The sequence below is a fragment of the Eulemur rufifrons genome, chromosome 6 (assembly GCF_041146395.1).
Source record: "Eulemur rufifrons isolate Redbay chromosome 6, OSU_ERuf_1, whole genome shotgun sequence".
In the NCBI taxonomy this organism is placed as follows: domain Eukaryota; kingdom Metazoa; phylum Chordata; class Mammalia; order Primates; family Lemuridae; genus Eulemur; species Eulemur rufifrons.
Window position 1 is genome coordinate 59,104,744 of NC_090988.1, and position 144,179 is coordinate 59,248,922.

The 144,179-nt window shown below is 46.2% G+C and overlaps 2 protein-coding genes across 4 annotated transcripts; one reads left to right on the plus strand and one right to left on the minus strand.

Annotated features, from left to right (window-relative positions):
• Positions 1-10,226: 10,226 nt before the first annotated feature.
• TUB (TUB bipartite transcription factor) lies at positions 10,227-70,792 on the plus strand. Its single transcript, XM_069469523.1, is given in 14 exon segments — positions 10,227-10,268; positions 10,270-10,382; positions 10,983-11,030; positions 59,138-59,189; positions 59,611-59,773; positions 63,293-63,436; positions 64,719-64,886; positions 65,954-66,075; positions 66,511-66,708; positions 67,004-67,116; positions 67,985-68,102; positions 69,697-69,795; positions 69,991-70,162; positions 70,659-70,792. Coding segments are annotated over 14 exon segments (1,686 nt in total).
• A 7,917-nt stretch (positions 70,793-78,709) lies between these two features.
• On the minus strand, positions 78,710-119,368 carry RIC3 (RIC3 acetylcholine receptor chaperone). Of its 3 annotated transcripts, none has more exons than XM_069469525.1 (6): positions 119,227-119,368; positions 96,347-96,573; positions 95,227-95,302; positions 94,299-94,392; positions 86,291-86,436; positions 78,710-79,914 (listed from the first exon to the last, which is right to left on the minus strand). In XM_069469525.1, the coding sequence occupies exons 1-6, from the start codon at positions 119,348-119,350 to the stop codon at positions 79,475-79,477; spliced, it is 1,107 nt and encodes a 368-aa protein (XP_069325626.1). In that variant the 5' UTR covers positions 119,351-119,368; the 3' UTR covers positions 78,710-79,474. The 3 variants fall into 3 exon arrangements, with proteins under 3 accessions (XP_069325626.1, XP_069325627.1, XP_069325628.1); XM_069469526.1 differs by having other exon boundaries at positions 86,291-86,439; XM_069469527.1 differs by lacking the exons at positions 86,291-86,436; positions 94,299-94,392.
• Between the last annotated feature and the right edge of the window lie 24,811 nt (positions 119,369-144,179).

The following is a 144,179-nucleotide window of genomic DNA, read 5'->3' on the forward strand; positions in this document are numbered from 1 at the left end:
GTAACCGTGGGAAAGCTACCGAACTGCTGTGAGCCTCTATTTCTTCATCTAAAATGGAGAAAATAATAATAGCACCTATCTCATAGGGTGGTTGTGAGCATTAGGTGAGTCACTATGCCTAAGGCTTACTAAACGTAGAGTGCTTGGGACAATGCCTGGCACATAGTAAGTGCTATTTGATTATTAGCTATTGTTATTATTACCTGGGGACCTTCAGGGGACCTCCACTATAGCAGAGGACCTCCACTAATATCAAGACTTTTCTATCCAGGTGAGTCTGAAAGTTAGGCAGTTCCTAGATGCAAAGATAGGTGTGGTGACCCAGGCAGGCCGTGTCCTCAGGAGCTCCGTGAAGAGAGTGGGCAGGAAAGGGAGGAGGCTGGGATGGGTCAGGACCACATCTAGGGAGGCAGTCCGGGGCCTGAAGACACACAGCTAAGGAAGACCCAGTGGGTACCAACTGGGATCAGTTGGGTGAGAGGGGCACAGTTGCAGGGCCTTGGGTCAAGGATGAGAAGCAGAATCAGATGGGGACTTAGAGGCTGGGGACCTTAGCCAGTGCCTGAGGCTCGGGTGACAAAGTTTAGCTCCCTCAAGAGGTACTGAGCCTTTAGCCCCAGTGGAGAATTCACAAGTATGTAAGGACACTGCAATAGACCTCCACTCTTAGGACTTGGACACGTGCCACAGCTATTGACAGACCACTACAGAGAGACCCGTAGGGACGAGCCCAGCTAAGTCCAGTCACCACTGCTGAGAATCAGCAGGGCAGCTGGCAGAGACTGAGCGGTAGCAGAGCAGAGCAGGCCTGGGGGCAGCCAGGCTGAGCACTGTGGCATTTAAGCTCCCCAGAGCTCAGTCTGAGATAAGGTGATGCTGGCACTGGCGGTGCACTTGTTTTTTTGTTTAATTTTTTATTTTTAATTATTATGGGTACATAATATTTGCATATTGTTATAGGGTACATGTGATGTTTTGATACAGGTGTACAGTGTGAATTAATCAAATCAGGATAATTGGGGTTGCACACTTGTTTTTATGAAGGAGGAAGAGAGTCAGGAGTCCAGGATTTACTTCCCCGTTAATTCCCATTCTGCCTCTGGGCAAGTCATTCGACTCCCTGGGCTTGTTTTCCGTGAAGTCGAAGGGGCTGGACTCGTTGACTCAGCACGCTTCTAGTTCTGCCATTCTGTGCGCACATGACCTGTGGCCTCAGTGTGTGTTCTGTGATTGGAAAGGACATGGTGGAGGGATGAGAACAGGACAGCTGGCATTGGAGATCCTCACCGCGACAGTGCCAGCTTAGGGGTTTCTGGGCAGGGAGGTCTGGGGTGGCCACCAGGGGCAGGTGGCTGGGGCCCTGCTTTGTTCCAGAGCTTCTGGAGTACAGCTACTTCTGTTTTGTTGGATTTATAGCAGGACAGGACCAAGACAACTGGACTGGGTGGGACAAATGGGGACAATGGTACAGGGGTCAATGAGGATGGCTCCAGAAGGCAATGAGTGGGGAGTGGCCTGTCTCCCTTGCAGTTGGGGTGATTGGGCTCAGGGCACTAGGGGTGGGGAGAGGAGTCAGTTATGCAAATGAGGCAAGGACTTCTCAAATCCTTTGGGACTTGCCCACACTGAGTTTTGAAGTCATCAGGCACTGTGGTTTCCCAGATAGGTTCATTGGATGCTTTCAAGCAAAAGCAAAAAGACCTTGGGGCAGGGACACTATATCTGTGACCAAAGGTGGAAGGGAGCGCCAGCTATGCGCACAGTCTGGAGAACAATTGCCAAGCAGGGGCTCATGGGTATCTGTTGATACCTAATGCCTTCCCTCTGGAAAATCCTGTGCTTTGATGATAACTGCCAACTGAGCCTGTGTCCCAGCCGGGAGACTGTGGCCCCGCATGTGTTTGGGAGAGAATCACACCTTTTCTCTCCATCCTGAGCAGTGTGGGCTGTCCCGAAGGGGCAGCAGTTGGATCTCCAGGCTCAGATATGTGTTCCTGGCCATCCCCCTGCAGCCTTGGGCTGGTGTTCTGTCCTTCTGATCCAAAGATGAACAAAGAAAACTCTGGGTGTATGTGTGTGTTGGGTTTTGTGCAGAAGTCAGCAGGCTTCCGGGAACAGCCTGTCCATGCTGTTGCCCGGGAAAGGCAGATTTCTGCCGGTGAACAATGCTAGAGAACTGCCAGCAGCCTGGAACCTAGTGTCAGAATGAGGGACACACAGCCCAGATCAGGGGAAGGAGGTCCCAGTATCTGAGGAGCTCTGGAGTCAGGCCGGCCCAGGATTATCTCTTTACAAGGTCACGTTCCTCAGTAAAGACTTAATCCCGACCTGGCTCTGACTCCACACCCCTTCAGGTACTGCAGACGAACTAAACACCAGGCCAGGAACACCTCGGTGTCCGAAGAGGGCCTTGCCTCCTGGCACGGGCCCCTCCCTCCTCAGCCTGCCATTCTGGGCATCACTCCCTCCTCTCCATCTCCAGTGTCTGAGAGCAGAGCCAGTGATGGGGCGGGCTCCTCTGGGAGAGGCTTTTGTGAGTGTGCGCACCAGGAAGGGTGTATCTGGGCTGTGTGCACATTCAGTGTCCATTGATGAGATGGACCCCTTTAGGGGCAGGAGGTGTGTGCCACCAAGGGTGGCCATGTGGATGTGTGTGAGTGGTGTGTGTCTGAGTGGAAGGTGGTGTGTGTGGGGGGGTGAGAATTGACTCTGTGGGGGGGGGGGGGCAGGCGGGGGAGACTGGCCAGCCCCGTCCCTCCCTCTTTTGCCGCTCCATTTGGTAGCGATGGGGGTGGAATTGGGAAGCCGGGGAGGACGGGTACGCGCTGCCCTTCCCCGGGACCAAGACTCGCGTGATGGGGCCATAAGCCGCTTCCACAGCCGCCTGTGCCTGGGCAGTTTCGGAGTGGATGGGCTGGAAAAGCGCTCGCTGACTATTGAGCAGGGCCTCATGGCGCCAGAGGGTCCCTTTAGATCGCTGGGCTGAACAGTACCTGTGTGATCTTGGGCACTGAACTGCGCGGCGGAGGACCCTTCCCTGCCCGCCAGGCCCAGCCCCCAGGAGTTGGGAGCGGGGACCCCGCGTCTGCCCCGAGGGGATCTGGGGCAGTCCGGGGCCGCATCAATGTTGGATGAGCCCGCGCTGCCTCCGCGCGGCCTCGATACCATCTTCCCCGGTCTCACTTTTAGTGTAACTGGAGAGCCCAGCGACCCGCGCGAGCCGGCGACTCGCGATCTTCTCGCCGCGGCGCCACCTGCGGGGGCACTGGAGCTGGGGCGGGGAGGCTGGCGACAGGCTCCGCAGTGTGTCCCGGGACGGGGTGGGGGCCGGCTGGGTCCGGCCTCGCGGGGCAGGGGTCGGTTCCAGCCTGGCCTCTCCTCGGCCCCTGGGTCCGGGTGCCGGGTTACACCTTCTCCCCCCTCGGGCCACCTCGCCTTCCCCCGGGTGTCATCTGTCTGGCGGCGTGTCCTTGGGGCAGTTCAGCCCCATCCCCCAGCCTGGCTTGGAGGGTTTCAGGCAGCTGGACGGAGAGGGACCCCCTAGGGAAAGAAAGGGGAGTAGCAGCGACTGCGCAGAGCCTCCCATTGCAGGTGAGTGTCCCGCGACCTGAGTGCTTGGGGGAAGGCGAGGAGGGCAGGAGTGAGGTCTGCGGGTCCAGAATGGCCAAGCTTCGTGCCACTCTGACCTTTCCTACTCCAGCCCCTGACCTTATGCTCGGGACACCATAAGCACCCGGCCCCAGCCTTGCCCTAAGAGGCAGCAGTGAAGTAGGCTAGTAGTTCTGTGAGCAGCTGGCACTCGCTGGCAGTGGTTGGGATGAGGTTATTAGTGCTCTGTGGCCTCAGTGGCCAGCATGGACCCCCACTCTGGTGGGCAGTAAGTTTGGATTGACTGGTGAAGTATGGCCAGTGGGCTGGTAGTCTGTTTTAAAAAATAGTTTATTGGAACACAGCCAAATCTGTTTGTTGAAATATCACCTGTGGCTGCTTTCACACTACAACCTCAGATCTGGCCCTTTAAGAAAAGGTTTGCCGACCCCTCTGAGATGTCCCCTAATGCATGCCCGCCTTTACCCTACTCCATTGTCCTCCTCTACCCCAGCACCTGGGCTCATTCCCTTCCTCCTCCCTCTGCATCCCCCACACATCCAGCTCACCTGAGGCTGAGTGCTCTGCACACCTGGGAACATTACTTTGGGACTGCTCACCTCACATCTGGTCACTACTCCGTTTGGCAAGAGAGGAAAATGGTTGGAGCAAAAGCATTTCAGAATCCAACAGGACAGCTGAGGGCTGAGAGAGGACCCTGGCCTGGCTCCAGGTTGTAAGCAAGTCCCTCCCTGGGTGACAGGAACAAGGGGACTTAGCTGATGATGAACACAGCTTCTCTGGGACCCCCAAATCTGTCTTGGCACCTGAGAGGCTAAGCAGGCCCGTTCTGAGCACAGGCTTCCTGTCACTGCCCCTGTGGGCTGGTGACAGAGCTGAGGTCCCAGTGGAGTAGAGGGGAGACACTGCTGAGTGAGCAGATAATTATAGGGTGCCACTATGCCCTGGAGGGGAGCCTGGGAGCCAGGGAGCTCCAGAGGCACCACCCCTCCTCTGCCCGCTCCCCTGCCGCTTCCAGACCCTGGGGCCTACTGTGCCTCCTTTCCTCCAAGCCCCAGAACTTTGCAAACAAACTGAAAACCATTTCCTTGGTTCCCCTTGACACATCTGAATTCAGGGGTCCCTTCCAGTGACAGGACGGGAGCTGAGGGAAACTCCCGGGCCTGAAAACAGAGCTGCATTCCTGCTGTGCTGTCACTAGGTGGCACTCTCGAGGTGGCAGCTCCTGCTCTGGAGCCCTAGCGGCTCCAGACACTTGCTGGCCTGTCACACGTCCATTTTCAGCTTGAATTTCAGCTTGAAAGGCGGTGGTCACACACACTCTGAATCCCACAGGACTTACCAGCTCTGTCTGCCCCCGATGCAGCTCGACTCCTTCAGTCTCTGTAGCTGAGGACATTTTTACCCCGTTGGAAGGGGCCATCTGGAACTACCTGCAGTTGTAATCACCTGTCTGGTCATACTCCTCCCCACAGGGCACTCCTAAGAGTGGGCTGTCTTATTCTCCCCTGGGCCACTCGCCCTGGCAAAGCAGAGAGGGCAGAAGGTGTCTGATGATGAGTGATTTGTAAATAGGAGAGAGCGCCATCACCATGCATAACACCGTAGCTTGTCTAGTGAATTTTTTTTTTTTTCCTAGTATTCAGCTACCCTAGTGGGAAGCCAGGGAGAAGGACACAAGCACAGAACATACCCTGGGGAGGGGAGCAGTTCAGAGAGAGGAACAGCGTTTCTCCTCTCACCTGGTTCCTGGTGGTGCCAGCATTCTAGGGGTCTCTGGATAGGATGAGAGGCACCAAGGGGACATGAGGAGGGCCAGAGAATGGTGCTCATTTCCAGGTAGAAATTCCAGGTATACGTGGACTTTGTCTGGTGCTGGGAGCAAGCAGGAACCAGAGACCAGGCTGGATGGGCTCTAGGGCCTATTGTGGCCTTGTCCCTTTCACCTGGTCCCAGCTCAGGCCATTCCAGGTGGCTCCCAATCTAACAAGGAACAATGTGTGGCTGTCCAAGTGTCCCAGATGTAGGCTTGGAAGGCTGGAGCTATTAAAGGGACAGCCATCCCTCCCCAAGCTACTGCTTTTGACAGTTAAGGATGATGTCAACAAGGGACTTCCACCCAGCCCAAGGTGGGAAGGACAGTGGGAGTGAGGCCTGAGGTCTGGACTCTGCTTACAGACTGCAGATGACAGGCACTGGTTCCTCATCTGCTGCAGGTCGTAAGAAGAAGGGTGGGTATTCCTGTTAACTGTGTCCCATTGCATTGGCAGAGTGCAGGCCAGTTTGTGCTCTTGGCATGACCCCAGGAAGGAGTCCTTGGCTGAGTCCTCCCCCTGATGGGCTGGTACTGACATGCAGGTGCCACTTCCCTGCCTAGAACAGGCTCCAGAGTAAGACTGGCGTCACTCACCTGGGTAATTACTGGTTTGGGTTCAATTTCCATTCAAAACAGTAATCCCAGCCTGAGCTGGGTGTCAGATCTGAAGGTTGATTATTAGTAACATTTATCAACAGCCTCTCTGAGCTTCAGGCAATTACAGCTAATCTGCCATTCTTGCTCCCAGTCATGCAAATCTGCCAGCCTCTTCCCTGCCCGCCCCCTCCATTCCCCTTTCCCCTTGTTCTCCCTTCTCCCTGTGGCACCCAACTGAGGGAGGGCAGGAGATGGGAGCCACCTCATGAGTCATTGTCACCACAGTATGTAGGGGGCCCATGTGCACGCTAAGCACCTGTGCCACCCAACAGCCATCTTCGTGTTGCAGAGTCTTGTGAAATCGGAGTTGGATTCTGTCAGAACTGAGAGGAATCCCTGCAGCTGACAGACATGAACCCACGTCTCCTGGCTGCTTGTGCTGCCATGTGATCTCAGCTGCATCGGGGTCCTTCCCACCCCGCTTCAGTCTGTCCCTCCCCTCCAGGGCTGAGACTAGGGTGAGGCTAGAGAGGCATTTACCTCAAGTGCAAAATTTAAGCGACCTCCAAAAAGCTCAGTAATCAAGGTAAATAATATTTCATGCAATATTTTTTAAAAATCAAAATAAATATGCAGAAATGTGCATAACAAACAAAATCAAAATTTTAATAAAGAGGCAGGATCCAACACTGGACTTGCAGGACTTGGCCTCACTTGCCTTACCTTGATCCCATCCCTGTTTATCATGGGCATTTCTGCATTAATTTTACCGTAAGCATTATATCTCTTGACCACTGATGTTTTTTGGCATGTCCTTAAGCTCTGTGCTCCAAGTGAGTGCCTCATTCAGCTCACCTGGCCCTGGCCCAGCCCACTGCCCTCAGTCCCCATTGAGCCCTCACCCCCTACTCCCCTCTGAGCAGGGGCCCAGGGCAGCAGAGAACCCAGGGGGCCTCTCCATGGGCTGTCCTTCCTGAGTGCCCATCCTCCACGCCATCCCTCTGGACCTGCTGCAGCTTTCAAGGCCCTCAAAGAGGGCCTGCAGGTTGCCATGGTAACTGCTGCAGTAATTGGAGGACAGAACATGCTGGTCTTGCTCCGCTCCTATAATCACGACCAGCCAGGGCTGGGTAGGCAGGCATGCCTGACAGCATCCCCGACACACTCATCTAAAAGGAAGTCAAAACATTGCTGGACACTTATGGAGGTGGAGAAAATTACATGTGCCTGCATTCCTCCCAGGGAGAGGACAGCATGTGGCTGAAGGAAGACTGTGCTGATCTGTTTGTGACAGGGAGGTGAGACGCTGAAGTGACATGGATGTTTGCTGACCAGCCTTCTGCAGAGGGTAGGTCTCGCTCACTGAAGGGTTTCTGTTCTGCTGAGCAGGGTCTGGCACCAGAGAATGTGCTCTCCCGGTCCCCGGCTGTGCTCAGCTAGTCCACGGGATAAACAGACATTTCACAAAGATCAACACTGAAGGGGTGCCCAAGAAGCAAACTGTACCTGTGACTTGAGGCATTGTCATGTCAAGGTCCAGGCCTAGGTCTCTCAGCCACTCAGTGTCCACATGCCTGTCACAGTGGGGGCCCAAGGGTCTCAGGTGACATGCATCAGAAGCACCTCTGCCCTGCCTGTTCTACTCTGTGATCTCCCTTCTGAGCCCCCAGTGTACACAGAGCTGTCCAGTCCCTCAGCCTGGCAGTCCTATGTACTCTGCCACTTACTGAGCAAGACACTCCCCTCTCTGAGCCTTTGTTTCCCCTTCTGTGAAATAGCAATATTATCGCCCTCCTTAGAGGGTTGTGCTCACCATTAAATGCGCTAATGCAAAGCACCATGACAGATTGAAGAGTCACATTCTATAGGGCCCTGCAGGGCAGAACTAGAACCAAAGGGAGATGTGTTTGGGCTTGAAGTGAAAAAGCAATGGCCACTGCAGAGGTGGGGGGCCACTCTGGGAGGAGCGAGCAGCCTGATGCTCAAAGTGTACATGAAGAGGTTTCATAATCACGCATACATCAGCTTCGCTTCAAAAGGACTGACTGCCCCAGGGAGGTGTGACCCTGGAGGGATGCAGCTTATCCAGCCCTGAGGTTCTGTTTAACCATCTTTTTGACCATCCTTCCCTGTCCTCCCTGACGGTGTCATGGGCAGAAGCCTCAGTAGCACCGGGGCCCCCCAGGCCAGATTCAAGCTGAGGATGGGCCTCTTTGGAGGAAGCTGGCTTGACCTACAGTTGAGAACTCCACCCTCCTGGTCCAGTTTCCCTGGTTTAACCCTATGGACCAATGTATAAACCTGAGAGCTTTGACAGGAAGGAGACCAGGGAGAACATTGTGCTTGAGAAAGTGCTGGCCTGAGTATAGGCTTTGAGATGCCCTTTGACTACGATTGGGAGGTTCTGTTCCACCTGCAGGAAGGAAGACAACTGAAAGAGAGTTTATGAGAGAGGGAGGGATGCGGTCTCCAATCCCAGGTGCATGCACACGTACACCTCCCCCACCCGGAAGCTGCCCTCGTGCAGTATGTCTGTGCATGCACCCCTTGAACTGACTCCCTGAGGCTGGCTTTGGAGCTTTGAGGTATCCGTCCAAGCAGAGAGAACAGCAGCCTACATATTGTGAAACCTGATTTTGGCCTTGGCTCTGACCTTCCCTCCCTCTGACCCTGATTTTCCTGTCTGCAATGTGGGAGGGAAGGGATGAGATGCCCTTCTCAGCGGGCAGTCTGTGATTCTTCTGTTTCCTGGAGGCCATAAGAGTTGACAGAATGGGCTCACTTTTGCGCCCTCCTTCCCTGACCATTGCAGTTTCTGCTTGTCAGACTAGGGCCCAGGTGTCCAGCATCTACCAGTGGAGCCAGCAGTGTCTGGATTTGCATCTGGGCATCACTTTCCCCTCAGATATTTGAAATTGGATCCTGAAGATCCCTAATTATTGTTCTAAGCTCTCATTGAAAATCTGGGTGCAGTTTTCATAAGAGCGTGGCCAAGGATGGACAAAGAAGGAGAAGAAGTGGGGCTAGAGGGAGGGAAGGGAGAGACAAGAGGTGATGTCATCCGGCAGTTAGGGAGGGCCTGGTAGTAGGTGAGGCTGGACAGGCTGGCAGGAACCTCAGACAGAGTACAACAGCTTAGGCTCTGTCCTGAGGCAGTGGGGAGCTTCTGAAGGGTTTCAGCAGGGGAAGGGCGCCTGATCTTGGAAAGCTCACTCTGGTGCCAGCTGGAGGGTAGATTTGAGAGGAGCAAGTTGGACATAGACACCATCCTGATCCAAGCTCCAAGCAACAGACAAGGAGGCCCCGAATCAGAATTGGCTCTAAAAAAGGGGGTGGGTAGATTCCAGAGATGCTCCGTAGATAGCATCAGAAGTGCTTGATGGTTGTCTGGACTGGTGGAGGGAGGTGGGCAGGGAAAAGCAGGAAGCTACAATGGTGCCTCAGGGACAGAGACAGAATGTACAGAATGAATGGTCAGACTTACAGGAAGTCCAGAACTGCATACATACTTCAGTGTCACTGTATCCAGACAGCAGGTAGATCGAAGGTTTAGAGTTTAGGAGACGGCTGGGCCCATGATGCAGGCTTAGACATTCTCAGTGTGAGGGCTGTGGTAGGTGAAGCCCTGTGAGAGGATGAGATTACCCCGGTGCACTTTGGGTGGAGCAAAGGGACAAGAGGCTGAGGATTCAGACAAGCAAAGCCTAGATCTGCCGTCAGTCCCCAAAAGGCAGTGTGTGCCTGCCAGCACAGAGCCTGAGCCCTAGCACGGGACTGGCCCCAGAGAGGGCAGCAGTGAGTGTGTCCTCTGGCTGTGGTTCCTCAGATGGGGCCTTTGTCCTCAGTGCACCTGGCTCTGCCTGGGTTGCTATAGTAACCTACCAATGCAGGGATATTTGGTCTCTGTTGCCATGGAGACCAGCAATTGGGTGTCCCTGTGTGGCATGGCCACTGAGACCTTGAGGATTCCGTCTGGTCCTGAGGGTTTGGGAGGGAGACTGCCCAGCAAAAGTTTCCATGTCCTAATTAATCAGTGGTGGTGGTTGTTAGTCTGGCTGTTGCCACGGTGATAAGGAAGACACCCAAGTGGGCTTGTGCTGGCTTCGGTACTGAGCTGAATACAGGGAATTTCAACAGGCTCCAGGTCTTCCTGTGCAGCCTGATGCAGGACCATCCCCCAAAGTCACCCCATCCTCTGGCCACCATGGGGGTCAGGACACCTTTGCCGTCTTTCTGGGTTTCTTTCTTTTGCCGAGACAGGGATTTTGTTCCCAGGAGGCACTCCCCGGCCCATGGGATCTCAGCATTCAAAGCAGCACAGGAAAGCTGGGCCCCTGAAACGGGGCCACGGAAGAGATCGGTAAGCGCTGAACACCCCTGCTTTAGCCCATGGACCCCGACCCTGCCCCTGCGTCAGCTCCACCCCCCACCCTCACTGACCTCACCCCTTTGCAGTTCCAAGGCCTCCCTTCCCCCGTGCTGCTCCTCCATCACCACGTGGGGTCCCACAGCCCATCCCCCCAAACCTCTCAGGCTCTAGGCAGGTGACCAAGGAGGCTACATGACTCCAGGGTCTGCCCGGGATCTCAGGGGCTGTTCCACCATGGGAGAGGGCCTCCCCTGCCTCCAGGCCTCTGGAGGCCCCACGCTCCTGCCCTCTGCCTCTTCTGGTGGGCTCCTCCTTCCAGCTTCTGCCCGTCCCCACTCCCAGTGCCCCCCTCCCACGGCTCTGGCCATCACTGCCCCGGTTCTGGACGGCCTGCCTGCTGTCCTGGGCCCACGGAGCGAGCCCCCTGTGGAAGCCCCTCCAGCTGATCCATCCCATAACTCACCTACTGGGCGGCTGGGACCAGGGCACTGAAAGAAGCCTTGAGTGACCACGGTCTGGCCAGACAGTGGGCAGGGATGACGAGGTGAGGCAGCAAGTGTGTGGAGAGTCACCCCTTCTTTTTCTCCTCAGGAGAACAAGCAGGAGGAAATACTGGAAGGAAGGAAGGGAGATCGCTCGGTGAGCTGGCAGGGGAGGAGGGAGTGCTGGCCCCAGGAAGGCTACCCACAGCAGGGAGGGCGTGGGCGGCTCAGTGGCCGTGGACCCCACATCTGTTGGGGAACTGTGTGTGACATGGAGTTTGGGGGAGGGTGTGACCACAATATCTGCAGTTACTGGGCTGTTGTGGCCTTGGTTTGTTCCTCGTGGATCTTCCTGTGGTCCTGTGGCCCTGACTCTAGCCAGGTGGTGCTGATGAGAGAGCCCAGGTCACCAGCCTATCCTGGGACTGAGGAGGTGTCCTTTCCATATGGTCACACTACGGCCCGGGACCACTGAGGGAGTTGTGGTGCTAGAGTCCCCAGCCCCCCTGCCTCCCCATGCCCAGAGACTCAGACGCAGACACTCCCCGGCCCAGGCCTGGCTTCCGTAGTCAGGAGGTGGGTCTCGCCCAGGGCCCCTGACCAAGACCTCATTTATTGTTTACGGATGTTGGGGTCCCTAGGATGTATTTCTTGGCCCAGGGGGATGGTCGGAAACAGCTGTGAAGGAGGGGGCTCAGCCCTGTGTCCAGATGAAGCAAGATAATGGGATCCCATCCCCAGCTGCATAGTGGCTGCTGGGGGTCCCCAGCACTGGGAAACCTGCCTGCCTTTCCACAGACCAGGGCAGAGAAATAGGGGGACATCTGGGGCTCTGGGCTGCCTCCTCATGGGTGTTGGTCCTGGGTTTCTGATGGGGTTTGTGACGACAGTGCCCTAAAAGGGAAGCTCTGTGGAGCACTGTGGGTCTCAGGTGTGGCCTCCTGGCAGGGGCCCCCTGGGACTCTCCTTTTCTACGCACAGCCTCAGGTCTCAGGCCAGGCTGACTTTTTAGTCTAAAGAAAATCTCATGAAGGGAAAGATGGGAGCAGCTGCATCACTTGGGCCTGCTTCAGAGGCTCTTGGGAAGGAGGAGGAGGGGTGCAAGTTGTGAACCCCGGAGGGACGACTCTGCTGTGGTGACGCTAATGAGGCTTGAAGGATTCAGCTCATTTGTCCGCTGCAGCTGGTGCATTTTGAGTGATGTGAGCTGATGCGAGTCTCCTTCCTGCACCCACTGTCAAGGCTGCAAGAGTCTTTAAGAGCCCACACTCAACCCCTTGCTTAGCAGGTGAAACAAGGCCTCAGGTTTTGATCCAAGGTCACACTGCAAGTTCATGGTAGAGTCAGAACTGGAATCCAGGCCCCCTGCTCAGGGCTCATTCTCTGCACGGCAGGTGAGGGGGCAGCCTCACTGTGTGGGAGTCAAGGGCCTCACTGAGAGCGAGTGGTCCTTTGGCTATGACCTTGATGACGTGAGTGGTGGCTCTGAGCGTACTGTGGACTATGTATCGACAGCTACTGGCTGCTGGCAGGGACTCCTGGCCATACTGGACTTCTGGGCTGGCTCGTTTCTGGGATTCAGACCTCTCTGCTTCACCCAGGGCCCCCAGAGCCACTCTGGCTCTTCCATGCTCTGCCAGTGTCCCTTATTGTCAGGCAAAACTGCACAATTCAAGTTGTCAACCAGTCCTGTATGGGTACACAGGGCTGTAAGTAGAGGGACAAGGCAAGTGAGGAGCTAGGCGGCCTCGGGGTTGAGGGCTGGCTTACCTCCGCAGGTTGGGAACAGTCGTAATTAGTGGCAAAATTAGGTGGTCCAGCCACTGAGGGATACAGCGCAGCAAGAGAAGCTTGGCTCTTGGTTCACAGTGTTTCATCCTAGGTTTTACCACTATACGGAGCTTCCATGTCCATGGGGACAGTGTCTCCATACCCTGACCTCTGAGTTTCCTGTAGTCTTCAACTTGTTGAACATCATCCCCATTTCATCCACCCATCACTGGCATCTTGTCACCATTTGAAACTGTTCCACCTCTGAAATGTCAATCTCTTTGTACCTCCTATGCATTGTGTCTCCCTTTCCTCCACTGTGTCCATTCTTAGAGACCTTCAGTCCCCCCAGTCCTAGTTTTTCTCCTCGTTCTGAATTGACTCTTGTTCCTGTCCTATGTGGACCCTATAGCCTGTCACTTCAGCTGCACAGCATTCACCACCTGGCTCCTTAGTCTCCTACCCCAACCTTATAACATGGCAACTGCCCACCTTCACTAGTCCTGGTTTGGAGGAGTGGGAGGACTTCCTTCATGGATTGACACTGGTCCGAATTGATGGTCCGCAGCTTCTACTGAGCCCCCAGCCATGCCCAGCAGTTCTGCAGCCTGGGCCTACTCCATTTCCTGCACAACTATTTCAAAGCTCTCACATTACCCCTATATTAAGTCCTTAATAGCATCCATAGATTCTTGGAAATTGTAACTTTAAGTGAAATGACATATTACAAAACCAATTTCTTTCTCATCAATGTTATAACCAAATGATGTTGAATGAAATGATATTATTTGAGGACCTGCTGTCGTTTATTTAAAGTCGCAGTTTCCAAGAACCTATTGACGATGTTAAGTGAGGACTTACTGTGGTTTTCTACATCACAGCTTCCCTAACTCATTCTCAGCAGTCGACCTAGACTCTGTCTTCATAGAGAAGAGAAAACTCTTCAGGAGGAAATTCCCTTAATCTCTACCCTGAGCTCCAAACTTACCTGAGTCCACGCCTATCTGTGCCTCTGCCCCCATCGCGTTGAGCGATAGGTGTCCCTCCTCCAGTTACCTTCCCAACGAGAGATCTAATAACCCTTCCCACCTCCCCGGGCCCTCAGGTACCTTGCTCTGTTGCTTGTTCCTTCCCTTCTCTGTATCTTCATGCCCTCACTCGCCTGGCTCCTTCCACTGTAACCTAGTTTAAAAATACAACAAAATACCTTGACTTTACAGCCTCCTTTGTCTCCTGCCCTGCTCTGCCAAGCCTATTGCAATCAAAGTCACTGTTCATTATCTCCACTTCCTGCTGAGCCCTGAGTCCACTCCAACCTGGCTTTTGTGCACCCCCTCCTTCGCTACCCATGCTTCTCATGCCAACGATTCTTAGTGTAAATCCAGATGAAGCCTTTCAGTTCCCATTTTACCTCTCAGCAGCATTTGACATAACAGAGCATTCTCTGCCTTTTGGAACACTCTTCCCTTGCACTCCATGACCCCACACTCTCCTTGTTTTCCATCTACCATTGTGCTATTATTATTTCTCAATCTTCTTTGTCAGAATTTCTTATGTCCAGGTCTCTTTTCTCCTTTACATCTGTTTCTAGTATTCTCATTTATTACCATGGCTTCAAGTTCCATCTCTAAGCTGAAGATGACTAGAGCTGCTCCCTAGACCTTTCTCCTTAGCCCCCCACCCCACTACCCTCAGTTCTTTCAGTCTGTGCTTCATGTATATTGAACCTCTGTTCTTAGGGTTGTTGTGCACTCTCAAGGAGTTAACCCCTCATCAATATGAAATGTCCTTCTTTATTCTCGGTAATATTCCTTGTTTTGAAGTCTAATTGGTCTGATATTAATGTAATCACTCTAGTTTTCTGTTGATTAGTGTTTGCATGGAATATCTTTTTCTATTCTTTTACTTTTAACCTCACTGACTTTATATTTGAAGCCGGTTTCTTTTAGACAGCATATAATTGTGTCATTTATCCAATCTGACATATTTGGCTTTTTAATGGGAGTGTTTAGACCACTTACAAATCTAATGTTATTATCAATATGGTTGAGTTTAAATCTACCATCTTGCTGTTAGTGTTCTATTTGTCTCCCCTATTCTTTGTTTCCTTTTTCCTCTTTTCTTGCTTTCTTTGAGACTGGGTACTGTTTATGATTCTATTTTATCTTCATTCTTATCTTATTAGCTATAACTCTTTTTATGTTTTTATTAATTTTTGTGGTTTCTCTAAGGTTTACAATATCTTCAACTTACCACATTCTACCTTCAGATATTATTATGAGTATCGTACAAATTTTATAACAATGTAATTCTATTTCTCTTTGTGCTATTATTGTCATGCATTTTGCTTCTATGTTATAAACCCAATAGTACATTGTTATTATATTATTTTTGCCTCAGTCAATTATTTCTTTTGTAAAAATAACACTTTAAAAATTTCCCATTATCATCAGAAAGGTGAAAAACTAACACTTTTGGGGGATATAATTCATACATCATACAATTTGCCTATTTATAATCCACAATTTAATGGTCTTAAGTGTTGTGTGACCACCACTACAATTTTAGAACATTTTTATTAGCCCCCAAAATCCATGCCCATTGGCAGTCTACCCTTTTCTCTACCCACCCCAGCCCTAGGTAGCAACTAATCTTACTTTCTGTCTTTATAGATTTGCCTATTCTGGATATTTCATATAAAGGGAATCACATAATATGTGGTCTTTTTAACTGGCTCTTTTCTTTAGTGTAATATTTTCAAGGTTTATCCATGTTGTAGTATGTATCAATACCTCATTTCTTTTTATTGCCTAATATTCCATTGTATAGATGTACATTTTGTTCATCCATTCATCAGTTGATAAACATTTGGGTGTTTCCACTTTTTTGCTATTATAAATAATACTGCTGTGAACATTTGTGTTCAAGGTTTTATATGGACATATGTTTTCATTTCTCTTGGGTATATGCCTAGGATCTACGTTCAACCTTTTGAGGAACTGTCAGACTGTTTTCCAAAGTGGCTGCACCATTTTACATTTCCACCTGCAGGAGACAAGGATTCCAGTTTTTCCTCATCCTTGCCAATACATGTTATCGTGTGTAGTTTTAATTGTAGGCATCCTAGTGAATGTGAAGTGGTATCTCAGGTGGTTTTGACTTATATTTCCCTTATGACTAATTATAACTAATGTGCTTATAAATATTTTTATATCTTCTTTGGAAAAATGTCTATTCAAATCCATTTTTTAATTGGGTTCTTGGTCTTTTTTATTATTGATTTGTAAGCATTCTTTATATATTTTAGATATAAGACCCCTGTCAGATATATGATTTGCAAATATTTTATTCCATTGTCTGGTTTGTCTTCACCTTCTTGATGGTGTCCTTTGTGACACAAAAGCTTTAAATTTCTATGAAGTCTAATTGACCTATTTTTTCTTTTGTTTCTTGTGCTTTTGATGCCATATGTAAGAAACCATTACCTAATCCAAGGTCACAAAGATTTATGCTATGTTTTCTTCTAAGAGTTTTGTAGTTTTAGCTTCCACATTTAGGTCTTTGATTTATTTTGATTTAATTTTGGTACTGGTGTGAGATAAGGATCCCAACTCATTCTTTTGCATGTAGATGAATATTCAGTTTTCCCAATACCATTTGGTGAGAAAAACCATTCTTTCCCCTATTGAATAGTTTTGGCATCCTGTTGAAAATCAATTGACTATACATTTGAGTTTATTTCTGGACTCTCAATATCACTGCAGTGATCTATATGTCTGTGTTTATCCCAACACCACACTATCTTGATTACTATACCTTTTTAGTAAGTTTTGACATCAGGAAATATGAGTTCTGCAATTTTGTTCTTTTTCAAAATTGTTTTGGCTATACTGGATCCCTTGATTTTTCCTTAAAAATTTTAGGATCTGCTTGTCAATTTCAGCAATGAAGCTAGCTAATATTCTGATGGAGATTGGATTGAATCTGTAGATCAGTTTGGGGAGTATTGCCAACTTAACAATATCTAGTCTTCTGATCCATAAACACAGGATGTCTTTTTATTTAGATCTTCTTTAATTTCTTTCAAAACAGTTTGTAGTTTTCAGTTTACAGTCTTGTACTTAGTTTTACTGGGTTTTTCTTCCATATTTTATTCTTCTTAATGCTCTTGTAAATTGAATTGTTTTCTTAATTTCATTTTTGGATTGTTCATCACAAGTGTATAGAAATATAACTGATTTTGTACACTGATTTGTATCCTACAAACTTGCTGAACTTGTTTATTAGTTCCAATAGCTCTTTAGTGAATACCTTAGATTTTCTTTATACAAGATCATGTCATCTGTGACCAGAGATAGTTTTACTTCTTCCTTTCTAATTTGGATATCTTTTGTTTCTTTTTTTGCCTAATCACCTCGGCTAGAGCCTCCAGTACAATGTTGAATACATTTATCAAGAGTAAGCATCTTTATCTTGATCTTAGTAGGGAATGCAGACACTCTTTCACCTTTTAGTATGATGTTAGTTGCAGGTTTTTCATAGATTTGTCCTTATGAAAGGAAATAAAAGAGAAGGAAATTCTCTTCTATTCCTAGTTAGTTGAGTGTTTTTATCATGAAAGGCATTGAATTTTGTCAAATGCTTTTTCTGCAATGAGATGATTATGTGGGTTTTGTTTTTTATTCTGTTCATATTGTATATTATAGTAACTGATTTGGGGAAGATAAACCAACTGTACAGTCCGGGATAAATCCCACTTGATGAAGATGTATAATATAATCTTGATGTTTCTGGATTAAATTTGCTAGGTTTTTTAAACGAGGAAAAAATATTTTATATATGCCTACATATTTACATATGCATATTTACATATACATATTTACCATATTCAATGTTCTTCATATGTATATTCAGTTATCATCTAGTATCATTTTCCTTTTCCCTGAAGGACTTACTTTAACATTTCTCACAATACTGACCTGCTGGTGATGAATTCTCTTAGTTTTTGTTTGTGTGAAAGGGTCTCTTTTCCTATTATCATATATTCAGGACAACTTGAATGAAATGGTCTTCATTTTGCCTTTATTTTTGAAAGATACTTTGGCCAGAAATAGAGTTGAAATTGACAGGGTTTTTTTTCTTTCAGTACTTTGAAGTGTTGCTCCACTGTCTCCTGGTTTGTATTGTGTCTGGTGAGCGGTGTTCCATCATTTTCTTTGTTACCGTGTTTGCAAATGTCTGCCCCATGTCTCATTTTCTGGCCACTTAAAAGATTTTCTCATTATCATTGGTTTTCAATGATTTGATTATGAGGTATTGGCATAGTTTTCTTATTTTTTTATTATTATTATTTTTTTACTTTTTCTTTTTTTTCTTTTCTTTTTCTTTTCTTTTTTCTTTTTTTTTTTTTTTTTGTTCACAGTCACCAGAACATAGGCATAGTTTTCTTTATGTTTCTTTCACTTGAGGTCTTTCGAGGTTCTTGAATCTGTGGGTTTATAGTTTTCATCAAATTTGAAAAAATTGGGGGCACTATTTCTTCTAATATTTTTTCTACCTTTTTTTCCTGGAACTCCATTTACATGTATGTTACCTTGCTTGATATTGTTTCACGGTTCACTGTGAACCCATACTTTGGGTTTTCGTTTTTCAGTATTTTTTTCTCTGTGTTTTGAAATATTTCTGTCTTTGAATTCACTAGTCTTTTCTTTTCGGTCTCTAATTCCACGAAGTTTATTTTTATTTTTATTTTTTTGTTTTAGGTATTGTGCTTTTCATCTCTAGAAGCTTGATGTCAGTTTTAATTATATCTTCCACTTCTCATCATAGTCATATTTTTCTCTACCTTATTTACATGGAGTAAATGTATAATAGCTCTTTTAACATTCTTGTCTGCTAATTCTATCATCTGCGTCATTTCTAGGTATGTTCCTACTTATACAGTTTTTACCCATAATACTTCTAACACTAAATGTGTGGGTTTTTTCCACACCAACACCCAATTTGTCAACTCTGGGTGTGAAGTAGATGTCCTTCAATTCAATTCAATTCAATTCTGGCACTAACTATCTGGAGTTGGTGCAGGCAGATTAAGGGCTCAGTCATACAAGACTGCCCCTACTTCAGATCCCAGTCATAAGTCCCAGGTTCTCACCTGTATTTCTGGCCAACCAGCTATAAAGTAGGGGTTTCCATGACCCCCTCCTCAGGTATTAAAATTTGCTAGAATGGCTTATGGAACTCAGGAAACTGCTTTTTTTTTTTTTTTTTTTTAAAAAAAAAACTATTTACTCATTTATTATAAAGGATACAACTCAGGAACAGCCAAATTTAAGAGATGCATAGAGCAAGGCATGAAAGATAATGGAGCTTTCATGTCTTCTCTGGGGTACCACCCTTCCAGCACCCTGATGTGTTTGTTCACCTTCCCTGAAGTTCTCCAAACCCTGTCATTTAGGGGTTTTATGGAGGGCTGATTACATAGGCCTGATTGATTAAATCATTGGCCGTTGGGGTTTGAACTCAATCTCCAGCCCTTCTCCTCTTGCCAGTGGTCTGGGGGTGGGGCTGAAAGTTCTTAGCCTCTAATCACAGGGTTGGTTCCTCTGACACCCAGTCCCCATCCAGAAGCTACCTAGGGGCTCACCAAGAGTCACCTCATTAGCATAAACCCAGGTATGGTTGAAAGGACTTGTTATGAATAAAGAAAGATGTTCCTACCACTCAGAAAATTCCAACTGTTTTAAAAGCTCTGTGTCAGGAACTAGGGACAATGACCAAATATATTTCTTATCAAATTACACTAATAATTGATTTTTCTTCTGGTTATGGGTCCTATTCTCCTCCTTTTTTGCATGCCTGGCTAATTTTTGATTAGATGATAGTTGTGAATTTTTTATTGTTGGGCATTGTTTTATTCCTTTAAATAGTTAATGTTGGGCTTTGTTCTGACACACAATCAACAGGTTGCGTATCCCTAATCTGCAAATCTGAAATCTGAAATGCTCCAAAATCCCCAGCTTTTTGAGTACTAACATCATGCTCAAAGGAAATGCTCATTGGAGCATTTCAAATTTTGGATTTTCAGATTAGGGGTGCTGAACCGGTAAGTATAATGCAAATATTCCAAAATCCGAAAAAATCAGAAATCAGAAACACTTCTGGTCCCAAGCATTTTGGATAAAGGATACTCAACCTGAACTTGAAATCAGCTGGATCCTTCCAGGGTTTTCTTTTAAGCTTTGATAGGGCAGGTCTGGAGCAGCCTTAGCCAAGGACTAACTTGTCCTCACCGGTAAAGCAGTGCTCTTCTGAGGACTCTACCCGATATCCTGTGTATTAGGAGGTCTTTCCGCTCTGACTGGGAAGAACACAAACTATTCCCAGCCTTCTGACAGTTTCTGGATTGTTCTGCCTATTTCTTTCTGGTGATTCATTCTCCAGCGTTGGGTAGTTTTCTTACATGCATGTGCAGATCAGTATTCAGCCAAAGATCTGAGGGAAGCCCACTACAGATCTCCAAAGCACATTGTGCATTCTCTTCTTATTTCTCTCTTTCTCATTCCCTCGCTCTCTTGCTCTCTAGCTCTCTCTGCTGGAAACTCTCTTTCCAGATAGTCACTGGGGCAGTCGTGGGGCTCTCCTTGCTTGCTTGCTTTCCTCAGGGGTCATTGTCCTACACTGCCTTTTGTCTAGTGTATGAAAAGTGTTGTTTCATCTATTTCACCTGGTTTTTAACTGCTAAGGCAGAAAGGCAAACCTAGTCTTTGTTAACTCCATTGGGGCTGAAAGCAGTAGTTGCGCCTTAGTTTTAGGCTCACAGGTGCAAGTGCCTACCCTACATCCCCAACTGGGTATCACACAGACCCCTCAAACCCAGTGGGTCCAAACCAACATCTTTAACCATTCTGCTCTCTAACCCGTTTTTCCTCTTACATTTCCTACTTCATGGGGGTACCCCAGCCCCAAATCTTAAAGGTCACCACAACCTCTTCTTCACCCATCCCTGATATCTAAATGAAATCATTTCAGTTTCATATTCTTGGTTATTCCCAAATCTGTGCATCTCTTTCTATCTCTCTGGCCATCAGATCAGTGTAGGCCCTCACCATTTTTGGTCTAAGTTACTATATAGTAGCCTGCAAACTGCCTCTTTGCCTCCAGCCTATCTTACTCCAATCCACTGGTCACACTGAAGCCAGAGTCATTTGTCCGAAGCACAGATATGATCATATCATCCCCCCTTGGTGTTTTTCAGTGGCTTCTCTAAAGCTTCAGCGTAGAGCCCAGCATTGTTAGTGGAGACAAAAGGCTCTTTACTGTCGGGTTCCTGTTAACGTTCTCCAGCGTGCTCTCCCCTCCTGCCTCTCCCGCTACCCCCTGCACCAGCTCCCTGAGCTCACGTGCTCTTTTCCATTTCTGGGCTTCACCTGTGGCTCTTTCCGTATGGCGTGCTCTTCCCCGTCTTCAGCTGCTAAACTTCTAATCATCCTTCAGGACTCGGTATCACCTCCTCCTGGAAACCTACTCAGCTGTCCTCAATCCCACGCAGTGCTAACTCTATCACGAGTCTTAGTAAATTTACTGTAATCATGGATTATATCTGAATCTTCTGCTGGGCTGTGATCTCTCTGAGGGTAAGACCATGTCTTGTGTGGCTCTGTGCCCTCCATGGAGGGCCATGCACAGTGTCGGGGCTCAGCATGAGTGCATGGACTGAAGGAAAGCTGGGCATGGAGGCAGGGCTGCTGGAAACAAGAAGATCCAAGGTAGTTGCCCTCCAATGGCCTGGGTGTCCCCACGGTTGTTAAGCCCATAGAAGAAGTGCCTCATGCAGCAGGGCCTTCCTCCCAGATGCGAGCAGTACTGGGCTTGAGTGTTTTTGCTGCCTCCCTGCTCTGCCGCACGGGGGCCAGAATTAAGTGAGCCCTTCAGTTGCTGCATTTACACCTTCTGCTCATGGGCAGCCCTGTTGAGTAATCCGGGCCTGTATGGAGCCTGAGCCCCAGGGAGGGTCCGTGGGGTGGCTGGGCTTTAGGCTTCTCCTCAGAGCCGTCTCTTGCATGTGGGTTAGAAACGGTGCCACAAAGAGCCTGACGCAGTGCAGGAAATTCTTGAAAAGAGATTTTGGAATAGGATGTGATGAAGGTCGTTGATGATTACGATGTGCCACCATGCAATGTAACTCTGCTAGGAAATGTCCCATTTCCTCATCCATTTAAAAAATTATTTACGTATTTTACTGTCAATCGATTCCAAGCTGCTATGTCTGCCTTTTTCATCGTTGTGTCCTTGGCCTACAGTGCATGTATACAGTAAGCACTCAACAAATAATTGTTAAATGAACAATAGTGAGAATAATGATGAATAGCCAACATTTGTTGAGGACTTACAATATACCACACATGGTTCTAAGCCATTTACACATATTAACTCTTTTAATAGTCTCAGTAACCCTATGAGGTAGATACTATTATTCTTATTTTGTAGATAAAGAAACAGACACAGAGTGATTAAATAAATTACCCAAGGTCACGTAGTTAATAAGTGGTGAGGCAGCTTTCAGAGATTTGAACGCTTCACCTCCACTGAATGAAAAAAATGAATGAATGAATATTTTCATTTACAGTGTCTACAAAGGGGACCTTATAGATAAAGGTATAATTCCTAAAATCATAATCAGAACATCAGACTTTCCATAATTTGGACTAGTCATACTCAGTATCAATTAATCTATTTCTCTATGTAATATATATGTAATGTTATACAGTTATATGTAGGATTAAGTATAATATGCAATTAAATATAGTAAGTCTTACATATGTGTCATTGTGATAGTACTACAGGCCAGGCTCTGTATTAAGTGTTTTTCATTATCTTATTTTTTTGCATTATCTTATTTAATATTCATAATTCTGCGAAAGAGGTATGAGAACCTCTGTGAATTCCCATGGTATAGCTGAGGCTCAGAGAGGTTAACCTGAAGGTCACAGAGCTTACTACAGAGCAGGATTAGCGCCCAAGTCTATTTAACTCCAAATCTGTGCTCTTACAGGCTTTGCCTTACTCCCTCTCCTGGAGTCTGTGCAAAGTATGGGCTGTTCTTCCTCTCCTAGGAAGCTCCCAAACCCTAGGGCATGGTCTTCCATTCACAGCCCTATCCATGGGAGACTTTCAGGGTCCTGGGCATGTTTTTCCAGCCTCTGTCCAATGGAGAGCTGAAGCTTCCACATTTCAGACCCTGTGGTGTGTAGTCCTGGTATTTTAGAACTTGAGAGGTGCCTCATTGGAGCCCATTCTAGACCAACTAAATCAGAGTCACTGGGAGGGAGGCCCAAGAATCTGAATTTTTAAATAGCTCCCAGGTGATTCTCATGTCCAGACAGATTAGGAACCACTGGCCGAGGCCCAGGCAAGAGGCAATGGATGCTCCTCAGGAAAAGAAGTGGTGGCCCGTTGTGCGGGCCAGCTCCACAGCACCTTTTAGAACCATAGTGGCATTGTGTGGTATGTATATACATTATAAAATCACGTTAAACATTTTTTTCAAAACACCTGTTCACTGTAGTAAATTTGGAACATATAAAACAATATAAGGAGAAAAATAAGATCATCTATAATCCCAAGACCCAGAGGTGACTTCTGTTGACATTTTGATTTATTTTCATTTTTAAACGTTTTATTGAATTATAAATAAAAATACACAAATTATAAGTGGACAGCTTATAATGAATTTTCACAGCTGAACACAGTCATGTTAACATCACCCAGACCGAGAAACAGCACACTGCCAGCACCCTAGAATCCGCTTTGAGCCCCATTCTGGTAACTGCACCCTCCCAAAGAAGTTATCGTGACCCCTAACATCAGAGATCAATTTTGCCTATTTGACATTTATGTAAATGGAATAGTTCATTATCTACTCTTTGAGTCTGGTTTATTTTGTTCAATTTATATTTGTGAGATTCATTAGGCATTTAGTTATATAGTAGTTCATTTGCTGTCATTGTGTAGTGTTCAATTGTATGACTATTGCACAATTTATATGTCCATTCTGCTGTTGATAGGCATTGGGAAGTTTAAAGTGTTTGGCAATCATGAATAGTGCTGCTATGAGCGTTCATGTACGTATCTTTTGGTGTACGTGTGTGTGCATTGCCATGGGATATGTACCCAGGAGTGGTGGTGTTCGGTCTTAGGTTCAGCTCTAGAGGATGCTGCCAAATGGTTTTCCAGATCGGTTCTACCAGTATATTTTCAACTGTATGAGTCCTGTTTGCTCCACATCCCAGCCAAAACTTGGTCGGTCCTGTCTTACTTATTTTAACCATTCTGCTGAGTGTGTAGTGCATGGTATTGTGGTTTTACTTTGCATTTCCCTGGCGAATCACGAAGTTGAGCATATTTTCACTTATACATTTCTTTTTCATCTTTTACTTATGTGCCCTCTCCTGGTAACCCTTAGTTCATTAAAAAAAGAAAAGTGAATAAGGCCAAAAAGCTGTTTCCCTAAAGCAGAAACATTCTGGTTAAAGTACTATTTTGTTTTTCCCTTCAGGGAACTCTGTCATTGTAAAAATTAGTTGTGCCTAACTAGAAGACCTTAAAGAAAATATGTATTTTGCTGTTGTTCCCTTAGCTCTTTCTTTTTATACATTCTCCAACTACTTAATTTTTACTTGTTCCACAAACAGCACTTGTATCTTTTTGGGCATACAGTTTTATGAGACATTGCATAGATACTCTTCACAGAAGGACTGTTAGGACAATGGCAAAGCTTAAATTCAGTGCGGGGAAGGAAGCCTTTGGCAGTTGATATCCAGGATTAGCTGTTGTTCCACTGGGAACCATTGGGTGTGGAGCCCAGCAGTGGAGTTGTGAGCATTGCAGAGGGGATTCTAAAAATCGGTTATTTTTTATTTGTTTTGTGTTGTTCTTTGTTACTGCAGAAGATTGTTAATTGAAAAAAAAATAGGTTTAAACTCTTCTTAGGTGCTATTTTAAAAAAAAAGCTTGGGTGTTGTCTGAAAAAATATGCAGTATGAGTTGGTCCACAAATGGCAGTATGTGCGTGCATATATATACATATATAGCCTAACAAAGTTATGTAAACTGTTTTGTCATCCAAATTTTTCATGTAACATAATTTCCTGTATTGTAAATATTACTGGGCAAATACTGTTTTTAATGGCTGTATGATAGTTCTTTTTATGGATTTACAGACATTTATTTAATCATTCCATTATTTTGGTTATTTCCATCCTTTCTCAATTCTCAGTGATGAGTCTTTGTACATAAATCTCCATGCTCTTATGATTACTTTCTTAGAATTTCTTCAGAGAACTGAAATTAATGGCTCAAAAAGAATGAATCTCTTTAAAATTCTATGATATGTTCCTATTATCACATTTCCTTCCAGAAAGGCTATCAATCGACTTTCTCTTTGCCAATATATGAAATGCCTCCCTCACTGCGTATTTGCCAACTTTGCACTCACTTCAATTACGGCTTCTCTTGCCATATAGAAGACTGTGATTTTTACCTAATAAAATCTGTATGACTTCTGGATTTAGGAACGTGCTTAGAAAAGCTCCCCCACTCCCTGCACATGATTAGAATATTCTCTAACAGTTTACACTTGTAGTTTTTTTGTTTATAATACATTTTTAATCCATTTGTTATTTGTTTTTGTATATGATGTGAAATAGGGATATAATTTTTCCCACAAATGTATAGCAAAATGACCTCAGACCATTTACCAAATAATCCAACATTTCTTCAATGTTTTGAAAGGCCGTCTTTATTGGAAACCAATTTCCTCTGCATACATGTGTCTGTTTCTGTATTGCATTGGTGCATTTGGTCATTCTCACGTCAATACCACTGTTTTTGGTACAGATTCCTAGTACAGATGAAGATTGTTTCAGATTCATAGTACAGTTTGATGCCTCCTCATTCTTTTTCTGTTATAAAATTTTCTTATTTTAGAAAATTGGCTTATTTTTCCATATGAATTTTGGGATAAATTTGTCCAGTTCAGAAAAAAATCCTACTGTACTTGTGATTAGAATGGGATCAAACCTATCAATTTATTTGATAAACTTACAATATCATACAGGGAGAGAATGTATCTCCTTTTATCAAGGGTATTTGTACAGGTAAATATTTATAGTTTGTTCTGTTATAATTTTTTTCTGTTTTCATGGATGTGCAAGCTATTTCTTATGAAGTTTCCCTAGATACATAATTTTTTCTGTTGCTTTTGTGATTTTTTTATTATATTTTTAACTGGATGTTTCTGATATGTAGGAGAACCATTTATTTATGGATAGTTATTCTGCATTAATCAACTCCAGTGACCTATTCTAATAGTTATACAGTTAATTTTCTCAGATTTTGCTAGGTAGACAGTTAGATACACAAATAATGATCAATTTATCTTCTCCTTTCTAATAATTACATGAAAAAATAAATTTTTGCATTGGCTAGGACAATGTTTAGTTATATCTGAGATATTCTTTATCCTGTTAAGTAAATACTTCTGTTCCTAGCTTATTAAGAAATTTCTTTTAATCAGAAATGAGTGCTGATTTTTATCTACAACCTCTTTGGTAACTGTTAAAAACATATGACATTTATCCTTAGGCTTATTAATGTGATATATTATATAAATAGAGTTACTAATATTAAACCATCTTTTCATTTCTGGAATAAGTCCTATGTGGTACGTGTTATATTTTTCATTCCACTTACTTCTAGGTTTGATTTGTTAATATTTTATTTAGGATTTTAAATATATTTTTAAGAAGTGAGGCTGCTATGCTGTACAGTTTTAGGTTTTTGGAAAGCCAGAATTTATATCTGGGTTTGAGTAACTTTGCAAAATTAGTTGGTTGCATCCCATCTTTTTGTGTATTACTGAGTGATTCCTCTAGCTCAATAATTATCTATTTTTGAAAGTTTGAAAGAACTTTCCCCAAAATTCATCTTGGTACCTTTTCTTGTCTGGAGCTGTTTAACAACACTTTCAGTTTCTCCCGTGGCTACTAATCTAATCAACTTTATTACTTTTTTTGAATTTTAAGTTTAGAGATTGCTATTTTCATGGAAAGTCCATTTTGTTGATATTTTAAATTCTTTAGTCCAGAAATATAGTAATATTCAGATTTGTACAGCCTCCTCTCTTTCTGTGATTACAGCCCCTTCTTTAGGGCTTGTCTATTTTATGATCTTCTGACATTCCACACGCCCCTCCTTGGGCCTGAGCAGAGGCGAGGGCCGGGATATATGCGTGTATGTGTGTGCACAGGTGTGTGTGTGTTGAGTAGGGCATAGTTGTGAGGATTAACCACTCATGTCCATCCCCACAAATTGGGATGCATATGTGTGAGCCTGTAGACATGTCCTCACCTGCATGCCATGTGGTTGTGTCCCAGCCTGTATGTCTGTTCTGGCATATCTACATATATAACTGTATGCATGTCCTGGCATGTATGTGTGTGTGTGTGTCCCTCCATATATGTGTCAGTATTCATGTATGTGCAGTCTCTGAAGCCATGTAGATTTCTACTTTATGTGTACATTGTATACATGTTCCTTTGTGTACCGTCCCCATGTTCATGCATGTGCATGAGTGTATGTACCTGCATAAATGTAGCTGGGAAGCACACCATATGCATGTCTAGCTGAGGGGATGGCAGAGTTGTTTGGCAGAGCCTTGGTGCGGATGTGGCTTATTTTCTGTCATTTTAGATAAGCTCTCAAAGGGCCAGAAGGTGAAGAGAAGGTGAGCTTGGACAGGATGGAGTGTGGGGAGGGAAAAGAGGGGGGTGTCTTCCTGCTGATCATAGTTCCACTTTTTAATCTTCTGTGGAGAGGCTGGCCTGGCCTAGAGTCAGCATGTCAGAGCTGCCACGGTCAGGGTGTAGCCTTGCCCTCACTGAGCCCTTGGGGACACTGATGCAAGAGGGCTGGGATTTGCCTCAGGCTAAAGATGAGTCATGGGCAAGCCAAGTCTGGAGTCCAGGCCTAGATGCCCAGCCTGTGTCCACTGGTAACTCCCTAAACTAGACAGAGAGGAGAAGGGCTTGTTATAAGTCATCCATCAGGGAAGCCGAGTGCTGTTGCCATGGAAATCTGAAAGCTGCATCTTCTGGGAGAACCAGGATGTGGAGTCCAGAGAGAACAGGCTGCACTAGGGTGGGGCGAGTGTGTGTGTGTGTGTGTGTGTGCATGGGGGTGTGTAAAAGAAAGCGAGGGAGCTCTCTGAGGAGGGAGGTGCACACCTCACCACCCTCTAAGGCCTCGACCACTATTGTAGATTATCGCTGGGTGGCGCTGTAAGAAGGGGTGGTCTGCTATTGAGATGGCTTCTCTGTGTCCATCAGGACCCAGTCTGAGGCTGCTTGTAGAGTGGGCTGGGACCACCTAGGCAGATGTGCTGGCATCTGCACATCATGGGCCCCAGGGCCCAGAAAGCTCTGCTGCATGCTGGCTCCTCCTCACTGGGATGAGGGGCAGCCCAGGAGGGAGGCCCTCCCCCAGGCCACGCAGACGCTGGGTAATGGGAGCAGAGACAGACCCCTCACTCCAGGACTCTTCTCTGCTGCTAATGGGCAGGGGGTGGGGAGCAAGGACAGTGCAAGAGTACAGGGTGATGTTCGGGGGACAGGACAGGGCCTGGCCTTCGGGTAGAGCCAAGAGTTAGGACAGCCAAGGACGGGGTGTGCCTCTGCCACAAACTCAGTCTGGCAGGATGTAGGAAAGGGACTCCTCCTGGAGTCCTGAGAGCATCTGTGGAGTCTGAAGCTGGGAGCCCTGAGCTCCTTGGCCACCTTCCCCTTGGCCCCTCCCCCAGAGGACCCTGTGCCTCTTGCCTCTGATCCCTCCTGGTGACCAGGGGAGCCTGAGAGCACCACTCACTGCAGCCTGAGCGAGGTGCTCCCACAGGGTGGGGGAGGAGCTTCTGGAAGCAGGTGGGCATTCTTGCTTGGGGGGAGCTGCTGGGGAGAGCAGGAGGGAAGTGGCTGCTGGAGCCACCTGAGGTGCCCGAGGCTGGGTCTGGAGGGAACAGAGGTGCTTTGCCAGTCCTCCCTAGTCCCCCTGTACCTCAGGCCAGGAATTCACCTGCAGGGAAGTGAGCTGTCACCCCAGGGGAGTGCACCCAGCTGTCCTGCCTCCTGCTGCTGGGGTGCCTCCCTCCTCGATCCAGGATGTGGGCTCAGAGGGCTGGCAGGAGCTCTCCTGTCCCAGGACATGGGGCCATATGGGAGCGCCTGGAGTGTGTGAGCTCTGTGTGTGGGGTGGCATGTGTGAGCGCCCGTGACGTGCATGTGGAGAGAAATGTGGGTGGCTGATGAGCGCATATGTGCATGCAGCGTCTGGAGTGTGGGGGTGTGGCAGGCAGCGTGTGAGCTGCCGGGGGTTGGGGGGCACACGCATGCGCAGCAGGTGAAGGCGTTTCAGGCACGTGTACACGTGCGAGTGTTTGCGGTGGCGCGGTGGTTTGAGTATGTGGGTAAGGGGCGTGTGAGGTAGACTTGGAGGCAAAGTCTGATGCGGAGTGTCTGAGGTGATGGTGGGGGCAGCTGTCTGCAGGTCAGGGTGTCTCGCCTGGTGTGTCGGGGTAACATGTTACCGTGTGGGTGTGGTGTGGGAGGGTGAGGGGGGTGCGTGTGCCCAAAATCAGTGCGAGGTGTGCATGAGGTAAGGGGTGTGTGTGTGTCTGGGGGCGGGGCAGGGACAGAAATGAACTAGAATATGAGTGTGCAGAGTGTGAGGGGAGGGGACAAGTGGGTATCTCACCCTCCCCACACCTCGAGAGTTGGTGACACCATTTTCCGCCTCAAAGCTGAGGAACCCAAGGCTCACATAGTGGAGACAAGCTGTCTAGACCACATGGCAGGGTCTGTCAGACCCTCACGATCCCACTTCTGGAGCTCACAACCTAAACTCTAGAGGGTTGGGGGAGGGGCCTGGCCCCTCTGGTGGTCGGGCGGATCACACTGGGTCACATTCAGCTCTTCAGGGTTACTGTGCTGGAGCTGGCTCACAACGGCTCACGAGAATCAATTGCACGGTAAAGGAAAAAAACTTTCAAGTAGTTGCTAAGCATAGCCATTTTTAAGGATTAAATTATATAAACTTAAAGAAACTATATTTAAAAAGGTAATAAATACTCAAAACTCACCACTTCTTATTTGTTTTACTACCTCCTACTGCGTCTGTGCTCTTGAGGCTGTTTGTGTGTGTCGTGTCTGTGTGGTGGCAGTGCTGCGTGATGGTGCGCCACCAAGCCTCTCTTCCCAACCCTGCGCTCAGCCATGTCACAGAATTGGCCATTGAAATTGAAAATTCATGAAAAACATTGAAGAAATATCTTTCCAGTATTTAGAGACTATTAAATGATTCAGCAAAGAAGTCACTCAAATCACCAGTGAACGAGTGAAGTTCTGACATATCTTCATTGTTTCACTTTTGTCTTGTTAACTTTAAATATCAAGCAACATTTAAATCAGAACTACACTCATTTGTCATTGCAACCTAGATTGGCTCCCGATAAAGAGTTAGGCAAAAATCAGTGAATGTGTTGATTTCTGGGGCAATCATTTGGGTATATGGAATTTTACTTATGGTCAAGAATATTGGATATTTTATTAGTATTTGTAAATTGTGTGCTACATGTCATGTCAGTAAAATTTATAATAAACTTATGAGTATATACATGCCAACATTTTTTGGAGAGCTGGTTGTTAAATGTCACTGTTTAAAGCTGGCCTTCAGCACCCAGTAGGCCCGACATTACCCATAGCCCTGATGTGTTTCCATTATTGGACAGGGGTGAGAGGTGGAGGAGGACAGGTGCAACCTACGGAGGCACCAAGAACAGCTTCTCGGGTTTCCAGACAAGCTGTGGTTTGTCACTAGATCAGCTGTGACCTCCTCCAGGTCGCAAGCGCCAAGGCTCGCCTGGGGGTCCCACTCATTCAGCACTCATAACTACACCACTTCTCCTGGCCAGGCTCAGGGATTTGCAGGTCAGGGAGAGACATGGTCACTGCCCTTCATGGAGCTCACAGCCCAGCAGAGATACCCAGTCAGTCATACCCTGGAGCGTGTGGGGGCAGAGAGGGGACACTCACTCAGTTGAGGCAGGAAGGAGGCCGGGACTGATGGAACAGTGCCCCACCCGTGGGATCTGTGTTAAAAATGCAGACATTCTCTTTCGGTAGGTCCAGGCAGGGCAGTGCCCAGGAGTCTACAGTTCACTAGGGGATGGTGAAGCAGGTGCCCCAGGGCACATTTGGGGAAACACTGATCTGTGGAGACAAGAGGGGTGTGCAGAGGCGGGAGGTAAGAAAGATGGAGTTGCGTGGGGAGATCCGCAAGGAGGGTTTAGGGGTGGCTGGAGCAAAGCCAAGGTACACCAGCCTGGAGGGGAGAAGGCAGAGCGAGGCATGAGACAGAGGTGGCATGTCCTGCAGCCTTGCAAGCCTCACGGAGGGGCTTGGATTGCATCCTGTGGAACCAAGGGCTGCAGAAGGAGCCTTGCTAGCAGAGGAGCAATATGCTCAGATTCACTTTTAAAAGTGTGGTGTTCCTGGAGCAGGCAGAGCTGGAGGCAGAGAGATGGGAAGGAGACTGGAAACATATTAGGCCGCATCCCAGGCAGAGGCATTGGGGACGGAGGGGAGGGGACCTATAGGTGGGCTTTGCAGGTTGAACCATAGGCTAGATGAAGAAGAGGGTTAGGGTGGCACCTGGGTTTCTGGGGTGGTGACTGAGTGGATTGTGGGGCCATTCACATTGCCAGAAAACAGGAGGGAGAGCAGGTCTGGAGGGAACTAAGTTCAGTTTTGGACCTGGAGAGTTAGAGGTGCCCCTGGAGGGGCCCAGAGGATTTAGAGCTCAGGGGAAGCATCAGGAGGTAAATTTGGGAGCCCCTGCGGATAGGCAGGAGAGCCAAGGGCAAGCACAGAATGAGAAGAGCCACGGAACAAGTGTCCAGATCCAGTCCTAAAGGGCCAGGAACTCAGGCGTGTCCTGACTTCATTTCTGGAAGGGGTGGCCCAGATGCCAGATCCCTCCATGCAGGAACCAGAGACTGGGCGGGAGAAGGCTGGAGGAGTTCAGAACCATGGGTGGGGTTGTGGCCGCCTTTGGCTAGGAGCTGGAGGCCACAGTGGTTAGGAGTCATGGGGCCTCAGCTCTAGCTCCAGTTCTGGCTGTGCTACCAACTTGCTGTGTGACCTTTGGCAAATCACTACCCACTCTGGGCCTCAGCTTCTTTGTTTGAAAATAAGAAGGTTGGACCACACCTGTGATTTTCAAATGACGTTTGGAGCCCCAGGGTCACCCAGAAGTATCTCCAGGGACACACTGGGAGAAAGGGAAAGGCTGAGGTGTGGAACTCTACCCCACCCCACCCCCAGCTTCATCCAGAGCCACTTGCTTTGACATTTTTTGTTGGCCTCCCCATAAAAGGATGTGTTCCAACTGAGAACCCCTGGGCTAGGGGATCCCTTACTGTGGTATATATTTGGGGTCTGTGAATCCTTGTCAATATAGATGCTGATGGAGACTGCAGAATAATAAAACACAAAGAGAAAACCAAATATCATCATTGCAGATATCCTGTGAACCTCCAAGCCCATTTCCAGCACGGCACAGTCATGGCCACGTCCACAGTTGGTAGGACTCAGCACCGCCTGGTTGAGGGTGCTTTCAGCAGTTGGTGCAGCGCAGTTTGCCCCTCGTCCTGGCCGGTGAGCCAGCAGCACAGCCGTCAGTGTGCCCTAGAGTGGGCCATGTGACACCACTCCCAGGGCAAGTGCAGTGTGAGGTTGGCTACGCAGCAGCAAGTCAGCCTCCCTGTCCCTTGATGCTCTGTCCATTGTCTCTGCAAAGGCAGAGCAAAGATGCACTGAACAGGACACAAAACCCTTCGTTCTTCCTTAGGCCTGGCACCGGGGACGGTACTGCCCGTGTGGGGGAGGCCTCGTAGTGGAGGGCCCTGGCTTCCCTCCGGCCCCACAGAGCTTCTTGCAAACCTCCCTGACAGCTGGGCACTGTCAGAAGACTGACCAAGCCTGGGCTGAGCGCAGTGGGTGGGGGCGTGTGCCATGGGGAGGGAGGAGGCCTCAGGATGGCAGCTGCAATGCCCTGCCAGCACCTCTGCAGGGACAATAGGGCCCCTCAAGTCTGTGTGACTTCAGATCCCAGAGAGGCCGATGCTTTGCTCCCCTGCTGCAGGGCGGGGCCTTTGCGTAGGGAGGGGGCAGCTGTCCAGGACCCTGTGGTGTGGGAGTAGGGTGAGGGCAGTCAGCTGAGGGGGCCCAGAGGTCATGCTTCGTTGCTCTCTGCCCTTTCAGCCTGAGCTCATGTCCCAGATGCACTGGACCCTCCCATTGCCTGGGACTTGTCCAGCCCCTGCCACTACCCCATGAGGGATCCAGATCCCCCAAATAAAGCCACACTGGGCCCCAGGATCCCAGGCTCAAAGATAGTGTTTTTAGGGAGCTCCAGGGTCGCCCAGCTCTCTTGCTATGTCAGGAACAGTTTTGGAGGGGCTCTCAGAAGAAGTGGCCTCCTCTCTGTCACCTCAGCATCTCAGATAGGGTTGCTGTGAAACCCCTGGGGAGAGCCCCTGTCCCTGGAGTCCCTCCCTGCTCCTCCTCCCTCTGCTCTCGTGGTTCCTTGGGACCATGGAGGCTTCAGCCAGTTCTCCCTTGGCAGGGGGGTTAGCTGGGGCAGGGGGACAACTCTCGACTCTCGGTGTTTCCTGACAACAGGCTGGGGGACTCAAGCGCCAATGTGAAGCTGAAGAGTGTCGTGGAGACAGGGGGCGGTGAGACCGAGTCTGCCCAGGCCACACCAGTGGCCGGGGTATGGCCCTGGGCCTGGGGAGGGTCGCTGTTTGAGAGGAGGATGCAGCTTTATAAAATGACTCCGTAAGTATGGCCTGGGTGGGTGGGGCCACAGGCCCCCACTGCCCCACCTGGGACGGCGGGCATAGACCAAGAGGCACCTGCTGCAGGAGACCCTACAGCAGGCAGTGGGGGAGCCCAGAGAGCTTGGGAGGCTACAGTCCCAGGGAGACACAAATGCTTGGGCCTAGGCAGAGGCTGGCTCTCAGCCTCTAGGGAACTGGGCAGCCCAGGCACTCTCAGGGGCCTGGGGTGGGGCCTTCCCTCGAAGGTTGTGTGTGTGTGAGTGTACACGTGAACAGATGTGGTCTCTGCCATGACCGCTGGCTGCAAGCTGGCTTTTGGCTCAAAATAAGAGCCCTCTGCACTGAGGAACCAGGAAGGCAAGCTCATGACTTCTTTCTTGGGCATCAAAGGCTCTAGAACAATGATTCGCATCATGAGAACCCCTGGGAGTGTTTTAAACATACATATCCCCAGGCCCCACCCCCGAAAAGTCTAGGGCAGGGCCCAGGAATCTGTGTTTTAAAGCTCCCAGGTGATTCTGATGAGCTGTAGCTAGCTGGGTGAGGAAACCATTGCTCTGGGGGTTCGCCTACCCTGGGCCAGTCTGACTGCAGGCCTCTGCCTGCTGGGCCGTGATCAGATGCTCATACTTCAGCTCTGGAAGCTGTTCAGGGCATCGGGACCCTCATGTGAGGGAGACACTGAACATAAGAGAGAAAGCATGGTGCATGGAGCGGGCCCTGGGGAAGGGAAGGCTCAGGAAGGGGAGGGACGGAGCATCAGGAGAGGGGACTGTGGCATCACGGTGTCTGGGCCGACTGAGACTGTCTCAGGGCCCCGATCACCCGAGTCCACCCCCTCACTGCCCCTGTCCAGCCGCTGGCTGACTGCAGCTCCTCTGGCACAGCCAGGAAGAAAGAGAGATTAGATGTTAGAGGGGACTCCCGGAAGATGAGCACGCCCAGGGAGAGTCATGAAATCTCCACGGAGTTCCTTGTTCGCATTTTAAATGTCTTCTTAAAAAAAGACTCCAGTTAATTCAACATGACCTTTAGAAATAAATAAAATGACCTTTAAAGCCCTCATAATTGACATGAAGTTTACGGACTTAACTGAATTAACATGAAGGCAACACAAAGTAACTGCCGGTACATTCATTTCCACGGTTGAAGCTGGAGTCCGAGGCCATCTGAGTGGGTTTATTTCCAGTCTCGCCGGCCCAGGGACGCGCATTCACTTCGCCCGAGACTGCGCTTGTCCACACCTCCCACCCGCAGAGCATCCCCGATGTTCACTCGACCCAGTTTGCTTACTCAATCCCCAAGTGCTGAACCTTTGGGCTCCTTCCAATTTCTTGCTATTATAAATATCGTGGCTATGAATATCTCTGTACAAATTACTTTCTTAGTGTTTTACTGGGAAGCATTCCCCAAGTGGAATTACTAGGTCAGAGGGCATGGACGATTTTATAGTTCTTGTCACATGTCACTACAGTTCTCCAGAAATACTGAGCTCCTTGACCATGACACCAATTATCATGGCAATTGTGGACAGCTCTCCAGTATCAAGGTTCATCATTTTTTATTTGCTTGAAGCTGTTCTATTTATTTTCTTTTTTCTCATCTTGCCATGTTGGTCAGGAGTGGTGCCATCAGAGTGTTTTCATGTGTGTTGCTGGACATTCTCTGAAGGGCCTTGGGAACATGATGGGCATTGTTTGTCCTGCAGGGATTATGTTGGGATCAGTCCTGAGTCAAAGAGCTGGATCAGGGCTGGGAGACAAATAGCTCTGAGTTTCTAGACTTAGTCCTCAGCGTCCCAGCAGTAGGCCAGCATGCACCCCAGGGCCTCAGCTCCAATGCTCAGAGGCTGAGTGGTACATGTGGTTTCAAAACAGCATCACTTCTCCCTGGGAGAAGACTGAGATGAAGGGGACAGGGAAAACTCACGGCCCCATGCTTGTCCCCAGCTCAATGAGCTATGCCTGATCTCCTGGGGGACTGCACAGCCACCTCCCCCAGGTGTGGCCTTCTGGGTGCCGAGATTACCCTATGTGCTGTGACTGTGGCCATGGAGATAAACCAGATTTGGGGCATGTAGTACACCTGCCTGTTGGTCCTAATGACCAGGAGAGAGCTGTGCTGAGTTTATCCTGATAGTGCTAGAGAGGCCGGCCTGGGTAAGGTCAGTAACATTTGTCGAGGTCTGGGCCCTCCTATCTTGACAGTGGATGAGGAGGGTGTTAGGGAGCATTGACCTCAGTCATTAGTCTGCAGATAATGACCTGGGGTGCTCATCAGTGATATCAGGGACTCAAGACAGTGAGGTTCACCGGCACAAGACCCAGTGATGGAAACAGGTGCCATGGCTGTTTCAGGCAGGGCCACAGGGCCTCCTGGGATCTCAGGACAGTCCGGCCAGATGAGGGAGGAGAGTAAGTCAGGGCAGACGTGGCTGGTGGGGCAGAAGGAACTAGCATAGGGTGTGAAGTCAGCAGCTTAAATTATGGTGTCAAAGAACTCAGCACACTTGAGAACAAATAGACAGATATGGACACTCAAGGATATTTGGGTAGGACAGAGCAGTAGAGTGACTTGTGTGACCAAGGAGGTCTTAGGGTCAGGCTGCTGAGGGGAGGGCAGGACACAGTGCCAACACATGGTACAGACAACAGGGCCTGGCTTCTTGGAGGAGAATTGGCAGGTGCTGGCCAGGGAAGCAGCATTCTAGACCACCACCTGGACTTGGACAGGGCTCCTGTCTGCAGGGAGCAAGCCAGGATCATGGCCATCAGGCTAAGGGTGAAGCTTGCATGTTGCTGAGTAACAGGTGTCTTGGGCCCACCAGGGTCCTCCAGGCTTGGGAAGGAAGCAAATCCCCTTTGCCTCTCATTCCTGGATTGGACTGAGGCAGGTGGAAATGAACAGAGGAGACATGGTGGGTCCCCAGGCCCCTCAGATGGCAGCTAGACAGAGTTGAGAGGTGGTTTGGTACAGTAGAAGTATAGAGCTCAGATTAAGATAGACCTGTTCTGATCCTGGCACGGTACCTTACTGTGTGGCCTCAGTTCTCCCTGTCCTCAGCTTTCTCTTCTGTAAAATGGGGATAGTCTTACCTACCTTAGAGGGCAGTTGAGAAGATTAAAAGAGAAAACACGTGAAAGTGCTCAGCATGAATAGTTTTTGTTCATCAAAGGCCAGTGTCCTTCCTTTTGCCTCTTCTAGTACTGAGAGCAGGGTTGAGCGTATGTATAGGCCCAGGGAGGCCTCCAGCCCAGGCCAAGAGGGCCTTGGGCTGGGGAGTGGGGCGGTGGATGTGGAGGTGGAGGAAGGGGCAGCATGCTCTCTGGTGAGCCCAGGAGCAGAGCTGGCATAGCAGCTCAGCTTCTAGATTAATTGGACCAGTGCAACCCACTCCCTCCCCTAAACTCACACACGTGTGCACACGTGCAGCCATCACTGTGCACAGCTGGGCTCCGCCCTCTCCGTTTGTGACATCCATTCTGACCTTCTGGTCCAGCCGGCTCTCCTTCCCCTCCTGATCTGCTCCCATTCCTCCAGCGTGCGGCCTTGCGAGACTGGTGTGTCGATGGCCTTACCTCATGAGTCTGTGACTAACTAGGTCCTGCTTCTCCAGCTCATGCTTCTGGCTCCCCCTTCCTCCAGCAAGATTTAATAACAGCCTTTCTCTACTGAGCACTTGGGAGCTGGCACAAGCTGGGAAATTGCCCAGCTGTTTCCCAGTTTCCTTTCTTGTCCAGACAGTGTCAAGGAGAGCACCTGCAGGGGGCCCTACGGGCCTGGGTTACAAGCTAAACGTGCAGCTTTCAGCACAGTGCCGGGCACATGGTAAGCATTTAATAAATGTTAGCTACCGCTATTATTTTGTGTGTAAGAAAATATTTAGAGTGCATGACAGGAAGAATTATCCTCATTTATTCATTCAGCTGCTTTGTTCCAGGCACTGTCCTAGGCACTGGGGATACAGCAAGGAGCAAAGCGGTGAAAACGCCTGCCCGAGAGCTTACATTCTCCTGATTTCTACAGCCACACACTCATGTCTTTGCTGTCAACCCACTCCTCCCCTACTCTACACCGTCCCCTGAGCCTCAGCCTCAGCTTCCTCCCATAGTAGGGACTCCCTGAATTTCCATCTCCTTACCGATCCCCTGATCCTCTTGCTAAGCTCCAGATGTGCTTCCTGCCTCCGATGGCTCCCCGCTCCATCTAACTTTGTGAACTCTGTGTCCTTCCATACCCATCTCGAATGCCGCTTCTGCTGCAGAGCCCTGCCTGGCCCCCGCCAGACTCCTGTGCTCTCTCCGCTGTGTCCCCAGGTACCAACACCTCCAGCGGGCTGACTTCAGGGCTGACTTCACACTGCCGGGGATTGGCATTTGTTGCGTCTGTGTCCATCTGCACCCTCCACTAACCTGTGAACTTCACGGGTGGTGTGGCGCTGGGTCTTAGGAATCTCTGGGTCCTGGTGACAAACAGGGCTGGGTGCAGAGCAGCCTCAGTGCTGAAATGAGCAGAGCTGGCCTACAGTGTGGCTTGGAGATTTGGGGCAGGAAAGGTCTGGGGTTTTTTTCTGTGCTCACATCTAGTCCTGTTGTAGAAAGCAGTAATGGGGAATGATTTCTGAATTGTGGAATCCCAGAAGACTAATCTGTGCTAATCCTTTGCCTTTGAAATGTTGGACTGAGGCCCAGAAAGGAGAAAGACCTAGCCCAGATCACTCAGCAGTGAGAAGTTGTGGCTAGAATTCAGACCCCTGGCTTCTAGCCCAGTGTACTTTCTGCCTTGCTGAATCAGCCATCTTTTCCTTGCTCTTTCTCTACATAAACTATCTACTACAATAACAATTGCTTACCCTGAAAAATCAGCCCACAGTCTCAGAGCTCTGGAACCTCTCCTCTCCTTCTAGATAACCACATAACACTTTCTTTTACACTTTTGTCATAACAATTTCACACTCTTTTTTTTAGTATTTTTTTTTTGTAATTAACATTTAAATTCTTATGGAGAAATTAAGTTCTTAGACAGTATATTTCTGGGTTGTTTATTTTCTTTCTTTTTTTTTTTTTTTTGAGACAGAGTCTTGCTCTGTTGCCCGGGCTAGAGTGAGTGCTGTGGCGTCAGCCTAGCTCACAGCAACTTCAAACTCCTGGACTCAAGCAATCCTACTGCCTCAGCCTCCCGAGTAGCTGGGACTACAGGCATGCGCCACCATGCCCGGCTAATTTTTTCTATATATATTTTTAGTTGGCCAGATAATTTTTTTCTATTTTTAGTAGAGACGGGGTCTCGCTCTTGCTAAGGCTGGTCTCGAACTCCTGAGCTCCAGCGATCCGCCCGCCTCGGCCTCCCAGAGTGCTAGGATTACAGGCGTGAGCCACTGCACCCGGCCCTAAGGTTGCCTATTTTCTTCATTGAAGTTTCCTATGAGATTCATGTCCATCACCAAACTGTTCCAGTTGTTGCAGCTGTATACTTTAATATCTAGTGGGACTGGTCTTCTTCTCATTAACCATCATTATCAGAATTTTCTTTGCTCTTCTTACCTGGGTTTTTTTCTTCCATATAATCTATACCAGGGTTATCTAGAGGAATTAGGGGCAGGGGAATGTTTATCCCAGGCTGCCCTTGCCCTGGGCATCGACACAGGTCAGTTGAATTGGGCACTCTTGACTCGTGGTTCTGAAACTGGAAACGAGGCCCATTGGTTGAGTGAAATAAGCAAAAAAGGAAGTAGTGGCACCACCTCCCTGACCACCCCCTGCTTTCCTCGCTGCCTCCTAAGCTGCTGTCCTGGGTGGGGCAGGACGCCTGCACGGCGCAGGCGTGCTCCTGCAGGCGGATTGAGATGATGCTGGTGATCACTCAGGGACTGGGCTGTGCCCGAGACTGGAGCCGCTCGGCAGCTTCCTGTTTAGGATGAGAAATCTAGGGGGGCAGGTCTGGGTTCATGTGTCCTCTGAACTAGCACCGCCTTGCCCTGCGGCACTGCCACCTCTGGAGCAAGGGCCCAGGCTTGCTGCAGAGTGTGTCTCCGCCCCGTGCTCCCGTTGCCGAGCTGCCCCACACTGCCCACTCCCCCACAGACGTCACCTCAAAAGCAACAACTTACCACTTACTTACCACTTTTTAGTCCTAAAAACACTCACTTGAGGTACAGAGTGGACACCTAATTATAGCACAGACCCAACTGCTTTGGGAGACAAAATGTAGGAACCTGCCATTCTGGGATGTAGGGCAGGATGCTGCAGTGTAGACGCGCTGCCCTGCAGCATGGATGTAGCTGGTGCTGGTGATCGACACTTGCCAGCAAATCCCCGTGGCCACTTTGGCTTTCTCGTCGCAGGCCGCGCGTTCACAGACAGTTGTGGAGCTCTCCCTCCTTTCCCTAGATCCCACCCAAGGGAAGCTGAAGAAATCCCTGTGCTTTATCAAGTTTCAGAATCCCCTTGGAATTTCCCTTTGAACCAAAGTCATATTTAGGAAGAATTACTGTCTTTAAAATAGTCTTCTTATCATGCAGAAATACATTAGGAATCTCCATTTATTCAAGCTCTTTTTATAAATCGTAATTGCATTTTCTAATTTCATATGGATCACAAGTCTCGTTAATATTATTTTAAAACTTTTCACACATAGTCTTGCCCTGGTAAACGAGATATCTTTTTCATTTTCGTTTTGTAAATGATTGTTATTTTATGTGGAAACGTTACTATTTTCTTTTCACATTTTTATTTGGCAATTTTACTGAACTTTCTGATTCTGATGGTTTTCTCATTGATGCCCCTTAAGTCTTCTTGGGTTCCAGTACAGTATTTCACTTACAATAATATAAATCATGGGTCCTCCTTTCTAATATAGTAGACTAGTGACTGTTTGTCAATGCCCCCCTCAGGAACCTTAAAGAAATACAAGCAGCTGGGCCCCCTCCATCCTCACTGAGCCACAACCTCCAGCTCAGCCCTAGGCCTGGGCCTGGGAGGGTGGGATGGGAGGTGGATTCCAGGCCCAGGAATCTGCCGTGGTGGAGAGAGCTCGGCTTGTCTCAAAGCAGACCAGTATGGCTGCAGAACAGGAAATTGATCTCTTTTGTAGGAACGTTTAACATTTTTAGTCTGCGAGCAAAGGGAGTGAAGGATTTTAAGCAGCAGATGCAAGGATAGATTTGCATTATGAAAAGATCACTCTCACTGCCATGTGAGAACAGACTGCAGGGGGGCCGGGGGGAAAGGGGGTGCAGATCATTATATAACGACAGCTAACTCATACTGCCTGTTTTAAGTGGTTTACGTATATTAACTATTAAGTCCCCAGGACAACGCAAGGCGTACACAGGTAGTTCACAGCACAGCCTGGTCTGAAACCAGCAGATCTGGTTCCAGAGCCCACCCTGAAGCCCCAGAAGTTATCACAGATGACGGCCCTATGGATGAGGGTGGTGGCATTGGAGGTGGTGAGAAGGGGCCCTATGGAGGAGACACTGAGGATTTAAAACTACCAGGACCTGGGGATGGATTGGATATTGTGGGAGGGGGAGGGAGGGGGAGATATCAAGATAGCAGTTTTTCCACATATTTTTTGGCCCTTTGGAGTTTTTCTAGGACTTGTTTACTTTCCATTGGATTGTTCCTAAGTGCTTATCAGCTGTACTCTTTTTCACAGAGAGGGAGGGAGGGACTTCAGACCCACTTGCCAGGGTGCATCCTACACTTCCCGTCTATTTTATGGGTGTGTGACTGGGTGAGGGGTGAGCAGAGGCTCATCATGCCTTTTCTGGTCTGAGTATTCTCTGCTCTCCCAGGGCAGTAGGGGAAGGGGGTGAGGTATGCATGTCATTTTAATGTAAATTGTCAGATGGGGCTCTTGATCGTGGAAATTTAGTGATATTGGGAGACTCTGACATTATCTAATCCAACCCCCTCATTGTATAGATTGATACATTGAGGCCAAGAAAACTAGAAAGAGGTTTGTCTCTGGTCACATAGGAGGCCAGGGACTTAGATCTAAAACTCAGGATTCCCAACATCCAGGACACTAACGGCATCTTCAGATCAAGTGAGGATGTTGACCAATGCCAGCAGCAAATGTCTGGTCAATTGTGAGGGACAAGAGAGAATCCCAAAGTCTGTCAGAGCCAAGAAGGTGGGGTGGGACACAGTTTGGAATAGGTTGGGTTGAGCCAGAGAAAGAGGTAGCATAGCTCAGACAGGCTGAGGTGCTAGACGGGGAGCTGGGATACAACATAGAGACCTGGGGAGTGTTCAGGGCAGTGGTCAGGAGTCTGGGCAGGGCAGAGGGTGACCTGAGCTAGAGGAACACACGGCCAGTGCCCCCAAGGCCCCTGCTGTGGGGGAAGAGAGACTTCTGATGCCCATTCTGAGGGCTGCCCAGCTTGCCTGTCTCCAGGAAGACCCCAGAAGTCTTCACAAATATGAGGGTGGGACAGGGCCAACGGGCATGAGGAGTCCAGGTCAGAATCCAAGGGCCTCATCTGCCAAGCTGAGCCCCTGTCCCCAGGGCACCCACTCCCTGCCAGCCTCAGGGTGGAGGGGCAGGAAGGGGCGGCTCTGCAGCAGCAGGGAGGGTGGTGAGAGCAAAGCACACAAAGACATGAAGAGCCAGGAGGCTGTGATGGGACCGGGAGGCAGGGGGAGGGGCACAGAGAGATCCATAGGAGCCAGGAGCTGGACAGAGGCAGAGGTGGGTACTGCACCACCCAGCCCACCAGCCCTGGGCGCTGTCTCACCCGAGGAGGTCTAGAAGGGAGCTGCACTTTGCCTCTGCAGGTGCCAGAGCTCATCTCAGAGAGAGATGCTGAGGGGGAATTGACCCTCCCTCCCTCCTAGAGCCCAGGCAGGGCAGCAGTCACTGGGGCCACCTGTTCTCATCCTCATCTGCGATGGGCAGAGGCCCAGTGGCACAGCCTTGGTGAGGCTGAGTAAATCCTGGCTGCTGTGACCACCCACAGCGCTTATGCTTCCTTCTGTCTAATAGCTCCTCAGGGTTGCTGTGAGCAATCAATGAGATAATACGAGTTAGCGCTCAGCACAGTGCCGGCCCCAGTGAGGGCTCACTGAGTGGGAGCTCTAATTACTAAATGTTGTCACATCTCTGTGATGCTTTGCATTTTCGACACAGTGTTCGCAGGCTCACGTTCCTTCTCTCAGTTCAGCCTCTCACACCCTGTGCAGTAGGCAAGGTGCACACAATTTCTCCACTTAACAGATGAGGAAACGGAAGCAAGCCTAGGACAGTGGTCCCTGGTCACCCAGTGAGTTAGCGGCACAGAAAGGACAAGAATTCAGCATTCTTGACTAAGTCTTCTGTGTATTCACTGCTGTGTGTTTCTTTTTATAAAATACGAGAATTCTAAAATTAAAAAAAAAACAGAATTCTCGCGTTATTTCAGAGTCGAGCAAATTATAATCATCTTCTTTTGTCTCCTAACAGCCCTGCTGTAAAGAGTCAAAATACCAGAGAAAGTTAGTGCTGGAATGAGCCTTAGAGATTATCCTACTCTCTGATTTTCATGAGGCACAGAGAGGAGACATACTCATTGGAGGGCACACAGCACATTAGCAAGAGATCCAGGACTAGAACCTGGCACTGGTGCTCTCTCCTCTATACCCGCTGCTTCTGTAGGTCTTGGAAGTTTTATAGCCAATTATAGAGTCAGGCAAACTGAGCTAGAGTCAACACGGCTTGGCTTGCATCCCATAACACTACCTTTCAGGACTCTGCTTCTTCAGCAACCTGGTGGCTTTAGAGTTTGATATTTATGAATCAACAGCAGCAAAAGGGAAGGCCATGGAACAAAAAGATGGTGTGTTGGGGGCAATAAACTTTTCAAATAGTTTAAATTGCGTTTCAGGAACCGATTCCTCTTGCTAGAGAAATTGGTTTGTGAATTCAGAGTAGGATTGTTTAAAATGCATTTCACAGTTTGAATAACTATGGTTTTCTTAGACGAGGGGAAAAAACAGGTCAGAAACACAAACTCATAGGCTTTTCTGAAAGGTTACAAAATAAAATGTTCTTTGCTGGAGGATATAAAGGAAATGGCTCTCTGTTTGACAAAGGAGAGGGCTCTGCTAGATAAATCTTGTGTTATGAACAAATGAGAGCTCTCTCCCTCTCTTCTTGATCAACTTAATTCCTTGTTGCCTATCTGCAAATCCAATAATGCTGGTAAAACAAACCCCTCCTAGAAGCTGAGCACAGGGGCCTGAGTGCTCAGCCTCAGAAACCTCTTTCTATTTCTAACCTTAACCTCTACTCTGGGGACGGCTGGGCTCAGCCGCCCTGCGGGGATGTGTGCTGGGACTTGCTGGGAACAGAAGCTCCCCAGGTCAGGGACACTGTCCTTCAGCCTTGGGTCTCCCTGCCCAGAAAATGCTCAGCAAGTGCCGCAAAATGGGTAAAGAGCAGGTAGTAATATTAAAGTTCAGCATCATTCCCACATTTCCCCTGCCCTCCTCCAAGATAAATAACCAGGCTAAGAATTGCAGACATTTCTCGTGCAGCAGCCATTAGCGTGTGCTCACTTGGGTATCATCTTAGTAACATATCATGTTGCACTAGGTGACTAAGGATACGTCAACCCGCGTGGCGTTAAAAATACGATTTATTTACCAAATCTGTTGTGTGCTGACAGTGTGTGTTTATTGTCTGTCTCCCCTAGCCATGAGGGTGGGGATGTTGTTTGTGCTGATCAGGGGTCGCTAGGAGGTCTCAGGAGTCAAAGCTGGAGCTGAGAAGAGTCCTGAGCACCTGGAAGGAGGAGGCCACCTGGAAGGGAGCATGTGGTCCCTAAGGTGGCATAGCTGATGACACTAGACGGTGTCTCTTTCGCCCTGAGCAACTTTTTGTGAGATTATTTATGCACCTGCTGGTGGAGCTCTTTTATAGGGCATTTTACTTCCCTAAAATATTATATCTCATCTCACAAATCTGTTACTCTGTCATTAAAAATTCCCTGTAAAGGATGCTTAGTGATCCATCCTGTGAACATGGAAGTATTTACTTAACCAAGTCCCAACTGATAGACATTTTGTTTCCTCCCCCAGCCAATCTCCCCTATTAGCAATAACACTTCGATGAATGCCTTTGTGCATAAACTTTTGACTTCATTGTATATTTCCTTTGGCTAGATTTCTAGGACAGGAATTAATGAGTCAAAGGGCTAAGGCTCTCATCATTGGTTTTCTCTAGAGGAAGGTAGTTCTGTTTGCTCTAGAACTTTCAGCTGCCTGAGTTTGAATTTGAACTCTATCACTTATTATCTGTGTGACTTTGAGCAGGTTATATATAACTTTTGTTGCTTCATCTGTAAAATGGGTATAATCATAATTCCTACCTTACAGGGTTGCTGTGAGGATTAAATGAGAGAAGCGTGTGTAACTGTAAGGTTGAACAGGCATGACTCAGGAGATGTAATCATAAAGCAAGCTTTATTTTTGTCTCCCATGGTCTCTTTAAATATACTCTGTGGGGCTGTTTTTTCCCCCTAAAATTAGATGAAATTTAGGGTAAGTCTCCTGACTTTTGTGGCCATTTTCAGGTAATCAAATGTTGTCTTGTCAGTAATTAATGCATCCTGTCTATTGTAATAAAAAACTCTTTAAATTTCAGTGTTACACCAATTCCTTTTGCCCAGCACAGTCTGCTGTAGGCCAGCTGCCTGTGGGGAGAGGGTCTAGCTTGCAAACAACAGTTCTGACTCTGTCAATGGTCCAAGGAGGATGGAGGGAGGAGGGAGAGGAGAGGGGTGGGAAAGTTCTTCAATGGCAATGTTCTGATAAGCTGGTGTCACATTCTCTGGGCCCTGTCTCACACTGGGGTGTGTTTATGGGTTTGTGGAGACCACCCCATCTCTGAGATCTCTTCCTGTACCTCCCTTGATGTGGGTGATACTCTCTCCCCAGAGCTGGTCCTACGTTCCTTTCTCAAGCCCTGGGAAGCCTGGGCCCACCTCTTCCCTCAGTGTCCCCTCCTCCCACAAGGGAGCCCTCTTGGCCTGGCTTCCATGCTGAGACCCACATCCGTCCACAGGAAACACCCATGTGTCCTCTGCCCTGCAAACCTGGGAGCAGCAGGTCTCTCTCTGGATTTGTCTCTGTGGTTTTGTCCACCGTGGCCCCAAGACCATTGTGGCCACATATGATGCTCTTCTAGGGGTCTCTCTAAAGCCCCACTCTCCAGATTTGGGGTGAAGGTAATAGTACTTTTCACCCCTCCCACTTATTAGGGCTCACTGGACCCCAAGGCCTCTAAATATCTTCCTAAACCCCCCAAATCCCTTTTATTCAGCCTCTGTCATATTTTGTGTAGAAGGAGACGGGTGTCGGCTAACAGTACAGACACAGTTTCTACTACCTCTTTCCCAAAAGGTATCTCCCACTTTGCTTTGGAATGTGGCGTCTGTCCATTCAGAGCCCTAACTGGGGTATAGACTGGAAGAGTTTCGTTTCATCATCCCATTGTCCATATCTGTTTTAATGAGACACAGAGGAGTGCCTGGCATAGAGCATGCACTCGACAATGATAGTTGTGTATGATCCAAGCTCACGGGCTCTCTATTTACATTCTCTTCATAACCATTATATCTGGTTTTATACCTATTACTCTGTTTTATGCCAATGGTTGCCAACCTTTTTGGCATCAGGAACCAGTTTCATCGAAGACAGTTTTTCCATGGACCTGGGTGGGGGTGGGAGGTTCAGGATGATTCAAGCACATTACATTCATTGTGCACTTTATTTCTATTATTATTACATGGTAATGTATAATGAAATAATTATACAACTCACCATAATGCAGAATCTAATGCCACCGCCGTTCTGACAGCAGGCGGAGCTCAGGCTGTGATTTGAGCGATGGGGAGCGGCTGTAAATACCGATGAAGCTTCCTTGCTCCCCTGCAGCTCACCTCCTGGTATGCGGCCCAGTTCCTAACAGGCCAGGGACCATACCTGTCCACAGCCCGGGGGTTGGGGACCACAGTTTTATGCCTTCTGAGCTTTATGTTTCCTGTATATTATACTTTTTTGTGTGTTTGTAGATTTCACTATTATCTTCAGCAGTGATTTGAAAAATAGACATATTGTTTTTAATTTTACTAGTGGTTACCCTACATTTTTTCAAAGACACTGTCAGCCTACTTATCCCACTTTAATCATCAACAATGGAGGAATGATATTTGTATATTCTGCAGTTATCTAAATGAGAATTAGGGTGTCAGGGTGCTATCTGGCCACCTACAGTGTACTTATGTGTACTTATGCTACCGTCTTGCTATGATGTCCACCTGACAGCTCTGAAAAGGTACCGGACTCTGTTTTAGGGTCTGCTCATCTCTGTCCAGACTTCCCCAATAGCCATCTGCAGTTTTCAATACGCTAGCCTTGTCTCCCTCCCTCTGTCCTCCCTTTTGCTGCCAATTATATCTCTCTAAAGGTTACATCTGGGCAGGTTATTCTTGGATTAAAACTCTGTAGTGGTTTCCCATTGGCCATAGGATAAAATCTAAACTCCCTAGCCTGATGTTCAGGTGACATATGATCTGCTCCTACCTTAGCTTTCTAGGTCCATCTCCTGCCACCCCAAACCACTCACCTGCATGACCACGCTGGTTCACACCTTGATTTTCAAGTGCACTGGGCACATACTCTCATGTCTCCATGAAATAATGACTTTTCTCCTGTCATCTCCCTATTGGAATGCCCTTTTGTACAAGACCCTAGCACAGTGCCTGGTCAATTGTAGAATATCAGTAACTGTTCCCTTGCTTTCTTATCAGCCTGTCAAAATCCTATTCATCCTTCAAGTCTCACCTTAACTGTCATCCTTTTCCCCCTCTCAGGACAGGCTTGTCCTAACTTGACCTTCCTCCTTCAGTCCCACTGACTGCCCCTCCCCTGCGTCCCCTCACCCCCCATACTTTGTCCACCTGTAGTATAAACCAGTGTCTTAGCGCTGGGTACAGTCACTTCCCACCTCCCCTGCCAGACTGAAAGCTCCCTGGGAGCAGCGCTGCCCCTGAGTCTAGTCCGGTCGTGTTGATGTTTGGTTGACTTGAATTGCTGTCCTCAGCCTGCAAGGTCACAATGCCAAGCCACCAGGCAGGGCCCAATCTGAATTTTCATTTATTATTCATATTACTTTGCTTCCAAAATTGACTAGAGGTGGCCCACACTCAATGAAACCATTACATTAGGTATAGAAAAGATAAGACTCCACGTTGGAAGTGGCAAGGTGCCAAAATGCTAACCTTCTTCTCTGGGTAAACTCATCCTGCTGAGGGGGGCTTGCCCTGGGGCCCCTAAGCTCAGGTGGCAGATGTGAGGGCCCCCATGCATTTCTCCACTCTCATCACGAACCATCACCTTGTTTGAAAATGCCTAAAATGCAGCAGGGAAAATGTAAATTTAGAGCAAATAACTTATCCTTGTAGGATGTGGGCAGGTGGTGAGCACGTCCTGTTGGGACTGCTGTGTGGCAGTGTTTCAGCTGAGATAACCTTGTTCCTGGTGCTAAATTTGTGAAGCTTAGGCCCTTCTTCAAGGGTCACTGTATAGTGCAGTTGTAAAAATGTAATTTTTAAACTTGGCCTAGTACAATATACGTCATATGACTTTCTGGAGTCACTTTTTGATGGAAGCCAGGGACATAAAGTTAAAATGTCAACCAAGGAAGCCATCTGAGCGGAAAAACCCATTACAAGTTTTGAGTCAAGTGTGAACGCTCATAGAAGCACACATGTCCTCCCCTTGCACACACATAAACACACCATCCAACAAATGTTCTTGTGCAGACCTGTTCAGACTGCAGGGCCATCTCTCTCACACACACTCACACACACTGAGGCGTACACTGGCACTCAGTCTCACTCCGCCCCCGACACATCCCATGTGAACACACACCCACGTGCAGTCACACACACACATTCATGCGGACACTGGCACAGTTTCCCCCCATCCCATGCACATACCCGCCTCTGCAGGAAGAGATATGGAAAACTTCCGGCACATCACTCTACCTCCAGATTTGGCTCCCTTAGGACAGAGTCTAAAGTGTCTATTTAATAGATTCAATTACTCCAGGCTCCTGAGACTTTCCAACTATATCTGATTGCTTTAAGGTGTCAGATAATTTGGGAATAAAGGGGGAAAAAACAGCCTCAAATTCTTGAAGGGAAAGTCTTCTAGGCTCCAGTCATCTCTGACAGTAGGTGCTAACTGCAACTCTGGGAGAGGTGGCCTGGAGGGCGGGGCCTCCAGGGGTCCAAAGCCTCTGGCCTCTTGCTTCTAGGCAAGGTTCTGTCCTAAGAACAGAGGCCTCTGGGGCAGTGCTTTGCTGCTCTTCTGTGGCCTCCAAGGTAAGGACTCGTCTTCTGCGGCCCTTCCTGGGAGCCTGACATGAGTGAAAACAGAGGTTCAGGCCAAACATCCCAGCAGGCAAAGAAACAGCTCTGCCTTCTGCCCCCTGCACCCCACTCCCAGGTGATTTATTTTGTCTGTTCTCTGTCCCCAGTGACAGTGATAGCTCTTGGAGGTTGACTAATAATCAAAGGTCACAGTGTTCGCAGAGCATCGATACTGTGCCAGACAGAGATGTTCTATGCTCCGGAAGCCTGGAGAGAGAGGCTGGGGTGTGCGTGTGTGCACTGTATGAACTGCCATAGGTAGGAAGGAGGCTGAGCGTAAGGACTGTGGGCCGAGACCAATTGTGTGTGAGTGCTAGCTTCACCATTGACCAGCTATGTGACATGGGCAAGCTCCTTTTCTTCTCTGTGCCTCAGTTTCCTCCACTGTAAAATGGCTATGAAAATGGCACCTGCCTCCTAGGATGGTCGTGAGGATTAAACAAGTTATATACATGACACCTAACACAGCTCCTGATGCTCAGCAAATGCTCCCAGAGTTCTGGGTTGGGGGGCGGTCCTGGCTGTGGCCCCAGGGCTGCAGGACGGGGCCTTCCCTCAGTCCACCTGGCTGTTGTCACACTCCTCCTGCACAGTCAGCAGCCGCGCGGCCTATTTAGCACCAGAGGATCCCTGCACGGACATTCATCTGGCATCCCTGGCGCCGCTGAATCCAGGGGGCACACGAGGACACCCACGTGCAGTGTGAGGACTGTGCCCCGCCGCAGACCCCTCCCTGAGCACCTGCTCCGCACTCACAGGCCCCTGGCCACGGCTTGCTGGTCCTAGTCTCAGCCGGGACCTCATCAGCACACGGAGACCTTCAGGTGATCCTTGTTGAGAGGTGTTTGCCTCCCATTAATTGCAGCCCCTAGAAAAGACTTTGGAGGACAGAGAGATCCTGGAACAACTTCAGCTCCATGGCTTCCTAGCTTTGTGTCCTTGGGCATCTTAGCATTCCTGAGACTTTATTCTCTGGGAAATAGGGAAAAAATATTCGTCTCTCAAGGCTCTTGTGGAGATTAAATACTAGAAATTTCGTAAGCTGGGAACGCAGTAAATAGTACCCATCCCCTGACTGACACAACTTAGAGAGGAAGGACGCCCTGCTGAGAAACACCTCCTTTACTAAAACCAGACAGAAGGTGAGGGGCTGGGCGGGTGTGGGGGGTGGGGAGCGATGCGGGGAAGACCAGCCTCCAAACCCTGGCCTGGAGGTTCCCTGGGACCTGTTCCTGCAAAAGCGAGTTCCTCCTCCACCGCGCTCCCTGCCCCCTGTCCCCGCCCCCGCCCCATCCGAGCAGCTATTTCCCATCCCTTAGCCGAGATCGGTAGGCCAGGTGGGTAGGCAGGGGTTTGAATCATCCCCGTTTCACAGAGAAAGAAACTGAGGCTCAGAGTGGGGACCCGCCTGGTGGCAGCGGGGCTATTAGCCGAAGGTGGGCGCCCGCGCCGCGGTGCCGCTGGAGCGCTGACCCCGCGATTTCGGGGAAGGGGGCGGGGGCCCCGCGCGGGCCTGGGGGTGGGGTCTCCGCCGCGCGGGGCGGGGCGAGGGAGCAGGGGCGGGCGGCCGCTGCCACGCAGCGCTCCCGCCCTCGGCGCTAGAAGGGGCGCCGGGCGGTGCGGGCCGGCCTTCCCCGCCTCCACGCGCGTGCACGCCAGCCGCGGCCCCGCGCACTCCCGCCGCTTCGCCCATCGCGCCGCGCAGCGCAGGCAGCCGCGGCCGGGGCCCTGGCGTGCAGCGCGGGCCTCGGCGGGGCCCAGCGCCCCGGCCCGGGAGGATGCGGCCCGGGGCGGCCGGGGAGCTGAGCAGGGCCCCCGCGCCGGCCCCCACGGGCCCGATCCTCCAGAGCCGCAGCCGCCGCCCCGCCCCCGAGAGACATGACTTCCAAGCCGCATTCCGACTGGATTCCCTACAGGTACGCGGGCCCCCACCTTCTCTTCAACTCGGGGGCAGGCCCAGACCACCGCACCTCCAAGGCCAAGGGCATGGGGCAGGGTCGACGGTGCCGGGCCAGGGACGCCTGCCACCCCCAACTTGGGACGTAGGGCTGGCGGGGGGCGGAGGATACCCTGCCTAGGTGCAGGGCACCTATACTCTTTCCACCTATCCCAACACTGGGGGCGCGGATGGGAGGCGCCAGTCTTTCCTACCTCAACTTTGAGGGCTCCTGCGGACTGGACCGAACCCGCCTGCCCTGCTCCACCCCCTTATCTGCCAGGGTTGCTGGAAGGGACCTGTGTGGGCCTTGCTGGATCCAGCAGCACCATGTGGCCATCTGGGGAGGGAGCGCATACTGCTGTGAGCCCCCTCCTAGGCCCAGCACCCCAGGCACACGCCTGAATGGCCTGCGCGCACGCACCCATACATCTGCACGCATGCACCCACAGGACGTCCGCGCATTGGGCCGAAGGTGCTCCTCTTGGCCCGTTCACACCCTCAAAGCATGAATTTGTGGAGACAGTTATTCTGAACCAAGAGCACACAGCTGCTCATATACAAATGCACCCATATCTCTATACACATGAATTCTTGGGCTCACACAAACACATGCCTGCATATCAGTGCAATACACATCCTTTATTTTGAGAATACCTGACACTGCCCACTCACAAGTGCTACTCAGTATCTTTCAGAGATTCAGTAATCTGCCTGCTAGCAGGTCTGCACCTGGACACACACCAGCTCACAATACATACAACTGCCCTCAGGTGCACAAAAGGCCTTGAGAGCCCAGGCTCACTCAAGCCCACCACCTTCTGCTTCCAGACACTGGTCTGTCCCAAGGATGGTGGGGCTTTCCCCACCTGTGGTGGGGGGGGGTGGTCTCTGGGGCCTCACACAGGTGCAGGTCTTTCCCCATCCACTCTACTCCATTCTCTCTATTACCAGGGAAAGGAGCTCATTGCCATGGCAGCGCCAGATCCTTGGCCACCCATTGGCTCCTTGGTTGCCATGGGCTACGGGGCTGTCTCTAGGCCTCCCAGGGAGGCATGTGTGTAAAAAGGGTGCTGGATTGCCAAGGCCCACTGTTATCATCAGTCTAGGTGCTCATGCTGGTGGGTGGCAGGACCAGACTCTCAGGACCTGCCTTTTAACACGGCCTGCTCTTGGGAAGGAGCGTATCAGTCACTGACAGAAAATAATTCTGACAGAGCTATTTTATGAGTCTGTCCAGACAAGCATCCCAAATGGAAACCAGCTGAAACCGCCCGAGGCTTGTTAAAAGCAGATCCTTCTGCAAATAGGCACCTGTCACTGATCTGGGAATTCGGGGTTTCTCTTGAGAATCGTTGTTGCCTCTAATGTCAGCACCTGTGGGGGCTTCAGGGCTTCCCAGGTCATTTTGTGTCCCGCCGCACCACACCCACACATGTTCACACACTGGTCACCCGTAGGGTGTCCTGCAGAGACGTGCATTTGCACCCCAGGGTCTCATGTGGATCAGGGGGATATTCCCATCAGGGCCCTGGGGCTGTGCTGACCCAGAAGAGCTGCCACCCCAGGCAGCCATGCAGGCTGGGGACACAGGTAGTTCTGGAGTATCTTGGCCTTTCTTGGTACATGTGTGCTGAAGACCTTCTAGAAGACAGTGCAGCCCCACAGAGTATCATTAACCTTTTCTGGCCACCCAGCAGAGGTATCTGGGCGGTGCCTGTGGGCTGAGTGGGCTCCAGTGCTGTGGAAGTACCCGTGTGGGGTCCAGATGGCAGGGTGGTGGCCACAGACTCTCTGAGGAGGATGGGAGGGCAGCCCTCATGGCTGTGGAGATGATGTGCATCTAGGATCTGGCATACTGGAGGTTGGGCCAGGCCAGGTCATGGTTCCAGGGAGCCAAGGACAAAAGCGACTTGTAGAGTAAGTGCATGGGCTTCAGAGAACATCTGCTTCAAACTGGCATGGCTCAAACCTGCTCCTGGGAAAGTGGTCTCAAGGAGGTAGAATTGTCTCTGGGAAATGACTCTGTTCCATCAAGTGCTCAGGGCACTGGCATCCTGCACAGAGTGATTTGGCACTTGGCCCAGCCCAGGCCCAACTACCCTCCGCTGCACCCCTCCCCCAGTTTCTTTCCTGGGCCCACACATTCAGCTCTGCGGCACAGAATCCTGCCACCCTGGAAGCCTAGCCCAGAGGAGCAGCGTGGCACACTCGTGGCCCGGCTCTGCTTGCTTTCCCCATCCTTCTGTCACCCTGCTGCCTTGTTCTGTTTCAAGGAGGGTAGGTGTCTAGCTGGAGGTGGACTGTAGGCAGAAGTTGCAGGATCCCTCCTGTCCTGCCCTGCTGGAGTCTTTCTGGGCATGCACTGAGCCTGGGAAAGCACTGGACTTGGGGTGCAGACTTCCAAAATGGGAGACCTGGGCTAAGAGAAGGAGATTCAAATTGCCTCTGGCATTAACTGGGCTGCTGATTGCAGTCAAAGCCACATGCCGGTCTGATCACAGAGAAAACTGGGGCAGAAGACAGACAAGGCATTTTACTTGCTGATGGGGGTGGGGGCGGCACACGTGCACGTGCTCTGACTGGCATGAGGTTTCCCTAATGTCACAGCATGCCAGAACTGGAATGTGACGATTGGTCTGGGGGAGAGGGGTTGGCCGACTTTTTGCTAGCTCTACCGATGGGATTTTACCCGCTCTGTGATGGTTACACCTTGCATTCCCTGCGCCCAGCTCATTTTCTTTGAAGCAATGATAATTGGTGATAATCTTCTTATGGGTAATTTTGGCTCAGTTTATAATGATCATGGATTAATCTTCCATTCTGACTTAGAAGGGAGCCATTTAGTTTATAAAATTTAACAACTGGAATCCCTTCTTCCCTTTAATTTTTTTCTACTACTAATATCCATTTCTACCAGTTTCTCTTTACTTGTGTTGAGAAATGTTACATGCCCTCAGTGCATGACTTTACCTTTTCTAAGTTGTAGGTGGAGCTTTGAGAGTCAGGAAGGCCCACAGGTGTATTGGAGGACCATGCGGGGTGGGACTGATGCCTGGCCCTGTCCTCAGTGCTCTTGTCTACATGGTCCCGAGGCCACTACCTGGAGTTTCCCTCACCAGGCCATGAACTCCTTGAGAGCAAGGACCTTATCTGGTTCTGGCCGTATCACCCATGTGACCCAGCACAGATAAGATGTCCACCTCTTTGAATCCAAGTGACATCTCCAGGTAGCCTTTTGAGTTTCCTTGGCTTTCCTGGCCCCACACCTGGATTCCCAGCACATCTGAGGTACATAGTGCTCTCCTGGCACCGTGGGGCCCCTGGAGCACTGCTTGAGAAGCATGGCTGTGGGTCACAGAGGGAGAATCTCCGGCTGGAGGGGCCCTTACAGGCTTCCTAGTTCTGTGTGAATGCCTCCTGTAGCGTCCCTACTGAATGGTCCTCCATCAGATGGCTGTGACTGTTAGAAAGTTCTTCCTTGGGTTGAGCCTAAGCATGTCTCTGGGTTCCCTCTCCTCTTGGCTCTTGTTAGGAGCCTTCCACCACTTCCTCGCTTTGCTTTCTGGAGAGCACTGTGCCTGCTCATGAAGCAAGACTCCCAACTCCTTCCATTCTGCTGCTGGGTTCAGCACAGAGGTGCTCTGGACACGTGGGGCTGCCGCTTCACCTGTGGCTACTTGGCTTTCCTGGCCCCACAGGATAAAGTTGCCTTGTAACAGCTCCCCGATTTCCTTTTTGTTCCTTAGAGATCACCAGCTGTGGCTCGTGGTCCCACGTGCATGGCTGAGCATTAGAATCACCTGTGGCACTTGCTCTAAAGACGAGCGAGCAAGGTGGGGGTTGATCCTGGGACATGTTCTGCAGCAGTTCTGAATTAACCACCTCAGGGCTTAGTGCCCTTAGCAGTTTTAATGCACCTGATAAATTTGGGCACTGCTGGCTGGACTGGCGATGGCCCATCCTGGGAGCTGGAGCTCCTGTGAGCGGTGTGATCCTCTTCCTTCTGGAGCTGCCCCCTTCCCACTGTGTCCGGTGAACTGTTAGGCAACGGGAGCCACAGATCTGGACTTGCCGGGAGTCTAGCGTTGGGTACAGGGTTTCAGCCAGACACCCTGGATGGCCTTTCTTCTCCTGACAGCCCACTTCTCTGATTTCCAGGGTCCAGCTGAGGCAGCTGCCACCGTGACTGAGGGCAAAGAATGAGGGCAGGAAGAAGGGAGGGTGCAGTGGGTATGGAGAGTGTGTCCAGATGGTTGAGTCTGTCCCTAGGTTGTCCTGGCCCCTAGTTAGCACTGGTGGATTAGCTGGAGCATATAAGGTGGAGTCTAAGAAGAGAGAGGGAAACAGGCTGTGTCTGGCTTTTCCAGCCCACAGGAGAAGTGCTCCTGTGCCCCCGTTCCCTGGTTGTCTATCGTGGGTCACTCCCCAGCTCTCTGTGAGGGAACTCGGGGGAAAGTGAGTGGCTGCAGAGGGGCTGGCTTCCCGGGAGGTGAAGTCCCACCTTGTTGGCTCTGGGCAGCGCGGATGGATTGGTACACACCGCAGACTGGGTTTCTCTGACCCTCATGAGCCAGCGGCTGGTGCTTTCCTGGGCCTCCCTGTCTGGCCCCTGGCAGGAGGTGACGGTGATGAAAGAGCCGCCAGGGTCAGTTGGAAGACCCATCCATCAGTGCTCTGTCTCCTGTCCGAGTCTCCTGGCGGGGCAGCAGCTGGCAGTCTGGGCTTGGCAGTTATTCCATAATTGGAGCAGGAGTCATTAAAAAGCCATTACTGTCTCCCTGCGCGGTTATCGTTCAGCGCAGCCTAGAAGATGCCCGTCAGAAAGAGGCAGGCTGCGGAAGTGTCGGTGAGAAAGGACAATGCCCTAGGAATGGTGCGAGAGTGGACCGGGAGGCAGGGCCATCTGGGTGCGGGTGGAGAGGGGCTGGGCCTGGAAGTGAGGGGAGCAGTTGGTTCCTCTCTCCCTGGAGACAGCCATCCTTGTCGTTGTTCTCCACGGCAGCGGCAGTGTGCTGGGGACTCTGTTATTCACCAGGGAGAGTTGTTGCACGCTTAGGTACATTGTCATTGGCTGGGAACACCTACCTAGTACAAGCTTGTCACCGCGAGGTGGTCCACCTTGTACCCTCGCAGCTCTGCTAGAAACACTGCGCTTTACCAGGAACCTGCTTCATGCCACGTGTTGGGCCGCGCAGCCTCCTTATTTCGGCGGATTTGTTGTAGGCCCTGCTGGAGGGGTCTGGCTCAGCCAGGCAATGTTGCTCCTCCCCAGCGGCGCCCCCGCACCCCACACACCTTTCCTTCTGTGCACTTGAGCGTGCCCGGTGGTGAGTTAGCTGGTAGTGGCTCTCTAGGTACTTGCAGGATGTCTGAGGTTTCTAGAATCTCTTTCCAGAAGCCTGGTGCTTGTGTTCATCCCTCTGAAGGCTGGTGGTTAAGTCCTTCCTGCCTGTAATCTTACCTGGTAATCAGTGTTACTAAAGCCTGTGGCACCTTAGCATTCTCCTGCGTCAGGAAGTGGAGGGTGGGGACAGAGGAAGAGGAAGTGATGTTTTTTCGTGGAAAGCAGCCTCCTTGCCCCTGGCGTAACTAGGAGGTCCACAGCAGTGGGACGGTGGCCTGTGGTAGGAATATGACCCCCTTCATGGGTAAGGGCATTAGGGGGCACTGGGCAGCGAGGCTGCCGAGGCTGGAAACATCTTTTGTCAGTTGAGCAGCCACTGTCACCCCACATTTCTGGAGGTGGCTCTGCTGATGTGAGCCTTACCTCTCAGCTGGAGGTCTCCTTTTCTAAATGAGTCTAGATATTAGCATCAGCATCACGGAAGGCATCTTCTTTGTCCTGCTCAGTCAAGCCCAGTGCTGGGGATGGCCCAATGACTGCCCTGTCCCTGGCACTGCCCTCTTGTGACATCCAGTAAGTTGTGAAGCAGCCTCTCTTGCTGGCACAAAGGGAAGCCAACACTGTCACAGTGGAGGTCGCACAGAGGGTCCTGTGGCCGGGCCACTGGCACACGGCTGGGCTGTGAGGTTTGCACGGCAAGCAGAGCACAGCTGGAGCTCAGACCCCATTGTTCCTGTCAGCTGGGTGCCATTGTGCACAGCCCAGACTGCATTTTTCATCACGTCCTGAAGCAGAGAGAGAGTATGCACTGCTGCTCATGGTGGACGGTGGGGTTTGGGTCTGACCCTTTGAAGTTAGAGCAAATGCTTTGTCCTTGGTTGTTTTCAGTCAGGCAGGTGACTTAGCTGCCGAGACAGTGGAGAGGTGCAGCCTCTCGGGCCTGGCAGGGCCTTCGGGCATCTTGCATGCCCTGGTACCTGAACCCTTTCTTCAGAAGTCTCGCTGCAGCCCTCCAGCCTGTGGTGTGTCCCTTCCACGATGGGATGCTTCCCATCTCAGCCAGCTCAAGTTGCTAGGGAGCTGGTTCCATCCTCTGGTCCTGGCAGTGCCCTCAGGAAGGCCCAAAAGCATCTGTGCCCTCTTAGGCACGTGGGCTGGTTCAGGAAGGCTGAGGCCTAGAAGTATGTCTGTTGAGCAGTGGTTTTCTCCTGTGCTTAGCAGCTGAGGGTTCGGTGAATGAGGCTGTTTTATACACAGCCCCCAATCACAGTTGGGGCTCCTCTGACGTGAAGATTAGGCCGTGGCTACCAGGAAAGGCTTTCCCAGATGTCAAGTGGGTAGGACAGCTGCCTGTTAAACATACGCATAATCCTCATAGGTTGTGATCAAGGAGGTGGGTGTTCTGCAATATGGGGACTTCCTTCCACCCTCTGGCTGTCTCCCTCAGAGATACAAGCAGATTAAGGGACATGTAGGTCAATGATTGTTCCAGCTAGAAAGGGCTGGCTGTCAGGAGTGGGTGGAAATGGCATCACCTTGTCCTCGGCCGGTTTGACCTCATCTTTCTCTGTGCACGCAGACTGTTTTCACCTTCACGCAAGCACATCCACTTCTTAAATAGGTGTCTGCATGCGTGTGTGCACACACAAGAGATACACTCGCACGCATCGTTATGGCCTCAGCAAATCGAATGCACTCAGGCCTGCCTGTGCAAGCGTCCACACGCGGGTCTGGTTCAGGGGCACGACTGGGCCAGGGTAGCCTGGGGCTTCCCAGAGCTCAGATCCTCAGGCTCCAACTTCACCCCATGCAGCTGTCCTGACCTTGGCTTTTGTAGAATTTGGCCCTAGGACTCACGCATGTATCTTGGGCTAGCAAGAAAGCTAAGTGGTTTGAGTTAATACTAGCTCCTGACTTGTGCTCTGCCTTCCTGGGAGGCAGGGCCAGTCTGGGTTAGATGAGGCTGCCTGTTCCAAGACTTCTGGGGTTGAAGGATTTGATGTCCTCTGTGCTGCCTGTGCCATATCTGTGGCCAGGGAAGGCCTGGTGGCCAGTTGCAGGGCTGTGCATTGCTGGGTTGTGTCCACCATGCAGACATCCCCACCCAGCCCAAGCCCTGTGCTAAGGTACTGGCTGGTCTCTTAGTATCACTCTCCCAAATGAGGAGGACCCTCTGTCCTCTTGAAGTGGGGAAGGGAAGTGGGCAGTGTTAGCGCCTCCACTCTGCCCACGTGGAAAGCCAGGCATTTGCTCCGAATGGATGGGCACAGGGTCTGCCCCAGAGGACTCAGCCTCCTCCAGAAATGATGGAAGGAGTGGAAAGCAGAGATCCCCATAGGAGCAGGCCCCTGGGTTGAAGCCTGGCTGGCCTTGGACCTGGCTTGCGACCGGTGCCTCTGGATGGGTTCTCCTGGATTTCAGTCAAGCCTGGCCCTGCTCAGGGATCTGATGGGAAAATCTTGTCCTGTACTTCAGCCAGGCCAGCTGGGACGTCCCTGGGGCAGTGGGGATCCTTGTAGGAGACAAGCTCCCGAAGTGACGGCTCAAGCTCAAGTGGTGGCAGCCCCCACCCTTCCTCCCTTTACCATTTGGGTTCAGTGAGTCCCAGGAGCCACGATGAGAGGAGTTTAAGGGACCCAGGTGTGCTTGGGGCGGGCTCTAGGCCAGTGGTCCCCAGCCTTTTTGGCACTAGGGACTGGTTTCATGGAAGACAATTTTTCCCCAGGGACGGGAGGGTGGGGGGTGGCGTAGCTCTGCAGCCCAGGTTTGGGGACCGCAGCTCTAGGCTACATCCTGGCACCTCGTGGGCAGGCCCCAAATAACCCTCTCTCCCTCTGCAGTGTCTTAGATGACGAGGGCAGCAACCTGAGGCAGCAGAAGCTTGATCGGCAGGTGAGTGAGGTTGGGGCCAGGCCAGCCCTCTTCCCTGGGTGATCCTGTCTGATGGGGAAAGGGGCTGCACCTGAGGAGGAGAGGTAACGCTCTCTTCTTTACCAGCTCAGCATTAACTCTGCCCCAGTACATGGGGCTCCTGCCCGGCAGGCAGCCAGGGTGACCACCACAGTTGAGGGGCTGAGTGTCTGTGCTGTGATCCTGCCATGTGGGCTGAGTTTTGCCTCCCTTTCCTGGACCCCAAGTGTCAGGGTGCCAAGGACACGGGGCCTTGGTCCAGAGTGGGCGGTGGACCCCGGTGCAACCTCTAGAACCCAGCCAAACAAGCAGGGCACTGTCTCTGGTCCTCGTCTGGGAGCCCATGCCTCCCGGTGGAGGCGGCGCGTCAGCCAGCCTCTTTGCCTGCCCTGTACCCCCGCAGCGGGCCCTGCTGGAGCAGAAGCAGAAGAAGAAACGCCAGGAGCCCCTGATGGTGCAGGCCAATGCGGATGGGCGGCCCCGGAGCCGGCGGGCCCGGCAGTCGGAGGAGCAGGCGCCCTTGGTGGAGTCCTACCTCAGCAGCAGCGGCAGCACCAGCTACCAAGGTACACCCTGCCTGCCACCCCAGGGACAGCCGGCCTGGGAGACCCCTGTGCGGTGGCTCCACATCCTGGCACTGCTTTGGGAAGCCCTTCAGGGACTTGCTTCCAACCTGGGCAGGGGAGAGGCTGGCCCTGTCAGGGTGTGGCCCTCCCCAGGCTGAGTGTGGCTTCCAGCCCAGCTGCACAGCGGAGTGGGGCAGGTGGAGGGAAGCCGGGACCTGTACCCTCCGGCTCCTGCGTGTGCTCAGGCTGTCACCTGAGTCAGGTGCTGGGGTCAGAGGCTAAAATTTTATGGATCCAGGAGTTCAAAAGTCCAGGTTTCTATCTGGAGCATGTCGCTGAGGGCAGGAGGCAGCTCCTAAGAGTAGACAGCCTGCTCCCCACCAGTATGCCTCCTCCTGCAAGGATCTGTCTCTCACCACCCTGCCTCACACCACCTGGTGTCTCTGGGGACAAACACCCATTTCCTCCCTCCCTGAATTCCCTGCACCCTCAGTCTGACCTGCAGGTCCCTGTCCCTGGCTCGTGACTCCTTAGAGCTGTAGTGACCTGCAGCCTCCAGCTCCCATCCTTGCACACTCCAGTTCTCAGCAGACCCACTTGGAGGGGTTCTGTGCAGCCCCTCCTGCCTCATTCGTTGCATCCCTGCTCTCAGGACGCTCCCTCCTGGTTGGATTAGGGTGAGAGTGCCCCGGGCCAGCCTGAGGGTTGGTCTCTGAGCTTGAAAGAGGGACTCAGATTCAGTCACTACTGCCCCCTGCTGGTGCCAGTAATCCAGGCGGCCACTTCATCAAGGAGTAACTCCAAGGAGGTTGCGGGCATCTGGCCCTCGCAGTTCAGTTCAGAAGAACCTAAGCAACCATGGTGCTCCCCTCCTCTGTGGCCCCTCTGTGACCTGGAGCCTCCAGCCACATTGAACTGCTAGGAGCTGCCTCACGCCGGGGGCTGACCTTGTTCTTTAACTGCTGGCCCAGCCCCTGCCCCATGGTGCTTCAGGTTCTCTGTTGCGCTAACCAGCCCGTAGCCCGCCGGCCCCCTTGCCTGTGCCTCGGAAGGCAGTGACTGTCTCATTCACCTAGTGCCCAGTTTGTGGCTTGGCACACTGCAAGCTCGGTCCCCTGTGTGCACTGCTACCCTCTGAGGAATCCCACTTAGCTCCTGTAATAGAGGCTGTCACTGGGCACTTGCCAGTGGCTGAGCACAGTGCCAGGTACTCTACCTGCGTTAGCGCCTTTCATCCTCACGTAACTCATCACCCTCACTTGCTCCTTAAGGACACAGGCTCTGGGGAGTTCAGCGACTCGCAGTGCACTGCTAGGGCGCGGTGGGGCTGGACTTTGCACTCGGGCCTGTCAGACTCCAAGTGGTGTTTCTACCACACTATGTTGCCTCCTCGATAAGACGCTCCTTCACAGTCATTCCCCTGCGTATATCTCGGTTCCTCACCCTGGGCCATGCCTAGTATGTCTGTACTCCACCCAAGAGGCCCGTCAGTAAAGGGGGACAAGGGACCTCAGCCCATCTGTCTCGGAGAGGCAGCCCCAGCAGCTCCTCACAGAAAGGGCCCTGGTCCCCCTTCCTGGCAGCCACCTCCCCCACTTCCTCTCTGAGCACTGTCTCGGGGGTGGCGGTGTGCCCTGCAGGGAAGGCAGCCTGTTCTGGGTCCCCTGGAGCCTGGGCTGCTGCTGTGTGGTGTCACCGCCCCAGCTCTGCCAGGCCTGACGCCTGGCGGGTGGAGACTGCATGTGGGGTGGGCGCTGTGCCCTGCACTTCGGGCCCTGCTGTTTTGTGCCAGATGCCAACATCTTGAGAAGTCATTGATGGGCAGTCATTTTGGCAGGTGTTTCTTGAGCGCCAGCCACGTGCCAGGCACAGCCAAGCCCTCAGACTGTGACAAGAGAAGTAGCACCTCTGGGGAGAGTGCAGGACTGAAGTCAGAAGATAGTTTCTGGCTGTGCCATTGCCAGTGTTACCAGCTCACTTGTGACTGTGGGCAAGTCACTTACCTTCTCTGGGTCATTTCCTCCACTATAAAATGAGGGAAATTCTCTGTCTTAGGGTTTTGAAAATTGAAGGTGCCATGATGTGTTCCAGGGGCCTAAATCAGCTGATTGCTGTTCCCTGCTGAAATTCCAGACCCGCCTGGGCCTTCCCCACAGAGGACATTTGACCTCTGCAGGCGCACACTGCTTCTCTGGGGGCCCAGTCTTTGTGCAGCTCCCAGTGGTGGACAGAGCCCTGGGGAAGCTGCTGTGCACACGCCTGGCGAGCCACCCCCCCCCCCACAGCGTTAGCTGCCTCCCGCTCTGCCCTCTGCTGGCCATTGGTGTACAATACCGGGGGGTGTGCGTGGGGGTGATCAATCCAAGAGGAAATGGAGGGAGTTTGACATACATCAGAATTGACAGTTGATCCCGGTAAAGCTTTTGACCTGTTGGCTGTGCTCATTCATGTTAGACATTCATTCATTTCTTAAATATTCACTGAGGGCCTATTTTGTGCTAGGCTCTGGATCAGGGACTAACACAGTATAATGGTCGCGGGTGAGCACACATGGGTGTGGTCTTTGCTTTCACGGATCCTCCAGTCTAGGTGGGGAGAGTGCTCGACAGATGGCCATAGGTGTGCTGTGTAGAAAGAAGCGGGCTCTGTGGGTGGATGACAGAACACCTGCTCCGACTAGGGAGTCAGGGACAGCTTCCCTCAGGAAGTGACACCTGAGCTGAGCTCTGCAGGACAAGTAGGGGTTAGTCACACGGAGGGGAGGGCAGTGCGGGCAGCAGGAACAGCTAGAGCAAGGGCCCTGCGTTAAGAGGAGTCCGGTGCGCGCACGGCACTGGTGTGGCTGGGATGCTTGGTGCTCCAGAGATGAAGAGTGTGCGGTTAGAGCAGGGGGAAGGGAGGGAACGTTGATCTTCATCTTGAGAACATTCAGAAACCATTCAAGGATTTTGAGCAATTCTGCTGGAGAATTTGGAGGCCACCAGCTGTGACCCTTCTGAGACCTCGCTGTTGGTGTGTGTAGCTCCTTGTCTTCCATGTTCTTCCTCAGGGTGCCCCTACACCCGGGGCTCCCACGGCCCATCCCCTGAGGGTCCCCGTGCAGGCTCCCCGGAGCACTCGCCCTGGTTGTGGTCTCTTCAGTAAGACGCAGCCTTTGTTCCCTTCCTCCCTGTCTTCACTGACCCCCATCCTCATGGCTGCCCTCCCTGCACAGGCTCAGGCCAGTTTGCTAGCCCAGAGCTGTGAGTTCTCGGCTTCTTGGTGTTGGCCTGGCTGTTGACTTGATTACGCTACACAGTGGGTGCCACTACCTTCCTGGAACCTGTGCCTGGGAGATGCATGGGCCTGACCCCGTGGGCCCGGGAGTGGGTACAGGGGCCCAGTGGGGCTTAGGGAGTAGGCTTGGGGGGAGGTGGGAAATGCTGTGTTGGGAACTGTTCAAGTGGGAGCTCTGGTCTCACCCAGTGCCCATTTCTCTCTCTCTCTCCCCCCCTCCGTCTTGGGTCCTCTCCTGAGCAGTTCAAGAGGCCGACTCACTCACCAGTGTGCAGCTGGGAGCCACCCACCCAACAGCACCAGCCTCAGCCAAGAGAACCAAGGCAGCAGCCACAGCAGGGGGCCAGGGTGGGGCCTCTAGGAAGGAGAAGAAGGGAAAGCACAAAGGTTAGCTTGCCTTCTTGCCTTCTCTGCAGCCCTCCCCAGCAGGCCTGGCCTCTCCTGACTTGGAGGGGCGGGATGGGGTGAGCAGCCTCGGTGAAGACACAGACTGGCACGCAGGGTCCCTGCTCAGCCAGCTCACAGGCCTTGTCTAGCTCGTGGGGTGCGGAGGCCCACCACACTGCCAGGAAGTGAAGTCCAACTCAGCTGTGGCCTGGGACCACCCCTCCCCTCCCCTCCCCTCCCCTCCCCTCCCCTCCCCTCCCCTCCTCTCCCCTCCCCTCCTCTCCCCTCCCCTCCTCTCCCCTCCCCTCCTGCCTTGTCTGAGCACCCTCTATCCCGACCCCTCCAGGATCTCCCCCAGCCTGGGCGAGGACATTCCCTTCAGTGGGGGCTCACGGCCCCCCAGGCAGCCTGCCCCATCCTTGTGCAGCACTCACCACCAGCTCCTCCTCACCACGCCGGCTTCCCTCAACTCCCTACTCTAGTCCTGACTCGCCTTCTGGGCCACAGACCAGCCTGTTACCTCTGCTCCTCTCTCTCGAGTAGAGATCCCTAAGATCAATGACAGTGATGGTGGCCTCTGCCCTGTGTTCTATCTCCTGGCTAGACACCCTGTTTCCTCAACCCTTGTTCACAGGCAGTGATCCCCAAGCCACTGTGTCATGGTTGGACAGTGATGTGTCCATGGGCTTCTGGAGCTGGTCGCAGGCCTCTGGGCATGGCTCGCTCCATGGGCAGGCGGGGCGGCTGCCACTTTTGTGGGCCAGGTCTTCTGTTACTGAAGCTCTGTGGCAACTTGGGCAGAAAGGTGGATGTGGGATGGGAGATCCTTCACTTGGGAAGGCGAGTGTATGCCAACCACCATCTTTCTCAAGGGGCCCTATATGTTCTTCATGGTGTGTGTGAGTTACTGTGTGTGTATGTGTGTTTGTGAAGAGAAAATACCAGCACGGATAACTTGTAGCTGGCCATGTCTGTGACCGATTGTCGACCTTGGCTATGGTCTGGATCAATTCTTGTTCTCCGTCTTGTTTTTTCCACCGTGCAGTTGGTTTTGTAGATGGCTACCGTCTGCCTTAAGGACGTGCCTTAGAAGCCTACACCAGTAATAGCTTACCAGTCGTTCACAGGCTGACAGCCGTCATTAGTTTTTTAAAAACTCAATTTTGCAAATCAAGTTTTGCAGAGGGTCTCCCCACTCCTCCCTCGCCCCCTTCATGGACGTCTGAGAATCTGGGCCCCTCTCTCCTCCCGGATGTAACTCAGGAGTGTCCGTGGCCCGCAGGCACCAGCGGGCCAGCAGCACTGGCAGAAGACAAGTCTGAGGCCCACGGTGCGGTGCAGATCCTGACTGTGGGCCAGTCGGACCACGCCCAGGACGCAGGGGAGACGGCAGCTGGTGGGGGCGCTCAGCCCAGCGGGCAGGATCTCCGTGCCACGATGCAGAGGAAGGGTGAGCCCCGTGAGGGCCCAATGACACCCCACAAAGCTCAGCCCCAGGTTCTCAGATGCTCCTTTCTCCGGGAGCATGGCCTTCCTGTGTGTGTTCCCGCCTTCCCTGGCCGTGCGGGTGGGGGGCACACTTGGAGACAAATGAGAAACTTAGGGGCAGGGGCCCCTGATAAGGCCAAGTTAAGGGAAAGAAGTATCAACTGGGGTAACCAACCCCCAGCCCAGCCCCGTCTCCCCCCACCTTCATCTCCTGCCTCTTGGGAGGACCAAATTTGGAGGCAGATTTGCTTTCCCTTCCACTCCTTAGAAAAAGCTCCTCCTCTGGTAGAAAGGTCCCCGTATGTCTGCTGAGCGAGGGGGAGCAGGACCAGGAGGCCAAGGCAGAGCAGAACCTCCCTGGAAACCAGCCGCCCAATTTCCCCACCAAGAGCCCTGCCCTGGGGAGCCCCTGGTGCAGGGGGACAGAGGGAAAAGTCTGGCAGTGCCACACACATTGTGGGGAACCTAATCAAGGATGGCTTCCTGGGGACAACTTGGGGATGGGGGTGGCATTCCAGGTGGCGGAGTGCAGGAGGTAGAACAGCTGAGATGGCAGCTCAGGGCAGGTTGGGGAAAACATGAGGGGTTAGTGGACCCCACACATCAGGCTGAGTAAGGGGCCGAGGCCTGTTCCCTGGCAGATTCCACGGCCTGTGCCAGCCACGGCCTCCTATAGGCCCAAGACGAGAAATTTGAGGTTCCTGGTGCAGGGTCGGCTCAGTGCAGGCCTGACACACAGGAGACAGCAGCGATATGACCCTTAGGAGGGGCTGATGCAGGGACTGAGCTGAAACTGGGTGGTTGGTGGGGACGTATCCTGAGGATTGTGACCAGCCCCAGCTCAAGGTGCACCTGAGAGAATGTGTGTCCTTGTGTATATGTGGACATGTGTGGGAGTATACACTTGATTGTGAGTATGTGTGTGTATATGTGTGTCTGGCTCTGTGAACCCGAGTCTCTCTGTGACTACGTGTGTCTCGGGGGCAAACTTCTCCTCATTTACCCTTTCTTGTTCTCTGCTCGGCCCAGGCATCTCCAGCAGCATGAGCTTTGAAGAGGAAGAGGAGGATGAGGATGAGAACAGCTCCAGCTCCTCCCAGCTAAATAGCAACACTCGCCCCAGCTCTGCTACTAGCAAGAAGTCCACGAGGGTGAGTGAGGAGCCTTCATCCACAGCAGGGGTGAGACGGCAGGGTGCAGAGGACTGCTCGTCCAAACTGGAGGTGGGCTGTGTGTGCAATGATGGGGAGCTGGCTTTGCAGGGGCCAGGGCTGGACCCAGATGCCTGTCAAGACTGCCTCTGGCTGGGCTCTTCTGCCCTTCTCCCTCCCTCCTAATGTCCTCAGCCAGGCCAGGGAGGCTGGGGAGAGCTGGAGTTGGAGAGGATGACCTCTGAGGGCCTGCCCATGCCCCATGTCCACCTGTAGGGACTGAGGAGAGGGAAGGGCTGGGAAGATTGCTCTTGACCCCAAGGATCCTGACCTCTCTCTCACCACCACCACATCAGGAGGTGGATTTGGATCCAAGACCAGCAATTTTGGCTGCCCAGGGTCCCTGGGGCTCAGGCTCCCACTCTCTCCCCACAGGAGGCAGCCTCAGCCCCTAGCCCCACAGCCCCAGAGCAACCAGCGGACGTTGAGGTCCAGGATCTTGAGGAGTTTGCGCTGAGGCCAGCCCCCCAGGGCATCACCATCAAATGCCGCATCACGAGGGATAAGAAGGGCATGGACCGGGGCATGTACCCCACCTACTTCCTGCACCTGGACCGAGAGGATGGGAAGAAGGTGAGGTTGGTTTGGGCATGCATTTTCATCAGGGCAGGCTTGAGGTCCTGCAGGCTAGAATGTGACTGAAGGCCTCCGATCCAACACTGACCTCAGTTCCCCAAAGAAACAGCCTCTGTGCCTGGTCATCGCATACCTTTGTGTTTGCCAGTGCATTCGTGTGTGTGCACACGTATGTGTTTGGGAGCTGACACAAGGGAGAGTCACTCATGTGAGTGTGGTGTGTGAGTGGCACCCATGATTGTGTGCGGACCAGAGGCCGGGTCTGGAACATGACCTTGCTCCACTCCCCAAGGTGTTCCTCCTGGCGGGAAGGAAGAGAAAGAAGAGTAAAACTTCTAATTACCTCATCTCTGTGGACCCAACAGACTTGTCTCGTGGAGGGGACAGCTACATCGGGAAACTGCGGTACCAGAGCTCCCCCAGGAAGCAGGCGGGGGTGTGGGGAGGGGCGGGGGCAGCCTCTCTGTAGAGGGCACCTCCTGTCCGTGAAGTAGATCAAGGCCAGGATCAAGGCTGCTGGGTCAGGACCCACTCATCAGGTCCAACCTAGGCCCAGGTCTCTGCCCCGCCTAGAGCCAGACCTGGAGAAGGGCCTTTCACACGCTACCCCGAGCTGCTCCCAGGCAGGTGCGTGCAGGTCCACCAAGCATGGTGGATCGAGCCCCAGGATGTCATTGATGATGCAGGCCACCATGGAAGAGCTGCCTTGGCTGCATGGTCAGTGCCAAGGAGCAGGGCTGAGTGAGCCCTTGCACAAGAGAGTGGCAGCAATCTTGGGGGTGGGCAGAGGGAGAGAAGCAGGAAGGCTGTGAGTTAGGCCTCAAGGGGGAGGTGGGGTTTGCTGAGGAACAGAGTATCAGACTTGGGGAGCATCACTAGAGGTGAGAGGTAAGGAGCTAAAGGTGGAGACGGGGCTGGACGGGACAGGGGAGATCTCATATGTTCTCCACGGGGTGCTACAGTCTTAACAGATGCCATTCTGCTTGCTCACCTTCCATAAAGGGAACACCCCTGTTCCCCCAGGGAAACCTTCTGTAGAATCCCAATTTACCTCCCTGAATTGCCCTTACTGAGCTCAGATGCCCATTGAGTCAACTCAGAGAAAGTCCAGGCCTTCTGCCCATGATGTGGATTCAGTGAGCAGTGTGCCCCCAGGTCTGCTCCCGGCCCAGCCCAGAATGCTTTGCAGGCACCTCATAGAACAGGCTATGAGCTGTTCCCCGCCCTGGGACAGACGGTGCATGCCCCTGTACTGATTGTGCCTTTCCTTCAGGTCCAACCTGATGGGCACCAAGTTCACTGTTTATGACAATGGAGTCAACCCTCAGAAGGCATCGTCCTCTACTCTGGAAAGTGGGACCCTGCGTCAGGAGCTGGCAGCTGTGTGCTACGTGAGTGCTGGGTTCCTGGTCTCTGGGTTAGACGTAAAAGCTGGGACTTGCTCCCAGATCTGGGGGCCATCCCATCCATCTTGGCGGGTGAACAAGGATGTGTGGAGAGGGCCTGCCCTTGGCGGAGTGACCCTGGCCTGGGACAGGGGCTCTGGCCCTCTTCTCGTGTCTTCAGAGCTCAGACTGCAGCTGGCCATCTGCCTGGGGAGTTCTGGGAACTGCAGTCTAGCCCAAGAGTCTCCAGGACAGGGGGAGGCAGGAGGCTTAGGTTCTCTTCTGTGCGTTTCCCAAATCATCGAGGGTGCCGGGTCCTACGTGGATTACAAGGCCCTCTGCAGGTCATTCACCAAATGCTCAACCTAAGCGGTAGATCTACTTTCTTTATATCTGAGGAAACCGAAGCTCAGAAGTTGGGTCACTTGCCGAAGTCACGCAGCTCATAATTGAATATAAATGGAATCTAAATGCAGGGGCTTTCTCTACCTCTTTGAACAGCAGTTTCTTCATTTTTAAAATAAAGTATGATTACCCCATCAACCTGGGCACTGGCACTTCTTAGAACCTATTGGGACTCCACAGCTCTCTTATATGATCCCATGGTGCCACCTGCTGGTCAGTTTGGGGAAGGCAGCCCGAGTCTTTACTTCCTGAGCCCAACTATGTTCCAGGTGCTCTCTGGGGAACTACAATGTAGTACTGAACAGACATAAATTTATACCTTTATGGGACTTAAAGCCCTAGTAGAATAGACACGCTATAAAACAGATACATAAGTGAAATAAGTGTGTTCTTGATAAACGCTAAGAGGAAAAAGTAGGGAAGGGGGGATATGAAATGTCAGCGTGTATGTGAGACTGTAGGAAGGACGGCAGGGAGGGCCTCACTGAGGTAGCTCCTGAGTAAAGTCCAGAAAGAAGTGAAAGCCAGCCGTGGACGTGTCTGGGGGACACGGAGCCTGGCATGACGGAGCAACGAGTGCAGGGGAGAGTACATGGCGAGGAGGGTGTGGCGATGGGGCCTTAGCATGTAAGGTAGGGCGAGTCACAGGTCCGCCTTTCACCCCCAGCAAGCTGGAGAGCCGCGGGGGTTTAGAACAGAAGGGCAAGGCAGTCTGACTTAACAGGACCACTTGACGCTGGGCTGAGGACAGATGATGGGCGGAGGGGCAGGGGACCAAGGACAGAAACCAGGAGTCCAGTTAAAGGCTGCTCTAGTGTTCCCAGGGAGAGATGGCCGTGGCAAAAGGTGCTGGAATTCTGGGTGTCATCTGAAGGTGGAGCTGACAGAAATTGCTGATGGATGAGAAGCAGGGTATGAAGGAGAAGAGTCAAGTATGGCTCCAAGTAGTTTGCTTGAACAATTGTAAGAACTGAGTTGCTGTTAACAGAAGCAAGGAAGACTAAGAGGAACTAGTTTTGCCAAAGTAGAGATCCCAGAGCTCAACTCTAGACATGTTAAGTTTAGAGATGCCTGTTAGACTTCCAGGCGGAGATGACAGACACCAGCTCTTCCTCTGTATTCCCTTCCCTAGTCTCTCCAGTAGGTAAGTGGGCTCCTCAGCTGCCCGGTGTTGACTGCTCTCTCTGTTTCCCAGGAGACAAATGTCTTAGGCTTCAAGGGGCCTCGGAAGATGAGCGTGATCGTCCCAGGCATGAACATGGTTCACGAGAGAGTGTCTATCCGCCCCCGGAACGTGAGTCTCTGCCTCTCCCCCTCCCCCTCCCCCTCATGTAGCCCACGTGTGAGCTGCTAAGGCCAGAACGCCAGCTGGTGTGTTTACATGGAGGTGTAGGGAAATCTAAGGACCCCTGTTCCTGGGGACAGATCCCTCTTTGGGGTGGTCGTGGTGCCAGGCCTGGGCCAGGCTCACGTGAGGCTGCCCTCCCAGGAGCATGAGACCCTCCTAGCACGCTGGCAGAATAAGAACACCGAGAGCATCATTGAGCTGCAGAACAAGACACCTGTGTGGAATGACGACACGCAGTCCTACGTACTCAACTTCCATGGGCGCGTCACCCAGGCCTCCGTGAAGAACTTCCAGATCATCCATGGCAATGACCGTGAGTGCTTTTGCCCCTACTAATTACTGTCCACGTGATACCTGGGGCCCTTAGCTTAGGGTTCAGCTCACCTAGCCCTGCCCACCCTGGCCAGAGTCTAAGGATGTAAGCTGTATGGCTTAGATTGTGTGTAAAGATCTTTCTAACCATAACGACTGGGAGGCCCTGGAAAAACCTTCTTTGGAGCCCTGGTCCTAGATTCTGTGTACTCAGCCGAGTCTCAGGCACGGGAACAGCCTTTAAATGAACTTCTCCTCTTCTCTGTCTCCTGGTGTTTGTATGCATCTCACTTTCTCCTTTGCCATCTGCTGCCTCTCTCTTGCCACTTTTCCCAACTGACCTTTGTTTTACCTCCTTCGGAATTCCCTTGGCACCTCTGCTTCTTGCTTTTTCTTCCCTCTTGTGGTTTGGGTGTCTGTCTGCCCTTCCCTGTGTCTCACCATTCCCGCTCTGTCCTTCTGTTCCTCTCTCTGTCCATGCCCGTGCCTGGCCCCAGCGGACTACATCGTGATGCAGTTTGGCCGGGTAGCAGAGGACGTGTTCACCATGGATTACAACTACCCGCTGTGTGCGCTGCAGGCCTTTGCCATTGCCCTGTCGAGCTTTGACAGCAAGCTGGCCTGCGAGTAGAGGCCTCCTCGAGCCCTTTGGGGTTGCCCAGCCTGGAGTGGAGCTTGCCTGCCTGCCTGCCTGTGGAGACAGCCCTGCCTACCCTCTGTATATAGGCCTTCTGCCAGATGACGCTTTGGCCCTCAGTGGGCTCCTTGGCCCAGCCAGCCAGGAACTGGCTCCTCTGCCTCTGCTGCTGAGGCAGGGGAGCAGCAGGCGGGGGGGGTGGGTAGGTGTGAAGGGACGAAAGTAATTCTTTCTGTGCCCCAAGATCACACCCCCACTCTTGGGTTAGTACTGGGCTGTGGTCGTGTTTGCCAAGCTGAGCAACCTCTTCAGCTGGGAAGGCCGGAAGAGGTATGACAGGAAAGGAAGCACAATGCAGGGCTGCCGGGGCCGGCCAGCCATTCAGCCCAGCACTCAGATGACGACGGGTACCCCAACAGGTAGGGGCACAGTGAGTGTGTGTGCGCAAAGGGCTTGGTGGCTAAACCTGGCCCTTAAAGCTGCAGAAAGCCCTCTAATTTCAGAAGGCCCAACCAGGCCTGAGAGAAGTTAGGAGGGTGGTGGGGACAGGTGTGTGGCAGGACTTTGCCAGGATTGCAGGGCCTGGCTATCTGTGGCTGTGGGAATCAGCTGGTGGTCTACGGTTCTAGCTCATTTGATTTCTCCAGGTTTTCTCTGTGCTCTCAAGGCCAAATGTCTTAGTGAACAAGGCCTGCAGGACCCAGGCTTAGCATGTAGAAGGTGCATGAACAGGCTCTCTGGATCAGGGCTGTCCTGGCAGCCCTGTCAACTGCCCCAGGAGCTCTCTGCTGAGCAGCCCCAGCACAACCCCCAGAAAATGTCGATGGGGTCCAGTTCACCAGCCCGACTGCACACAGCTAGGCATGACTAGGGTTCTTGCTGGCAAAGCACCATTCCCAAACCATGGCGTGCTCCAGGAAGAATCTCTCCAAAAGACCCAGTTCCCACTGCTGTTAGCCAAATTGTGGTTGGTTAGGGCTTCTGTGTGTGATTCTTCTTGGGAGGGAATGGGACAAAGTGAGGAGAGCAGGTAGTATTTTAGAACCACAAGAGATCAGAGGTGGCAGGACCCTTAGAGGGATCAACTGGTACAACCTCATTGCTTTAGGTGAATCACACTCGGAAAATGGGACTTGCCCTGGGTCACCTAGCTGGTTAGTAGCAGAGTTCAGAACCTCAAATTCCATTGATTTCTTTGTTCCCACTGTCCCCCAAGAAACTAGTCTCTCTGGCCTTCTCAAGCCCATTCTGCATGCCCTCCCCACTTCCTCCGATTCTAGAGACTTAGAAACATCAGAGTTGATGTATAAGATAGGAACCATTCCAGAAGGAAATCAGGCAGTTCCCTGTTGAAAGTTGTCTGGGTTCTTGCGCATCAGTCTGATCAGGACTGGCCGTGCCTGGCCCCTCTGCAAGGGCTTTGGCACATGTCTCTGTCTGGGTGTGATAGAGCGAGCGTGAATGTTCCAGGGCTGGGCCTGATCACTCCCGCCACTGCCACTGCCATTTCTCTTTGGATGGCACCGTCCTCCTTCCGGGCTTGGGAACTATGCTCAAGCTCTTGCCCATTTGTCATTTTCCCTGGCGGAGGCTTCTTGCCCAGATGGAGAGCTGAAATCAGTGGAAAGCAAGCAGGGGTTGTACCTTGCTTTAGAGTAGATATGCTTGGAAAGGCCAAGTAGAAATTAAGTTTTTCAAAAAGTAAAGGTCATACTGTAAACATGGTAGTGAAGCTGCTACAGGTGAAGGAGTTGTTTTGACTTAAGTGGAAGTAGTATGCTCTCATTTTTTTGCAATCTAGGTTTTCCTATGTTGAATGCTGAAAGCAAGGCATATGCCTGTTCTAGCCCACGCCTCAGCTGTACATCTGAGAGAGGCCCCTCTAGTGACTAGCTTTTGCTAACAGGTTCTAGTTTCTACAGGGCACTGGAATTTTCTGTGCCAGGGCTGGTGAATTACTGTGGTGCCATCCTTGTTTCTATAGCTCTAGTTTGGCCCCTCCTTCCATGACTTTGAGAAAAGAATAGCATAGTGACATTTGAGATGATGGAAACTAGATGATCTCTAAAGTCTGGTCAAGCTAATTCTCTGGGTCTATGATTTTAAGGTAGAACAACCAGATTCTGGATTCTAATGAGGGGAGATCCTGGTGGCAGAGTAGAAAAATCAGAAGCACACTGGGAAACTCTTGGTGTCTTTCTCCTTTAGTATACAGAAGGAGGAGTTGGCTGGATATTTTGGTAGGGTCAGGAAATGTGGGCTGAGCTTTCTAGCCTGGGTACAGAGAAGGGTAATCTCAGCAGCAAGAACCTCTGCTGGGCATTGAATGACAAGCAAGAGCAGTTGAGTCACCTGTTTGAGACCCAGCCTTATGAGGTCTGCTCTTAAGACTGCACCCCTGGTGAAGCTGGTTTTTCATGACTGCTGGCCCTGGCCATGGGCCCAAGAACTCATAAAGCTACCAGGGCCCCTGGAGACCACCTGGGTTCAGCCTCTCCCCCAGTAAGAGTTATTGCCCATTGCACACTCTATCCAGATGGCCCTTGATTGGGCAGGTGTATTGAAGATGGAATGAGCAGGCCCTAAGGGTGTTGGACAGCTGGAGTCTTAGGCAGCTTTTCTGTAACTGCTCCTGGCTCTGTGACTCCTCCTGGGGCCACACCCCAGAACTCTACACCCTCTGCCCCCAAACAGTTCTTTTGCAGAGCGGTGACGTTCACTTCCCCTACTCTTCTCCAAGTCTAGCTTTTCTTTCTTTCTGGCTCCAAGGTGCTCTGTGTCCGTCTGTGTCTGTCTGCATGTCTGTATGTATTTGGGGAAAAGGGCAATCAGCAAATAATCAACTGAGGTTTCTTCTTATGATCATATCTCTAAGGATAAGTAGGAAAGGAATAAGGATGTAGTCACGATCACTTGTGGATTTTGTCCATTCATTTCATGCTTTTGGAACAGAAGTATACCTGGGAAATGACCAGCTCTTTCTCCCAGGGTTCTGAGCAAGAGGACACCATCTAAGAAAGTTAAGGTTTTCGCTTCCCACTCTGCATTCCCTGAAGAAATTGGTATGTTGTGCATGTATGCTTTTGGATGAATTTGAACATACTCTAGTGAATGTGCCTTAAAAATCACGACACTAGTTCAGAGGACATGTAAGGTCCGCAGGTGATAGAAGCCAGGGATGGTGATGATCACAGGCTAGGAGAGAGGTTGTGGAGCCTGCCTCCTTCAGTGACAAGCAGGGCAACAAAACAGAAGCAGAAGTTTTTCTTCATTCTGAAAATAGCAGGGCATTTATCTCTTAAAGTTCTAAATTTAACAAGCAAGAGGGGTGATATCAAAGGAAAATGTCCATGCTTTGCTCACAATGGAGCCTGCAGTGAGGGAGATGCTAGGATAGCTGTGTCCATGGCTCTGTTATGAGCACAAATTCCATCTCCCAGATGGGCTGCTGGGTGTTCCCTTACTGCTGTAACACGGGCCTCCCTTCTCTGTAATTCCTTGCCCTGGCTGTGACATCCCTGTATGACCTCAAGATGCCAGGTGGCCCCAAGAGCACACTTTTCCCGATAGTTGAGTAAGTCTGCTTTCTTGCAGTGCACTGTGACTGGGGCCTGATTGATTGTCCTGCAGTCAGGGCCCAGAACTGGGACTCTACACCACCCTGGCTTGTGGGCCTGTAGTAGCCCCCAGGAACAGGCCAACAGATGGCCTCTGGTTTGAGTTTATGGCCACCTGTCCTTACGTGCCTCTAGTTTGCAATTATCTGTCATCTCAGGATATGGGGGGAGGGGCAGAACAGAAGTATGGGGACAGGTTTGGTTTTTAAATTTTCCAATCAAGTGAAGAAGCAAGTTGGTCTTACAGAAAGCACTACTGCACTTAGTAGCTATGTGCTTTTGAACAAAACATGTAACAGCTCCAGGTCCGTTTTCTTGACTGCAAGATGAAGATGTTGGTTTGTCAAAGCTTGCTGTAGGATTCGGGTGAATGAAAGTTAATCCTTTCTTTCATCACTACCTTCTCTAGCTCATCACTGTGCCTTTTTTCTTTCCTAAGAAAGACATCACAACCCTCCTCCTCTGTGCTCTTGTCCCTCCCTCCCCTCTTAAGGTCCAGGCAGAGCTGGAGATGAGGCTGAGATCCAGAGTTTCCTAGAGGGCAACTTAGAATGGCTTAGAAAGAAAGGGAAGCCCAATTCTGGCCTCTTTAATCCTGAATTTGGCGACAAAAGGGGACTTGGTCAGGATGGGTGACGTTTCTCTTGCTGGGAACACACATTTAGCCACTTTTCATAATGCCTAGAATGTGTATGTCTATTTGCACAAGATTGTCTTTTCCTATTTTGAAGTGGTCAGACATTTTATTTTTGTTCAAAATTATCTGGAGTTTTAGACAAATTTGCAAAACTGTGCTTTTATTAAGTGACTTTTTGAATAACTCTTTGGTATTCTGGAGCAAATGTATTTATTTATTGGTATGTGCAATGACAAATGGTATTTTCCCATGTTGACATTATGTATGTTGTAGAATTTAGTGTTTGTCTAAGTACAGGCATATCTCAACAAATTAAACTTGAATTGTTTCAACACTTCTGTGTACTTTTTTCATAAAAGGACAAAACCATGTCTCTTTCCCAAAAGTGTTTTTTCTACATTTCCTAGGAGCCTCGGGTGGGTAGGTGGTGAAGTGTCTCCATGTGGACCTGGCCTTTAGGAACAGAACAGGACTGTAGAGCTGAAAAAGGCGGAAAAGACTCAACCAGCAGATAAAACATGAAGACCCAGCCACTTGATTCCTCTAGCCTTGACATAAGCAGGACTTTAACATGCCGGAGAATCTTTTTCTCGGCCTGTGGCAGATTTGAAACCAAGAGGAAGGGAGGCTGCAGTTGTAGCTGGAAGACATGAAAGGTAATGGTCCAATCCAGAAGGAAGAGGTTACAACTGAAGTCACCAGAGACTGCAAAATGGCCCTAGGCCATTCCTGGCAGTCAGAGTAACCTTAGAGGGTGTCAAGTGTGATGGCCAGTAGCACAGGATGACACTGTCACCAAGCACACTTCCTGTGCTTCACCCTGGGATAGATACTTTTTAAACAGTATCTTAATCCTAACACCCCTCTAAGGCAGGTATTAGTCCCAGTTCATAAATGAGGAGACTGGTGCTGACAAGTTATAGAATGATCTAAGAAAGAAGAAAAATTTGTCCTATTTGTATAAAAAGTGGGGAAAAAGTACATTTTAGAAAGTTAAGGCAAAGTCATAAATGTGTCATTCATGTTTTTTCTCAATAGCTGAAATACTAAATTTTTCTTTGGAATACAAACAGTCTAAGTGAAGGGGACTTTAAGAGTGTGGTAATTAGGAGGGTCTGTTGTTTATTGCCCTAGATCTAGAGTTCTGATGTGACCAAGAGCATTTCTTACCTGAACCCCATGGCCTATCTCCTGTGGCCTCCGTGGGAAATAGCATGTGCAGGATATTCTAAAAAGGAAAGAAGGTTTTGTTTGTTTAGTCATCAGGTTGAAAGAAAGCTGTAAATGGCCATAGACAGGGTGACCATATGTCCAGGGTAGTCTTGGTTTAGGCCTATTACCTTGGCATAATTAAGTCTCCCTTTTTCCAAAGTGTTCAAGTTTGGACCTTAAGTTATTTGATCACCCAAGCCATAGAAGGCACAGAGTGTGTGGTTCTCACAGGCCACTGCTTCTATAGGCTAAATACGTCTCTGCTCCTCAGCACACCTCCCTGGGCCCAGCTTCTGGAGCTCACACGTCACTACTCATGGAACTAAAATGAGATGCCTTCTTTGTGCTCCTGTTATGACCTGGAAAGGGGATCTCCTGGCTAGATCATCCACCTGATTTATCAAGCATGGTCCCAGATGATGCAGTTGTTTCCTAAGCCAGCTGTCCGTGTGTACTCTGCCACAGTGCCCAAAGATCAAGGGACTGATCAAGTTCACAGCCCCTTAGTTCTGAGACATGAAGGCCATGAGGAAAGAGCACCCATAGCAACAGAAACCACTTCATGATTTTGGTCACCCTGGGTTGTATATACATGTACAACTGTCATCCCTGAAGGATAAAATAATTTTGGAAAATCCAAAAAGTACTGTCTAAATCCTAAATGACTGAAATATCAAAATTCCTGATATATAAATACATAACTGTATTCCTGATATACAATCCAATCAAGAGCTAGGGCAGGAGGAGCCATCACGAGGGCTTAGTACTTCTAGCAGGAACTATTGCCATATGTCAACTTTTTCCAAAGACTAACATTCAAAATAAAGAGTGGTTATGCAACACTTTACATACCAGCCTCATCAAAATACTTGAACATCTATATACTTTCACACCCCACTGCTTTTTCCATCACCACTCTTACTGCCAGCTTCTCTAGCCAGAGAAGTTATTAGCATGCCTCAAGGCTACCCCCTCTGTGAAGTTTCTTGGAAGTACTCTGGCAAGAATAATCTCTTTCCTTCATGCTGCTGTAGTTTTGGGTCCATATCTCAATTACAGGCTAGATGCCTGTATAACAAAAGTAAAATAGCTACCACTTAATGAGTGGTTGTCATGTATGAGCTAGAAACAATGCTGCTTCACATGCACTTGTTATTCCATTTAATCCTTGCAGCAGCCCCGTGAGACCTGGACTTCTGTTACCCATACTTTAGAGCTGAGGAAGCCAAGGCTCAGACCAGTTGAGGAGCTGACCCAAGATTCTAAAGCTACAATATGCAGGGACAGAGCATGACCCACATTTCTCTGCCAGCAGAATTACGATCTTGAGCTCTCTCTTATAGTTCATTCATCTGTCAGGCTCCCATGTTAAATTGAGTTTTTTGAGGGAAGAAATTGAGCCTTCTGTTCCTAGTACCCAGCACTTAGTAGCTGTCTGCTAAATGAATAAATGAACAAATACATAAGACGGAAACAGAAGTACTTATCTCTAATCAGGGAAAAGAAAGAAATTTGAACCAGGGACCCAGGGCTTTCTTCATAAATTGATCCCTCCTGGTGAATGAAGGGAGATAACACAGAAGACAATGTAAGGAAACAATAAAGAGCACCTATGTTATTTTTTACCTTTAGCGTACATTGTATCTAGATTGTCTTCAATACATTTTAAACTGCATTCTTTACAATGTAAATCAAATGTTCTACACAGAGATATACTTTCTATAGACTTTCTATAGACTCAATCTTCAATGACTTTTCTCTGTAGTTCAGTTAACAAGAAGTGCGCAGTAGTAGCTAACAGATTATCTTAATATGATCTAAACAGCAGTCTGTATGCTTATATGTATGATTTTAACTATTTTCCTGGCATCTTATTCATGCCACACACAATGAAACTCTAAAAGCCTATCTACCTTTACATAATTTCTTAATTTTTCAGTTTTTAACATTTCATGGCAGGGAATGTCCTTGGGAACATGCTCTCTTCAAACTCTCAGGTCTTACGTGTAAACTCTCCATTCACACACCCTTCACGTGAGAGAGAATTATGGGTACCATCTTAAGAAGATGACAATTTAGGAGAATAGGCCCTTAGTTTGGTCAAAATCCTCCCAGTCCTAATCTACGTGCACTACTTTCTCCAGCTCTCTCAAAAGACCCAAATACCTGAAATATAGAACATATGGTCTTTTCTTCTGGGCACTGATATATTGGTTCTCTGCAACAGACATATTCTGCAAGTCCTATTGTATACGAGCTCAGTTGTCATTTCTGTTTCAATTCATGTGGTTGTGAAAACAAATTTCCCATAAGTACACAGGTCCTCCCCTATTGCTGGCTCCCTGGCCCTCTGAGCTCCTCTTGGCAGGACAACCTTGGGAAGGCCTTCCTGCAGTTTCAACAGCTTCAAATCTTGGCTCTGCAAGGCCAAAAAGCCTAAAGCTTCCTCTGGCCACTGAAAACCAGAGATGCAAAGCTCCTTCTGGGTTTGGCAGTTCTGTTAAGCAGAACAAGGATAAAGAAAGCTAGAAATCTAGGCAATATCAGAGCAAAACAGTCCCCAAACAGGCCTCTGGACTCATTCTCAGGTCAATAGGAATCTTCACTACTCTGGAGAAAGAAGATGTCAGAGACCACATCAGTGCTCCTAGGAAGACCCTCACTGCGAAGAGGGGCTTTAGTTCAAACAGCAGAGTCTTACACCTACTCTGGGCCCATCATTCCCACAAATAAAATGACCGCTTCTCCCCTCAGGGACCACTAACCTGCTCAAGGCCCAAAGAATAAGGCATCTTGGCATCTGAAATCTTCACTCTTGCAAACTTAAGTCCTCATCATCTGTAAGCTGAGTTCGTTCACAGGTAAACCATCTGTTCACCTAGCAGGAAGAGTCAGACCTTTGTCCTGAGTGGTCCCATCTGAAATTGCTACAGACCAAACACAATCACTCAATGGATCAACTTCTCTGATGGGGGAAAGCAGGAAGAGAAAGAGCGAAGCTGTCATGTGTTCACACTAATGTCCATGTTTTACATGGTGACAGGTGTGTGAGTACCAGGACAGGTACATCATATCCATGGTGGTAGCTTGATAGCTATGACATTTGAACACAGACAAAGAAGTACAGGGTACAGGGCCAATGAGGAAATCTGAGGAGAGAAGGGTCACCTTGGGACTAGAGTAATGGATACTTCACCAGACTGGCTGTTTTCACTCTAAACCCTGGGGGTTACGCTTCCTCAACATGCTACCTGTATATACTTGATCAGCGTTGATGCCCAACCCTTCATCTCTAAAGTCTTGGGGCCACTCTTCTTTGGTGGTTTCCTCTTGCTCGTGATAGCTATCTGCATTAAATCCAGCATTCTCTGCTAAGACAGCAGGATCCTCTTCTTCATGAAAACAGCAGGAACGTGTTTCTGGCTTTGGGTCACATGAGGTAACAAAATTATCTTCTTGGGCTCTGGTGTCAGTGGGCAGACTTTGCCAACCCAAATGGTCTGATTCTTCCTCTTCTATCACTCCCATTCTTTCAGCTATTTCTTCAGCAGAAGGCTCTTTTGGGTCAGGGTAATCCACCAGGATGGTTTCTTGCCTATGCTTGATACAGTCTGAAAGGTCATAAATTGGATAAGTTTCTTCAGGGTAACCTAGAGAGAAAAGTCGCACAGACTTACAAAGAATGTCTCTTCAAAAAAATAAGAGTGTCAGGCTCAAAGAGGATTCTCAGGCAGCAGCCATCCTATCCTAGCAAATCCATTCAAGAAATCTCTAAGACGATTCCAATAGTTATAAAGTTTCACTTGAGCAAATTCTTAGTTTGGCAATCTGGCCAACTATCCCAGTGCTCTTTGAAATGCAAACCAATTCAGAGGAAAATCCCTTCTTAAGTGTAGGGTGCTTGGGCAGAGTTAAGTCTCATACCACGTGCTTCTGCAGTGCTGATGAAGATTAAACAAACAACACGAGCCTTCAGTTTTAAAAAATACACCAAATACCAGATGGAGAGAGCACAGCTCAAGCTAATGTTTATAATTTCTATTTGGAACCATTTCCAAATCTTCCTTGGGGGAGGGGAGGGGAGGAGAGGAAGGGAATGCTAAGCTCTTTGAAAGATACACCATGAAGCCTTCCATTTATCAAAACAATTGAAATGGCTTGCAAGTGTCAGGAATAGAGAGCACTTTAGCAAGACATGCCCAAGATCCCGAAGGACAAGCACTGTATTTTCAGAAGACAGAATTCCCATTGTTGGCTTCTTCTTCTTCACAAAACGGAACAAAAAAAAACAACAAACTGGTAAACAAAATGAGTAACACTGGTACTGAATCCTAGCTATGATAATGAGAAAAGAGAAAATGCTGCCAAATTAAGGAACAAAATGAAATAAATCTGTGTCAGCCAAGCAAGCCTGAGCAGCAGATGGGCCGTGCTGAGCTCGCATGCCAGTGCTGGCAACAGTGGCCGTGCTCACGACACAATGCAAAAAGCTGGAGGATTCAGAACCCATTTGCACATTATGATAATTGGCAAATTCAACCCTAACATAAACCACTTTTTGCCTACAAATTGTGAAAAATAGCGGTCTTTTTTGGTGCAGTGTAGGATGTGCAGAGACATTTCTACAACATTTACTGTTTTTTTCTGACTATAAAAGTCATACAGACTCATTGGTAGAAAATTTGAAAAAATACAGACAGGTTTAAAAAAGAAAACACAAATCACCCACAATCCCACCACTGGTAATAATAATTTGCTGTATTTACTTCTAGCCTTTTTACCACATATTAATATAAACATACATTTCCCCCCTTTTTTAAACAAAGGAGGACCATATTGTACCTAAATGTTGTACCCTGATTTTTCTCATTCAACATTATATCATGAGCATTTCTCTACGTCATTAAGCATTTGAAAGTTGGCTGAAAAATATCTCATCATATAGCTACATAATTGACATGATTTACCATTCTTCTGTAAGACATTTAGATTCTTTCGAATTTTCCACTATTATAAGTAATACAGCAGTTGAGATCTCTGAATGTAAATCCATGTCCATTTCCTTAATTCTTTAAGATAGACTTCTATAAATACGAAAACTAGACCAAAAGGAATGGACATTTTAAAAGCCTTTTTTATACTCTGCCAAATTACTTTCCAGAAGAGTAGTATAAATTTTCAGTCCTACCAGTGATATAAAAACTGTCCTCACCAGTACTGACAATAGTATATTAAGAATCTTGCCAATGCAGTCTTTATTCTGAGGCTTAACTCACTGTGGACAGAACGCTAGGTAAAATGGAGCTTAGGTACTCAGGGGCTTCACAAGCTACTTGGACAGGGACGGGGCTGGGGAAGCCACTTACTGGTTAGATGCTGAACACTGAATGCTTAAGAGAAGTCCATTTGTTGGCACGTCCCTGTCTTCTCCCCACACCAAGAACAAAGCTTACCTTTGGATTTTCATGACTATCTGCTTTAGTTTAAGAGGAAAGACCACACAGACTCAGGCTCCAGGCCCACCCCAAAATCCTAGTCATGCCTGCACCAGCCTCAAGGTTGGCCCCTGCAGATACAGATTCTAGGCTCACCCAGCGCCAGGCCAGCAACTGTGCCCCAGGCTCCAGGTCTACCCCAGCACCAGGTTGGCATCCCTAGTAGCTTCGGGCACCAGGCCAGCACCCATGGATATAGGCTCCAGGCCTGCTAGCTGGTCCCTGAGACCTCCATCCCTCAGACTGGCCCAAGTACCCCTACAATTCAGCAAACCCTGTGTCCAGGTTATCCTGGTAGACCCCAGTGTTGGCCCAGTCCCAATAGCTCTAGGCTCCAGGACCCCCGCTGTGAACCTGGGTTCCATGTTGGGACCCACGGCCCCAGGACCCAAGCCAGCCCTCATGGACTTAGCCTTCAGCCCCACCCATGCAGACTCAGGCTCCAGGCCTGCCCCAGCACCAAAGCCAGCCCCTGTGGGGCTCCAGGCCTGTCTCAGTGGACCCAGGCACCATGACCATCCTAATGCCTACTTGGCTTCTGCAGACTCAGGCTCAAGGCCCACTCTAACCCGAGGTCAGCCCTGTGTACCTAAGGCTCCAGGTCTACCCTCAAGGATACAATCAACAAGTCCACCCCAGTAGATCCAGGCTTCAGGCCCAACCCCATGGACTTAGCACCAGGCCAGCCTGCCTGAAGCTTCCAGCAGCAAGACTGCCTGCAGACCTCACCAATTGGCCTGCCCAGAATCTCTGGATTGGCTGACTGGTGAATGGCTTTCCCAGACAAAGCCATCTGCAAAGACCGTTATAAGTCCTGCTTCTTCAAATGTGCAGAGACTCTAATGCACAGCCATGAAGATCAACAATCAGGGAAGCATGATGCCACCAAATGAAGAAAAATCACCAGTAAAAAAGGCCGTAAAGAAACAGAGAAATGAACCTCCTGACAAAGAATTCAAAATAATCATTTTTAAGGAAGCTCAGTAAATGTAAAGAAAATACACAGAAATAATTCATTGAAATCAGGAAAACAATAATAAACAAGAAATTCAGCAGAGATTGAAATTATATATAAAAAACAGAAATTCTTGAGTTAAAAATATAATCAATTAAATGAAAAATACAATAGAGAGCATTGACAGCAAAGCAGAAGAATGAACCTGTGAACTCAAAGACAGATTATTTGAAAACACACAGTCAGATCAGAAAAAAGAATGAAAAGGAAAAAAGAAGGGATTTATGGGACAGCATCAAAAGAGCAAATTTTGAGGTATAGGAATTCAAGAAAAAGAGAGACAACAGGGTAGAATGCTTAAAGAAATAATAACGGAATACTTTCTAATTCTAGGGAAAGATATACATATCCAGGTACAGGAAGGACAAAAGTCTTCAATCAGATTCAACCCAAGTAAGACTACATCAAGTCATACAATCTCTGTCAAAAGTGAAAGACAAAGAAGATTCTGGGCTAGGCGCAGTGGCTCACACCTGTAATCCTAGCACTTTGGAAGGCTGAGGCAGAAGGACTGCTTGAGGTCAGGAGTTTGAGGCCAGCCTGAGCAAGAGTGAGACCCCATCTCTACAAAAAATAGAACATTTAGGCAGGCATGGTGGTGCATGCCTGTAGTCCCAGTTACTTGGGAGGCTGAGGCACAAGGATCACTTGAGCCCAGGAATTTGAGGTTGTAGTGAGCTATGATGATGACACTGCACTCTGGCTACGGTACCAGAATCAGACCCTGTCTCAAAAAAAAAAAAAGAAAGAGAGAAAAAGGAAATTATCGTATGTACCCTTTACTCAGTTTCTCCTGATGGTAACATCTAGCAAAACTATATACTACAATATCACAACCAGAATATTACTATTGATATAGTCAGTGCAAGACCCTGTCTCCAAAAAAAAAAAAAAAAAAATAGTTGATAAACGTCTGGCAAGTCTGATCAGGAAAAGAAATGAGAGAAAGAATAGATCGCAAGTATCAGGAATAGAGCAGGGCACACCCCTACAGATAGATCTTACATACATAAAATGGATAATAAGGGAACATTATAAACAACTTTATACTAATAATAAGTTTGATGATTTGGGTGAAATACGTAAGTTCCTTGAAAGATACAAACTATTAAAGTTCATTCATGAAGAAATAACCCGAATAGCACTATATCTATTAAAGAAATTAAATTTATATTTAGAAGTCTTCCACAAAAAAACTTCCAGGCCACAATAGTATCACCTGAGAATTCCACCTAACATTTATGGAAGAAATAACAGTAATTCTATACAAACTTTTCCAGAAAATAGAAGAAGGAGCACATTCCAACACATTTTATGAGGCCAGCAGTATCTTGAAATCTAAACCAAAGACATTACAGGAAAAGAAAACCACAGACCAATATCATTCATAAACATAAAAAAAATCCTTAGCAAACTGAATCTAGCCATATTACCATAACAAAGTAGGGTTTATCCTAGGAATGTGAAGTTGTTTTAACATTCAAAAATCAATGTAATCCACCATTTTAACCAACTAAAACAGAAAAATAAGAATATTCACAAAAATGCAATACCCATTCATAACTAAAAACTCCCAGAAAAAATATGAATAGAATGTAGCTTCCTCAACCTGAAAATGAGCATCCCTGAAAAACCATCAGCTCACGTCATACCAATGGAAAATATGTTTTCCCTCCAATATCAGGAAAGAAAGATGTTTGCCCTTACTTCTATTCAGCATTGTGATGGAGGATCTAGCCAGTACAATGAGGCAAGAAAAATTGTAAAAAGGCAGATAGATTAGAAAGGAAGAAGTGAAACTGTCTTTATTCATAGATGATTTGATCATATACATAAAAAAATCCTAAGAAATCTATATTTTAAAAAAGCTGCTAGAACTAAGTGCATTTAGCAAGGCATAAGATACAAGGTCAGAATACAAAAATCAATTGTATTTCTACATAGCAACAAAAAATTTTAAATATCACTTATGATATCATAAGAAATATAAACTACTTAGGGATAAATTTACAAAACATGTACAAGACCTATACACTGAAAATTATAAAATATTGCTAAGAGAAATTTTTAAAGATCCAAATAAATGGAGAAATATAACAGGTTCATGAACTGGAAGATACAATATTGTTATAACATCAATTCTTCCAAATTAATCTAAAGACTCAATGCAATGCCAATCAAAATCCCATCAGGCTTTTTCATAAAAAATGAAATACTGATTGTAAATTTATATGAAAATGTGAATAAATTTTGAAAAAAGAAAACTTACACTACCCAATTTCAAGACTTACTATAAAGACACAGTAATAAAGACAGTGATATGGGTACAAGTATAGACATATATATCAATGTAAAAAAACAGGGTCCAGAATAGACACACACATAAATGGTCAATTGATTTTCAACCAACATGCCAAGAATTAAATGTAAGAAAAGGAGCTAGAACAATTGAGTATTTGATATGGAAAAAATAAACCTCAGTCTTGACACACCACACCACCTATAAAAATTAAGATCACAAGCCTAATTTTAAGAGCTGAAACCATAATTTCTAGAAGAAAACATAGGAGCTTGGCAAACCTCGAGTTAGGCAAAGATTTCTTAAACAGGGCACAAAAATGTGAATCATAAAAGAAAAAAATGATAAATTGTACTTTATCAAAATTAAAAACTTCTGCTCTTTGGAAGATGCTGTTAGAAAATAAAAAGGCAAACCACTGAAGAGAAGAAAATATTTGCAAAATACATAACTGATAAAGAACTGGTATCTAGAATACATAAAGAACTCCTGCAACTCAGTAAGAACATAATCATCCCACTTTGTATTAGCAAGGATATGGAGTAACTGCAATTCTCATACACTGCTGGTGGGAAGGCAGAATGGTAGAGTCATTTTGGAAAGCAGTTTAAGAGTTTCTAATAAAGGTAAACATACACTTACCATAAAACCCAGAAGTCTCATTCCTAGGTATATACTCAAAAGAAATACAAATATATGTTCAAACAAAGACTTGTATGCAAAGTTCATTGCAGCTTGATTCATAATAGCTCAAAGCTAGAAACAATCCAAATGTTCCTCAACTGCGTGAATGGATAAACAAATTATGGTATATGCAAATAACAGAATACTCAGCAACTTTAAAAAGTAGTGATACACTCAACAACATTATGCTAAATTAAAGAAGCCAGAAACCAAAGAACATATGTAGTTATGATTCATTTATATAGAAAAGGCAAAACTACAGGGATTGAACGTATTTCAATTGTTGCCAGGGGCAGGAGGAGGGGATTAGCTGCAAAGAGGAAGGAACATTCTGGGCTGATGGAAATGGTTTATATCAAGTTTATGGTGTGATTACACAAACTCTATATATTCTTCCAACTGTACATTTAAAATTGGTGAATATTATAATATATATATATTATACTTCAGTAATAAAGCTGATTTTTAAAAAAACTTATAAGATGTCTTTTCTGGGCAGACAGCTAATAAAGAAATGAGAAGACACTGTTTACCTTCCCAGTCCTCCATGTAAGGGGCCTCTTCAGCTTCTTTCTCTGGAGAAGTTCTGTCAATGAATTTTCCTTCTTTCATGACCCTGGTGATTTCTCGGAGCTGATGCAGCAACCGTTTCTCTTGGTCAGAACTCACAGTCTGTGCTCTGCTTAGACATATCAGACAATCCAGCCATTTATCAGTAACACTCCTAGGCAATGGACATAAATATCACTATGATCTGTCTAGATGCTAGAATAGGAAGTGCAACAGCAGCAGATAATTATTCTAGGAATTGATCCTAAAACTGTACAACTGGGAACTACTGATGTTGGTTCAATGTTTTGATTTTAAAAATGGGAAAACTAAAAGCCCAGAATAGATCAAGTGATTGACCAAGGTCCCACAGTGGTTAATGTCAATACTGGGACCAGACCCCAGATGTCTTAGCTTTCAGTTCAGTGTTCTTTCAGTATACTTCACAGCCCTGATTCTCTAATCTAGCAATTTCACTGTTTCTGATATTACTCCACTTACTACAAAGCCACTTTTTTCTAAAGCAAGGTCGTCAAAGGTAAATGCTCTGCGAAAAATCTGCTACTAGAATCACCAGGCTTAATTTACTTGTGTAGAAACAATGATATATTCTAAAATTTTAGAGCTGGGTAATTCTGAAAATGCAGTCATCTAGACAAAAACTGGGTTATAAATGTATTCCTACTGCTAGTTCATGGCAGCATGATAACCAAAATTCTCCCGGCTTCTAACAGTATTCTGTACAGTTCTTGAAGCACCAGTGCTCAAGTTCCACAGTTTAGAAAACCTGGTTTGAGTCCCAATTTAGCTGTGTGGCTCTGGAAAAACATCTGCAAAAATAACATGAGGCTCAAGGATTACAATAGTATGATCATTTTCTTTGAGACAGAAGTATTGTATCACACTGATAGGCAAATAAGGCCCTACTTAAAAGACTCAGAACTATCTGCTTTGAGATCAGTTTTATCTAGTGGCAGGATTTAACAGAGACTACTTGTTCTCCTCTTAAAAACCCTAAGCATTCCAAGTGTTAATATAACACTTAGGAAAGAAAAACCCTACCACCCTCGTACAGATGCCATATTATTGTCTAACAAGCCAGTTCTGAGCCTGCATTCCTTTTTATGCTCAGCCTAACAAACTTTAGCCTAGTAACTAATAGGGAAAAAGAAAAAAGTATTTCTCTTTTCAACATTAAGACGGTAACTGAGGAAAATGAAGGTGTAACAGTTCCAGACAGTGGGAGGAAAACAAAAACACCATGAGCTCCACTTCTTTCACACTATATAGCTTCAAAGCCACGAACCAAAGAAGCCTATCTGTTCCACATTCAACTAAAATCCTAAATATAAGAGCCTCTGACAGCTCGTTTCTTCCCTTCAATATAGGAGTCCTGACTCATCCCAACAGCTCATGCCCCACATAACCCCTAACTCTTACTATTAAAATAACCCACTTTGTGGGAGCCTCCTGGGGCAGACTGGAAGACACTACCTGCTAACCACAAAGCTCTTGCCCTCGGGCTGCACATGTTACTTCTCTGTACTGTACACAGGGCATTCTGATCTTTACTGAATGAAAAAGTCTTGGTTCTGTTTCCTAACTCCTGAAAAACCAGAAGCCCTTAACTAAAAGAGGATGATGAGGCTAGGGGAAGCAGGAACAGAGAAGAGCTTTCTCAGAGAATTCCAAACTAAAGCATTATCCTTTAACTCTGAACAAGTATACTCATATTGTCCATATCATATGTCAGCAATTCCCAACCTTTTTGGCACCAGGGACCGGTGTGATGGAAGACAATTTTTCCACAGATGGGGGATGGAGTTGGGGGCGGGGGTAGAGCTCTGTGGCCCAGTTCCTAACAGCGCCACTACCAGTCCATGGCCCGGGGGTTGGGGACCATAGCGTTAGGCAATTAATCACGGTCCACCTTATTGACCTCTTCTGAATTTATTGCAATGAATGTATTCATGGATTCCTTATTGTCTCAACTTGGTTTGATACTCCTGGAGGGCAGTGATAATTAAGCTCATAACAGCATAGGCACAGTGCCATGATCGCTGTAAGTGCTCAATAATCATGTATTAGTTTGATTGGTCCCCATTTCCTCATCATCCATTTTCTTCCACCTCCCTGAATTCTGGCTTCCACTCTATCATTTTATCAAAACTTGCAAAAATCATCAATGACCCTTTTACTTCTAAGCCCAAGGATCTTTCTCTCACACTTCATTCTTCTTGACCTCTCTAAGCTGTGGACCATCCTCTCCTTGAAACTTCCTCCTCCCTTAGCTATTGAGACATTTGTATTCCTCCCACTTCTTTAACCATTACTTTTATCTTTGACCCTGGCTCACTTTCTTCCTCCCACCTCCTGAAACATGGTTTTCCCAAGGCTCAATCCTAGGACTCTCATTTCTCCATTCTTATAATCATGCTGTCAAGAATCTGAACCAGTATCACAGATTAAATCATCACCTCTACTGAAAAGGTGCCTTAATTCTACCTTTAATCTTGATTTTTTTATACAAAGGCCCAAGGTATGCTGATGTAGCCTGTGATTTTTTTCTTCCATGAAGTACCCTTAATGGGGCTCTTCTTTTCCACTCTCACTGGCCTATTTATTATCTTTTGCTAGAACTTTTTCAACAAACTTCTAGCCTGCAGCCACTCTACATATTACTGTAAGAGTTATTTTTCTAGAGCACAGAAGATCATGACATTTCTCCTCAAAAGCCTTCAGAGGCCGTCCACTGTAAAGGCAATGAATTCCAAACGTCACAGCCTACCACCACCCAGGTCTTCCAGTCTGGCCCTAGTATGCTTTTCTAGTTTTTCTCTCACTGTCTACCTCCCTACCCATTTACCCCACCCCTGGTGGATACCACCCCAGTTACTTAGGACTACTTGCTATTCCAAAAACATGCCTGATTCTCTCACCTTGTTTGCTGCTTGTGCTGCCCACTCCCTCTGAAGCATTCTTTCTCCAAACTCTGCCTGAGGAAATCCTTCCATCCTGTAAGGCTTGTTCAGACTCTCCCTTTTCCACAAGACTTTCTGTGGTAGGGAAAATAATGCACTCCCCCCAAAGATGTCCACGTCCTAATCTCTGGAACCTATGAATACGTTACCTGACATGTAAGGGGGACTGAGGTTGTAGATGGAGTTAATGTTGCTCATCAGCTGACCTTATAGCAGGGAAATTATCCTTTATTATCTGGGAGGGTACAATGTAATCACAAGGGTCCTTAAAAGTGGAAAAGGTAGGCAGAAGAGGTCAGAGTGATATGACCTGACAAGGTCTCAATCGTACTGTTGCTGGCTTTGAAGACAGAAGAAGGGAGCCATAAGCCAAGGATTGTGGGCAGCTTCTAGAAGCTGGAAATGGTAAGGAAACAGATTGTCCCACAGGGCCTCAAAAAGGAAATGCAATCCTGCCAACACCTTGGTTTTTACTCAGTATAGGACTTCTAACCTACAGAACTGTAAGATAATAAATTTGTGTTGCTTTAAGCCATTAACTTTGTGGTAATTTGTTACAGCAGCCACAGAAAACTAATACATGTTCCCACAGCACACTTTCCCTCTCTTAGATACAGTTCCATATGGAGAAATAATACCTGCCACTGACACCACACAGGACTGTGCAGAGTAAAGGAAAATAGGTACCAAAGAAGACATTTTCATTATGGCAGAAGCCGCCTTCTTTAAAGTACTTTCTAGATTGACCTCATTCATTCTTTCAACATCTACTGACACTGTCAATGTGCCAGCACGAGAAATACAAATTTGAACAATGCAAATTCTCTGCCCTCAAGGTTACAGGGCATTAGGGAAGACAGCAAAGTTATCAGAAAGTAATGATACATGCAATCACAAGCAAACCCAGGTGTCATGCAAACATAGGGTAGGAGCCCCTAACCAAGTTCTGTGGGTTCAGGGAAGAACTCTCGGAGAAGATGATGTCTATTTTGAGACCTATAAGACAAGCAAGAATCAAAATAAGCGTGTACTGTGGGGGTGGGAGAGAGGCGGCACCCCACGCAAAGGAACATGTATGTGCAAAGTCCTACGAGGAAAAGTGTACAGGTTTTTAGAGGAACAAGTGGTCAGTGTGGCTGGACCACAGACAGCAAGTGATGGAGAAAGGGAAAGCAATAGAGGTATGCAAGACCAATCAGGTCACTCAGGACCATACAGGCCATGTCAAAGATTCCATACTTTTTCAAGATCAAAGGGACCTGCTGAAGGATTGAAACAAAAGAGATAATCCATCTGTTTGGAAAGTAGAAAGTAAACTGAAGGGAGACAAAATCAGAGAAAAAGAAACCATGAGATAGTTATGATCTATGTCAAAAACAAAGGCTTTCACTCACCACTCATTCTTTCTTCCACTGCAACTAATACTTTTTGAGAGCCTTTATGAACCTGTGCTAGGCTCTAGAACTAAGAAGGATAATCCCTGTCCTCATGGAGCTTACGGTCTTTTGCAGGAAGACTGATTTATTAATTAGGTGGAAATGATAAGACATGGTGATTGATGAGATGTAGGAAGTGAAAAAAAGGCAAATTGAGGATGATATCTAACTTCTGCTTTGGGCAACTAAGTAGATGGTGGAGCCATTTGCTAAGATGGCAATATTAAAGGTAGAGTAGGTTCCATTGGGAATAGATGATGAGTTCCATTTTGGACATTCATTCATTCAAGAGACATTTATCCACTGATTAAGCTGAGGGTAGGTATCTATGAGATACGGCCAGTAGAGCTCTGAATACAGAGGTCAGGAACTGAAGAAAAAGATCTCAACAGGGAATGATCATGATTTACTCTTCTACCACAAAAATAATGTATTAATACAAATGCTTATATCAAAAGTGAGTACCTATTCTTATTCAACAAGTATTTACTTAGTACCTACTATATGAACAGAGAACAAAAAAGAGATTAACTCTATCCTCAAAGAGTTTACATTCCAGCAATCCATGCCAGAAATCTGTAGTTCCACAAACATACTTAACATGCCTACCAGGGCTCTTTGCAACCTCTTGAGCTATACCATGCTTCTCACAGATAAATCATCACAACTGGGCATGCTGCTCCAGGAAGGAAATTCTGCTGACTATAAAAACAGAAATGCGGACACCTCACTTCTGATTTCTAGATTCTTTCCTTAGTCTTTGTGTCTGTGGGGATATTTTGCTCAATATCAGAGCTAACATGGCACAGTACTGACCTTCCAGGAGGTTTCATTATTTAAATGTGTGAAAGCTGTTTGAAAAGTTTTATTAGATAATATCAAAAACCTTTCCCATATTTCTATTCTTATGTAAGCATTAAGATAAAATTTCAGAAACTGCACATTTCTCGAACTTTAAGCCAACATCTTGTAGTTGTGGAATGAATATTATATAAAGACTTGGGAGGCTGTAAATGATTGTGTCTTCTTTGTCTTAAATTCTCTGCTTGACCCCCAGAAGCCTAGAGATGTGATATAATTCTGATTTGACAGAAAAAACATTGGAGTATTTTGGGATCTTATAATAATCATAGAAGCATAGACTTATAAAAGAACCAATGTCACAGAAACTGACACTAAAGGATATAAAGTAGAAGTATAAAAAGGAAAACAATGTAGAAACATGATGCCATGGTTTGAATATTAGTCCCCTCTGAAACTCATGTTGAAACGTAATTGCCATTGTAACAGTATTTAGAGGCAGGGCCTTTAAGAAATGATTAGGTCATGAGAACAGAGTCCTCATGAATGGATAAATGTCATTATTGAGGGAGTGGTTTCATTATTGCAAGAGCAGATTGTTATAAAGGAGTCTGGCTCCTCATGATTCACTCTTTTGCACATGCTTGCTTGCCTTTCCACCTTTCCACCATAGGATGACACAGCAAGAAGGCCTCACCAGACACCTGCCTGTCGACCTTGGACTTCTCAGTCTCCAGAACTATGAGCTAAATAAACTTCTATTCTTTATAAATTACCCCGTCTGTGGTATTCAGTTAAAGCAACAGAAAACAGATTAAGACATGTAGGCTGCCTAGCCCTTACAATTTTGAGGATCCATAGTCCCACAGGGTCCACCTATAATGATAAAAGATGTTGGATTAAGGAGCATCAGAAAGTCACATCTTATGGACTGGAAAATGAAAGACTGGGAAACAGTCAGGAGGTGTGCTCTCTCCATTGGAAGGAAAGCTGCTCTCCAGTTCCTGAGAAGTACCGTGGAAATGTTTTACATGACCTTTGCCATGTTTCAGGCTTGAATCAATGTGTTCTCAGAAGTCCACACCTCAGCACCTTATAAAAAGTAAACATTCTAGGCTAGGATCTCTGGCACCAGAAACAAGGAGATGGTACAACTCCAGCTGCAGCATAGGGACAACTCCTCTGCCTTGGCACATAAAACATGGAAAAGTAAACCAGGCACAAAGAGGACAGATAGTAGTTAAGGGTTATAGTAATTGCATCCCTGGCTTGGGCTACAGACAGACAGTGTACATGGGTTGAATGGTGGGTAATTTGATTTGAGTTAAGGGAGTCTTGTTACTCAACAATGAGGAAATATCTTCATGTGGTTTCTTACCCCAAGGCCCAGGTCTCCCAAGTGAGAGGTCCTGCCCATAGGTATTCATCTATGGTTTTCATGACCCTTACATGTGCCCCAGGGTTACCAATGGCCCAGGATAGAATAAAGATATTTTTTGAGGCCTGAGGGTCTATAAAATCCTAGGTAGTTCTCCACCCAGACTATAAGTGGCAACTATAGGGTAGGGGCAGAAAAGGCGAGAAAAGCGTAGCAAAATGGTTTAGTCACACTCACACAAATAGCCATACATTAGATAATGTATATAAAGCATTTAGCTCAGAGCATGGTCCTTAGTTACTGTTCAATAAGTATCAACTATTGTCATACACTCACGCAGATATATTCACGTATCTATACACTTTGGGGCTCATTCTAGATAGTGACCCTGCTTTCCATACCAAAAGAAGGTCAAGGCTGCTGAGCCCAGACAGGCAAGGTTCATCCCCATAAATGTCATTTTAACCGCACTGTATACATTGCAGGGAAATGCCAAGAGGCTGCAATCTGAGGATACACACTCTCCTCCTATCCAGCCAAAGATGGGCAAGGCTGGAGCCAGTGAACAGAGAAAGGGGAATGGGGCATTAGTACCATCAAGGATGGCAAATGTTATAGAAGATGCCAAAGTGAACAGCAATTTCCTGGGGCAAAGACTCCACAATATGCCCCCAAAGCTGTAGGAAGGACCTTTCAACACATCCTCCTGCATGGGATTTTGCCGCTCACCCTGTCATTCTTCTTCCAGCCTAGTCAGAGGTATAGGTGAAACTGAATTCCTCTTTGTTCGCAATCTCACATTCTGGTTTTTCCTCCCTGAAAAAACCTACATCCATATTTTCTTAGTTGTTGCCCACTTCCATCAACTTCCTGAAGTCACCTTTTAAGATTCTCAGGCAGCCTGGCAGGAAGAAGAGTGTAAGTCTTCCCTGTGGGGCATCCTAAAGGGCTGGCTTGGCTCTGCACACCTACTTTACATGTCTAGCTCTGTGCTGGCACAGTCAACACAAAACACAAATGCCTAATCTGAGCACATTTGCTCTCTTCTCTCATTTTGTCTCAAATAGAAAGCACAATATTCAATAATCTGGTTTTACTTAAAATTATACCTTTTTTAGACAGCCAGAAAATTGTCTTTCTTAAAACCTAGTTATTTCACCCTACATGATTTACTTACAAATGTACTATCACAATAATTTATACAACACTAAACTCTTAAAAACTGAGGTTGCTTGATAGTATGAAAATGGAAATGTTATATGAAAAAGAATATGTAAATGATAAGTTGACAATTACATAAAATGAAAATACGTGGTCCATTTATCAAATAAATGCAAAATTTTGAATTGATTCTCTAAATGGGAAATAGTCTGAATCCTGTTAGATGAAAACCTACCTCTCACCATTAGGTCCTACTCTGTTGATTAATTTTTCCATGGCTTCCTCTGTCTCCTTCAGTTTTTCTTGCAGTTGAGCAAGCTCAAAATTGGCTGAAAAATAAGTACCAATCTAAGAACCATCATACATAACTCGCTACCTCCTTTAAAGAGTCAATCAATTTTAAAAAATTATTTTACTGATACACTTCCCATTAATATCTCGTTTAAGAACACACAGCTTTCTTAAAGGATTCCTTGAATATTTAGGATTTCCAAAAAGGATGCAAAATGTGACTAGGAATATCTAGTTCCATAGAGAATCCATGAGTAAATCCAAAGAGCAATTGTGACCTAGATAGACACAATTTCCTGCAATGCTTTTGCCAAGTCCCTTCTTTCTAGGTGGGAAACTTTTCACAAGTTATTTTTCCTGACATTCATTCTAGTCTATAAATTCTTAGAGGAAAGAGCTATGCTGTATACACTTGATTTCCTCCAAGAACACAGAATATTCTAGTTGGGGAATAAATATTTGATGACCATATTTCAAGAGTCAGAAGTGTTAAACTCTTTCCCTGGATCTAATAACCAATTTTGGCAATGGCATAATTTCTCTGCCACAGTGTTCATCTCTGTGAAATAAAGATATTTGCTATCAATATTTTGAAGTCTAGAAATAAGAAGTAAAGCATTCCAAATGTGAAATACTAAATTTGCTAATATATAAAAAAGTGAACGGCGATATTGTACTTTTTGTGCAATAAGCCCAACATCAATATGGAAATTTTTGAGACTTCCCAGAACTAAGGCAAAAATGGCATCAGATTAATTTTGGAGCAACTTTTGAGAAATGCTTTTAAGACCTACCGACAGACTGTCCATCTGGCTGTATTATAGTTGTCTAACTCAATAACACTTGTGAATATGCTAAGAGGGAGCACTTACTAATTTTCCTGTGGGTGTTTCCAGGTGTAGAAGTAGAGCATTTCCGATCCTCTGCAGTTGTTTTCCCCTTTGAGAGCTGAGAATTGAAGGAGGTATAGCACATCAACAGCAGCTCAGAAACTCAAAATCACGGAATCCCTCATATTAAATGAAAAAAGAAAAAAAAAAAAGGTTGGAAAACAAAAATTATGCAGAAATCAAATCAGATAGCAACATTAAAAAAACATCTAAAAGAAAAGCCACTGAAAAATAAGATCTCCAAGTAAAAAATTATCAAGGCACAATGAAAAAAAAAATCTTCCTAGAGGTTATCTACCTCACTCCTGCTCATCTAAAAGAGATGTGCACCACCCTAGGGGCATAATAGTAGACTCAAGTCAGGCTGCCTGCAGAATTCCTGGACAAGAAGGAACTCATCTCACCTAACCTTACTCTAGTTAGGAGGGCAAAGTGAAGCTTCTGCCGCTACTTCACAGTGCACAGGCCCAGGGCTTGCAAAAGCCTGGCTGAAGGTGGAACTTAACTGGGGGTCTGCTTTCAAAGGACCCAAACCATGACTTCCCAGAGCTAGGAAATATCAGGCTTAATTTCAGGACATGACCATTCTGTCTCAGGAGAATTACAGGAGATGATATTAAAAACAGCATGTCATATCCCTGTGGGGAAAAAAGGAGGAGGACAAAGTGCTGCTGGCACAGTCATTATGTGGCCTAACAGTGGCTACTTGGAAATCATGGTACCAATCCTAATAACAAAGTTCTTCTTAGAAAATATTTATGCCTTTTCAGCTTGTAAAGATGCTCAAATTTTTTTTGGAGGGGGAAGTTTTGAATTATATCACTCACTGGGTTAGGAACCAGACCATCCAGGTTCAAATCCTGGTTCTGCTGTTTTAGTTGTGCATTCCGGGGCAAATCACTTAAACTCTAAGCAAAGATTTCTCATCTGTAAAACTGAGAAAATAGCTATCCTCAGTACCTCACAAAGAGGAGGCAAGGTTTAAAGAGATGATGAATTTGAAAGAGCGTTATGAACTGTAAAGGGCTTTAATGTAAACAATGATTTTTATTGCAATATTAGATTTTCATTGATATAATATGATTAAGATGATTCCACTTACCTTAAACAGAATGTACAGTATATATAAAAAAATCCCAAAACCGTAGATTGGAATAATCTGCCCCATCAGGCTTCTTCCACTACCTCCTCCTCCAGTGCCTCCACCTGATCCTTTGGCCTTTGCAAACGCCTCTGCGAGGTGAGACCTCTGGAAACGAGCCCCAGGGATCTGGCCATCTGAGGGGGCCTGGTGATGATGCATCATAGGTGGAAATCGGCCCAACTTTCCTGAGAAAATGAATTGATCAGTTTTTACCTCTTCTACTATTTTAAATATGGCTATCATGAAAATACCTCATGCATTAAGATACAAATAACAGAGGCCAACTCAAACAAGTTTAAGAAAAAACAAGAACTTCATTAAAAGGATATAGAACTAACCGATGAGTACACAAGTGCATAGAGGGAAGTATAACTCAATGGAAATCAATCAGGGGGGAAGTGGGAGGAGGGGATGGGCAAAAATCTACCTAATGGATACAATGAACACTACCTGGGTGACAGGCACACTTATAACCCTGACTCAAGCATTACAAAAATAATCCTTGTAACCAAAAATATTTGTACCCCCATAATACCTTGAAATTTTTTTTAAAAAGGATATAGAGGTATCCCTCACACAGACACTAAATATGATGTGATAATTTCTAGCTGTTTACCAAACCCATATTCTCTTCCTCTGGGTCCACAGCTAGACCACATTTTTCAGACTCCCATACAATTAAATGTGGCCATGTGACTTGAGTTCCAGCCAAAGGAATGTGAGTGATCCTGCTAGTTCAAGGCCTGGCCTATAAAACCTCCCACGTTATTCAACTCCATGATCATTTCCCTTCTGTGGGATGGATGCTGACAATCAGAGAGACCTGGAAAGCCACATGTTAAAAGTGGCATATCCTCCAACAACCTGGGTTCCTGAATAACTGTGTGGTGCAGTCCTCCATTGCTGCCTCCGCACTAACTTAACTTAGAGTTATCTGGACCTCTTTATATGAGTGAGAAATAAACTTCTATTGTGTTAGGATCATTATACACTTTGGAGACTATCTGTTATAGCAGTTAGCCACCCCTGACTAATACGGATAAAGAAATGCGATATGGTCTCAGGAGAGACTAGAACCAGAAACTGGAAAGCCATCAGGATTCAGGACAGCTACTTTCACATTCTAGCTCAATCTCTCTCCCTTTCTAAGACTTTTTTGTTTCTCTGTGCATATTTTCTTTATTATCCTTTCTCTGCAGACCATTTCTCTAGCTTCTTTGTGCACACCGTGGAAGACGGTCACCCTCAAACCCCTCAATTTGCCTGTGCTTCCAGAAGCTAGCTGAGACATCCTAATTTCAAATTCCTTGCAGGAAGACTGTGAGTACTCAGCTTGGGCAGATATGCATCCCTTTCCAATCCACTACAGCTGAGCAGACAGGGTTCATGTAGCACAAACAGGGTCAAAGGGACCCAACCTTGTGAGTGGAAGAGCAGGGCTTACAGAAGTGTGTGTAGCTTGAGGGGAGGGGGGAAGATGCATCTATTTTCTTACATTTTTTTTCCCATCAAGAGCAGCCAAAAGTTAACACCAACTGCCAAGCCCCCTGAGAGTCAAAGGTGAGCAAGAATGGACAGAAATCTCTACAAAAGGCCATATAAACAGGTCTGTATAAAAAAACTATTGTGCGATAACACTATAGAAAACACTAAAGAACAGAAAGATTTCATAAATAAGACTCTAAAAATACAAACTTTTATGAAGTAAAAAATTGTTGGATTTGACTTTGACAAAATTCAACAAAATTGGAAAAGATGTGGGGAGGTAAGAATTCTCATGCACTAAGGGTAAGAGTGTAAACTGATACAGCCACTCTGCTAAGTGATCTGGCTGTACTTAGTGACATTAAGTATGCCCTGTAATCCAGTGATCCCACTCTCGTGGATAAATCCCAAAGAAGGTTAGACATATATGCAAATACAGACTTTCTAGACCTGTGTAAGAATGTCTGTTGTGATCACGCTGTTGCAGGGAGCTTTATGTAACTTTGATTTCCTTAAAACTGAATGATTAGAAAATCAAAATGGAATAAATACAAATATGGAATTCTATGTAGTTCTTAGAAAACCATTCTTTAGATATACCTACAACATGAATACATCTTAAAAAGCATACCACTGTAACAGAGGTAAAGGTCTGAAAAAGGGCAATAAAATATTTCACCAGTTGTCTCCTTAAAACCCCTTCCTTTTTGGGAATTAAAACTTGCATTCCTGGCCAGGTGCGGTGGCTCACACCTGTAATCCTAGAACTCTGGGAGGCCGAGGCGGGCGGATTGTTTGAGCTCATGAGTTCGAAACTAGCCTGAGCAATAGCGAGACCCCATCTCTACTAAAAATAGAAAGAAATTATATGGACAGCTAAAATATATATAGAAAAATTAGCCAGGCATGGTGGCACATGCCTGTAGTCCCACCTACTTGGGAGGCTGAGGCAGAAGGATCGCTTGAGCCCAGGAGTTTGAGGTTGCTGTGAGCGAGGCTGATGCCACGGCACTCTAGTCCAGGCACCAGAGTGAGACTCTGTCTCAAAAAAAAAAAAAAAAAAAAAAAAAAAAACCCAAAACAAAACAAACTTGCATTCCTTCTTCAGGCCCATGATCAAAGGGGCAGAAAAACGTCCTTTGCTGTTTGTTTTCTATTATCTTAAACCACAGGAGATGGCTCAACAGAATTCTCTGAACAAGGGTCACAAGATCATAGGACAAGGATCACCAGATTGTTGCTAATGGGAGATAAGGTCAGATTGTTGTCAATCAGAGATAAGGTCCTCAGGCAGAGATAACCCAAGACCAAAACCACCAATTATATTAATAGTTAAACAACTATAGCCCGAAGCCATGACTTGTTATACTCGTCATGGAGACCTGAACCCAACCACCAACCCCCCTGTCCCCCCTTAAAAAGCCCTGTTTTTCCACTTAAAGGCAGGATGGTGGTCTTTGAAACACAAGTCTGCCATCCTCCACATTTGCCAGCAAATTAATAAACTTCTCTTTCCTTTTCCTCAAACCACTTGTCCTCATTCTTCACTCTCTTTCATTCAGCCTCAGGGACAAGTACCAAGCTTTTGGTAACAGGATTCGGTAAAAACTATGCAAATATTATTATATAAGTTGAATACACACATATAACCATATTATATATCTTTACTGCAAATATGTAGGTATAAACACATAAAACAAACACATCAGAGTAGGTGCATATGAGCAGGGAAGGGAATTGGCAGGCAGATTGAGGATAAAGGGCTAAAATAGCAAAATAAGAAAGGATAAAGTTGCACTGATAAAGTTAATAAAGTGCTATGAACTGAGGACTATCTTTAAAGTCAACTCTCTGCTCCTGAGGTAAGAAAGAAGGTGGGCAGATAGGCTTGGAAGCTGCCTTCTGTCTTGTATCCTTTTTCATCCAACCTCCATTCCAATAATCCTCCTTTCCCTTCCAATATTGACTTTGGATGACATGGAAATTATGGGAAGAAATGCTTCCTTTTAAGAGTGGGCCAGCAACAGAAGCACAGCTTTAGACTGTAAAAGAAGAGTCGCCATCCCTTATTCCAGGTGCTGGTGCCTATGCCTCTTTTAAATTGTCAAGGAGCTTAATATAAATATATTAAATGAGTATGGCTTTAAAGCCATTATGTACTTTCAAAAAAATGCCTAGCCAGCATCCAGGACGCTAACCTTTCTCTTGATAGACTCTGATATATCATGTGGTTAGTGTTTAATAAACTAGATTTAATATTTGTAGTAATATGTTGTTGAACTTCTTTTTACTGTGCTGAAAAAACTGACTTCAACATCAGCATAAACCAAAAAATAAAAACTTAAAACCAGGTAATGACATAAAAGGCCTTATTTTGCATTTCTAAAATTGAAGAATAATGATGATGCTAAACATTACACATTGAGATGGAGTAGGGACCCCTCTTAAGGGCCTGTCAGGCCCCCTGAGTATGGATATAAAGAGAAATTTTGAGTCCCTCTAAGGGAATTCCAGGAACCTCACAAGCCTTGCAACCAATAATTAGAGAAGTAAATGAACCACCTGCCAAGCAAAAAGATAATAATAGCTTAAACAATAGTAGCCCAGATAAGTCACAGTCACAGGATGTTAGGTTCCTTAAAGAAACTAAAGGTAACATCTTGACGTATGTCCTTGAGTTGTTTCTCAGAAGTCAAGACCCCCACCAGATGAAAAATGCTGTCACAAAGACCTCAAATAAGGAGAACCAAGGACTGAACTTTGATCATTGTTTTTTGTTTAAAATTCTTTCCTGAGGGGCTGGGACAGAGTCATGTTTGCAGACCATCAATCTTGCTAACCTGGTTATTCTGACCCAATATATCTTGGCTTGCTCTCACAATCTGATTCTGACATAACATCACATGATGATTAACAGACTTCCTTACCTTAACATATGTTAAAGCTAAACTTAAATATTCCTGTTTGCTGACTCCAAGTTTTTAGACTCCTCTAACCAACTGCAACTTTAAAAATCACTAAATCCACCTATGACCTGTTAGACCCCACTTCAAGATGTCCTGCCTTTTGAGGACAAACCAATACATAACCACCCCCCCCATATTGATTTATGACTTTACCGATAGCTTGTGCCTCCCTGCCTTTAAAAACCCTTATATATAGGCCATCAGAGAGTTCGAGTCTTAAAAGTGTTAGCTGCCCATGCTCCTTGCTTGGTACCCTGCAATAAACATCTCACTTTCTCTTGCTGCCAGTCCCAGTGTCAGTGTTTGGCTTTCTCTGTACACTAGGCAAATGGATCCAAGTTTGGTTTGGTAACAACTCCCCCAAAACTTTTATAGGTCTGTCAGCCAGAAAGATTTATTGGATACCTACTATGTTCAGGACTCTGCCATATGTAAGAAAAGAAGAGAGCCATAAACAAAATGGAAACCATAGTTCTCAGGTGGAATAATGCTTTGAAAAGCAGCCTATCTAAAACAAAGACACAAACAACAATAACAGGGTATCAAGGACCTTATTACTAGACAAACTAAATGTTTAAGTATTAAAAGGATGAAAGAAATTTTTTTAAAAAAAGAGAAAAGGAGACAAATGGGATCAATCATTGAAGGCAATGAAATACTGAGAACAGAGAAGCAAAAGCACATCAGAAAGAGTGTGTGCATAAGAAAGTGAGAACAAAGAAACCGTTAAATAGGGCTAACTACCTAATTAGTCTGGCTCCATTTAGGGAAGTAAGAAGAGATAAGGAGAAGGAAGTAGAGATGGGAGGAGTAAAAATGCTAACTTGTGTGGTATATGAATTTGATATAGTGGACCTTGAATTAGGGTAATGACTTAGTGAGAAGAGTACTTGAAGGAGAATAATCTAGACTATGGGCCTAATTCAGGGAGAAACCAGGGTCTTAGAAAACAGCAAAAAGGCTATTGTAGTAATTTAGCTCTGAGATGCAAATGTCTGAGTTGGTAGCTATAGCTGTAAAAAGGAAAGGACAGGTCCAAAGGCTATCACCACACAATCAGCAGTATTTACTAGTGATTAGAATATAAAGCTAATGGGGGAGGAGTCAGAAAACTCCAAGACCAAAAGTTTAAGCTACTAGGAGAAGATTATGAAGAAACTCAGGGGACTTATGGTTCGGGAACAACTGTGTACACATTCTTCATATATTATATTCCAAGTGTTGATGGAACACAGAGAAAATTTTTATTAGACTGCAGTTAGGCTTGAGGAGAAACTCTAAGCTACCTAAATAGAAAGCTAATTAAAATTGACTGAATGGTTCCCAATACCAAAAAGGATGGAGGAATGTGTATACTTATGTGCAAAAAGAGAAAGAAAGGAAAAATGAGCTAGTTGAAGATGACCAGAAACAAACCAATATTATAAAAGTCAGAGGAAAACAAAATTGAAAGCAACTGAGAAGCCTAGAAGAAACTGACAAAGACCAATGGCAGGCAGATTCCTTGAGGCCAAGACTTCAAGATAAGCCTGGGCAACCCAGCGAGATTCCCATCTCTACAAAGAATAAAAAAAAATTAGCTGAGTGTGGTGGGCGTCTGTAGTCCCCCTAGCTACTCAGGGGCTGAAGCAGCAAGATTTCTTGAGACCACAAGTTCAAGGCTCAGTGAGCTATGATGGCACCACCACTGCACTCCAGCCTGGGTGACAAAGCGAGACCCTTTCTCTTAAAAAAAAAAAAAAAAAAAAAAACACTAATGGCAGTCCTTGTTTTTAGACATAATGTTTTCTTGAGAAATGAACAGCCATTGCATGAAATCCTAACTGTCCACCTGTTTAGACAAAAACAGAAACCAAAGTACTAAAAGATCAAAGCATCATAGAATCTTCAGAGTCAGGGGCTTTAAAAGTGATCCGGGTGGGAGAACAACTAGATATTCACATACAAAAGAATGAAAATGGATCCCTATATCATACCATATACAAAAATTAACTCAAAATACATAAAAGACCTAAATGTAAGAGACAAACTTTAAAAGCTTAGAAGAAAACATAAACATAAATCCTCCTGACCTTGGATTAGGTGATAGTTTCTTAGATATGACATCAAAAGCACACACAAAAAAACAAACAATAAGTAGGTAAATTTGACTTCATCAAAATTTAAAACATTTGTACTGCAACTGACACCATCAAGAAATGAAAACAACACACTGAATGGGAGAAAATATACCTGATAAGGGTTAGTATCCAAAACACATAAAGAATTCTTACCATTCAACAATAAAAAGGCAAATAACCCAATTAAAAATGAGTAAAGGTTGGCCGGGCGTGGTGGCTCACGCCTGTAATCCTAACACTCTGGGAGGCCGAGGTAGGCGGATCGTTTGAGCTCAGGAGTTCGAGACCAGCCTAAGCAAGAGCGAGATCCCATCTCTACTAAAAAAAATAGAAAGAAATTATATGGACAGCTAAAAATATATATAGAAAAAATTAGCCGGGCATGGTGGCGCATGCCTGTAGTCCCAGCTACTCGGGAGGCTGAGACAGAAGGATCCCTTGAGCTCAGGAGTTTGAGGTTGCTGTGAGCTAGGTTGAGGCCACGGCACTCACTCTAGCCTGGGCAAGAGTGAGACTCTGTCTCAAAAAAAAAAAAAAAAAAAGAGTAAGGGATCTGAATCTGAATAGACATTTCTCTATACAAATGGCCAATAAGCACATGAAAAGATGTTCAACACTATTTGCCATCAAAGAAATGCAAATTAAACTCACAAGGAGATACCACTTCACATTCACTGGGATGGTTATACTCAAAAACACAGAAATAGAAAGTGTTGGAGGAATGCAGAGAAAAGAGAACTCTCACATACTGCTGGTGGGAACGTAAAATAGTCTAGCCACTTTGGAAAACAGTTTGGCAGTTCCTCAAAAGGTTAAACAGAGAGTAATCATATGACCCAAAAATTACACTCTTAGGTATATACCCAAGAAGACTATGCTCACACAAAAACTTATACACAAATGTTCGTAGTAGCATTATCATAATAGCCAATGTCCATCAACTGATGAATGGATAAACAAAATGTGGTATAACCATACAAAATAAATAATATTATCCAGCCATAAAAAGGAATGAAATACTGATACATACTATACCATGGATGAACTTTGAAAACATTATGCTAAGAAAGCCAGTCATGAAATACCACATATTATATGATTCCATTACTATGAAGTACCCAGAAAGTCTACAGAGACAGAAAATAAACTAGCGATTGCCTAGAGCTGGGGTGTGGAGAGTTGGGAAGTGGGGGAAAGAGTGACTGCTAATGGATATGGGGTTTCTTGCAGGGAGGTGTGTGATAAAAATTTTCTAAAATTGACTGTGGTGATGGTTGTACAAATCTGTGACTATATTAAAAACGACTATACACTTTAGGTAAATTGCACGGTATATGCATTTTATCTCAATAAATCTGTTTGTTTTTTTTTTTTTTTTTTAAAGTCATCTAGCCTAACCACCTGTATTCAATACCTTCATACACCTCAAGTTGTGGTCCTTATTCTGCTGAAATACCATCAGATAGGAAACTCAATGCTTCCCCCAGGAATCTCAAGCTATTAATACCTCTGAACAACAATGGCTAATAGAACTATCTTCTTTATATTGAGTTAATGAGTGAGTAATGAGAGTAAGAAAGGAAAAATAGGGTTTCAGAAAACAACACTGAATGAATCATGATGAAGCAAGAAACCTATATTAGAATTGATTAAAAAGAGGTGATTGATAAAGAAACCTGCATGAGAATTAAGAAGAGGTTATTGATAACATCAAAGAGGTGTTTAAAAAGAAAAGAATACCATTTTCAAAAGTAGGAGAGGGATTTGGCGAGCAATGGAACATACAGACTAGATGGTAAAAATATGTTTTATATCCTAAAAGAAATCAGAGTATTTTGTATTTGGTGTAATAGTTCACATATTTACTGCTGAACACTTAACAGTGTGCCAGGCACTATGTCAGACATTGAGATTAAAATGACAAAAAAGGCAGGGCCCACCAGTTCATGTCTGTAATCCCAGCACTCTGGGAGGCTGAGGCAGGAAGACAGCTTGAGCTCAGGAGTCCAAGACCAGCCTAAGCAAGAGCAAGACTCCATCTCTATTAAAAATAGAAAAATCAGCCAGGTGTTGTGGCGCATGCCTGTTGTCCCAGCTACTCAGGAGGCTGAGGCAGGAGGATCAGTTGAACCCAGGAGTTTGAGGTTGCAGTGAGCTATGAAGATACCACTGCACTCTACCTGAGGTGACAGAGATTTGGTCTTCAAAAAAAAAAAAGCGTTTCTGTTTTTAAAGAGTTTATAGACAAGGAATACAGTTACAATGAAATAGTAAACTCTACCTTAACCATTAAATCCAATGGCCTTTTCTCAGTCCTCACTTTTAAGACTTCCCTGCAACACAAGAAAGTGATTATCACATACTGGTCACTCAATAAAAATTGGATTAGTCTGAATAAATCTTTGTCAAATTTTCCTACCTTAATCTCTATGGCACATCACTTTCCTGAGCTTTTGTTTTCCCACTGGTCCTTCAACCTATTCCTTCTCAGTCCTTTTCACTGGTTCTTCTTTAATCCCCTCTCCCAAGATTGTGTCTCAACCTGTTTTTTCTTTATCCTTTTTCCTTTGGCAAACTCATTCATTCTCAAGGAGTCCATCATAATTTCCAAAATGTACAGCTCTAGTTCTGACTTTTCCCCCAAGTACTTGTCTCTTACCTCTAAATTCAATTAGTATATGTCAAACCTAAAATTGAAACTCATTTTTACCATCTAAAACCTGCTCTCTTCGCATATTTCTTTTCTTTGTAGATTCATTCTCTCAGACCTTTAGGCCTGAGACTTATAACCTCAACCACTTGTGACCAATGGTAGGCTGGGGTCAGAACACTGAATTTAGAAGAGATTTTTCTCTTTGTAAAGTTCACTGGCCTCAGTGGGGAACAACCTTATCTCCTGGATCTCGGTACCACCATGTTTCTTAGAATTGAATAGTACAAGATGTTTAAAAAGTCACCAACTATAAAACATATGGAAATTTATAGTTGAAATGATTTTTTACAAAAGGAAATTTTAAAATTATGAAATATACCAGGTATACAAAAGTATAGATGATAATATATGGACACTTGTATATCTACCGCCCAAATATAACTGAAGTCCCTGTGTACTCATCCCCCCAAACCCTCTCTGAGATAGACATACCTCTGAGTTTGGTGCTTATTATTAGCATGTGTGCTTTTAGACTTTACTAGGTAAGTATGCATCCATAAACAATAAACAATATTATCTTGAATGTTTTAAAGCTTTATATTACGGATGGATGGTGGTGATGGTTACACAACAATGTGAATGTTACTGAACTGTATACCTAAAAGTGGTTAAAATAGTAAATTTTGTTATATATATATTTACCACAATAAACAAATCCTTATATTATGGAATTATACTGCACTCATGTGTACTTGCCTTTTTTTCTGGGTGGGGATCAATATTTTGGCCAAGAAATGTACAGCCAACAAATGTTGATATGTATAGGTCTAGTTTATTCAACCAGACTGCTATATAGCATCTCATTGTATGACCATATCACAATTTATTTGCCCATTCTCCAGCTGATGAACATTTACATTATTTTCAATTTTTCACTATTACAAATGTTCCACTTGACAGCTACATTACAAACAGGATTTGTGGTTTTTAAAATTTTGCTTTAAAAAAATAACTAAAGAGACCAGAATAAAGATATTAGAACATTAAAAACTGCAGGTTTTCCAATGTAGAAAACAGCTGTGGTGACTATCTTTATAGGTACTTCCGTATCCTATAAAATGGAATTTAACTAAATCCTAATTGTTTATTGAAAGCTTTCCCCATATTTAGGTTTCCGTAATTATTAAAATTCACTTAGCTTATCATTTAAACTTGACTAAAAACTTAATGGATTTTATAGAGTGAAGCTTTACTTTCCCTTGTTAATAACCATCCCTTGTTAATAACCATTGCTAAAAACAAAAACTCTAGTGCTGTTAACAAAAGAGACTTCTGAAAGCAACATTAAACATTAAATGAAATCTGCAGCATTGCATTCTTGGGGCAAATAAATCAATAAAGAACTGGATGTGTTTATATTTTTTATTACAGTGGTTCAGGAAAGGTCTTAATGGGCCAGTTCCTTCAGATATGTAAACTCCTCCCTAAACACCAAGGAAGTTGTAGAGGCCATTTAATTCAGCATTACTTAAAGTGGAATCCAGGACAATAGCTGTGACTGTTTCTTCCTCACCAGTTTCCTGCAAGGGCCCCATCTTGTTATATTCCCCTCTTACCTAACTCGCCTTTATTGCCCACTGCTTTCATATTTGCTGCTAGTTTAACCAGATCTTTTTTTTAATCTTTTATCAACCTCCCCACTCCCAATCCATCCTATATATTACTAAAAGAGAGAACTATGTGTCTTACTTGCTTAGCACAGGGCCTGGTCCATGTAGTCAACACACATCAACTATCACTGTTTTGTTACCAGACTTATCTTCCTAAAGCATAATTCTAACTGGTCTTGCCATTTCTCTGATCAAAAGCTTTCAATGGTTTCCACTGATGACAAGAGGCTGTGTTACAGCACAAAGGAGGTAACAGAGTGAAGTAGAATGAGTACCATCTTTTCAGTCAGTTATTGGTTAAGATTATGGCCGTGCCTCTGTTTAAGTAGAGATCAGATGAACCTTTCTAGAGCTAATTTTCATTGTCGGTAAAATGGGTATAATGGTATCTACTTTTCAGAGTTGTTATAAGAATTATAAATTAAATAAGATCATATATACAAAGCACCCAGCACATACCATATATATTTAACAAATTCTGATTTTCCCTCCCTACAAACTGAATGCCCAAACAATTGAATTCCATAATCTAATACAAAAGTACCTCCTCACACTACCATCCCATTACATACCACTGATTCAGCCAAACAAGGCTTCCCACCATGCTTTGAACCTGATCTCTGCCCTCTTGCCTAAGCCTATGCTTATATTCCAGTGGTTTTGCTTTCCTCCCAACTCCACATATCTAAATCCAGCCAATCCTCAAGGCTCAGGGCCCCACTCTCCAAAGCATTTTCTCATGCCACCCCCCATGCCCTTACAACACACGGCTTGAACTTCTTTAATTGCACTTAACACACTTGGCCTTATTCAAGAGCTGTACCTATGAGTCTTACAGCTCCTACTTGGATGAATTGGGAAACAGAAACAGGTAACATCTTCCACTAAGTATCCTTTCCACCTAATTTTATTTAATGCTGACTGAAACTTATAAATCATATCTGAGAACAAGAAAAGCAGCCTCTGAAGTTGGCCTGGTACTATCAGCCAGGCACTGGTATTGCTATGAGCTGGCTGGCTTGGGACCCACAGCTAAGTCTCAGTGTTCTCTGTTACATCTAAGCAATTTCAAAACATCAACATCAGACAAAGCCATTCTATGACCATGATGGATCAAGACAAAATGAAGACCAGTCTGCAATCTGTCTGAAAACAGGCAAAACATTAACACTGGCCAAGCCACAAAACACCAAACAACGCCTAGTGTTGGACAATATGAGTGACTGCTGTTTACTTACCTAGTTTTTCTCTAGTCTGCCCTCCCTTTAGATAAACTCTATTAAGATATCCAGTCATAGAATTTGCTCTACTTTCTGACAGCATTCAATTCAAAACAAAGCCCCATGTACTTAAACCTTCCTCAAAGTCACCTAACAATTCTAGAAAAAGGCTTTTTCTGACACTGTCACGCTGTGTTACTGAGATACCCTACGATTCCCCCGGTATGCATTCTCCCTTGCTGCGATGAACATTAAACCCAGCTTGTTCAACTACACGTACCTTCCTGGTGGTCTTTGGCTGGAGGACAAACTAAGAATTTCTTGAATAAAGGTCTAGTGTTTTATTTATGTTTGGGTCCCCCACAGAGCTTGCTCTGGGTCTTGCATGCTGTACTCTTCGTTGAACTGATCTCGATGAATTATACTGTGTCTACTAGCCTTTATTGGAATCTCAAGATCCAGCCCAGTCACTTGCAGGGGTAAAAATAGCTTTTTATTTCATTATTCTGCCAGTTTTCAATTTCAGTTTCTAAAATAGAAAATGGCAATGAAGATGACTGATCAAGGCACTCCACACCCACTCACCTATAAGTTTCTGAATTTGAAAAAAATGCCTAATTTATAAGCATTCACAGGCTCTCAAATTATCTCCTATTGTTTTCTGTTCATTTCCATAATATATGAACAGAAAAGTGATCCTTTGAAATAAAAATAATTACCTAATCTCCCACTCTTCTTTGAAGAGTATATGTCTTATGCTTCATTGGAAGAAAATTTATGGCAAGCAACCAAAATAATATATTTGTCTTCAGTCACCTACATACCAACACATAAGGAGCTAATTTAAGATAACAAATAAATGTATGTGTATATGTATTTACACATCTCACGGAGATCAAGACTCAGTGGGACAGGACTTGCTTGAGGAGAACATGGTGACAAAGTCTGAGCTACTCCAGAGTAACAAGGCCCCTGGGGAGCAGCTGGTAAGGAACCCTATTTATAAGTATTCAGGCAGGGTCACCAGGAGAGATGCCCAGATACAATGCTCTTGTGGGAGCACTCAAGGTTCCCAGCCAGGTACACGTGGTGGCTACAGCCCCCCTGAAGCCAACTCTAACACAGAAGCAGCACACTGTCATCTTGGAGGACTTCAACTACCCTGGCACCTATTCAAAGTCTCATTTTGCTAACAACGGAACAACTGACAAGTTCTTCACCTAGTGTGGTGACACTTTTATGTTCTAAAGGTACATAAGGTGAGCAAGGGAACTGCTACTCTGACCAAAGAAGAAACTGGCTGGTGAAATGAAAGGAGATCCCTAGGAGAATGACACTATGACACCTCAGTGTTTGTGACAACAAAGTAGGAGTTATGTGGCACAGGCTCTGGGAAGTCAGAGTTCAGAAATTCTAAAACAGAGACATACAATTTCATGGCAAGAGACTCACTCTAAGAAGAAAGCTCTTAAAAATACATTTCTGTTTGTATTTCAAAAATTCTCAAGCAAGCAGGAAAGGCAGAAGAAAAAAAAGCAGATGTACAGGTAGCACTTCTAAAAGGACAGAAAAGATAAACAGAAAGACACATAAGCAATCAACATGAAACAGTTGCAAGATCTGGAAAAGCCACATGAGGGGCCAAGGTCCAAAATAAATTAAGTTTTACAAACGCTAGCAAAAGCAAAAGGGGTATTTTTGGTAATATTTAGAGCAAAAAGGCAATTTGCCTGGTGACAATATGTAATTCTAAGAAAGTAGAACTCCTCAACCTCTATTTTGCTTCTCTACTCTCTATCAAAGGGAATGAATTTTGGATTAAATGGAGGAGAATTAACAATTCTGAGGAAAAAAAATAAAGTCCCAGAGAAGGGTAAGTTCAAGTTTATTCACTAAATTATATCTACCAAGAGGACTGGGAAAACTTGCAAATAAGATCACTGAATTAAAGAAAATTTTAAGAAATTATGTCAGTACAAAGAGAAGTCTTTAAAGATGGAAAAAACTATTATTCCAATGCAGAAAGTGGAAAGTGGATGGTGGATTCTACAAACTATAGAGAAGTGAGCATGTTGTAGCTCTTGGGCTAGATTCTAAAAAGGACTCTTCCTTTTTTTTTTTTTTTTGATGGAGTGGACATGGGAGGGAAGAGACAGTACTTTTTTTTCTGATCATAAAAGAAATACATATCTATGGAAAATTGAGAAAAAAGTACAGAAAAATGGAAGGACTAACAATCACCCATAATTCCATGATCAAGAAATAATCACTGTTAAAATGTTTACATATTTCTTTCTAGTAAATATATACATTTACTTTTCACCGGTATCATACGATGTTCCCATGTCACTTAAAACTCTTCATGAATATAAGTTACTGGATTTATCATAATAGTCTATTGTATGGATGCATGATAATTTATGTAACCATAATGAATTTAATAATAATAAGGTAGTGGCTTCCAAATGCTAATAGAGAAAGTCATGATCCCTAGGAGCCAGCATTCATTAATTCACTCACTTCATTCATTCTTTCATTTATTCAACAAATATTTATTGTCTACTATATATAGGCCTGGTCTAAAGCTGGACATACAGCTACAAACAAAACAAACATAAATCCCTGACCTCATGGAACCTCCTTTCTAAGTGGGAAAAATGACAATAAACAATATAATGATAAATACTAAGCAGAAAAAATAAAGCAGGGATAAAGGATAGGATTATGTTGGGCGACATTAAGATTTTAGCTGGAGTGCCCAGAGAAGGCATCAGGAGATGTCATTTGAGTGAAGACATGAAGAAGATGAAAGAAAAGGCACATGGATATGCAAAGGCCCTGAGGTGGGAGCTAGCCAGGCATGTTCAAGGAACAGTGAGAAGGCAGCCAGTGTGGCCAAAGCAAAGAAAGAAAGAGGAAAAAATTGAAGGAAAACAGGAAGAAGGTAATATAGGGCCTTTTAGGTCATGTACAGACTTTCTCTATGAATCAGGAAGCCACTGGAGGGTTTTTAGGAAGGAAGAAACATGAGTTGACTTATGCTTTAACATGATCACTGTGGCTGCTGTGTTGAGAACAGACTGAAGGGGGGAAGGGAGCAAGCAAGTAGACCACAGTGACAGAATAAAATGGAATAGAACAATCAAATGACAAACTGGTTGAATGTCTACAAAAAGGCTTCAATGAATAGCCTGGTGTGACCCTTACGTCAGTTTCAAATGACTGGTACATTTTTAAAAACAATTTGAATGACCTATCAAGAAGACATGCTGATCATAATCAAGTGTGAAATTGTAAATAAAAAAATTATAAGACAGTGGGAAAAATCTGAACAACAACTGGATATTTAATGACATTAAGGAAGTATTGATTTTGTAGGTATGATAATGGTATTGTGGCTACGTTGTGAGAAGAATCCTATTTTTTGTGGAGATGCATACTGAAGTATTTAAGGATGAAGTGATCCAATGTATAGGATTTGCTTCAAAATAATCCACTGAATAGGGGAAAAAGTAGGTGGGGATATCCATGACACCGATTGACCAGGTACTGATGGTTGTTGAAGCAGGATCATGTGAATTCATTTTACTACTCTTTCTACTTTTGCATATGTTTGAAAATGTCTTTAACAAAAAGTTTTTTAAAAAATCAAGAATGGCATATAGCTGAGAGAGATGGTAAACAAGTACACTGAATGGAACAATTAATATTCTGAAAAAATGTCAAGAGGCTAGAATTCTGGGCCAAATTTAAACAGATAGAATATATCAGGGAAAACTACAGAGTCCTATATTTAGTTCCAAGGCATCAAGTGAATAGTACAAAATGAACAAAACCTAGATGAGGAGCTCCTACTAAAAAGGAAAAAAAAAGATTCAGAATTCAGCAAGTAAAATGCCACAGTGAGAAGGATGCCAACAATCTAAAGCAATCCCCAGAAAGCATTAAGTACAGAATTTTAAAAAGGGGGGGGTTAAGGAGGAGGAGGAGACAATAGACTGCTTTTTCGCGAGCTACTTGTCTTACATTTGCTGTTACTAGCAGCTCTAGAAGTCCTTTTTTTTGAGACAGAGTCTCTCGCTGGGTCACCCGGCTAGAGTTCAGTGGCATCATCGTAGCTCACAGCAACCTCAAACTCTTGGGCTCAAGTGATCCTTCTGCCTCTCAGCCTCCTGAGTAGCTGAGACTACAGATGCACTCCATAACACCCGGCTACTTTTTGTATTGCTCAAGCAATCCTCCTGCCTCAGCCTCCCAGAGTGCCAGGATTACAGGTGTGAGCCACTGCGCCTGCCCTAGGAGTCCCTTCTAAGAAAGCTGTGCTCAGATACTTGCAACTATGTCATATGAAGAATGGATGAAGGAGCCAGGGATGTTAACATAAGACTGAAGAAGGGGACATGATACTATTCTTCAAATTCCTGAACTCATCCTTCCCCTTTAAACTACTTTTCCTCAATTCCTATTCTGTTGAAAAACAACATCATCTACCCATTCACCTAAACCTGAGAATAATCCAAGATGCCTCCCTCTCCCTCCCCTGCCAATTCTCTTGTTCTCTTCCCTCCAACTCAATGTTGATAGCCCCTCTTGCTCCAGTACCCATATTTTCCTATGGGAACCACTCTCAACTCCAGAGAGGGTTAATCAGCATATCCCTCCTACCCACAGCACCGCAAGTAAGGTACTACAAGCCATTAAGATGGGTGGATATGTTTGCTGGGACTGCTGGGAAAGAAACTGAGACACAGGGTTGGGGTGAGAGTGAAGGAGGATTTAAAAGAAAAGAGACACTCTTTCTCTGGACAGTGGAATGTGAGGAGGCAGTATCTGGAACTGTTGTGACCATTGTTGCTACGCTGAGAAAGCAGCCAGAGGATGGAGCCAACTTGAGAAGGAAGTCGGAGTGAAAAGGACACAGAAAATCAGAGCTGCAGCCCTGATGAGACTGTGAATCTCTGAATCAAACTGCACTGGAAGCCAGTTCTAACACAGGGCCTTTTCATTTACACAAGACAATAAATTCCCTTTCTCTCTTAAGACAAGACAAGCTGAATTTTGTCTCTTGTCACAAGCATCCTAACTGATAAGCCCAATGACTTAGTGATGCTCATGATGTCTCAATTGGACTACTGTACCAACCTTCTCCATGCAGAAATCCTCACAGTGTAGCCTCTACACTGCTGCCAGGGTGTCCTTTCTAAAATCAGGTTGAATGTTTCTCTTCTACTTACAAACTTATGATGGCCTCATCTGCCTTTAGAATAAAATACAAACTATGACAGAAAAAAAACCCTTTACAATGTGGCCCCTGCCAACTTCTCTGGTCAATCTCTCACAATTCTAAGGCTATTTCGAGGCTCTGTTGTTTTTTGCTCTGTATGCCTAGAATGCCTTTCTTCATCTGGATGATAAGCAAACAAACAAAAAACAAAACAAAATATTAAAACATTTTAAGAGTTGTCTCCTCAACTTAGCCAAGGAAAGCAGGGTTGGCTTAACGTCAAAAAATCAAGTAATATGCCATATCAATAGAATAATTTTATGATCAGCTCAACACAGAAAAATGCATCTGACTTAACACCCCCTTCCTAAAAACAATCAACAAACTACGAATGAGAAAGGAACTTCTTCATCCTGATAAGAGGCATCTCCAAAATGCCTCCATTTAACATTATACTTAATGGTAAGAAATTTTTCTTCTTAAGATCAGAAACAAAACAGGATGTTTGCTCTTACTACTTCTATTAAACATTGTACTGGAGGTTCCAGCCAGGGCAGTTAGGCAAAAAAATAAATAAATAAAAGGCACGCAGATGGGCCGGGCGTGGTGGCTCACGCCTGTAATCCTAGCACTCTGGGAGGCCGAGGTGGGCGGATTGTTTGAGCTCAGGAGTTCGAGACCAGCCTGAGCAAGAGCGAGACCCCACCTCTACTAAAAATACAAAGAAATTATATGGACAGCTAAAAATATATATAGAAAAAATTAGCCGGGCATGGTGGCGCATGCCTGTAGTCCCAGCTACTCGGGAGGCTGAGGCAGTAGGATCGCTTGAGCTCAGGAGTTTGAGGTTGCTGTGAGCTAGGCTGACGCCACGGCACTCACTCTAGCCTGGGCAACAGAGTGAGACTCTGTCTCAAAAAAAAAAAAAAAAAAAAAGGCACGCAGATTAGAAAGAAAGCAGTAAAACTATATGCAGAAAACACGATCATGTATTACAGCTAATAAACAAGTTCAGCAAAGTGGCAGGTTACAGTATCAATATACAAAAATTAATTGTATGTCTACGTACTTGCAAGGAACAACCTGAATATAAAATTAAGAAAATAATTCAATGCATAATAGCATCAAAAAGAATAAAATACTAAGAAATATATTTAACAAAATAAGACTTTTACACTGAAAACTACAAACTTCTTTGAAAGAAATTAACATGTTGACTGCCACACTTGGGAAAAGAAATTTCCCTGGGCCCAGAATGTTGTATTAAAACAAAAAGATCCTTTCTAATTTGTTATTTTTTATTGTTTTCTGTGCACGAGTTATATGCAATGCAATCCACATTTTTAGAATTAAACTGTCAGTATTGTGACAATAAGAACATTAACAAGTAAGATTTTCATGAACCAAATGCAGGGTTTTGCTTCATGTGGCCCCAGGCTCAAACTAGCCTGAGTTAAATACAACTCACATGGCAGTCAATGTGTTAAAGACCTAAATAAATAAAAAGAAATCCTGTGCTCATGTAATAAATTGAAAGACTTAAATTTGGTAAGATAGCAATGCTTCCCAAATTGATTCAACACACTCTATCAAAATCCAGCTGGCTTTTTGTTTTCCTTCAGAAACTGACAAGATGATCCTAAAATTCATATGAAAATGTTGGGTTACAAGATCCAGAATAGCCATAACAATCTTGAAAAAGAAGAACAAAGTTGGAGAATTCACACTTCATGATTTCAAAACTTACAAAGCTACAGTAATCAAGACAATGTGGTACTGGTGTTAAGGATCAATGGAAGAGAACTGACAGTCCAGAAATAAACTCTCATATTTGCAGTTAATTGATTTTCGACAAAGATGCCAAAAAAACTCAATGAGAAAAGAATGGTCTTTTCAACAATGGTGCTGGGACAACTGTATATCCACAAGAAGTTGAACTCCTACCTCACATAATACATACAAATCAATTCAGAAGGATCAAAGATTTAATTGCAGCAGCAAAAACTATAAAACCTGAAAACATGCACAAATCTTTGTGATCTTGGCTTTGGCAATGATTTGTCTTAGGTATGACAAAAGCAGAAGCAACAAAAAGATAATAGACTGGACTTCATTAAAATTTAAAACTTTTCTTCTTCAAAGGACGCCACCAAGAAAGTGAAGACAACCCACTGAATGGGAGAAAATATTTGCAAATTACATATTTGGTAATGGACTTGTATCTAGAATATAAAAAGAACTCTTACAACAATAAAAAGACAAGTAACCCAATTTTAAAAATGGACAAAGGACCTGAATAGACAGTTCTCCAAAAAAGATATACAAATAGTGAATAAACACATGAAAAGACAATGTCATTAGTCCTAAGAGAAATGCAAATAAAATTACAATGAGATGTCACTTCACACCCACTAGGATAGCTATGATTAAAGACAAATAACAAGTGTTGGCAAGATATGGAGAAATTGGAACCCTTATACACTGCTGAAGGGAATGTAAAATGGCACAGCTGCTTTGGAAAATAGGCTGGCAGTTTCTCAAAAGGTTAAACATAGAGTAACCATATGTCCCTCTTAGTTTCAGCCACAATGGAATACTCATATTTTCCAAGTGTATACACCCAAGAGAAATGAAAACATAAGTCCACACAAAAATTTGTACGAAAACATTAATAACAGCAATATTCATAATAGCTAAAAGGAAAAACAATCTAATGTCCATCAACTGATGAGTAAATAAAATGTGGTATATCCACATAATGGAATATTATTAATCCATAAAAAGGAATGAAGTACTGATACAAGTTACAAAGTGTAAACATTATGCTAGGTGAAAGCAGCATATAGATAACATATTCCATTTATATGAAATGTCCATAACAGCCAGATCTATAGAGACATAAAGTAGATTAGTGGCTGCCTAGGCCTGGAGGGTGGGCTGGGGGGATTTGGAGGGTGATGGCTAAAAGGTTTCTTTTGGGGATAAAACGTTCTAAAATTGATTGTGGTGATGGTTGCACAACTCTGTGAAAATATTAAATACCACTGAACTGTCTACTTTAAGTGGGTGATTTATATGGCATGTAAATTAGATCTCAAGAAAGCTGTTACCAGAAAGAAAAAAAAAAGACCTGCCTCCTCTATGAGACCTTTCTTAAATCCCAAAAAAAAAAAAAACTGGCCATTGCGTATATGTGTCTCCACTGTTCCTGAGTAGACTCAAATACCTGCAAGTATTCGCTGACACTTTTGCATTTATCTGTTGACATGTCTGTTTTCCTCTACTAAACTGTGGGCTCCTCAAGGCAGGGATTTGGCTCATTTTTTCCGTGAATACACAGTGTCTATGCACTGCGTATATACTACTCGATAGGATACATCATAAATATTTGTTAAAAGACTATCTTAAAGGCTACCATGTGGAAAGGGGACTGTACTTTTTCACACACACCAATCAGCAAAAATGGAAGCTATAATGACATAAACTTTAAGAATTTTCAAATAAACAGGGTTTTTCCTTTCTTCAAAGCAGGTATTTCTGGATTTTGTGAATTATCTGAATTGATACTCAAATTTGGGGCATGTGTGTAAACAGTATGTGCATTTTTCTAGAGAGAAATACATAGTTTTCATCAGATTCTCAAAGGGGTATGTAACCCAAAAATGCTTAGGATTCATTGCTTTAAAAATGTCAGCGTTCCAAGGAAGGGACACTGACAATAGCTAGCAAATTTCAGTTACTGGTATGTTTAAGGTATGTTTGTGCCTAGATTACACTACTTAGGTAACTTGTAATACAAAAAAGAGAATTCATAATCTTCAATTTATTCATTTAAAAGTTATTTATTGACTGCCCATTACATGCCAGGTGCTAAAGAAATAGTGGTAAGCAGGACAAGGTCCCTGCCCTCGTGGAGCTTACATTCTAGAAGGTGGAGACAAAAACCAAACAGGTAAACCAAATTTCATATCATAAAGTGATTCCTGCAAGGAAAAAAATAGAGCAACATATTGGGATAGGAAATGATGGCAGTAGAAGGTTATTTCAAATAGGGTCATCAGGGAAAGTCTGTCTGTGGAGGTTACATTTGAGCAGAAACTTAAAAGATAAGAAGGAAGCTGAGGGAAGAGCACTTCAGGAATAAAGAAAACTGAAAGTGCAAAGCTTCTAAGATGAGAACACTGAATACCAGCATTTAAGTTCTCAAGAAAAAGAGCCATGTCTAATCTCCACTCTATACTTCTTACAACACTCAGAAGAGTGTCTCCCACTCAATTCAATAGTACTTGCTCAAGATAATTCACCATAATTATCTTGAATTCAGCTCAGTAAAAAAACTGTTTTAGAAGAATCTTCACTGTTCAGGATCATCAAGAATTTACTCTTCTTCAAGACAGACAATATCATTAGACAAAATAAGTAAAACCTTGTGGATTCTGCCACAAGACAGAAAGAGAGAAAGAAAAAAAAGACCAAATAAGCAAAGATGTTTTAGAAGTCTCTTCCCAGTGGATAGTCTTAAAAGCATAAAGATTATCAAGCAATTCTGTGAACAGAATTATGTGTTCAATCTGCCCTCCAACCCTAGATCTGGGTGCCTTGCATTTATAATATTTAATATCTATGATGCCCAAGAGAATGGAACTACAGTTAATGTGCACAAATTAGAATTCAAAAAGAGCTGTCCAGCAATCAACAGGTTGAACATTAGCGGAAGTGTCTGTAAAACCGTGTCACAAGAAATTTACAAAGATAATTTACAGGAGAAAGTCAGCAGAACTTCATGACCTATGGAGAATTGTTCTGGTTCCTTTTCCCAGCGTTAAGCACCATGCCTTTACACTCATTCTGTAAAAGCCCCCAAATTCAGCCAAGAGGATGGATTTCTAAATACCACATACATCATGCCAATAACAAAGGATTAACAGACAAATATTGTTTAAGTAAGGGGAACGTAATAATTTGTTCATTTCCACCTCAGTAACAGAAACTTGGGTTATTAAAATCTTCAAGTTATATTAAAAGAGCCTGAAGCAGTGAGCGTCCAACACCACGTTGAAAGTATACAACCAATTAGGCTTAACAATAACTCCTTCCAGCTGACTTCAGTTCGTGCAAAAGCACAACAGAGAGCACACAGAAACCCCAAAGAGGGAAACCCAGCTGGGAACCCTGCTGACTCAAAGCACGTGAACAGATGGTAACAAGATGAGTTAGGCCAGCAAGGGGAAGAGGGAAGGGACTACCAACAAAAGGGTGTGTGCGAGGCCGCCTAGACTGGGATGCACGCATGCACAAATTCCTGGCCCGTCCTTCAGCCGAACCGGCCGGGCCGCCGCCGCCCGCTGATGCCAACGGAATCGTGGGGCCTGCCCCGCCCAAACCTCGGTTCTTTCTAGCCGGTTTAATGGATACCTCGGTGGGGGCTGGGACTCCCAGAATCACCCCTCCCTCGAGCAGCGTTTGGCCGGGCGGCTCCAGGTAGCCGGCCCGCTCTTACCTTCAGGTGCTGGCGGCGGCTCCTGCCGCTTTCCGCGAGACAGGAAGGCCTTGGGCAGCAGCAGCGACACAGCCAGCACGAGCCCCGAGGCCAGGGCCACTCTCTGCACGGTGGAGTACGCCATGGTCCCTCACAGGTGCAGGTGCAGGTGCAGATTCCCGCAGGAACCGGAACCGGAACCTCACGCGGGCTGCAGCTCCCAAGTTAAGCGCGGGCGGCGCGGGCAGCGCGTGCAGCGCGGACGGCGTCGCGCGAGGGACAAGATGCGCGAGGCTCCCGCGCCTCCACCTCCGCGGTCCGGAGCCGACCTGCGCCTCCCGCGTGGTTCCCCGTCGTTGTAAACGGACTCGCTCCATCCCATTTATGCTAACCAGAAACTCCTCCTCCTCCCTCACCATCTGTCACCCAGCCCTGAGCATTCTACCGCCTGCACAGTCTGCAGTCGGTGCCCTTCCTTCCCCACTTAACACACTGCGCTGCGCCCACCCTTAAGAGCACGCCCTCGATTTTCCTCCTCACTGTCATGAACTCAGTTCCAGCTTTCACTCATGCCCCTCGCATTCATTCTCCGCCTGCAGCCAAAGGAAATAATGCTAAAACGCAGGACTTACTCTCTCGCTTAAAACTTTTCAGTAACTCCCCAATATCTTAAGAACAAGAGTCAAACTTTTTCTATGACCTTAAGGCCTTTCACGGTCTGGTCTTACTAATGCTCCTTCCAGGCTAGATGGTTTGCTATTTCCCCAGCATACTCCTTGTTTTGAGAGGACCTTTGCTTGTCCTGTTCCCTCTGCCTGGAAAATCCCTGATGCCATCTCCACCTGTCAAAAACGTCTCTAAAGAACAGCTCAAAAACACTACCCTCATGAAGCTTTTTCAGTTAGCCTCACTTCCTCTCCAATCCCACTGTTCTTTGTTACTGTCTGTATTCCATCGTTTGACAAACATTTTTTAGTTTTTACTATGTATCAAACTCTGAACTTGGCACTACAATGTCTTAACGAATAAGATGGGCTCCCTCATGGGGCAGATAGGTATCTAAACAAGAAAATATCATAAGTGTTCTGTACCCTGGAGCAGTCAGCTGAACTGGAAGGAGGAAGAGTGGAAAAGCTCCTTAGAGAAGATGAAATTTAAGTTAGTTTTTGATAAATAAGTAACTTCCTAGGCAGACAGGTGGGAGGGGTTAGAAGGGTATTCCCCAAAAAGGGCGCAAAGAAAGCAAAGGCATGAAAGCTTGAAGCTTCCTGGTGTGTTCAGAACACTATCAGTAATTCGTTCTGGTTAGGCCATAGAGTTGATGACAGGACACAAGGTGATGAGACTGCAAATATAAGCAGGAGCTAAATTGTGAAAAACTTAGATAGAACTTCAGTTACACATGTTGTGACAGTTGTGACACATGCATTTATCTTTGCTTTCCACAGACACTTCTCAAAAATGCAAATAGCGATAAAGTATATAAGCTATAAGACTAAAGAGAATGGTAGAAAAGATAACAGTAGATGAGAAATGTCAAAAATTGTGTAAGATGCACTGCAACACTGTCCAATAGAAATACAATGCTAGCCACATATGTAATTTAAAATTTTCTAGTAGCCACATTTTAAAAGTAAAAATAGGTAAAATTAATTTTGATAATATTTTATTTAAACTAATATATCTAAAATATCATTTCAAAATGTGTAGCACTAGTCAGTCACATTTCAACAGCTCAATAGCATGGCAAGTTGGCTAGCATATTGGGTAGTGCAGGTGTACAGCATAAAAAGTTAAGTGCTGACAGAGAGAAGCTTATAAGAAGCAAATTAATTTGCCCCTGGGAACCTATAAAGTCTTAGGAATTGGAGGCACTGGGTTTCTTTAAAGGCAGGTGTGTGGAATGGGGCTGACTAAAGAAGGATTGGTTGAAAGTCTGGTTAAGAAGCAGTTGATATCTCCTAAATCTTTTTCCTCAATTCATGTGGTTGCCCATATTGGCTTCACTGAAGCATCATTATCATTGATGTCATCAACATCAACATATTGAGTACTTATTATGTTCCAGGCATCTTACATATCATAACTCAATTGATTCTCCCAACAACTTCATGAAGTAAGCAATATTATTATATACTCATTTTACAGATGAGAAAACCAATACACAGAAAGCTTAAGTAACTTGCCAACAATTATACAGTATAAGTTGGAGACTCTGATTTGCACCCAATCATACTTACTGCAGAACTTGCCCTCTTAGTTACCAGTTTTACTCTCTGGAGATGTTAAATAAGAGAGCTCTGGACTCCTGGGCAACAGGTGAGCTTAGGGAGGAGGTGACTAATGGGATGTGGCCTCTAAGAGGTGCAGAGGAGTCTGGAATGACCCCTAAAATTGTGGCTTGGGTGACTGGGATAGACATTTATTCTACATAATAAGATTTTGAGAACAGAAGAATCAGATTTGTGAGAAAGGTGATGAGTACAGATTTTGACTAGTTGAATTTGAAGTTGCATTAAATATCCATATAGAGATATCCAGTTGGACATAGGAGTCTGAAGTTCAGAAGAGGTGTTTGGGCTAGAAACAATATGGAAGTCGTCAGCCCATCAATAGTAAATGAAGTCTGGGAGAAGATTGGCAACCGTTCTCATGTAACGTACTAAGAGGCCACAATGGAAACCTAGCTTACAACACTGAGTTGAAGTTTCCATGTATGAGGATAGAAATGGAGTGGAAATGAAGATAGTGATGCAAGTATTAAAATCATGAATGAATAAGGAGTCACTGGAAGGTTGGAAGGTGACAGGAACAGAGAATGTAATGAGCAGGCAGATGACATGCTCACCTATGAAGCTGTGGTTTTTAAAGGAAGAAGCAGCAGCAGCAATATGGAATCAGCAAAGGGGAACAAGTTGGACATTTATTCTATAGCCAGGGTTTAAGCTGTGGGAAGAAAAATAGCTCTTACTTAGAGAGAACTGCAAGGGAAACAGAGCCCAGTTTTCATTAGAACAAAAAAGTTAAAAGAAACTTCAAAGAAGTAGAGGATATAGGAGTTTTTCTGATGTAGGACCTTTATTCCATAGGCACAGTATGTGGGAGGTTTGAGAAGTCAAAGAGGGGGGTAGAAGGTGGAGTCAGAGTAAAATGTGTACTGAGCAGTGCGGCCAAGGATCCTGGGGCAGCTAGGGGTGGGACCTGGGAAGCCTGGTGGCTCTTGTGGCTGGGGACATTGTGGAATCAGGAATGCAGAATAATTTAAGACCTCTTGAAAAACTCATGTCTTATCCCTGAAGTAAGGGTTTCATTTTTCCAATAAAATACTAGTGGAGCACTACTGAGATTGTAAAGTCTGATGGCTAGAGGCTAAAGAAGGAGCAAATGTCAAGAAAGTAAAGATGGCAAGTACAGCTCACTCTGTATGGAGCTTGCATGAAAAGAAAAGATTAAAGACCCAGTGATAACTTGAGGGTGTCTGGGGGTTAAGGGAGAGTTGTTCTTTTCTAAGGGAAAAGACAAGCATGTTTATACATTTAGGGGGAAAACATCAGAAAGGGGGAGATGGAAAATATAGGAGCAAAGGGGAACCAATGTTGGAACAGATATGGGGGTCAGACATTGAGAACCCAGCAGTAGGGATCAGCTTAGCAGAAAGAAGATGGGAGTGAGTTCAGGCACATATAAAAGGAGCGGTTCAGTGACAGCAAACCAAGGGGGTTCATTTCTCATTGCCTCAGTCTTCTTGGTGAAAGATATGTTCAGGCTGTCATCTGAGAAAGAGTGGGGTGGGAGAAGACTTTTTGAGTGTGGTGAAAGTTTGGAAATGGGCAAAGAGGTATTCAGAAATCACTCCAGCTTGGCAAAGAGGCTCCCTTCGGAGCTTAAGGACAGCCAGGGATTGATTGCCTGTTCTGTCCCTGGAGACTAACGGCATCTTTCAACCAGCACATTCTGGGCTGGACCTGGCATCCCCAAAGCATCCCTTGAGACTGGCAGTCTCCAAGGGACCCATTCTAGAAGACCCATTCTGAAGGTGAGCAAGAGAGGGGAGACTGAGAGTTCTGTAGGGATCGGTTACCTCAATTATCTTGTTATTAGACCAAAGGGAAAACTGAGGTCTACAAAGGGGAAAAGATCTGTTATGAATCACCCTGATCATCTGTGGCTGCACCAGGATTGAAACACAGTTTCTCCACCTGAGACCAGGAGAATCTCCACCATCTCACATTGTTTCCGCTGTGCCTGCCAGTTCTTTTGGCCAGCAAAGAGGAAATAGTCTTCAAAAGTAACAGCTAGACCCTGCGTTTGCTGAGTTTAAGGAATCTGTTACTTCCTCATATCCTTTTCCTATCTGACAGCCTGTGGGACAGTGCCCCAGAATATTTATCATTGTGAGTTGGAAGACTTGATCTGTGAAATCAACCCTAAAGTAAAAATTTCTGTAACAGGGCACTTGTTGAATTCTTATGGGGGGAAGGGAAGTTGAGGGAAATATAATTCCAGGGCATTTACTTATAAATAATTATGGAATAAACTTCTCCTGAGATTAAATTGGCAGCTGTTTCTTTATTTCCTAATTATGAGACCTCCCCAAAGACAGGTGCATGAGGAACTAAAGAAAGAAGTGGGAGGACAGAAGATAACTCACACAAAGTATTTGGAGGAGGAAGAATTTCAAAATGAGAAATAAGATAGGAGAGAAGCAAGAGAGGGGTGGGGAGAAAATAGAGGAAAAAGGAAGAAGACCAAGAGGGAAGAAAATAGACATAAAACAGTAACCTTCTCACAAACTCCCTGCCCACAGGCTCCCAAGTCCCATGCAGTGTGCTGCACCCTTCCGGCCAGGCTGGAGTCTGAGCTCTGCACTTTCCTCTGCTCAAAAGCCTTCAATGAGTCCTTTTAGCTGCTATATTTAGTCCCAGCTCATCGGCCTCTCTTTCAAGAACCTGTATTGAAAAAATATATATATACACACACACACACACACACACACACACACACATATATATACACACATATATATAGAATATGAATTCATCCTCTTGCCCCAAATCATCCCTTCCTCTCTGGGCCAGCATGAGCTCTGTTTATTCCTCTCTCAGGATGCTCATGTACCCAGTTTCTTTTTCTCTTCCTTTTTCACAGCCAATCTTCCCTAAAATATAACACCCAAACAAATATGACCTCCTGCAGGAAGCTCTCCCAGACACCAACCCATGGTGATTCTGCATTTCACTGAATTCCTGTGGACACTGTTTCTCATGGGTTTGGGGGCCTTCTCACCTGGCTGGGAATCCTAGGAGGATAGGGTACTTCTCCCATGGTATGGTTGAACACAGAACTTGTTCACAGTGGGTATTTATTAAGGTATGAGGCTGTTGGTTTCACAAAGACACACTGATTCTGCCACTGCTCCAAGCAACTGGATATCTCTCCAAGAATCAATAATCAGTTTCCTTGAAGAGTCATTTTGAAGAGTTTCATTTCAAAAACCCACTGACTTTGCCCGCTAAAGGTGACTCCATCTTATCCACCAGATATCCCATAAGTGACTGTGATGTTTAATTTTATGTGTCAAATTGGCTAGGTCATGGTGCCCAGAAATATGGTCATACATTATTCTAGATGTTTCTTGAGGGTGTTTTTGGATGAGATGAACATTTAAATCAATGGAATTTGAGTCAAGCAGATTGCCCTCCATAATGTGGGTGGGCCTCATCTAATCAGTTGATAGCCTGAATAGAAAAAAAGACCAATCTCCCTTGAGCAAGAGGGAATTCTGCAGCAGACTGAACTTTGGATTTGAACAGCAGCATTGGCTTTTCCTGGATCTCCAGCCTGTTGTTCCACCTTGCAGAGTTTGGACTTCCAGCCTCCAAACTCATATGAGCCAATTCCTTCAAGTAAACCTCTCTCTCTCTCTCTCTCTCTCTCTCTCGCTTCTGTTTCTCTGGAAAACCCTGACTAATACAGTGACCTTGGCTATTTTCAAAAATTTAATTCCTCCTGTGACAGTGTTTTCCTTCTCAGAGGCGATTCCAAGGATATACCTTGGGCTCTGAAGACAATTTTAGCTAAGAATGCATTGTGGAAAATCACAGATCTTATTACAGGTAGGAAACTGAGGTGGTTAGCAGGGAAATGAGACCCAAGTGCCCAGAATACTGAGCAGAAGGGAGCAAGGTCTGTAACTCTGAAGTCCAGAATGAAGGAGCTAGAGAAGGAAGGGGGGAGATGAGATTGGATGCACAGAAGAAGGTATATTGGTTGTGGGCTTTGAAAGATGGGTAGAATTTTGATCAGGGATGGGGGAATATGACAAACATCTGCCAATTGTGGATGTCCAAAATCTTTTGAATACACTTTCTTCATTTGATGTTATTCACAATGAGAATCTCATGTTCTCAGCATAGTATCCAACAAACTATATCTCCTGGCCTCTCTTGCCACTAGGCAGATACAGAACTGTTTCCCCAGTGAGACATACCTGTGCCCAAATTTGATTTGGAAGTTACCTGTGAGAGTAACCAGCAGTGCCTGGCTTGCCCATTTTGATGGGTTAGGTGACAGCAAAGGTAGGACGCTCCTGTGGTTTGTCGTGGCCACAACGCAGCTCCTGGCAGGCAGAACAGAGACTGTGCAGGCCTGGGATTAGTGATAGTGGAGCTTCCTAATGAGGCCAGCTCTCTGGTGTGGTTCTGGGAGTTATTCCAAGCTCTGGAGCCCCAGTTTTCTCATCTGTGAAATGGAAATTGTGCTGCTTCCCTCCCACTGAGCTAGCAAATGTGATGGAGCCTGGAAGGCAATCGTGTGTGAGACAGAAACAGCAGTAGCAGCTGCAGTGCAAAGGCAGGTCTGAAGGAAGAAAATTGGAATCAGAAAAGGGAAAACAGTTTCAGAGAAAAACCTTGTGGAAGGAAGCCTCTAGAAGGTCCGTATTCCTTATCTCAAAGCTCTACCGAACTGGAGGTGGGTGGGCCAAGGTTAGGGGTGTGGGGACAGAGGCTTCCTGGTGGTGAATGGCCAAGGTGAAAATGTCCTCACTGTTTTCCTACCAACTCTCCTTACTGGCCCCTGCCCCTGGAGGACACAGAGCCGAGAGAAGTCACAGTTGGATACCTTGGGCCTTTCTGCCTTGAATAAGGAGAAATAGTCTTTGGCGCCAATTAATTAAGCAAACTGATAGAAATTCCCTGCTTAAGTCACACTTTGCATATCCATAATCTCTGCACTACATTTTCTGTATACTTTACCCCTGGGTAAAAATTGGTGAGCGTTTAAATGCTTCCTCACATAATCTTGCTAAAGCACACTCTTGCCTATAAATATTCATGTCACTGCCAAAACATTTGCAAGCTTTCCCCAAAGGTGAAATGTGTGTAATGTACTTTGTCTTCTGGGTATAAATATTATCCAATACATTTTGGTTAATATGAATACACTAATTATTCCTGTAACCCTTTTAAAAAGGGTCATCTTCATGATGTGAATTTTTTAAAAATGTAATTACAGTAATTGGATACTTAATCTAATTAAAATTTGCTTTATCTTTAATGGGAATTTTTCTAAAGAGGCAGAATGACAATTGGCTTTTTGATAATGACTGTTTTCTTTCTGCAGGGGATCACAGTTGGTGAAAACTGGAAAACCAGGCAGGTTTGTGTCTGCCAGCGCCCTGGTTGCTGGGCAGAAAAAGGCCAGTCTTTCTCCTTCTTATGATTCAGTTCTTAAGTGGTGAATACAGGTTTTAGTTTCTGAAAGGGGTAGAGGAAAAGACTAGGGGGAACTTTTTCTATTCCAACAGATGACACTGCCTCTCTTCCTAGGAAGCTGCCCTTTGTTCTCGGGACCTGTGATTGGTCCACAGAGGGCATGTGACATAAGCCTGAGAGATCAGGTCCCTCACTGGGCTTCTGGAGCTGGAGGAGGAGCTGCCACTTTGCTGGCCATGGTGCTGGAAGGAGTTGTGGATGTCATAAGTACCCCACCTATATCCCATTGGTCCACCCTTGAGGTCACCTGGGGACAGTTCCTTTACACAAGCTGAGGTTCTATACATCTCTCTGTGTAAGGCCATTCTCTGGCCTGGGGAGCACGCTAGGCCTCCTGGAGAGTTCTCACCCCCAGAGCAACTTTCAGTGAAGGAGGGGAGTGGCAGGTACATACTTCTGCTTCCTTGCCCTTCAGGGGGACAATTCTGAGAGGTCCTCCACATATTCTTGTTGAGGCATCCCAGTAGGATTGAGATATAGTTGCTCTACCTGTAACCCACTCATCAACACACTCTTTTTGGGCTTCATCCCTTCTTTATCTCTCTTCTCCACTCCCTCATCATGCTTCTTGGGCTCACCTTCCACATAAAGTAGCACACCCAAACTTTTGCCTTGGAATCAGCTTTGGGGGAAGCTCAAACTGAGACAGATGCAGAGTTGGGGTTTCTAGGAAACTATTATTTCCACCATGTGGAGTAGGCCTGTCTGAAGGAGAGAGTGAAGCTAGTAGAAAACAAGTAGAAATGAGGTAGACAGTGAGCTTGGTGGTCCTGAGTCCTGGTTCTACCCCCAAGACTCTCCTTGCTCCTTGCTCATCGGTTGACTCTCTGAGCTGCCCTGAATCCTTCCCAGCCATGTGAGCTAATACTTTCCTCCCACGTTTTTTGTACGTGTTAAGCTCGCTTGAATCGGATTTTTATTTCTTGCAACTATGCATGCAAAGCACAGGGCCTGCTTCAGATTAAATACTACTACTGCTAGTGCATATTATTATGATTTAATGTCTAATTTCCTTCCAGAAGGGATTAGGGATCAAGGACCTAGAGCCTAGAAAAGAGTCACAAAAGAAGTCAGTTTATTCTGCCTAATTCCTCCCTTTTCCCTTTTTCACAACTTGATTGGTTGACATCTACCTTCTCTCTCACTGGGAGATATTTATGCAATACCTATAGCTTTACTATCTTCCTACTCATCAGTAACCACAGGCAATTAAATAGTTTTCCGTTTTGCTTAAGGGTCACATGGTTTTGCTACAATTTTGTTATGTAGATCTGAGAGACAAACTGCTCAGCATGAATGACCCAGTCGAGTTCAAGTATGGCAGCTCTGCCTGGCTTCAGACCTTGTTAGGACTGTCACGGTCCTCAGGCATCTTTGCCTTCATGGGTCCCCTCTTCATTAATATTTTATATTATATTTTATGACTACATTGGTATAAAGACAAATATGTTAATTATTATATATTAAGGCATGTTCTTGAACCCCAGAATTCATTTGTTCCTTCTGACTTTAAAAGAAATTAGAATATTTTAGTGCCCACTGTGCCTAATGGTTAAATAGGCCCTGCCTGGCTGAATTTGCACTTGCTGCTTGGTCAGCCACTCACACTCCAGGAAGTTGGGTGTGCAGCAAAGAAGTAATGTGGCTCTTGGTTTATGTTTTCCATGATACATAATAGTTTTTAATTGTATCAAGGCATCACAGGAGTGAAATGTTGCCATTTTTAGAAAAGCTGCCAGCAGATGTTTCTGCACTCTAGAGCTGGTGGAAGACTTTATCTTGGCGGAGGGAAAAGCTTCCCTGAATCTTCTGGTGATGCAACGACAAGGCCCAGTGGCGCATCTAGACTGAGTAGGGGTTGAGACAAGGAAGAAGGGGATTTTCAGAATAAATTAAAGTGATATTTTCCTTCGATGAGAGGTTGCTATGTGGTAAAACTTAGACTTCCTCTGGTGGCTCAGAGACAGGAATTTGACAGCTGGGGACTGGGGAAGAGAGGGCAGGATTGGAAGACCTGGGATTTGTGAGGAGCTGAGCCTGATGGCGAGTCAGCTGGGAAAGAACCCCGTGTGATGGGAGATGGCAGGTGGGCTATGGTTTCAGTAAAGATATCCAGGTTTTCCTCCTGTGCTATATTCCTCTTACGGTTTCTTCAAAGCTTTAGAAAAGCCTGTGCACACCATGGGCTGTGTCAGTGGTCCTAGGGAATACAGCAGGGAACAGTTCCCGCAGACCGTTCTTTATAAAGGAACTCTTCCTTTATAAGGCTAGGGTGGAGGCAGCAGCATTGAATGAGTAGATAGTGCTAATCCCGACTGCCTAGGTAACGAGGCAGGGTAGGTGGTGGGCTGCAGTGCTGCCGGTTGCAGCAGAGGAGCACATTGCGGCATGCTCAGGTCAGGAATGCACTTGAGATTAAAGTTGTGTCTCCCCAGTACACTGGAAGACAGTGATCCTTGAATGGAAAGACAGGGAAAAGGTTTACTGTTCTTATGTGGTTAGGTAGGGATCCCCAAGCAGCCGAAGTTCATAAATATCCCCACCTCCCCGAACTCATCTCTTATTACAGTCTCTTTCTCCCAGTTTCAGCCACATTGGCCTCTCCACTCCTACTCAAACATGCCTGGGCAACACCAGCCCTGAGTCTTTTTGCATTTGTGCCCTCTCCCTGGGATGCTCCTACCCCAAATATCTACGTGGCCCAATCCCTCACCTCCTCTGAGTCTTTGCTCAAGTATCACCTTTCTCAGTAAGGCTCTCCATGACCAAACTATTTAAAGCACAGCACTCCTCATCTTTATCTTCCTCTATGGCACTTATGACCTTCTGAAGCTTATTTCTTTCCTCCACTGCCTGTCTCTCCCCTCTGCAGTAGAGGATGCAAAAGGGCAGGGAGTTTTGTCTATTTTGCTCACTTGGACATCCTCAGTTCCCGAAACAGTGCCTGGCACATGGTAGGCCTCAATAAATATTCACTGGGTGGATGAAAGATGACAGTGTCTAGATTGTACATGTGAAGTGCTTTGAAAAAGCTCCCAAACTGACTGCATGTAAATTTATGTGTATATTATATAACAACTGAAAACCACAATTAAGTAAATAAAGTGGGAACAGCTTTGCATCAAATGACTGATCATCCACATTCTCATGTTTGGCTTAGATGCTGTTTATCAAGCAGTAGCTGAGTGGTTTTTAAATGTTGTTTCGTAGAAACTTAGGTGCTGTAGGGCTTCCTTCAATGCTTATTCCTAATTTTATTTTCAAATACACTTTAAAATATTTTGAGAGTAAAACGTATGCTCGAATGTATTAAATTTGAATATATCAACAATTCCTGATGTGCTAAGTAACACATCAGGTGAACTCATTTTTTAAAAAAAGTAGAGCTTGGGAATAAAGATTATTCTGCCATTTCTATGAAAGTATTTAGATTTCTTATGAGTGTGTTCATAAAGGTTACTGTAAGTTTGGAGTTCTTCATTTGTGACACTTTTCTGACAAGGAATGCAAGCAGTCAGATAATTTTGGTGATTTCTGTTGGGGAAAAAAAAAAAAAACAACCCAGTTCTCTATTGTTGTCTTTCAAGCTTCTGAAACAGGTTAATTGAAGATTATCTTGAGGTTTGCAAGGTGAACTTAAAATACATTGCCATTTTCACTCCATTTCTCTGGGTGTCAGGATTTTCTCAATACTATGTGACCAAAACAAAAGGCAAAGATAAGTTGGATGCCAAACTTATCAACAGCAGAAACTCTCCTTAATAGCCTTGCTTTCAATTTTTTTTTTTTTTGTAAATGGTAGTTATTTTGTATTTGTTATATTAATACTTTGGGTGGTTTTAATTAATTTTTTCTTATGAAACTAATGCAGCCATGCGAGTGAATTAGCTAGCATCTCCACAAGGATGTAGTCTCAAGTCTTCATAAGTCTTGTCACCTATAGGTCCAAGTTGTGTTCTGTACCTGCACCCCCTCCCCCGCTTTCTGGGTTAATATAACTTTTCATTTACGTCAAATAGGTTTGTGTGTATATTGTGTGTGTGTAATACAGTTTATCTATTCACCTATTGAAGAACATTTGGGCTATTTCCAGTTGTTGGTATTAATGAAATGTTGCTATAAACATTTGAGTACAGATCTTTATGTGAACATAAGTTTTCATTTCTCTAGGATAAATACAAAGAAGTGGGATTGCTGGGACATAGGTGAATGTATGTTTCACTTTTTAAGGAACTGCTTATATTTTCCAGAGTGGCTGTATCATTTTGCATTTCCACCAGGAATATATAGAAGTTCTAGTTGCTTCACATCCTTATCAGCACTTGGCATTTTCTGTTTTGGTTTTTTAATTTTAGCCATTCTAATGGGTGTATACTGGCATTTCATTATGGTTTTATTTTGGATTTATCTAATGAGTAATGATGTTGAGCATCTTTTCGCATGGTTATTTTTTATCACTATACTCTCTCTGGTGAAGGGTCTATTTAAACCCTTTGCCATTTAAAAAATTGAGTTTTTTCTTATTGATGAATTTTGAGAGTTGTTTTTTTTTTATATACTGGATGCAAGTCTTTTGGTATATAATTTGCAAATATTTTCTCCCAATCTTTGGCAGATCTTTTTAATTATCTTAACAGTATCTTTCACAGAGCAAAAGTTTTTAATTTTGATAAAGTCCAATTTATTAGTATTTTATTTTATGTATTGTGCTTTTGGTGTCGTATCTAGAACTCTTTGCCTAATCCAAGGTCAAGAAAACTTTTTCCGATGTTTTCTTCTATGAGTTTTATAGTTTTACATTTTACAGTTAGATCTATTTTCCATTTTGAGTTAATTTTTGTATAAATTGATTTTAATTCTTGACTTTTCAAAACAATTGGTTGTTTTAATTGTTTGACTTTAAAGATAATGATTATGTTTTTTATAAAATTAATGGATGTTTATTATACAGGATACAAAGAAGAAAGCTAATATTTACTCCCAAAATATACTACACAAAAACAACCATCTCTAACTCTTGATGAACATCATTTCAAAAATCTGTGTATATATATATGCAGATAGAGCTAGAAAAAAAAGATAAGTATGTGAAAGATAGGTAGTTTTTATTTTACTGGGAATATTCTCAAGAAACACCAATTTTTTTCTTGTTGATTTTCTTAAGTTCTATATAGATTCTTGTTATCAGCCCTTTATTGGTTGTGTAGAAAGCAAATATTTTCTCCCATTCTGTAGGTTGTCTATTCACTCTAATGATAGTTTCCTTGGCTGTGCAGAAGCTTTTAAATTTGATCAGGTCCCATTTATTTATTTTTGTTGCTGTTGTGATTGCTGTGGGTCTTCTTCATACATTCTTTGCAAGGATCCTAAAGTCACAGGTTCTCTGTGTTATGATCTCATGACCCCCATTTAAGCTCCTCTTCTGTAACCATTTCCCCTCTGACTAAGAGTCTGGCTAATAGACAACAATAATGGTGTGTTGGCATCATCTCTCCATCTGACTCATCTGCCCTGCTCTTCTTCCATATCAAACTAGGTATCTCAAGGGACCATCCTTTCTACTCTGGGGACCTATCCATGCCCTGAACTTGGTTGCTCTCATACCCTGGCTGGAGGTTAGAATCACCTGGGAGCTTTTAAAAATGCTGATGTCTGGCCCCCACTCCCTGAAATTCTGAATTAATTGGCCTACAATGTGACTTGAGTATTGGTATTAATTAAAATATCCCCTAAGGGATGCTAATGTGTGCCCAAGGTTGAGTCCATTGCTAATCAAAGGAGTATGGGATATTCAAGACGCTGATTCTGGTATTGATATCAGAAATGGTATCCTGCTGCAAGCTCAGGTGTGTGTGTCTTTCAGGGTCCTCCTGTATTTTGTTCTAGATTTTTCGTGGCCTTTGTCAGGTATGCCCCACCCTCTCTCGTCCCTCCTCCTTCTCATGCTCCCTGTATTGAAGGTCCGACGCACATGCTGCACTGAGTGGGTGCTGGGGCATCTACCTGGTCCCCGCTCTCAGCTTGGCACAGTGAGGTCTTTCTGCTGCCCGCTGAGAGGCCCGAGGGAAGACGAAGACATAATGCCGCCATTGCTGCCATCGTTTTCACAGCTTTAGAACAATCTGTATTCTTGGGCCTTTTCCTTAAGAGGGAGTATGGGAATACATATGATTCATAATGTAAACAATATACACTGACAGGATGCGAATGAATAAAAGATGAATAAATAAAAGCACAGGAATAAATAAGCCTCCTACCTTGGCCCTGCTCTGAGCAGTGACAGAAACAGTGGAAGCATCACAGCAGGACAGGCCAGCTGGTGGCTGCTGCCTCAGTGCTCCTCTCCCCGCCCACCCCAACCCCCAACTCTAGAACACCCCATCTTTAGCAGATCCTTCATTAGAAGCTGACCTCTTCACAGCCATGCAGGCTGGTGCACAGGAAAAGCACAGGTAGCATTGCAACCTCGAGCACATCAGCATCCCTCCCTCCTGCTACACTCCAGGCCTTGGCTCCCCCATCCATAGGTGAAGGGATTTGATTAGACAGATGTCCTCTAAATCCTTCCGGAAGGTGCTTTCACAGCCCCTACTGTCAGGAGGGTAAGTGTGATATATCCTATTTCTGAGCCTCAGTTTTCTCATCCATAAAGTGGGGGTCCTGTGGAAAGGTCTCACAGGGCTTTTCTACCTCTGAGACTCTGCTGGGTGGCTCTGACTCCCCTGACTTTCTCCCAGAGCTTGCATCTGTCTGAGCTTCAGTGCGGCTCTGGAATGGGCCTGGTTCTCTGGGCCTGCAGCCCTTGGGCAGACGAGGCAGCACATCCACATAGCCTCCCCTCTGGGCCTCCCCGTGGCCCCCTCTCCCCTGGTCCGTGCATGACAGAGGGTACAGGCATGATCTCCTGTCCTGCGGGTCATGCACCCCGAAGCCCTCCTGCTGCACCCTCGGCAACTATGCAGTGATCCTCTGCGCTGCGCCTGCACCTCTGTGCTTGGGATCGAGTCTGCCCTCAGGAAGCAACTGCCTAAGGTGGAGAGCTAGGATTGGTACCCTGAGGGGATGTGAGAGAAGGCTTGGGAGGCCGGAGGAAGTAGGCAGGCAGGCAGGGAGGCTGGGGCACCTTCTGGCTGGGAAAAGCAGGAGTGAGGGATTCTCCTGGGCACAGGACTTCTTTCTGGCTTGGGCCCAAACTTAGTGCAGCCTCTGGATCGCTCCTCCATCCTCCCAGCAGATGGCAGTGTGCGTATAGTAACCAAGGTGACAGCTCCTGGGATCACCATCCCAGGAATTTGCAGGCTAGACAGCAGGAAGGGAACCACTTTCCTTCTTGTCAAAGAGCTGCATGATCAGATAAAGGGTCCTCTATTCTGCCGAAGAATCTGTCCACCCTCATGGGCTGCTAAGGGGAGGCTTATCCAGGAGTGGGGGCGCTGACAGTGGCAAGTCCCTTCTCTCTTTCCAGGGGGTCCTTTCCACCTTGCCCTGCCCAGTGCTTGGGCTTCCTGTGGGAATGGGAGGGAGTCAGGATTGGCCACATGCCCTCAGGGCACCCCCACACTGGGCAAGCCCACCCCCCGTGTAGCCAGCTGTGGCTAAGCATTGTGCCGAACTCTCAGGTTGAAGCTGCTTCTGAGTAGCTTTCCCAAGTCCATTCCAGCCTGTGTCTTAGGCCCTGCAGCAAGGGTGGACTGGGGGAGAAAGAGAGACATTGTGGGCAGGATCAGTAGTGACAGTGGGGTCTGGGTGTTGGTGCTGTAGCTGCTTCCTGATGGCACAATTTCCTTTGCCCTGCAGCCCCACAACTTGCTGGCCTTAGCAGTCATTTCTCCTGGGTCTATCCTACCAAGACCAGGGGCAGAGGTGGGGACCATCAGAAGAAGGTCCGTGGATGGGAAGTGATGGGGTTTGCCTGCCTTTGGATCTGTAAGGCCTCGGGCCTTGGGAGATAAGCTTCTGTTTTACTCAAGGGTCACTGGTGTGCAGGGAACAGAGCATCACTCAGGCCAACCCAAGTAAGCGAGGCAATAAGCAGGGAATCCGAGTCTTTCAGCAACGCAAGGACAGGACCCTAATGGTGCAGGGTCTCAAGAACTTGGGTGAAAGCTGCTTCCAGATCCCTGGTGGCTGGAGGACCTCAGGGGCAGGTGTTCACACTCCGCGCTGCAGTGCTCTGTCATTAACCCAACTGAGCCATGCCCTGTGTGTCTGCTTGTCCTCTCCGGCTACCACTGTTCTTCTCACAACCCTTTGCTTTGTGTTTCCAGCTCCTATTTACTCATGATTTCTCAATTTCAGCTTGCCATAACTCTCCATGGCCCCTCAGGTCTTATGACCCCATACTCTAAGGTGCATCTTTTTACCTTCTACTCCTGCCACTAACTGATTTTGTTCACATTTTAAAATCCATATTTCCAAAAGCAAGAATAGGATTTGCCATCTCCTGGTCAGGTACCAACTTCTTGTCCAATTAGCTGTGTTGGGTGGGTAGCATAGGACAACACCTGCCGCCTGGAGAGGGCAATATCAGACTCTCTGATGGCATGCAGGGAGGCTGCTTACGGTTGGGGAAGTTGTGCCCTGCACAAGGGTGCCTGACAGAGGGGGCAAATGGGGGCTACACTCTTTGACAAGTCACGCACCTTTGTGAGGGGCTGCATGAGCCCAGAGGAAGGGAGAAAGGGGTGCCTTTGGCAGAAGAGAAGTGGCTCTGTGGTGTGTCAGATACTACGATTAGAACATAATCTTATTACTTAAGACACTGCATCTCTTATCTCTTCTCCATTCCACCCTGTATCTGCTAGTTTTTACTGCCTAACAAACCAACCCTCCCACAAATTAGTGACTTAAAATAACAACTATTTATTATTGTTCATGTGTCCAAGGGCTGGGTGGATGGTTCTGCTAATTTGAGTCTGGTTTTTCGATCTGGGCTAAGCTTCTTCATGTGCCTGCCTTCAGCTGGAGGCTCAGCTGGGGGCTGGATGATCCAGGATGGCATCATGCATGCAGCTGACAGTTCTGCTTCTGGAAGTTGGCTGGATGTCAGTTGGGGATACAGGGGCAACTAGGCTACACATCTCTCATCCATTAGCAAGCTAGCCTGGACTTGTTCACGTGGCAGCTCAAGCCTCAAAGAAAGCAAGTGGAAGTATCCAAGGCCTCTTTTGGTACAGGCTCAGAATTTGCACAATGTCTCTTCTACCATATTCTCTCTGCCAAGACACAAAAATCACCCCAGATTGAAAGGGTAGGAAAAAGACTCCTGATGGGAAATGTTCCAAGTCACATTGTAAAAGAGAAAATAGAGGAAGAATAACTTGCAGCCATTTCTGCAATCTACCACATGCCAACAACTCTGCCATGATGCTCCATCTGCCAGGGAAGAGGGACCAGGGAGGACCTAAACATAGCCCAAGGGGCTCGTGGGAGCAGAAACACACAGGGGTGCTCCTAAGCCTTGAACACAGATCTAACATTCTTAGATGTAGGCTTGGCTGGGTGTAGAGTGGGGGAAAGAAAACACAGAGCCTCCTTTTCACTAAGTGCCTTCATCTTTGCTCTCACAATTTATGTAACATGAAATTCTCAGAGTTTCCAATGCCTCCCTGAAACTTATGCCCCTGAGAACACACTCTTAGCCATCATGGAGGGAGGGATGGAGGCTCTGACGTGTATGAGGAGGGCCCACGCGACACCCTGACCTCCCAGTCTCAACCTCCCTCCTCCATGTGCACGAGACTCCACTCCTTACCTTCATGCTCCTTAGCAGCCCTTGCCTACAAGCACAACCTTGACCTTGTCCTCACTCAAACTGCTTTACCTAGGGAAGCCTCATTCTCTAGTATTTCCTATGATCAAAGCCCCATAATTTGGGGGCTTTCTTACCCCTGCTTCTTCTGTTTTTGTCCTTATTGTGGCAGATGCTCGAGTCTCCCTTTTTCTAGAATCCTTTCAGCCTTTTCCTAGCTTTGGTTCCTCTCCATCCTTCCACCAATCCATTACATTTACTAGTCTTGCCAACACACTCAACTCCATTGAATTCTGTGCCATTGTTAGTGAATTCTCAACCCCGGATCAATCCAAATACACATCTTTCCTGTCCCTGCACACTGGGAGACCAGTGCCACTGGGAACAATCACCCAAATGCAAGAACCAGAATCCTACAAATTATGGCCTCCCTCTGCCAAGTCCTCAGCACTGTCCAGCCCTCCCCTTGTTCACCCCTAACATCTCTGTCTCCTGCTTTCCACAGAAGTGGTTTCAGAATTTACCTCTCCTCTAACCTCCTGCTGCACCACCTGCCACTTCACTCATTATCAGAAAGCCCTAAGGAATAGAAACCTTCGTCTGGGAACTCCTTTGATGCCCTTCTCTATCAATAACAAATTGCCATCTCTCCCCGACTGCTGGCTGTGATTCTAAATAGTTCACAAACTGTTTTCCCTTCCTCTCCTAGGTGAGCTGCTTTAAAATTATGCCCACACCAATTGCCTATTTAGGTTTAGCCTGAGGGGGACACGGCCTCATGGCTGATATGGGGTCTGGGTGCCACATGGGGGCTCCCAAACAAGACCAGACAGGGGCAAGCTAAGTCCTACCTCATTTTAGAAAAAGTCGAAGTTCACTTGCTGGAAACACCTAGAATAAACTCAAAGTACAAAAGGATAGCGGCAGAACCCGAGTTTGAGTTGTGAAGTCAGAATCAGAGCAAGAGTTGAGTCACATGAGATGGTACCACAGGAGAAGCAGGTGAGGAAGGAACAAGGAAAGGTGGATCTAGGTGGTTTCTCTGAGCAGCCTTAGAACATTCAGATGTTTCTCGGCCTTTGAGTGCCATATGCCAAAGGGAAAAGGGGTCTAGAGTAACGTAACTGTGTGGGAGATGGAGGCCAACAGCTCCCTTTGTAGATAGAAGAAATCCAGGTTTTCCCTGCATTCTCCCCGAGGAAATGAGGATGTTCCTGGGAAGAGAGGAAGTGGGTAGGGCCTTCTGCCTTCCTTCAGGGCCTGTCCCTCTCCTTGACACCTGTACTGAGCTCTCCGTGGTACCCAGGTTCTGCCTTCCCTTTCTGGGTTGTGACAGCCAGGCTGAGGGTGAGAGGGAGGAAGAGCCAGAGCCTGAGGATTATGACAGGGTGTCTTCCATATCCAGGGTGTCCTGCAGGACACCTCTTGGCACACAGTGTGATCTGTTAGTATTTGTTGAATGAAGGACAAATGACAAGATACTCTGGGCATGTCTGGAAGACAATTTGTCCACTTGTTGCTTTCTTCCATCCCACTGAGGCTGTCGCACCCTGGCTTCATGCAGGCCATGCTCTCTGAGCAGATCCCAAAGGCCAAATGAGTTCTACACTGTGGTTACCACACCAGCTCGATTATGGCAGAGCAAAGTTCTCCTCCTCTCCCTCACCCCATGCCAGGAGGTGGTGTGCTTTTATGAGAGGAATTCTGTAGTGGCTGCTTTTCACTCCTGAGCTCAGCAGCTATGGAACACAATTTTTAGAGAGAGGGAGAGAGGCCAGAGTCTGAAGGAGAAAATGGCCTCCTCAGCTAAGTTCCTCCTCGTGTTTATCTCCAAAGACACGTGCAAATGGTCAGGACCATTTGCTAATTTCTTTAACAACTTCCATACAGGTCGGCTGTTTTCAGCTGACTTTTGCACATAGCTAACATGCAGCTTCAGGCCGGCGTTTTTGCCTGTCCCTTCATTCACCCTGCTCACATTCTTTCCATCTATCCTTTCTTCTAGGCCCAGCCCCTACACGTCCCCCTTTTTGTTTATTTAAAATTAAAGACGGAGTGTGAGTAGGAGAAAGATGTAAGCTTCAGCCACTGTCTTTTCATGATAGCATTGGGAGGTCATCAGTTGGCAGATCCGTCCTAGAAAGTAATAGAGACAGAAAGTGACAAGACCAAGCATGACCAGTTGATAATATATTTTCGGGTGGTCACGGGAATGCACCATGTTGTATTATGTAAGTTGGTAACACACACAGGAGGATTAAAGGATTGATAAACTGACTCTGATATTAAGCCGGTCTGTTCCATTTCTCCGCCAGGAACGTGAAGGCAACCATACTCCTCCAGTCCAGGTCGAGTCATTGGTAGACAGAGGGATCTCCAAGTCTCACATGTTAGGGGCTTAAACACAGACGGGTTCAAGACATGAGCCCAGTAAACTGTGGCTGTCCTGCCTGGGAGAAATAAAAGGAGAAAAAAGGCTGCAAAGCAGCCCTCGGGGTACCTGACTGCTATTACAGGTAACAGTAGTCAAATACACCAGAAAAGTGTACCCCAAGTGGGAGGTGCCCCCAAGTGTGTTATCATAGCTGAGGCCTGAGTCTCTGGTTGTTTCAATTGATCCTGGGCGCCGTCATGGTGTTACGTGTCTGTCACAGTGGGACCCCCATGGGCAGCAACTGGAAGGAGAGATGTTTCATTTGTGGAATCCAGTTCATGATGTAGGCAAACTCGTCTGGAAGGGAACCACTGAGGACCTGCAGAAGTTTGAACACAAACATATCCTCTTCCCCACATTAAGTCAATGACAATCAAAGGCCAATCTCTTGGAATCAGCAACAGCTGGGGAAGGCCGGGTTGTAGCAGTCCCATCGGGACTATAATAGCCATTAAGAGCTCTTAGATCCTGTAGTAAATACCACTTTTTTTTTTTTTTTCTTTTTGGTATGACGAATACAGGAGTGTTCCATGGGCTCAGGGAAGGTTCTATATGTCCCGCTTGAAGTTGGTCCTGGACAAGAGATTTTAAATGTTTTAATTTATCCTGCTTAATGGGGCCACTGCTTTACCCAGATGGGTGAATTAGTAGTCCATTGTAAAGGTGTGAGTTGTATTGGATGCACCTGAGCAGTGGCCCCTAACGAAAAGAGTGGGCAGTTAGAAGCTTCCATTGTTCTAGCAAATCTCATCCCAAGATTGGCTCTCTCGTAGGCAATGTTGAAAAGCAGATGGTTTACCAGGGGAAGATAGAGATCCCCTTTGAGAGGGGGAGGAGGAGGTAGCTGCTCCTCCTGTTGAGCCAAAGAAAGCGAAGATGGAGAGAATGGCTCAGGATTAGGGAATTTTATGGCAGGGGACATGGCTCCTCCGGCAGAGCAGAAGGTAGAGGAAGGGGAGGGGGTGGAGGAAGAGCAGTTCGAACGATTAGAATCCATAGGAACATGTAAGGGAGTCAGCGCTGTTTGCACCAGGCTCCATGTAGTTAGCACAGCAAGGGGCACCAGAACCCCCTGCCTAAGATTCTTCTTAAAAACCTTCCCTACTTGCTCCCAGAGCTCTAAATCTAACATGTCCTCACCTGGGAACCAGGGGCAATGCTGTCTTACTGTGTATAAGAGTTGTCATAAAGAGACAGGAACATTCATACACTGCTGGTGGGACTACAAACTAGTGCAACCTCTGTGGAAAGCAATATGGAGATACCTTAAACAGATACAAGTAGACCTACCATTTGATCCAGCAATCCCCCTACTGGGCATCTACTGAAAAGAACAAAAGACATTCTATAAAAAAGACATCTGCACTTGAATGTTTATAGCAGCACAATTCACAATTGCAAACATGTGGAAACAACCCAAGTGCCCATCAATACGTGAGTGGATTAATAAAATGTGGTATATGTATACCATGGAGTACTATACAGCTACAAGAAACAATAATGATACAGCACCTCTTATATTATCCTGGATAGAGCTGGAACCCATTCTACTAAGTGAAGTATCGTAAGAATGGAAAAATAAGCACCACATGTACTCACCATCAAATTGGTTTTAACTGATCAACACCTAAGTGCACATATAGGAATAACATTCATCGGGCATCAGGAAGATGGGAGGGGGGAGGAGGGGATGGGTGTATACATACATAATGAGTGCAATGCCCACTGTCTGGGGAATGGACACACTTGAAGCTCTGACGGGGGTCAGGGGGCAAGGGAAATATATGTAACCTAAACATTTGTACCCCCATAATATACTGAAATAAAAAAAATTAAGAAAAGTTGTTGTAAAGCTTTTGGTTCGACAGAACACTGGGCAGCCTTTAAGAGTTGTTGCAGAGTGCGCAGATAAACTCGCTGATCTTCGTCTGATGCCGCCCCATATTAGAAATCCCCTTCTGAACTACTCCAGTTGGTCCCTTTCCCAAAGCAGCGGGTGGGACTATCCCTTACCCGGATGCTTCCCCTTGTATTCTGGATGACAAAAAACGCTCACCATCACCAGACGCGCAAATTCCTGAATCACGTAGGGGTCCCCACTTGTAGCTGCCGCTTTGCACTCTGGAGCTCGGTAGCGAAGGAATAATTACTCGAAACACATAGCGTTTAGACAGAAAGAGAGAGACCAAAGCCTGAAGGAGAAAATGGCCCCCTCAGCCAACTTCCTCCCCGTATTTATTTCCAAGGACACGTGCAAAAGGGTCAGGGCCTTTGCTAATTTCTTTAACAACTTCCATACAGGTCAGCTGTTTTCGGCTGACCTTTGCACACAGCAAACAAGCAGCTTCGGGCAGGTGTTTTCACCTGTCCCTGTATTCACGGTGCTCACATTCTTTCATCCATCCACCCTTTCTTCTAAATCCGGCCCCCACAGAATTCTGGACTAGGAATGAAACACCGGTGTCCTGGTCCCTTTATCATCACTGACTTGTTAAGCGAGCTTTGGAAGGTCACCTACCCTTGGGACTTCAGTTTCCCCTGGGGGTGATTATCTCTGCCCTTATAGCATTATTGCAAGATTGAATGAGCTAATGAATTGAAAGAGCTTTGTAGGTCATAAAACATGGTGGTAGTAGGACTATGATGATAATGATATCAATTGTGGCATCCAAGATAACGCAAGCTCTTTGAGGGCAGAGTACTTGCGTGATTCTCCTCTGTAGGCCCACAGGGCATCACATAGGTGCTGCATAAGTCATTGAATAGAAGTGAATTTCTTTCTTCAGAGGTCCTCAGTAGTGACCCAGATCTGGAGGTTTTAGGCCCAAGGAAGGTGAAGCTCTCCATGCCCCCACTGTTCCCCAGGACCAGATGCTCCTCCTTTTGCCCCCATCCGCCCACCCATCCCTCTAGGCCTCAAGGAGAGAGCCTGGAATCTGAAGTCTCCAACTTCGCCAAGTGCCTCCTCTGTGCTCCTGTCACCATGGACTGCTAGCATCATCACTGTGTGCAGTGGGTACCCGGAGGGAGGCAGATGCACAGCATCAGCACCTGCTAGTCAATCACTCCCTTTTGGAAACACTACTTAATGCAAAACCGAAAGCAACAATTATGCTAACGACATCCATTTTTTGTTATTAGAAGCTATTCAATAGGGTAGCTGTAATTATTGTGTGTCTATGTGTCACTTTATAATTTTCAATTTCTTAGTTATATCTGACCAAAAATGGATAAATACATAAATTACAGTCCTGCCCATTGATTCATACCATGAATGGGATGGTGGGGTGTCCTCTGGAGTGCCCACCAGTGCCCACATGCCTTTCCTTCCCTCCATAGCTGGCCCCTGAGGGTGCCCAATCTCAGCCCCCAGGGCACTGTGACAGGGCAATGTTAAGGGAAGAGAAGCAGCTGCAGCTTTAGGTGGCTATGAGAGGGCACGTTTGACCTGAACCCAGAGAATAGATCTGGGACTCAGAGAGGAAGTGTTCCAAGTGCACAGGAAGTGATGGACTCTCTGATGCTAGTGGGCATTTTATAGCCTGTTTGCAGCTGGGCTGGATGGTGGTGAGGGTAGGAATCCAGATTCGGGAAGGCTCTGCCTCTCCCAGCCTAACAGCAGTGGCTCGTGGCGTGGTGGGTCTGTTCTCACTTGTCTCCCCGCTGTGCTCCTCCAAGTGACACCCCCTCCAATGCTCTGCCTTGACAGCCACGTAGCTCCTTGATCTATCTCCCTTCCCCACTACACTCCTCCAGCCATGTCTGGCCCCCACATTTGTCTCTGAGAATGAACCTGGGGTAAGGGGGTCAGAATGGAAGAGAACGCGAGAGCCTCAGGCCAGCAGTGGCTCAGCAGTATCCAGGCAGCCTGTTCCTATACACCAGTGGTCCCCAACCTTTTTGGCACCAGGGACTGTTTTCATGGAAGACAATTTTTCCACAGATCGGGGAGGGGCAGGGATGGTTTGGGGATGATTCAAGCACATTACATTTATTGTGCATTTTATTTCTCTTATTACTACTTTGTAATACATAATGAAATAATTGTACAACTCACCATAAGTTAGGGACCCCTGCTATACTCCATTCTGATATTGGAGCCTCAGGCACCCCTGTAATTAATCCTTTGTTCATTCATTTATTTAATAAATATCAGCTGAGCACACACTATGTACCAGTTTTGGTTTAACCACGCTGAACAAAACATGTGAAATGCTTATGGCAACATTTAGGTAAAAGGTAGTATCAAGGTCAGACACCTAAGGAGTCAGAGCTCTTGGTCTTCAAAAGATGGCACGTGGCTCCACTCACTAGCTCTGTAATTTGGGTAAATTATTTAATTCTTCTGTGCCTTATTTTTCAAATTTGCAACATGGAAAGAGTAATAACAATGGTGAGGGTATAGTAAGGATTAAATGAGATAATATTGAGTTGAACAATGTGAAATTGCTAGCATTTGGCCATTTTTGAACAACAAAAACACCAATGTTATATGATTTAACTTGCCAAAGTTCTTAGCACAGTGCTTCGTACAGAACAAATTGCTCAGTAAATGGTACCTTTGCTTCTTATTATTTAGGTGCTAGAAGCCCAACAGTATGTTGCTTTGCCCGTTTGTCTAGTGCTAACATTTGGATAGGAAGCTTTCTAGCACCACAAGAAAGATTTTGACTCAAGGTTAACATATGCATTAGATTAGTTTCACACAAGACCAGGGGACAATCATGTTTGAGCAGGCAGTGATCGACGACAGTTAAAACTAGCCAAGCAGCTACCTAATTGTGTCTAGGAGTTGGCATTTCTTTAGGTCTTATTCAAAGTAGTCTTATTCATATTATTTAAATATAAAGCTAACTCTAAATGGTAATTCATGATCTCTCAATTGTTTTAACAGAGTTTTATTTATAGGAAATCATAATGAAGTAGGAATTATCTCTGTTCTTAATAACAGATAATGTGTCCATTAATCACAAATATATATTTTTAAGTGCCAGAAACAGGAAGAAGCAGGAGG

Bases quoted from the DNA above. Each gene is read 5' to 3' on its own strand.
- RIC3 (XM_069469526.1), bottom strand. From the start codon at position 119,350: ATGGCGTACTCCACCGTGCAGAGAGTGGCCCTGGCCTCGGGGCTCGTG. The intron at 86,440-94,298 runs GTAGGTTTTCAT...GATATGTCTAAG, and splicing joins GTAGGACCTAATGGTGAGAG to CAGAGCACAGACTGTGAGTT. The intron at 79,915-86,290 runs GTAAACAGTGTC...TTTTCTCTCTAG, and splicing joins TTACATGGAGGACTGGGAAG to GTTACCCTGAAGAAACTTAT.